The sequence below is a fragment of the Eubalaena glacialis genome, chromosome 19 (genome assembly GCF_028564815.1).
Source record: "Eubalaena glacialis isolate mEubGla1 chromosome 19, mEubGla1.1.hap2.+ XY, whole genome shotgun sequence".
Classification (NCBI taxonomy): domain Eukaryota; kingdom Metazoa; phylum Chordata; class Mammalia; order Artiodactyla; family Balaenidae; genus Eubalaena; species Eubalaena glacialis.
The window spans coordinates 56463575-56589438 of NC_083734.1; the positions used below are offsets into that span (position 1 = coordinate 56463575).

General features: G+C 54.4%; 4 protein-coding genes and 1 long non-coding RNA gene across 21 annotated transcripts; 2 read left to right on the top strand and 3 right to left on the bottom strand.

Annotated features, from left to right (window-relative positions):
• Positions 1-259: 259 nt before the first annotated feature.
• Positions 260-33359, bottom strand: LLGL2 (LLGL scribble cell polarity complex component 2). Of its 10 annotated transcripts, XM_061176265.1 has the most exons (28): positions 33219-33358; positions 32378-32477; positions 22904-22991; positions 22230-22320; positions 13065-13162; positions 11728-11809; positions 11318-11433; positions 10784-10942; positions 8842-9004; positions 8573-8705; positions 8203-8257; positions 7450-7604; positions 5970-6187; positions 5824-5891; positions 5533-5686; positions 5339-5443; positions 4672-4964; positions 4416-4566; positions 3911-4061; positions 3138-3254; positions 2857-3023; positions 2211-2475; positions 1815-1968; positions 1533-1561; positions 1262-1309; positions 989-1031; positions 800-861; positions 260-610 (listed from the first exon to the last, which is right to left on the bottom strand). In XM_061176265.1, exons 4-28 carry the CDS (start codon positions 22302-22304, stop codon positions 600-602), a joined length of 3072 nt encoding a protein of 1023 aa, XP_061032248.1. In that variant the 5' UTR covers positions 22305-22320; positions 22904-22991; positions 32378-32477; positions 33219-33358; the 3' UTR covers positions 260-599. The 10 variants fall into 10 exon arrangements, 9 of the variants coding, with proteins under 9 accessions (XP_061032248.1, XP_061032240.1, XP_061032242.1 ...); XM_061176257.1 differs by having other exon boundaries at positions 5824-6187; positions 33219-33359; XM_061176259.1 differs by having other exon boundaries at positions 5824-6187; positions 33214-33359.
• LOC133080356 (uncharacterized) lies at positions 22745-28519 on the top strand. 2 transcript variants are annotated; one of them, XR_009698473.1, is made up of 4 exons: positions 22745-22780; positions 24633-24754; positions 26561-26737; positions 27310-28519. It is a non-coding gene; the product is annotated as an uncharacterized LOC133080356 (long non-coding RNA). The 2 variants fall into 2 exon arrangements; XR_009698474.1 differs by lacking the exon at positions 22745-22780 and adding an exon at positions 22814-22995.
• Positions 33360-34419: 1060 nt separating the features above from the next.
• Positions 34420-41515, bottom strand: TSEN54 (tRNA splicing endonuclease subunit 54). 4 transcript variants are annotated; one of them, XM_061176000.1, is made up of 11 exons: positions 41405-41515; positions 40915-41079; positions 40753-40816; positions 40585-40668; positions 40158-40256; positions 39120-39172; positions 37438-37539; positions 36610-37253; positions 35870-35930; positions 35439-35555; positions 34420-34932 (listed from the first exon to the last, which is right to left on the bottom strand). In XM_061176000.1, the coding sequence occupies exons 4-11, from the start codon at positions 40648-40650 to the stop codon at positions 34782-34784; spliced, it is 1293 nt and encodes a 430-aa protein (XP_061031983.1). In that variant the 5' UTR covers positions 40651-40668; positions 40753-40816; positions 40915-41079; positions 41405-41515; the 3' UTR covers positions 34420-34781. The 4 variants fall into 4 exon arrangements, with proteins under 4 accessions (XP_061031983.1, XP_061031980.1, XP_061031982.1 ...); XM_061175997.1 differs by lacking the exon at positions 41405-41515 and adding an exon at positions 41223-41287; XM_061175998.1 differs by lacking the exons at positions 34420-34932; positions 41405-41515 and adding an exon at positions 41223-41287 and having other exon boundaries at positions 35470-35555; positions 35858-35930.
• A 920-nt stretch (positions 41516-42435) lies between these two features.
• On the top strand, positions 42436-56278 carry CASKIN2 (CASK interacting protein 2). Of its 2 annotated transcripts, XM_061176042.1 has the most exons (21): positions 42436-42556; positions 43706-44254; positions 48283-48334; positions 48858-48955; positions 49128-49187; positions 49358-49503; positions 49607-49702; positions 49789-49919; positions 50107-50215; positions 50563-50671; positions 50905-50999; positions 51459-51720; positions 51842-51963; positions 52063-52123; positions 52237-52328; positions 52528-52638; positions 52717-52818; positions 52908-53046; positions 53185-54651; positions 54743-54965; positions 55407-56278. In XM_061176042.1, exons 2-21 carry the CDS (start codon positions 44161-44163, stop codon positions 55495-55497), a joined length of 3660 nt encoding a protein of 1219 aa, XP_061032025.1. In that variant the 5' UTR covers positions 42436-42556; positions 43706-44160; the 3' UTR covers positions 55498-56278. The 2 variants fall into 2 exon arrangements, with proteins under 2 accessions (XP_061032025.1, XP_061032026.1); XM_061176043.1 differs by lacking the exon at positions 49128-49187.
• On the bottom strand, positions 56093-75391 carry TMEM94 (transmembrane protein 94). Of its 3 annotated transcripts, none has more exons than XM_061176040.1 (31): positions 75306-75389; positions 69494-69613; positions 69029-69156; positions 68590-68726; positions 67815-68017; positions 67307-67458; positions 66819-66921; positions 66516-66602; positions 66138-66254; positions 65692-65748; positions 65286-65390; positions 64993-65157; positions 64603-64812; positions 63633-63948; positions 63011-63184; positions 62517-62619; positions 62178-62395; positions 61304-61482; positions 61069-61207; positions 60705-60820; positions 60474-60573; positions 60020-60128; positions 59636-59825; positions 59321-59398; positions 58946-59031; positions 58604-58685; positions 58200-58348; positions 58024-58118; positions 57837-57930; positions 57491-57661; positions 56093-57313 (listed from the first exon to the last, which is right to left on the bottom strand). In XM_061176040.1, the coding sequence occupies exons 1-31, from the start codon at positions 75357-75359 to the stop codon at positions 57241-57243; spliced, it is 4110 nt and encodes a 1369-aa protein (XP_061032023.1). In that variant the 5' UTR covers positions 75360-75389; the 3' UTR covers positions 56093-57240. The 3 variants fall into 3 exon arrangements, with proteins under 3 accessions (XP_061032023.1, XP_061032022.1, XP_061032024.1); XM_061176039.1 differs by having other exon boundaries at positions 61304-61485; XM_061176041.1 differs by lacking the exons at positions 56093-57313; positions 57491-57661; positions 57837-57930; positions 58024-58118; positions 58200-58348 and having other exon boundaries at positions 58946-59066; positions 61304-61485; positions 75306-75391.
• Positions 75392-125864: the final 50473 nt, after the last annotated feature.

The window sequence follows — 125864 nt, forward strand, 5'->3', positions numbered from 1 at the left end:
CCCAGGGGTGCAGTCAGACAGACTCAATTCAGTTAACTTTTACCATTTATTCCCAAAGAGAGAAGGCATCTAGCGTTCAGACACAACCAGATACAGTTTGATCTGATTCAAATAGCTTAAAAAACAGATTCTCCTGAGCACCAGCCTGGTCCAGGGGACGGACCCAAGGGGCAAAGGCAAGGAACCAGCTAACGATCATTTCTATTTACATGGAAAATCTCTGCACCATTAAAAAATTAAAGTCGTTGGGCCAGTCCAGTGAAGAGGTAATAAGGTGTTTATTAAAAACTTTTTCACCCGGAGGCAGTTAAACATTTATAATTTAAAACCCAGCCCACTACAAAAAGGGGGGAGACGGGGATAAAAACTGTGCAACATTGACAAAAGGACCGAGAGAGTCAAGGCCCGAGGAGGGAGAGCCCCAGGGGCCTGGGGTCCCTCCTCTCCCAAGGCCAGGAGCAGCAGCAGGGTGGGCACTGGGGGTGCCCCCGGCCCCTGCACGGCCCAGTGCACGGGCCTCTCCAGGTGGGGCGGTGCCCCCAGGAAGAGCCGTCAGTAGTGTGTATTCATCATGCAGAAGGAGAGAGAGCCACAGCAACTCAGGAGCATCCTGGGCGGGACGGGGGCCTCAGTCACCCGCCTGAGCCCAGACACGGAGGTTTTCGGGCAAGTGGAGGTGTGTGTCAGGGCTGGGATGGGCCTAAGGGCCTTGGGGAGCTGGGACAGGGGCTCCCGTCCCTCCTATCCCTCCCCAGGAGCGTGCCCCACCCCACTGTGCGGCAGCACCCAGAGCCCCTACCTCCCCCATTGCTGAGGCTGTACCCCACGGCCACTCGCTGAGAACGCCAATCACCACAGCTCCTGCGTGGGCAAAGACAGGGCCGTCACTGCCCACGGGGGCTGCAGACAAGGACCCTCATTCCCAGAGCTCTCCTGGAACGTCCCCCAGCACCGGGGGCCCAGCCCTGCAAACCTGAGAGTCACTCACCCTCGGTCTCCCTCCAGCGTGCTCTGGATCTCCTTCAGGACTCCTGCAGGGCAGGGGGCAGGGGGCAGGGGTGGGGAGCAGAGGCGTGGTGAGGCCAGCTGGGGCTGGGCCAGACACCCCCCCTTTCTGCCCCTTCTACTGATGGGGTGAACGGGCCTGCCCCCTTCAGGAAAACGGCCCTCGTTCCCACCCTGGCCTTCCAAGCACGCTGCCACCGCTCCCCCCCGCACATCCCTCCTGCCAGCCAGCCCACCAGCCCCTGCCCTGACTCACTCTCGTCATTGAGCAGGGCGTGCTCCATCATGGGGCCCGACCTCCTCTCTGGAAGGCAGAGGCCAGGCCAGGTGAGCCTTGGGCCCTCCTCTGCCCCAGCTCCCTGCTTCTGGGGGTGGGGTCGCTGAAGCCTGAGCCCAGGACTGGAAGGGAAGCTGTTTCGACTCCCAGCCCGAACACCACCTGCTCACCTGGGATCCCCTTCCCTTCCCAGGTGTGCTCACAACGCCTCGGCCCCCCACGCCCCTGGCCCCAGAGAGGCCTGTCTTACCCTCTCCATCACTCTGGCTCCCTGAGTTCCTGTGGAGGAGAGACAGTAAGGATCGGGGGCCACTAGGCTCCCCATTCTGGAAAGCCCTGGTCCCGTGAAGAATGAGGTCGACTGACCAGCTTGCATGGGAGGGTGGGGCATACAAAGCGGGGCAAGGAGGCAGAGCTGGGAGGGTGGGCTGAGTTCACGGGGGAAGGGGACTCTGACCAGCCCCCAGGGGGCACCCCAGGGAGGGTGGGGTGAGGAAGGGCTGGAGCAAAGGCCACCTGCCCTGTTACCCACCTGGCTCGGCCCAAGGCCTTCTCAGGGCCCGATTTGTCGCGGAGACGGCTGTGGTTCTTCGTTTCTGCTGAATCCACCAGGCACCGGGGCTCAACCAGCCACTTGGTGGAGAGAGAGAAGCGCTCAAACTCGGAGGGTGAGATCAGGTAGAAACCTGGGGGGTGGAGAAGCCTGGCAGGTGAGGCCAGCCTGAGTCTCCCGGGCCTTGTGGCTGCCAACAGAGCTGCCCCCCCCGGGGGGGATTAGGGGCCAGAGCCTCCCAAAGTTCTCTGCCTGAGGAGCCTGGCCTTGACCGGAATACCCACGACTGCCCTTCCCAGCAGCCCTCGCAGCACAGCAGGAGCCCCAAACGCAGCCCTGCGGGCAGAGGTCTCGACGTGCCCACCGCCTGCACACCTTGGCCGTATTTGGTGAAGACGCAGGAGGCGATGCCGCTGACATCCTCCCGGCGGATGCAGCTGTACCGCACCTGGGGCTTGAGCAGGGGCAGCGAGACCACCTGGATGTCGCCCAGGTTGGTGAGGACGGCCAGGTGGTGCTCCCCGTAGTCCTCGGCTCGACAGCTGCCGAAGCGGGCCGCGCTGACCCGCCGCACCCGCGAGCCCTCCAGGGCGGTCAGCTTCAGCTTCAGCCTGGCGCTGACCTTGGGCAGCGTGAACACCTAGGGCACAGGGCAGCCGGTCACACCCGCAGCCAGACCAGTTTGCAGAGCTTCATCCGGTCAAGCGAGGACTTCCCGCTTCCCTGCCCGATGCTGCCGCCGGGCCTGGCCCTCAGATGTGTGGTCGCGGCACTCAGACTGCGAGGACGCCAGGGCCTCTTCCTTCCCTGTCTGTGTTTTCTGTCCCTTCCCCAGACACAGGTCCTGCTTCAGTGTCCCCACCACTGACCCTGGGGCCCGGGGGCTCCAACAAGACCCCGCTTCTTTCCTGTGCCTCTGCAGCCCTCACACAGCAACTACAGACACAACTTTAAGTGAGTCCCAGCCATTGTCATTTGTGCCGGGGATTCCCGGGGGACCCCACCTCCTCCCATAAGGCACCTTGAACTGCTCCTCTGACACGACAAGCAGCTGGTGGCTTCCCTGCATGTCGGGGCTCTTTGACAGGTCGTGGGCCACTTCCAGGGGCTCGGGAAGGGGCACGCTGTGTCCGTCCAGCACCAGGATGCCCACCACGGGCGCTCGGTGCATCAGCTGGATCTCCTTGGCTGCAGGGACGGAGGTAGTTGGGGGGGCTGGTGGTTGGGCGGAGGACGAGGCTGGAGACACCATCCCGCTCCCAGCCGAGGCATACAAGTGCTCTCCCCCTGCCCAGCACTCACCCTGCTCCGCCCGCACCGGCTCATCCATTCTCCGCTCGGCGGGGGGCACGCGCAGGGCAAAGGCGTAGACGGTACCTCCATTGGTACCAGCCCACAGCGAGGGGCAGTGGCGGGAGCCTGCCAGGAGGCAAAGGTTTACAGCTAACCCCTGGCTCTGGGGGTCACGGGGAGCCAGGAGACCTGGCTCACTACCTGTGTGGCTCCAAGGTCAAGTCAGCCAACTTTCATAAACCTCAATTTCCTCCTCTGTAAAATGGAGCTGCTGTGGGCCCTGCCTACCTCCTGGGTGTAGACGGGAAAGGCTGGGAAGGCTCTCTGACAACCAAGAGCCCCATGCAGATGATCCCAAACCCAGGACAGCTCGGCCCTCGAGATACAGCAGCAGACAGCCCTCAGCCCACCCTTGCTCTGGCAGGAGAAGAGAAACAGCCAAAGAGCTTCTAGAGGGCCTGCTGGGTACCAGCAGGCACGTGGCACGTCCCAATGCTCACAGCCACTCTAGGAGGAAGCTATCCCTCCATTTTACAGGGGGAGAAGCGAGACCCAGAAAGGCTAAGTGACACGTCCAAGGTCACACTTCTAGAGAGTGGTGGAGCCTGGATACGAAGCCAGGGCGATCAGCCTCGGAGACCCAGGCACGGGAGGGAAAGGGGCGGGCGGGGGCTCCAGTCTCCCCTTGCTCACAGGGGGAACCCCTCTTAGGGGTGCACCAGCCAGCAGCCTCCGACACGCCCTCACGCCAGAGGGCCCCCCACCTCCAGCTGGCCACTCACTGTCCCTCAGGTAGGTGTCAGCGAAGTAGAGGGTCCGGACAAAGCCCGTGAAGGAGTCCTCCGCCGAGCGGGCCTCGATCTTGCGCTGCACGGGCGCCAGCTCCATGTTGTGCAGGCCAGTCCTCTCCGCCCTGCTGCCCCCCTCCTGCACCTGCAGCGGAGTGCGCCAGGCCTGAGGGCGGGCTCTGGCCTTCCTTCCCGGGGGCACCCGATCGCTCAACAGCGAGCCTTCCGGGAAGACTGGCCACAGCCCCTGCCACCACCTGCCTGGTAACACTGACTGAGGACGTGACCCTGAGGCATTACAGTGACTGCCTTTCACACTTAGGGAAGCCGAGGCACAGACAAGCAGTGTGACGGATCCGAGGTCACAGGGTTGGCAAGGGTCGGGGGTGGCCCAGAGCCCGTGTCTGTGGCCAAAGCAGGCGGGGCAGGGAGGGGTGGTTGGGACCTGCCGCTGGCTGCTCCGGGCTCTGCCCGGGCTCGTGCCCGGCCTCAGCCTCACCTCTCCCGGAGGGCCAGCAGGCCGCCGCTTCCTGCTGGACACCCGGCTGCGACGTATCCGGCGGAAGGACTGGCGCAGGGACTTCTTTAGGGACTTCACACGGGACAGCGGGCCCTCCAAGGCTAGCTGGTCATTGGGGTGCAGCGTGCACCTGGGGGGACGTTGGGCCATCAGCGTGGCCAGGGCCTGAGGGACCTTGCCAGTCCAGGCACCCATCCCAGACCCGGGCCCCGGCCACCCCGGGAGGTCTGCTCACTTGACAAAGACCTGCCGCCGCTGCTGGTGGTCAAAGAGACCAAAGCCGTGGCTGGTGCCAAAGGCCACCAGCCGCCACTCGGAGTGCAGGGCCAAGGAGGTGACCACAGCCGGGGGCTGGCACTGCACCAACACAAAGGGCTGGAAGCCGGGCTCGAAGTGCACGGGCCCTGGGCGGGCACACAGGCGCTCGTGCCCCTTCCAGCGGTAGCCCTCCTGGTCCTGCAGCAGGTCGGCCTCCACCTGCTCCATGGCGTGCTCCGCCTCCTCGTCATTCAGCTCCAGCACCAGCACCTGGGCGGGGCGGCAGACGGGCTGAACCACCCCCGGCACCAAGGGACAGCAGGACCTCAGGGACCCTAACGGCAGGGACGGCAAAGGACCCAAGATCCACGCCAAGGCCAAGGGTCAGAAGTGCCCAACCTCTGGCTCTTAATCCTGATTTCTGGAGGAGAAAGGCCTCCCTCTAATGGGATCAGGGAACTTCTATTCACTGGGAGGAGTCAGAGCCACAGGGGCAGGTGATGTACCAGGGGGGGCGCTCAGGAAGCTGGTTCCCGGCCCTGCTGCCCCCCAATACTGAGAAGGAAGCTCGTGGGCCTGAACGCTGCCCCAAGTCACCTGATCAGCCCTCCCCACTGCTCCCCACGCCCAGCCCGGCCTGCTACCTGCCCTGCTGTGCCGGCCACAGCCAGGTAGCCACTGTATTTGCAGAGGAAAATCTTCTGGATGCCCAGCCGAGGATCGTCACTGTAGGGGTCGAAGGAACCCACCTGACAGGGGAGAAGAGCTCCGTGAGGGGCCATAAGCGCTGGACCTGGCCCGTCCCCGCCCTCCCTGGTTCCCAGGCTCCGGGCCTCACCTTGCGGAGGGGGGGCCACTCGTCCTCACCCTGGGCATTGAGGCTCTCGTTGGGGTCTGTGTCAGTGAGGAACACCCGTACCGTGCTGAGTTTGTAGAGCAGCTGCAAGCAGACGCCCGAGGCATCCCAGAACCGCACTGTGCCGTCCTCGTGCCTGTGGGCAGAGCCCGCCTGCCGCCCATGAGAAGGATGCCGGGCCAGAGGTGCTCGGAACTGGCACGCACACCCCCCGAGCTCTGCTCCCACCCGACACGTCCCACTAGGCAGGAGAGTGCGATCAACGTCACCTACCCCGTGAGCAGCAGGTCCCTCTGGGGCGGGGCCGGGGCCAGGCTGGTGCCACCGTCAATGGGCCACTCCTGGAGGAGATGACGGAGAAGTTCACGGGCGAGCCTGGCTCTGGGCTGGGGCGGGGCTGGGGCCGGGGCCAGACCTACCATGGTGGAGAAGTGTGTGTTCTGCCGGCTGCCGGCAGCGATGATGCGCTCCCACAGCTTCAGGGGGATGTTGGAGACATGGTGGGAGCAGGTGATGGCAGAGCAGTGCAGGGAGGCCAGGTAGGGAGGCTGGACCGGCGGCCAACCAGCCGTCTGCAGGTCAATCACGACCAGCTCCTCCTCAGCCAGCACTACCAGGGCATAGGGGTCATCGAAGGCTGTGGGGACAGGCCAAGGGTCAGGGGCTGCAGGAGCCACTGGGAAGCAGTCTGTCCAGCCTGGCCCTGTAGAATCTGAGGCTCTAGGGGTGGAGCCAGGGAACCCACATTTTAAAAGCAAGCTCCAAATCCAACAATGCATAAAAAAGAATCATATTCCACGACTAAGTGGGATTTATCCCAGGTATGCAAGGCTGCGTCAACTTTCGAAAATCAATTAATGAAACCCATTGCATCAGGAGGCTAAAAAAGAAAAATTGGGAACTCCCTGGCGGTCCAGTGGTTAGGACTCATGCTCTCACTGCCAAGGGTCCGGGTTCAATTCCTGGTCGGGGGAACTAAGATCCCACAAGCCGTGTGGCGTGGCCAAAAAAAAAGAAAAATCACATGACCATAGCGATAGATGCAGAAAAACTATTTGACAAAACCCAACATCCATTTATGATAAAAAAAAAAAAAAACTCTCAGTAAACTAGGAATAGAGGGGAACTGCCTCAACTTTGATCATCAATGTAGAAAATCTAAAAGAATCGACCAAAAACTGGCCCTGGCTCCCAGCATGCTGTCAGGTGTGAGGAGGGAAGAAGAGGCTGAGAAAGGAGGAAAAGCAGGTTCGGAGTCTCCCTCCAAAGGGCCACCGGCAAGGCTGGGAGAACACAGCCCAGGGTGTCCTGAGCAGGCCTGCCTCCCTCACCTGGAGGCCTCGGGCCTGTCAGGTCAGAGTCATCTAGGGAGGAGGCCCGCCCTCCTGGAGATCTCCCGCCAGGCCTCCTCTCTAGGTTTCGACACCAGCCCTTTCTGGTCTTGCCTGTCACCCAATTTAGAAAGCTGACTCAGGGCTTTGTTGGCCTGGCTGAGTTCCAGGTGACCAGCTCAGCTGGCCCACACTGCTACCTGCCCCACCCCCCAAGGAGGGCTTCACCATGTCCAGGCCAGGAGCCCTTTGCCTCAGCCGGGTGGCTGTTAAGCCCAGGAGTGCAGATCTGCCCACCTTTGGGCCAAGTCCCAGCTGAGCCGGGGAAGGGCAAAGAGAGTTTGGGGTGGATGGGAGGTGTGGCCAGCAAGGACAAGCCACAGGCCAGCAGGGAAGGAAAGGGAGCAGCCTCGGGGACACTAAGAAGAGGTACAATGGGGCTTAGGGACTCGGGGATGGCAGCTTTGGGAACGCCTGCAGGCCCTTCCTCTTTGTTTATGGATGGGGGTGGACCCGATCCCCACACCTCCTGGTGGCCTGCCCTCCACACTCACTCCCGCTTGCCTACCAGCCTCAGGGTTCGCCTCAATGAGGACAGTGAAGTCGATGACACGGGAGGTGAAGTCAAAGGCTGTCTGTTGGCCGTTATGGACCACTGAGATGCAGTGGCGGTCCCCATAGCTGGCCCGCGGCATGCCGCCCTGGAAGATGGTGAAGGGCAACCTGGCAGGCACAGAAGAACAGGGGGTGGGCTGCTGACACCGCCCCAGAAGCCAAGGGCTGAGCCGGCCGTGGGGTAGTCCTGTGACTGGCCTCTGCAGCAGGGCCTGGGATGGGAGCTGGTCTCAGTGTAAGTGCTCACTCAAGGTCCCCAGGAGGGGCTGGGGCGGACCCCCGTCTCTTCCCAACTCAACAGCCCAGGAGAACTTGGGGGCAAGCAGCGGAGCAGGCAGGCTGCAGGCTCTGAGTCTCTGCCGCCACTCCCGTTTCAACCAGTGCCCCCTGCCCCCCTTTTCTGCTTATACATCAGGTCTCCCTGTATGATTCTGTTTGAAGAAACAGGTCTGCTCCTAAGACAGAGTTTGGAACCTGCTGATCTGAATCATCTCTCCAGGAGGGTGGAAGGGAAAGAATGGGAATGAGTTTTCAGGAATTAGTCAGAGAGAGGTATGAATGGCCCCCCCTCCCTTCCCTGGAGACCCGGATATGAGACCCAAAGGCAGTCACTAGGCACCATCTCCCCCAGGCAGAGGTTTGAGCAGCCTTTCCAGCTCCCCAGGAAAACTCTAGAAAGGGAACAGGACAGAGCACTGATACCTACCCCTGCTTGGTGGTCAGCCAGAAGATTTTGGTAATAGCTTTGCAAGGAAAAGGGCCTAAAAGAAAAGGAAATACCTTGAACGGTCCTCCCGCTCTCAGAGGCCCGTGGGTCTGCAGCACAGATCCTGCATACCCACGGAGCAGATCTAGGCTCGGGAGTCTTGCTCTGAGCAGTTCCCAGAGAAAGTCACAGTGGGTGTCAGAAAACCCGCTGTGTGGCTTTGGACACAGCCTTCACCCTCTCTGGGCCCCAGGTTTTGCTTCTATGAGTTGGACACCTACACCTGAAAGCAGGAGAGACCGACTGGGGCCAGAGAGGACACCGCCTTGCTCACTGGAAGGCGGTCCCAGGTGGCGGGCAGAGCACTGACCGTAAGGCACACAGCTGCGCAGGGGCTCCGGTTGCAGGGTGTCACTGGACACGGGCCACTGGCAGTAGCTGCCGTCAGAATGGCAGCTGACAATCAGATGCCCGTCCCGCTGCCAGCAGACGTTCTCCAGTTGCTTCACGGTGGAAAAGGAGAGAGAGAGCGCACAAAGGCTGGGATCAGGGGTGCGGTCCCATCGCCTGCACCCCCATGCCTCAGACGGGGGCTGGATGTGTTATGTGGGGCCTGGGAGAACCATGTGGCACCGCTACCTGGCTGCTGAGGAAATGACAGAGCACACAGCTGCCCTGTAGGTCCCAGATGACGACAAGGCCCCGGCTGTAGCCGACGAGGATCTGGTTGGGGTCCCGGGGATGTTCCTGCAGAGCCTCCACCATCTCAAATGCCCACCTGTGGCAGACCTCCTCTGGCAACCTGGGCGAGGGCAGCACCGTGAGCCCACGTCACCGTCCACCGATGGGGCATGGCTGAGAGCACGGCACAGCCATGCCCGGCATCCCCCGAAGCAGGGGGCACTGAATGTGCCAGCATGGAAAGGCTGCCAGGACACATCATCAAGGGGAGAGAGAAGCAACACATAGAACAAGGCGGCGATAGAGAAAACCCCCTAAGGATGCAAACACAGGTGGCACAACTATAAGGAAAAGCAAGGAAGTGATTTCCAGAAAAGCCGATGTGGTGGTTACCTCTGGGGGAGGGAGGGAGCTGTGACAGAGAAGGGCAGGTGGGGGACCCTGGGGGGCTGGCAAAATTTTGTGTTTGCCCAGAGTTGGCTGCACAGACGCTCACTTAACAAGAATCCATTAAACTGTACATTCAAACTTAGTGCATTTCGGTAAGGTGTTGGTGTTTCATAAAAAAAAAGTTTTTAAGACCTACAAAATAAAACTCTCTATATCAGTTGGCCTGGCCTTGAGCCTTGACCCCCTCCTCCTTTTCTGGGTCTGGAATGCTGATGTGAAGTTTGGAGGTGCTACAGCCAACAGAAGACCATGAGGTGGCAGGCACAGGACCAAGAGCCAATACTGAGGAGGGCGAGTAGGAAACAGAAACAGTCTGGATCCCAAGGGCGTTTCTACGCTCAAACCCAAACCAAACCCTCTACATTTAGAATGAAGATTTAGACCAACAGGAGGGGTTCCCAGGGCACCCAGGCTGGGAAAGCCCAGCAGGGGCTCCTCCTCGACTAGACTCCCACTGGCGCGGGTAAGGTGGGCACTGGTACAGCCACACTCTGAGGAGCAGGTCCTTCCGCCGTCCTGCCCACAGGCCAGGCGCCCCGGCTGAGCACCAGCCCTGCCTGCCACCCTGTAAACAGTCCTGCTCTGACCATGGTCATGCTGCCCTGACCGTACCGTGCCCGGTGCTCAGAGGGACCCAGCCCCAGGCAGGAATCCTCCCAACCCAGCAATGCCCAGCCCTGCTTGACCATCACCCGGGGCCTGATGACTATGAGTGTTACAAGCCTGGTCCAGAGCCCTTAGGAAGGTCGGGCCTGAAGCAGCTCCACAGCCCAGCACCCTGGCCTCCTCCCTGCCCTTCTTCACTGCAGAACACTCCACGGCCATCAACCTGGCTTCCGTAAGCTCCTGCTGGACTCCTCCATCCCCTCCTGTTTTGGGCCCTGGCCCCCCTCCACACCCAGACCTGATCTGACTCCCTCTCTCCCACGGACACCACCATTAAGGAGCAAAGATTCTGAAATGATCTCAAGAAACCTACAGGTTGTGGCCGCCAGGGATTTGGGGCCATGGAGCCTGCATGCAAACGAACATGTGGCAGAGACTCCAAAACACAAGCATCAGCAGAAGCTGCCCAGCTGATGCAGGGAGGTTTGGGCCCCGTCTGCCCCACTGTGGAGCCCCGGGGCTTTGAAAGAGGTGGTATCAGTGCCAAGAACGCTGGACTGAGAGTTGGTGTCACTGCACAATCATTTTGAGCCTTGTTTTCCTTTTAAATGAGGTGACAAGTTACTCCCAAGACCCCTTTTAGTGCTGGGATGCTAACTCTTTTTTGGGGGTGAGATTCTCAATTTGGGGGACAGATGGAGAGCTGAGAGTCTGTCCTCCCATCCCTACAGACTTCCCAGGAGAGAAATTATAAGCTCCTGAGGCATAACCGGGATGGAACGGAGAAGGCCACTCGAGGGGACAGGGTCCTCAGGGCACGAGGGTCTCCGGGCCCGGGGCTCACCGCTGCAGCACAGCATCTGAGCTGATCGTCCGGTCCTCCAGCACGCGGAAAGCCGGCAGCTGCACCACGAACACACTGCCGCTCTCGGTGCCCAGGTAGAGCAGCTGGCAGGAGGAATGCGGCAGGACCACGGTGATCTGCGTGGCACTGGGGGCGGCCCTGCAGACGGGAATGATGGCCCGTGAGCTGGCTCTGACCAGGCAGAGGGCACCCACAGATAGGATCCCCCGACTCCCTCAGCGGCCCCAGGGAAGGCCATGCCTGCGGGCGGGGGAAGCAGGCCCGTAAGGTCCTTTGATGGGGTCCAGCGACTCAGGCCCGGAGAAACATACTGTTTTTTTTTCTGCCAAGACAGGAGACAGATGGCAGAGAGCTGGGGCTAAGAGGCAGAAAAAAATCCCTTGGCGCCTCCCGCGTAGGCTCCGTGTGGGGTTGGGGGGAGGCGGGCCGCAGCCCTGCCAGCTCCTCCCAGGGCACCCTGGAGTTGGTGCGCGGGTCAGGCTGGCTAGGAGAGCAAGAAGACTGAGTTCTTACCCTGGGGGGCCACGCAGCGTGAAACTCTCATCTTCCTGCAGCTCTGACACCCCGCCTTTGACCTTCAGGCTCCACAGGTGCAGGCTGTTGTCATCCAGCAGGGTGACCAGCTGGCACTAGGCAGGAAACGGGGCAGAAGCATGCTGTCTCATTAACCAGGGAGGGACAGCATTCACCGTGACCTTTACACACTGGGGCGGCCCAGCCTGTGCGGTTCATTTCAAAGAGCCCCAAAGCCAAGAGACCCCTGGCTACTGTTAGGGTGGCCGTGAACCGCAGCTGGGGAAAGGCAGGTTTGTCCCGGGTCCTCCCATCAGCACCAAACCCAGGGCCACCAAATGCCTGCCTTTCCATACGTCCTTTCCGGAAGCTGTGAAAGTAAGAAGGGCATGGGGGCAGGGGGGCCTCACCTGGCCAGGCAGGAAGTGGATCTGCACTACCGCGTTGTTCTCACGGTGCAGCCCCATGAACTCCACCCCTGGGGCACCATAGCTAGGAGTAGCAGGCTCAGGAAAAGCTCCAGAAGGCAGGACACCGCCCCTTGGCCTGCCCTCTGGGCCCACGTGGCAAGGAGTGTAAATACCCAGCAGCAGAGAAGGGCTCGCCCTCTCCCCAGGCAGCCGGGTTGGGGGGTGTTTAGGGTGGGGAGGAAACAGCAGGGGGCCTGGCCCGAAGGCACCGGGCCAGTAACCTGACCCCTGACGGTAAAGCCAGCCAACCAGGGAGAGCTGTCGCAGCCAGGAGGGGTGAAGCATTATCTTGGCAACTGTTAGGCTGTTCACTGTACCTCCGCTCCCCCCTCCCACCTCCGCCCCACCGAAACCCACAACCTGAACTGCAACAGACTGTCAGCTACCACATGGTGGCACCTGTGAGAAGATGCACAGGGCACCCGTGGGCCCACTGAGAATAGTAACCAGGATATGGCCGTGGCCTGGCGATGATTAACCAGCTGAGGGAGGGCTGAGTCGGTGGAAGCTGGGCCTCTGCCCTCCTGTGTACACACCCCCTGCAGCCTAGTGCTGCTGACTTGCACCCCCAGGCTCCCCGCACCTGCCCTGCAGCAGAGGAGGGAGTTACAGCTTTGCTGGAGGAGGTGCCAGGCTGGGCTCTCCACGGGTGGTCTCCCACCTCCCAATTCCCCTAGGTCCCACCCTGGCTCACCGTGGGGGCTCAGGTCAGATTCAGGGGGTGGGACTCCCAGACTCGTAGCCCAGCCCAGGCCAGAGGACCCAAGCAGCGATTCCCCATCCTGGAACCTGTGGGCTTGCCTCTGAAATGGACCCACTGGACCACGTCCAGCCTCAGGCCAGGGAAGGACTGTCCCCGCCAACTAGGAGTCCAGGAGTCCTCTCTCCTCTCTCTCTCTGTGTGAGTGTGTGTGTGTGTGTGTGTGTGTGTGTGTGTGTGTCCGCGGGGGGTGTGCAGGGTCGGGGGTAGAATCTGGAAGAGCAGCTGCCTTCGCACAGCTCCTCTAACCCAAGGCCACCCCTGTCTCTGGTTTGGACAGAGCCCTGGACCCAGTCTACTGATCCTTTGGGGGTGGGGCCCATCCCCGGCCTCCACTTACTGCATTCGGGGCTGACTCTTAAGAGGGTATTTGGAACGTCCCGGGAACAAGAGGGGTCATCTGCAACTTGCTTTTCTATGGAGGGTTGGGGGGATCCTTCCTGAATCTCACCAATGCCAGGGCCCCTGGCCCTTCCAGGGCATCCCTGGGTGGGAACTGGGAGAACGGAAAGGATACAGCTTGACGGCTCCGGAGCGGGTGCCGATGGCCAGGATGCGCAGAGAGGGGCTGTAGCCGAGGGCGCTGGGCTGGTGCGGGAAGCCATGCTCCACCGTCTGCAACGAGAACCAGGCAGGCATGGGCCTGTAGACACGTCCCCTCTGCCCCTCCATGGCCGGGGGCAGGGGGTCAGTGCCGGAGGGAGGAGCCGCAGCAGAGAGCCACCCCCAGCAGGAAGAAGGAATTCAGTCTCGTTCAGGTCCCCCGGACCCACCTGGGCCCCACCCTCAGTCCATTCCTGACCCGGTCCTTGGCCACATGGCCCTCCCTGGGAGCTCATTCTCCCGGGACACCGTGCTGGCCCCTTGCTCTCCAGGAACTCTGACCTGGTTCCTCCACCACCCGTACTGTGGGCGACCCACCCAGCCCTCCTGCAGGGGTGCGGGGGAAGCTCTGGGGGGCTGGCACAGAGGAGGCACCAGGTGGCTCAGGAAGCCCAGCTGCACCGCAGCTCCAGGCGGGCCCCTGGGGTCCGACGGAACCCACGGCTGCCCTTCCCGACTCTGGGCCACCCGAGGCTCCTCCAGCACTGAACATCTGCTCTGTCTCAAGTGCCTCGTTGCCACTATGAGTTCTCTTCCACCATCTTCCCAGGGAGGAAGCTTCTGGAGTGTTGTTGCAGACACATGCCTTGGCTCAGTTCTTATTATAGAAATAATACACATTGTAGAAAACTTGGAACATATAAAGGAGTTTGAAAAAGAAGACAAAAATCACCCACACTCCCACAACCGGAGTAACCCTTCCTAACAAGGGTGTGTATCCGACTATAAGCGTGTATGGGCCTATACTTAAAAACAGACACCTCAGAGAAAGACAAATACTGTATGATATCACTTATATGTGGAATCTAAAAAATACAACAAACTAGTGACTATAACAAAAAAGAAGCAGACCCACAGATATAGCAAACAAACTAGTGATTACCAGTGGGGAAGGGTGTTAAAATTTTTTTTAGATTTTGGGACTTCCCTGGTGGTCCAGTGGTTAAGACTCCGCGCTTCCACTGCAGGGGGTGAAGGTTCAATCCCTGAACTAAGATCCTGCACGCAGCGCGGTGTGGCCAAAAAAAAAAAAAAAATTATATATATATGTAATTTTTAAATGTTTTAAATAAAAAATATGAATAAAATAAATAAAAACATATAGAAAGGACAAAAAAAACCCCCAGAGACCTAATTGGGACCATGCCACATGGATATACATACAGACACATAGCTCTGTGGTCTGGCTTTCCACCTATAGCCAGCCCAGGCTGTTAAAAGCAGTAAAAGGACTTTTATTTTTTATTTTCGTCGCACGGTATGGCTTGCGGGATCTCAGTTCGCCAACCAGGGATTGAACCCGGGCCACGGGCAGTGCCGAGTCCTAACCACTAGACCACCAGGGAACTCCCTAAAACGACTTTTAAACGGCTGAAGAATATTCCTCAGGGGGAGGTGCCCTAACTCACCAGGCCTCTGTTATTGAACATTTACTTTGTTTTTAGAGGTTTTGTAATTGCCAGTTGCATCGATGACTATTCTTGGGCTCCTATCTCTGCCTGCAACTCAGTATTTCCTTAGGCAGGTGTCCCAGGGGTGGAATTACAGGTTAAAGAGGTACGGATGTAAGCACTAGAGACTGAGACTGACAAACCATCTTCGGGAAGGTTTTCGGTTGTTTCTTAGTCAGCTAACCCCACTCTGGCCCCCCCCAGCAACCCCCCGCCCCCCACCCCCGGCCAGGGGATACTGAACCTGTAGAGCTATAGATTCGAGCAGGACAGAGGATGCCAGCCAGCGACTTCAAAGATTTTTTTTTTTTTTTTGTAAACCATGGAGACTGCCCTGCAGAAAAAGGGTGCCCCAATGAGGCAGCTCTCCTTAGGCCCAAGGCTCTACTCTGGGCTTCACTCGGCCTCCAAGGGGCAGAAGGAGATAAGTCCTGGTGACAGCTGGAGCGACAGCTTAGCAGACCCAACTGCTTTGCTGCCTGCCTGCCCACCCAGGCCAGTGGCTCGCGGACGGGGGCCCTGTGCTGGGGTTGGCCCAGGGATGAGAGCTCCAAAGAGTGCCTATTCTGGGGACACGTAGGTGTGAGGGCCCCACAGGCTTGGTTCTCTGCCAGGAACACAGTCTGCCCTGCAAATGGCTGTACCTGGAAGGGTCATCTGGGAGGGAAGCAGCACGCCAGCAGGAGCCCTCCCCCGCCAGCAGGAGCCCTCCCCCGGCCCGGCCCCCCAGCCCAGGTTCCTGTTCAGCTATGTAAAAAATGCAGAGCCTGGAAAAGCCTTGGGGAGATGGCAGGGTATCTGGAATGTAAACATTTCCCAGGAAAAGGAGGGCAGGGCACGTGACTCGGTGTGTGGGACGAGCTTCCCCAGGAGCCCCCACTAGGCCTCGGCTGGCCCCAGGCTGCTGGGGCCTCGGGAAGTCAGAGGCCCGAGCTCCAGAGAAGGTTCCTGGGATGATAGCATTTCCTCATCATCACCAGCAGCCGCAGCTCAGCATCACAGTCTCTGGAATTTGGAGGACTCTGGGGGAAACACCCAGCAGGAGCCTGGTGGCCAGCAGGGGCCCAGACCCTGATGCCCAGTATAACAGCCACAAGCCGTGTGTAGCTCCTGAGCCCTTGCACAAGCCGTGTGTAGATCCTGAGCACTTGCAATGTGACTAGTGCCACAAAGGAACTGAACTTTTAATTTTGTTTAATTGCCATTAACTAAATTCAAGGATGGACCCTTAACTCAGTAATTAGAAAACTTCCCAGGTATGTTCTTGGGTTCCAAAGGAACAGGGGCTGGAGTTAGGCAGACCAAAGCTTTGAATCTCCTTTTTCAACTGTAAATCTTCCAAACTCTAAATATAGATCACATATTCCTAAAGAAAATTTAATGGCCAAATTGAGATGTGCTGTAAGTAAAAAATGTACCTTTGTATTAAAAAAAAAAAAAAAAAAAAACTAAGAAAAAAAAATCTAATATCTACTGACTACACGTTGAAACAATAATATTTTGGATATATTGGATTAAACAGAATATGTTATCAAAATAATGTTACTTGTTTAAAAAATTTTATAATGCGCTTCTACAACATTTTAAATTACATGTCTCATATTATATTCCTATGGGACCAAGGTGTTACCCTAGACATTTCTACCTCGGGCATCAGCAGGAAAGTCAAGCCAAAGAGAAAACCGTCTGCAGCTTTTTGTCAGGTACTCAGGCTACACGTTTTCCTATCAACTCACTGGCAGGAAGTTCTCCTAACATCTCACCTGAGTCACACCTGCTGCGGATTAGCTCTTTTCCCTAGCCCAGAGGGAGACAAAGGTCAGGCCCATCGTTCAGTCACTCATACTCATTCCTCATTTCTTCAGGGTCCTGAGGACACTGTGCCACCCCTCACTCCCGAACCACCTTCTTTTCCATAGGCTGGTTTCGAAAGAACAGGAACTGAGTCAGGCCCATGAAACTTAGAATCCCCAATACCACTTAAAAGGTGACTGGACTTGGACGAGCTGCTTTGCCTCATTTCACATGTGGTAACCGCGATGATGCTAATGACTGCACTGAGCGGGGGCGGGGCTGTCCTTGGCTCCAACAAGATGAGCCTCAGGACAACCACCTGACCGCGGCTGGAGGGCTCAGCTGGCCTCACAGCGCACACAAGCCTTGCCTTCCTTCAAAGGTTCTCCCTCATGCCTTCCTTCAAAGGTTCTCCCTCATTCCCTCCTATCCCTCAGGGCATCTTCTCCAAGTTGACCAAGCCTCCCTCAAAAACAACATAAGGGGTGGGAACTTCATGGTGACCCTGACTGGCTGGGGCCAAGAGGATGGATTCAAATGTAGATAGTGTGGTGACAGGGGATTCCCCAGGTCCCAGAGGGGAAGCGACCCTGCTTCAACATGCAAATAAGACCCACAATCCCTGAATGAGGCAACATGATATGATGAGGTAAAGCGAGCCATGAGCTCAGGGAACTGGCCGAGCAAGGAGGCGTGGGGACCCCAGGCTAGTTCCTTGCGTGGGGACCCCAGGCTAGTTACGAGAGGCCCAGGGGCTCTTGCTGGGAATGAGGAAGGGAGTGATTTGGACGTGGGGAGAGAACAGAGGTCAGTTAATTGAGGGGAACAGGGAGGAGCTGGACACCCAGGGCCCGAGAAGCCTGGGGAAGCAGGAAGTTTCCACGAGGCCCCTCTGCCTGTGCTCCGGCTGCCTCCCAAGGTGGGGTGCCCTTCCCATCCCCTGGTTCCCCCTCCCTCCGACTCCTAACAGCCTTTTAAGACGTGGTTCCCCCCACTGCAGCCGCAGGTCCACGTAGACAGGGACCCCTCCAGGCTGGTTTAGGGTTTAGGCACAGTTCCAGGACCCCAGAGCATAGAAGGTATGTGACCTCCCTTAAAGAAAGCAGCCCCCGGGGCACAGGAGGCGCTCAGCCCCAGGGGTGTCCTGCTGTGGACTTCCAAGGCACACAGCGACCCCGATCAGCCCTCCGCCCAGGACAGCGGGCCCGGGTTCCAGGTCCGGCCCTCCCAGCCAGAGACCCCAGCTGTCTCCAGCTCAGGTTCAAGCTAGGAGGCTGACCAAAGTGGGGTGTCCTCCCCTACCTCCTGAGCTCAGCATCCAGCCTACCTGGCACTGCCCCCACCCTGCTACCTGGCTCAGGTGACCTCTGCCAAGGGAAGAGAGAACAATGAACTCTTTTGACAGAGAGTTGGGAAAGGAGAGATTTCTAGGAGCCGCCAAACTGCAACATTAGCCTGGTGTGGGAGAGAGAGAAAGCCCATCTGTCTCACGCCGGCTCCGGGACCCCATTTCAGGTTCCCGGAAGGGAGAGAGCAAAGGCGGTTTGTCTGAGAGCGAGGGGGCCCTTTGTCCTGCCCCCAGCAAGGGGGGGGACCCTGTCCAAGATCGAGGGCTGAGGAGTCCCTAGCACTTGCTGGGGGGGCAGGAAGGAAGGCTGCCCAGGGGCACGGGGTAGGAGGGTGCACAGGGGGTGGGCTGGGGGACAGGGAGGCACTGCCCCGTACTGGGTGTGGTCAGCCCAGATTCCTGGCGGTGGCAGCAACCTGGCCCTCCCTGTGCGGCTGTCACCTGACACCAGGGGCCCAGCCATGCAAAAGCCAAGACCAAACCGCCTGGCCCTGGACGGGGCAGCTGGTCAGGAACACACTGTTTGTTCAGGGCCTGGGGTGGGGAAGGGTGGCCCAGGCAGGAAGGGCGGCCAGCGGGTTTCACCAGGGGAGGCAGGGCCTCGAGGGTATTTTCAAGGAAAGGGTTTTAATTTAACATGAGCTTACGTCCCCTTGTCCCCTCCCCTCGGAGTCACTTCCTCCCTCCTGAAGCGCCCAGTGGGTCCCGCAGTCCCCTCATTTGGTCCTCAGTGGCCCTGCTGGCACTGCCAGCTGACCTCTCTGTCTTCCCAACAGGCCTGAGGACCCGGCGCAGGTGAAGAGACAGAAGGCCGCACCCTGAGGCTACACGGCTGTGGGCAGATGGAACCGGCAGCCGCATCCCCAGCCGGTGCCCCCTCCAGGTACTCAGGCTGTGCGAGCCTGGAGGCCTCAGTTTCCTCACCTGCAGAGTGGGAACAGCGCCCACCTGTGAGTCGTCAGGAGGCTGAGGCAGACCCTGTAGGGCATCAGCTGTGTGTGGGAGCCATTCAAAGCAATTTAACTCACTCAGCCCACCAATCTGGGTGTAGGGGTGATTATAACGCCCACTTTACAGATGAGGAAACTGAGGAGCAGAAAGGTTAACTAACATTTCTGCAGTCACTCATTGAGGAAGCAGCACAGCTGGCATCTAGACCCAGGCCGCCTGGCTCCAGAGTCCCCGCCCCAACCACTGCACCACCTGGCCCCTTTGCTGCTTGGCATGGAGCCCTTGGTGAACCGGAGCTGCCCCTCGGACAATCAGTCCCCAGCAGGGATTTCAGAGCATCTGTCCACAGACACAGCTCCTTCCCAGGTACCGCAGCCGAAGAAACAGGACATGCTGCTCTCGGCCGCCGGGGGCCAATTCCCTGCTCTCTCTGAGGCACCTCGCTTGGTGTGGGTGTCAAGGAGTTTGGCCAGAAGGTACTGGAGGGAGAGGCCCAGCCGGTGTCTGCAAGCCTCTTGGACTGGCCTATGATGGCGCCACCGTCCCACCTCCCAGCTCACTGCCCTGCAGACCGGCGCTTCCGGGATGGACACTGCCTGCTTCCCCAGACGTGAGGCTCAGAGCTCCAGCTCTGTGTATCTCACTGTCTGCTGGGACCCGCCCTCACCCGAGGGTGCCAAGATTCTCCAAACTGAACCTCGAGCCAGATAACATTCACAGAGCTGTGCTGATACTGGAACCAGTAGCCACTTAGGCCCTTCAACTCATACATTAACTCGTTTAATCCGCACACCCACACTGTGGGGTGGCTTCTGTTACCCTCTCCACTTAGAGATGAGTAACTTGTCCAAGGTCACCCAGCTGGTGAACCCAGGCAGTCAGGTGCCGAGGCTGGCGCCACTCACCCCTGGGCAAGACTGCCTCTCGATAAGTGGATGATCATCATTGCTGCTGTTCTGTCCAAATCGAATGTATCTCTTTCCTCAACCCTGCTCCTCGCCCCCCCTGGGCTCCCCAACCCAGTGGGTGGCACCACTGCTCAGCCAGGATGAAGGACACCCACCTCCCTTCCCTCCTACACTCCGTCTATCACCAGGTCTCATGAACCTCTCGCCCTAAATAGCTCTCAACCAGGGGCTATTTTACTGGCCAGGGGACACTGGGCAGTGCCTGGAACATTTTTGGTTGTTACGTCTTGGGGAGGCAGGGCCAGGGATGCTGCTAAACAGCCCCACAACTCAGTGGGCCCCAAAGGCCCCAAATGTCAATGGTCAAGCCCTGCGCCCCACCCCCACTGCTGGGCCCCAGTCAGTCAATGCAGCTTACCTGCTGACTGAAAGGTAGGGGAAAAAAAAAAAAAAAAAAAAAGGTCCCAGAGTTACCTCCTCTAAGTCATAAATGAGATCGCTCACTCCTCTGCTCAAAACTCACCAGGCTCCGGAGCGTCAGACCCAGATTCCCAGGTTCCAGCCTCCCTTGACCCTACAGCTGACCTCACAGCCAGGGGGCTGGGACAGGGCTGTCGTGGGTAGGACCACCCAGGCTCCCAAACCTTCCAGGATCTGGACTCACCCTCCAAGCCCAACCCTTTGGGCTCCAGCATTCACCCAGAACCTAGATGAAATGAGTCTAAGCCTCTCCCCTCCCCAACACCCCCCCCCCCAAGATGTTCCCCTCCCAGGAAGTGGAATTTTAGACCGTCAGCCCCCTTCCTTCCACCGGACTATAAATGTCCTGGAGGGCAAAGGTCTTGTCTGAGATTCCCAAAGCCCCAGCGCTGGGCTGTGTAGGTACTCAATGCATGCTTCTTGGAAGTGAATGGGAGGAAGAAGGAATTCCAGGAGCCTCCCCTCCCCCTCCCCAGCCAGGCCTGGGGGTGGGGCAGTCCAGTTTGGGGGCACGGGGCGGGGGGGGGAATGATTCTTCTGCCCCAGCCCCACCCCAGCCCCACCCTGCTGCGGCACAGTTGGAACTTGGGGCGGGGGTTCATCCCTCTTCACTGAGCCTGTCTATCCGGTTTCCACTGGAATTGGCCACCTTTTTGGGGTGTGAGATCCCAGCATCATCAGGGACCCATGGGCTGCTCCCTTGGAAGTGAGAATGGCAGGCCGCCGGGGCCCAGAGGTGCCCCATTCATAACATATGCACACCCACATCCCAAGGTCCAAAAGCCGTACCCAAAGCTTCCTTCCCCAAGTGGGAGGAGGTATTCGCGTAGGGAAGCCCTGATCCCAGAGGCAGCAGCCTCACAGCCACAGGTCAAGAAAATCAGAGGAAACCGGCAGAGCAGGTTGGGACCCTGACTCGCCTCGAACAAGCCCCGGGAGCTCTCTCTCCCTGGGAGGCAGGCAGCCCCTGAAAACAGCACCTGACACTCCTGGACCACTGTGCCTAGCACTTCAATGATCTAATTCCGTGTAATCCTCATAGCAAGCCTGTGCAGTGGGTGATGGGTACAGGGTCATCCAGCTTCTAAGTGGCTAGGCTGGATTTGAAGCCCACCCGTCAGCATGTCCTGGAGGGGTCCTGGGACCCCTGAGGGGAAGAGCATCTCGCCGCTCCCCTTCCTGAAGTCCACCTTCCAGGGTGGAGGGAAGCTCAGGCATGGAGGCCAAGGGCCTAGATCAAAGCAGAGGTGAGAGGAGCTAATGACCCCGAACCGGCTGCAGATTGCTGGGTGGCCTCGGAGCTCATAAGCCACCCTGTGTTCCCTCCCCTTTACAGGCCAGCCCCCAGGGAAGCCCCATGATCGTGGGTAAGAGGACACCCGCTTGGGGGGCCTTAGGAGCAGGTGTGGAGTTGGGATGGTCAAATGCCAACCCCGGCACCTTCTCCCAGGTGCCTCTCCCCACTCACCCAGGCCTAGAGCCGGCTAGAAGGAATCATGTGTTCTGCCTGCAGGGAAAGCTGTGTTTTCCTTTGGGGGTAATTTGAGGAGGGAGGGAACGGCCATGGCCTGTGGCCCCAGGGCTCCAAGGAAACTGCCATCACGGGAACATTGTTATACTTTGCAGGGTTCAACGCCCTTTCACCTTTCCCGGCCCTAGGCCTCCTCCATAACCCCGTGAGGAGGGAGGCAGGACAGGTTGTTTTATCCCCATTTTACAGGTGGGGAAACCTAGGCTGGAAGAGGCGGGGTGACCTGCAGAGGTCACACAGCCAGCGAGAGACATGGGACAAGGAGAGCTGACTCCTGGGCATCCTGTCACCCTTTCCCAGGAAAGCCTCTAACCAGACCCCATTTCCAAAATCCAATTCCCAGGAGGCATAGCAGGCAGTGCCAAGTAAGTACCTTAGTCCAGGTAAAAGCGACCCCAGCACCAGCCCCAGCCTGTGGGGAGGGTGATACCTTTTGTTTGTTTGTTCGGCCACGCAGCGCAGCTCGCGGAATCTTAGTTCTCCAACCAGGGATCGAACCCGCGCCCTCGGCAGTGAGAGCGTGGTGTCCTCACCACTGGACTGCCATGGGATTCCCTGGGAGCGTGACAGCTTCGTGCCTGCCATAAACGCGCGGCTGGCCCTGCGCTCCCCTTACCTTGTTAAACTGGAAGAGGTCCCGCTTGAGCCTCTCCCTCGCAGGGTCGTGTCCCGGCCTCAGGAACCTCCTCATCTTGCCGCGCGGCCCCCTGGGGAAAGGGGGGCAGCTGCTGAGCACCGGGCAAAGGAGGCCCGGCGCCCCAGAGCCCGTCCCGGCGCCCAGGCCCGCTCACCCAGCTTAGGCAGCCTGTCCCCAAGCACGGCAGGCAGCCGCCCCCGGGCCGGGCCAGCTTCACCCTCGGCTTCCCCACGCCTCACGCCCCATCCGTGGAGCGCGGTTCCCTGAGAGGAAACCGGAGGGAGCTCTGGACCTGGCGGCCGGAGCTGGTTAATGCTCTGACGCTTGCTCCCGGCCACCTGTGGCCTAATAAAGCCGACAGGAGAAGCTGGGGGAGGAAGCCATTTAGCCCGGCTTTATGGGAACAAGGAGGGCCAGAGGCCCTGAGGTTTTAAAGCTTAATTGTTAACCTGTTTTCTGAAAAACCATAAAACTCTGGCTAAACGGAAAGGGAAACTTCACAAGCCTCCGTCTCCAGAGCCGGCTGGAAGGTAGGAATGCAAAGGCTGTCCACCTGGGCTCCCAGATCAGAACCCCCGATGGGGGAGGGGAAATGCCCCCACAACTCCAGGCCGGGGCTCAGCAGAACTCCCTCGGGGGGGGGGTCAGCACACCTGGGCAGATTCTTCCTTCTAACTTCAGGGAAGGCTCTCCAGCAACTCTGGGCTTAGGCTGCTCCCACCCGCCACAGCCGTCCGGAACCTGAGTGAGTGAGGTGCAGAGCACACAGTCGGGGGGTGCTGGCCCATCCCACCCCACAGCCGGGGCCCACGGTGGAGCTGGGTCCACCCCCACGGCTGCTGGGGGTCTCTCTCTGGAAGCCCAGGCTTCCAGGCTGCCCCACCTCCCACCCTCAGCTCTGGCTCTCCAGTTCCAGCTCCCCTGGGCTCTGATGGGGTGTGCTTGGAAAGGCTCCCTTTCCCATGGGCCCAGTGGAGACTAATCAGGAGAAGAAATCTGCTCCCAATAAAGAAACCAGCTCAAGGCCCCAAAACTGTCCTCCCACCATAGAATGCATTCCCAATCCAAGGGGAACTATTTCTGGCTCATCCTTGGGGGAAGGGGGTGGGATCACATGTGCTCCAGCTTCCGGCTTCCAGGAGCACAACCTCCCACTGACCACAGGACACCAAGGCCTGTCCTCGGAAACACAGGGGCTCAGGCCCACCCCGGAAATGGCTCCATTCACGCCTGACACTATAAGGGAAGGAGGCAGAGCCAGTCCCTGCCCTGGAGGAGCTTACTCTGGGGTAGGGGCAGGTAAAGACAGGACAGTGCACAGTGCCAAGTGCCCTCATGGGGAGGCACAGGGGCACCCGGCCCAGACTGGGAGGCAGGGGAGTGTCCTACGGGAGAAGAAGGTAGTTAAGCTGAGACCGGAAGGATGCCCTGAAGTCTCTGGCTTCTTGAAAGGTGACAAAAATTCACCATCAGGCCAGGACTTTGCATATTAATGGACCCTGGCAGGCACATGCGTGGCAGAGTTGGAGGGACTTTCTGGCAGAGACGCACGTCCCAGGGCAATCCAAACATCTCCAGCTGGGAACAGGCGGAGACCAGCCCTCAGAGCGCCTCACCTTGTGGGGACACCAAAAAGGCCACCACTTGTGAGAGGGTTGGAGAGCAGAGGTCTGTGCCTTCACATTGTGGGGAGCCAGAGCAGAACGGAGAGCCCCACTTCTCCAAGGAACAGCAGGTGGTCGGGAAACTCCCAGGTGCTCACTTGACCCAAGGCCCCGCAATGGGTTCAGGGAACAAACACGGGAAAGTCCCGGAGGCTCCTGGGCCTGGGAGTGAAAACAGACTTGGGGCCTGCAGAGACCTCGGCCTCCTGGACAAACAGCTGGGCTGGTGGCCTCGCATTCCAGCCATGGGGGAGGGTAGCACCAGCTCATCAATCTGCCACCCCGGGCTCCTGGCGATGCCCCCTCTCCCTCTCTCGGCCCAGGTCACTGGGTCAGAAGCCAGAGGAAGCTGGGAGGGACGCCCTGGAGGAGGAAACAGGCCTGCAGACTCCAGGGAGAGGCCACCCTGGGCTCTGCCCCGGGGACCCTCTCAGGCTGCAGGGTGGGGACAAGAGGGCACAGGGCCATCTGTGCCAAGGACCCACACAGGCTCAAGGGTGACACCGCACAGTCCCAGGGGCAGACGTGCAGGTAGGAGGGAGGGAGACAGGATGCGGAGCTGGGTGGGAGAAAGCCCCACTCGGGGAGGGCGGGCAGGCACTCCATCCACCCGGCTGCCTCTTGGAGCCCCTGCTGCCTACCAGGCACTGAACCAAACCTTTGTGCGTTAGAACAAGGTGCACCTAAACCTCATCCTGGATGTTCGTTCTCCTTCCAGAAGCCTCCCTGGAAGGTGAGTGGAATATGCCCACTTGGCAGACATGGAAAGAAGACCACAGAGGCCGGGCAACTCTTCCAAGTCACTAAGAAGGCACCAACAGAACTCAGATTTGACCCCAGGTGTGGCAAATTCCCCAATCTTAGGGCTCTGGGAGGCAGCAAAGGATGCACCAACAGGACAGAGGATGCCTAGTTACAGCCGTGCAGTTCAAAGGCACAGACACATGCAGACACACACACTCCCACATGCCTTCAGCTCAGAGCCAAGCAAGCAGTGTGGGTCCTGGCCTCTGGTGAGGTCTGGCTGGGCAGGGTCAGGGGGCCTTGCCTGGACCTGCCACTCATTCCAGCCGGGGGCTGGAACACCACTGGCCTGGGGTGTCGGAGCCAGGACCTTCAGCGTAGCTCCCAGTACAGAAAAACTGCCCATGTCAAGGCATAAAAAAGTGGCATCCCTTCTTGAAGGCGGACAGGTCTGGGACCGGCTGGACTTACCTCCAAGCAAACCCTCAGCTCCACTCACCCCAGGCAAGAGGTTCTCTGCGGAGAAGCTTCAGGAACCTGGGCCTGGAGCTTCCTGATGTGGAACAGATCCTACCTACTCAACCCACTCCTGAGGGGGGCAGGGAGACGTAAGGGAAAGAGGCCAGGGCTTGGGACCCACAACCAGGGCTCAAGCACCACAGCTCGGCTCCTCCAAGCTGGGTGGCAGCCCCCCGAGGTCCAGAGAGCTTGTCTGCTGTGAACAGTGGGAGCAATGCCAAAAGCCAGTGCCTGGCACGGACCAAACACTGTCTGAGGACTGGGCATACAACCGTGACAGACAGACAAGATCCTCTAGTTCACCAAGCTTACATCCTTGCAGGGAAGTGCGATGACTAAGAGGTACACAAATCAGTCAGCGGGATGGTTTCAGAGAAAGCTCAGAGCCTACAAGAAAATAAGGGAAGATGCTCAGATGGAGTGACCAGGGTTTGGTGGCCAGAAGGACTCGGTGAACCTTCCCGAATCTGGGTCTGCGCGTTTGCCGTTCCTTCTGCCTGGGGCTCTTTTCCTCCAAATACTCACGAGCCTCCCTCCCTCGCCTCCACGCCAACGTGCGCACGCTGAGTGAATTAACAGAGGTGATAACACCTCCACCCAGTCCTGAATGGTAGGAAGTGGTCAGCCACGGGAGGATTCGGGGCAGGGCGTGTCAGGCAGCTGGAGCAGGCTTCCGTGTGCCACGAGGGGCTGGGCGCAGGCAACAAGGAGGGATGACATGGGTCGGAAGGGGGGCCTGGTGGGCCACAACAAAGAGCTTCAGTTTGACTCTACTGGGAACCCCCTGACAGTCCTGGGCAGGGGCCTGATGTGGGCCACCCTCCCCTCCCCCACCCCACGCCCCCCTCTGCTTGGCCCTGTGTCCATCTCCTCAGCCCCCACACCAGCCCCATTCGCTGTGGTCTCCGTGCTTTTGTCTCCACGTTTCTCTCTGAAATAACCTTGCCCCTCAAGCAGCATACAAAAAATCACCTTCCCAAAATCGTCTCCCCCGAACCCATCCGGACCACGCTCACCGTGCTCCCTCAGCGCTTGACTGTGCCTTATGCTAAAATGATGCCTAAAACCACTGTGGACTCGGGCACTCGTCTAGCTCTGTGGACGGTCTCCCCCGCCTTGTCGTGCTGGTCATTAAGCTGCTAGGAAAAATCAGAAGCAACCTAAGCGGCCAACAACAGGGGGCAGGTGAAGGTGCTCAGCCCGACGATGGAAAGTGTACAGTCATGAAAAGGGCAGGAGACAATGGCCACGGAAACATATGTCCAACGTATCCAAGAGTCAGGTAGAATCTATAAAAAATATTCACATAAGTCGACAACACAGTGGAAGGGTTATGGGATTACTGGTGATGCTTTTTCTTCTTTCTGTTTATCTGCCTCCCAGGCAGGGGAAATAAGAGGATCACACGGGAGGGGCCCAGGTGGTGGTCAGGTGTGAGGGCGGCCCTGCGCTCACAGTTGGCACTCAGTCCTGTTGGGGGATCGCTCCTGCCACCGACCACCTCCCTGCCCCGCCCACAGCTATGGACACCAAATGGGCACGGAGGCAGGGAGTAGACAGGTGGGTGGAACCAGCTGTGTGACCTCAGGCTTCAGGGGCCCCGGGGTCCGGGACGAAAGGATGTTACTACTTTGCAGGCTGTGACCGGTGGGGTGGCTGTGAGCTTCAAAAGGAAGGCCTGGGAGGGGCTGGCAAGCTCTCAGGTGCTGTATGCTTCAATGCCGCTTTTACCGCGAGGGATGTGGGGGAAGAGAGTTCAGGGGCTCCCCAGGCTGAGGAGCCCCCCAAGTCTGACGCCAAGAAGGGTCTGAGGCAAAGACTGGGGAAGGAAGGAGCTCCAAGGGTCCTGGCTTCCTGCGCTGGGGGTGCCACCTGGCTAGAGCACAACCCGTGGCAGGGGGGCTTCCTGAGAAGAAACACCTTCTCTATCCCCTGAACTTCTAAAGATTGCCCAACCTCGGCCTCCATTCCTGTCCACTGCGCCCTCTGTCCGTGTCCAGACCTACCTCTGAGCCCCCCTCCCTGCTCTGCCGGGCTCTCTGGTCCCTCGGGGGCAGGCGCTTAGGGTACAGGGTTGGCCGGGCCATGAGGTTTGCTGACCTGTGGCTGATTCGTACTCATTCTCCCCACAGGTCTGTGCCGCGTGCGTGGAGCTGGCCTGAAGAGTCCCCTGCGGGCAGCTGACCTGGCGATTCCCTTCACTCTCACTGCTCTAATCATCCAACACTGTTGCCCGCCAGCGAAACATACCAGGGCCTAGAATTAGTCTCCCTACACCCTGATGCCCACCCTGGAAAAAAACAGGAGAGCTGCGTACTTGGCAACAGGCTAGCAAATTCACACCCTGTCTTCCTTTCCCATCCTCTGCTCAGACCCTGCGGCAGGGATGCACATAGACCCTGCCCCCACCCCTGCATCTCAGGAGCTCAGGGCGGAGACCAGTGGAGGCAGAGAAGAAATAAACACAGGCGAGTGGGCTTGTCTCGGCTCCCCGCTCTAAGCAGCAGGTCTGATTGTGGCACAGGGAGGAAGAAGGGGGTCCCCAGAGCAGACGGCTCGTCCCACACTGCCACTGTTTGGGGTGCCTGGGCTAATCTATCCCCAGGAGACCAAGGCTTGGCCAAGCTGCGTCAGCCTGTCCTGGAGGTGTGTGATGGGCCAGCCCCCTAGAAGGTCCCTCCACAGCCTGGGCATTTCCACGGAGCTGCTAAGAGAGGCTACATCCGGAAGCAGGACTCTGGACATCTCAGGCCCACGGGAGAGAAGGCTCTTGGAGCCACACTAGCACCTGCTCGTGTTCACGATCTCCGGGAGCACGCACGGCACGAGGTGCAATCCCAGGCTCCCCTCTGCTCGCGCTCCCCACAGCCGGCTGCTGTTAAGCTGCCCTCCCTTCCCCGACATCCTGCGTGTGGCTTTGGCCTCCGTCTGCCGGGTGTGAGTACGCCCCTGCACCTCCCACGGCGGGGAGTGGTAAGAGAGGGCTGTAAGCAGCTGGGGCAGCTGCTGACCCTTGGGCACCTGTCCGTCCCAACTCAGATGCCCGCGGCTGCTTTGCCAGCGCCTGAGTTATCCTGGGAAACCCAATCTCCCAGAGGCACCAGGCAGCCCCTGGCCAGCAGCTTAGCAAACAAACCTGGGCAGAAAGGGCACCTCTGTGGAGGTGGGACTAGAACACAGAGAGAGCGGGGATGGGAACCACAGAATCGTTGTCGCTGCTGTTGTTAGGTAATAAAAGGGATTGAGAGGGACTGTGGCCAGATGCTACTTGAAGCACTTTACAAGCATCATCTCATGTAATTCTTACAATTACTTACGAAATAGCCAATTCTGAGAGCTACGGAGCCCGGGCAGTAAGAGTCCAAGTCCCAGTCTGAAAGCCAACTAGGCTGCAGACCATCCGCTCAGTTCAAGCCTCCCTCCCAGGACAAAGGGGCTCGCCAACAGCAGGCTGGATGGGACCACCGGGGGTCAGCAGCCAGAGCCTGACCTGGCCCTCCACCCCCCACTGTCCATCCCTCGGAGCCACAGGCCAGTCCCACAACCCTGGGAGGGCCCTCCTGCCACCCCCAGGCTCTTCCTGCAGGGTGGAGCGGGAAGTCGGAATGCATGCGTCCTCCGCACATGCCCATCCTGGGGGCCTCAGTCCCCTTCTGCAATCCAGCACCAGCCTCTCTCCAGGGAAGTGACAGATTGGATGTGGTCAAGCACAAGGAAAAGCAAAGCAGTTGTTGGGAGAACACTGACGACTTGCCCGGGGTGGGCGTGGGTGGGGGTGGGTAGGCTGCCTGTCTCATCCCATCAAGCTCCATCCCACGGCCTCCGACTTGCCTCAAAACTTGAACGGCTGACCCAAGCAGCTTCCAGGCTATGTCATCTCCAGGAAGGAGGGACCGGGCCCTGCCTGACCTGTCCATGGTTTTATCTCCAGTGCTTAGTGTCCTCACACCTGAGAGGCACCCACAATTTATTTAAAGAACTCCCTCACCTCCTGCGAGTCTGTGCTCAAATGTGACCTTTTTGACAAGGCCCATCCTGACCACTGTTTAAAGTTGCAACCTGCCCCCCTCCCAAGGTCTTGATCCCTGGCTTTAGTTCTTACTCTATAGCTCGTATTGCCTTTTAACAGATTATTTATTACCTACACTCATTTCCGGTCACTCACGCTTCCCATCTTTTAGAATTTGAGTCCTGTGATGGCAAAGACCTTTGCTTGGTGCAAGGATTATGCCTGGTGTCTAAACCACACCGCACATACAGAGGCACCAATAAATACCTGTTGAATAAATGAACAGCTAGGACTGAATGGGGATCAGTTAGGCGAAGGTGTTCTCCAGTCAGGAGCCACTGGCCCTAAAGAGCACTGGGCTGGGGCCCCACGGGGTCCTCAGGAAACTTCCCCGTCCTGTTCTCAAGTCTCTGACCAAGGCCAGGACCATGTGCCTATCATGCCTGACATCCTGCTTGGGGATACCCTTACAGGTCCTGCCTCAGCCCCAGGCTCCAGGACACCCAGCTCCTTGGCAAGTAGATCCAACAATGACATTATTTACTAGAATCAAACAGTCCTGTGCCCAGTGCCTCTCATCAAACACTGGGAACACCGAGTCGGGTGTCTCGAGAAAAGTCTCCCGTCTCTGCTGAATTCCTGAAGGATAGAGTCAGGTACCTAGAAGCTTCCCTGTCCCCACGCCCAGAGGAGCCTCTCCTAGCTCAAGAATTCACTGTGGTTCCTGGGAAGGGGAAGGGGAAGGAGTGGGGTGACGCTTCAAAGGACCAATTTCCTCTGAGAGGCAGGGCGGGGAGGGAAGGCCACCCCCAAGGGAGCTGGGCAAGCCCCATGGTGACAGGGCACAGGGAGAGGAGGCTTTCCCGGGGAACCCTAGGGAGCCAGGGCTGGAGAAGAGCGAACAGTACTGGTGGCCCTACTGGGGGACGCCCATCTTCCGTCCCATACCCCCACTTCTCCCTGAAAACTACTCCTGGGCAGGGGAAAACAAAGTTGCCAAACAGACCTGGCATGCCTCAGGAGACCCAGGAGGAGCCCTGATATGATATCGCCTGATGAGATAAGAAGGCCTCTCCGAGCTGAGTACTCAGGATAAGTGAGTCCAGGCAGCCAGTGCTGCTCTAGGCAGCCAACCCAGGAGCAAGGGCCATTGGCTTCTCGGGCCTCCACCCGGGCCCCCGATTCAGGTGTCTCAAAAGCTGCCTCTGACACGTCAGGAAGGACCCTTCAGGGAACACCACATTGTCCCTGGAGACTCTTGCCAGGGATGCTCAATGTTACCAATGGGGTAGATAGGGGGTCACAGACTGATGGCAGAGGAGCCAAACTTTCCAGCTCCGTGTACCATTTTCTCTAGGGGAGGGAGGGTCCTGGGGCCAGGAAGTCCCGGCAGGAGAGGATACCCCTTCCCTAAATGAGATTGAAAGGAGGCACTATGGAGCTCACAGGAAACCTCCTTAATGACACAGAGCAGCACAGGAATGTGCTACCCCAACCTATCCACCCACCAGGGTGCAGAATGTATACAGCCAAGCCTCCCCCTGAGCAGAAAGCAAAGCAGATTAGATTGTACACACACACTCCTCCTCCCAGGAAAGGCCTCCCAGCTGGGGTCTGGCCGTTAGGCCTCACTCCTGGCTTTCCCAAGGAGCAGCAGAAGTCCCAAGGGCCACTGGAACCCGAAGTGAGGTTAGGAGAGGCCACTGCCCTCTACCTCTGCTCTCCAAGGAGCAACATCCTCGTTCTAAAAGTTCTGATCTCCGGAGGCTTTCAGAAATCAGGATTTCTGGACAGAGAAGCCAAATTCCCTCACAACCCGTCAGGCACATCCAAAAGGCCCAGGCATCTGCCCAAATTCCCGCCAAGTGACCACGCTTTTTATGCTTCGTGGGGACGCTAAGCAGCCCACCCTCACTTGGCGCCAGCTATGTGCCAGGCCACACGTGTTTATGACATTTTTCATCCTCTCGTCAACAACTGTAAAAACAAGGCTTGCTGAGGTTTGGTTAACTGACAGAGCCAGGGTCATCCAGCAAGAAACCGGCAAGGCACAATTCAAAACTACACCTGAGTCTGAAAAGACGCTAAAAAACTTAATGAGCACTATATCTGAGGAAAGACTGTGAGGCTCGAGGGAGAAGTTTTTTTCTGTCTCATTTTACACTTTCTAAAACACTTCATTTGCCCCAGTGGGCTCCTATTACTTTTTTTATTTTTTAAACCAATGGGGTCATCTGGGATTAAGGGCCTTTTTCTTTCTTTTAATGCTATTGTGCATTAAGGCGCTACTAAGTACTAAGTTACTAAGTTATTAAAATTATATTAATCCGGAACTTCCCTGGTGGCGCAGTGGTTAAGAATCCACCTGCCAATGCAGGGGACACGGGTTCGATCCCTGGTCCGGGAAGATCCCACATGCCGCGGAGCAACTAAGCCCGTGCGCCACAACTACTGAGCCCGCGTGCCTATAGCCTGAGCTCCGCAACAAGAGAAGCCACTGCAATGAGAAGCCCGCGCACCGCAACGAAGAGTAGCCACCGCTCGCCGCAACTAGAGAAAGCCCACACACAGCAACAAAGACCCAATGCAGCCAAAAATAAATAAATAAAATAAAATTTTAAAAATTATATTAATCTGCTGCTAAAGGGGATACTCCATTGCCTCAGGGAAAAGTAGGGATGCAGGATGACCCCAGACCTTGGAAACACTGCCCAGTGGCTCCCACAGACAGTGGCCCAGTCTAACTTCAGAGAATAGGAGCAAGCACTGGTCAGAGCCCCCAGAACTGGGTTTGAGCCCTCACTGACATAAGTGAGCACTGTGGGCAGATAGTTGAAGAAAACCAAATCTGAATCCCCTGTGCATAAAATAAAGAAGTTGGACCATTCCCATGCTTCAGCTCACAAAGACCCAGACTGTTCCTCAGAAGCCACTTCTGACCTTGGCTTCCCCTGGGCTGGGCCAGGGCTCTTCTGTACTGCTGCTCGGTTCCTCCCACCTGGGGTTTCCTGTCTCCCTGACACACTCCTCCCCTCCCTGCTCAGAATCCCCTCTGCAGCCTGACAGGACCTTGAGTTGTAAACTCTGCAGAGGCTCCCTAGAGCCCAGGTTAAGAGGCCCTGCATCTGGCACATGGATCCCCATGGGAACGGCGCCGAGTCTACGCCCCGCCCACCTCACCCAAAGCTCACCTGTCTCAGGTGAGAGCCTCAGGGGGCCACACCACAGCTCTCCTGGTTACAGTCAGTTCTCCCCACAGCCAAAGCTCGGTGTGTCTGCGAACCGTCCAGCCTGAGCAAACCAAGAGCAAACTTTGCACACTTTCTTTGGCAAGAAGGAATTTTTCACTTCTTGCCAAGTCCCAGTGTCCCGCAGCGCAACCCCACCCCCGTGGTCTTGGAAAAGAGACTGGGTCTCCGTAACGTCCCCTAAAGGTATCCAAAGCCGCCCGAGGCGGAGAAAGGCCCCAAGACCCAAGTTCCTTCCGCGGGCTTCCTGTGTCCGGGGATTAGGAGGCACAAAGGGCCGGCAGGGAGAAGGCCCAGATGGCAGGAGCAGGGGCTAAGCCGCCAACGTAAAGCGCTCCGGCCCCCGCTCGCGGAGAGAGGGCCACTCTGGAGACGCGCGTCGCCTGCCTTTCCGGCCAGGCGCCTTACACGTGGGGCCCGAGACCCGGGGACTCCGTCTCCGCCCGCAGTGACCCTCGCACCCAGCCGGGCCGAGCACCTGTTTCCCTGCTCTCCAAAGCCAACACTATTGTGCAAGCCCGAAACTCAAATTCTGTAATCGCGGGCGGATCAGGCACAGAAAAGTTCCCAGCGGCACTTTCTACAGGTGTCCTTCTCCCAGACGAGCGGAGCGACGGGATCCGGAGCGACGCGAGCGGATCTGCGCGCAGCCCTCCCCGCCCAGCCCGGAGAAGCCAGGGGTCTCGGCCCTCCCCTGCCTCCCCGCCCCGAGTGGCGGGCGCCCCAAGTGGCGGGCGCCCCGAGGGGGCGGGCTCGACTAGGTGGCTCCCGGTCCGCACCTCACCTGGAACTCCACTCCAGCTCCCGTCCGAGGCCTCCGCGTCCCTCGGCGCCGGGCGCCGGCCGCCGGCTCCGCTCGCTCCGCCGCGGGCCCACGGGCTGCTGGGCGACCGTCTCCTTCCTGCTCACCTCCGGCGCGGCGAGCAGGGGGCGGAGCCGCCGCTATTTACATAAAGGGTGAGCCGGCCGGGCCCGCGGAACCCGGGGCGCAGGGCCCCAGCGGCCCGCCCCCCGGGCCTGGCCCCGCCCCCGGTAGCGCAAAGTCTTAGAGGCCGAGCGCAACGCGGGCGCCCTCGGGGAGGGCGGGGGCCGTGCTCCGGCCAATCCGCGGCTCCGTGGACCGCGGGGGCGGGGGCGGGGCCGAGGCCGGCGTGAATATGCACGAGGCACTGCCAGCCCGCCCTCGGCCTCACCTGGGCGAACCTGACCGCAGGACGCCACGCCGCGCCCAGTGTCCCGCCGCCTCCCGGAGGAGGAAATAGTTCCCGGAACGCGCGGTGGCCCCGGGCCACCTCCTAAGCCCGGGGAGCGGTCCCTCCCACAACCTGGCCCCGAGCTGCCCCGAAGGGAGGGGCATAGCCCGGCAGGCTCTTCCTGAAATCGCCCAACCCAATCAGAGAGGGTGACCGGCGAACACAGGGCCAAGTTTCGGGACCCAAGAACTAGGTGGTTTGGGAACTGGGGCGTCGCCGAGGCGCCTCCTCTCTGGGCGGCCCCCAAGCCTGGACCTTCCTCCGAGTCACCGGCAGCAACAGCGACCGGAGTTTTCAGCACGACGAGGGAGGGGATTAGGAACGACGAGAGACAGGAGCAGAAGGGGCGCGGAGGCCACGCCCGAGGCCTGGGCGTGAACTGCACGCTCCACCGCACAGCTCAAAAAGACTACGATTCAAGCCACACCGACATGTCGCCTCTCGGCCGCCCCTCTACCCGGACCTGGCTGCGTTCAGGGAAGGACCAGTGGAGTGCCATCTTCCCTCCTCGGACTACCCTTCTGAAAGCCAAGCTAGCTAGAAGTCAGTGACGTCCCCGAGAAAGGGTCGGGTCGCATTCCTGTCCTCCCGAGGGCTGCTCTTAGCTCTAGCACCAGAGAACGCAGCGCTCTCTGTGGGTGGATAAAGCAGGGGTGAGGGCCTGGGGGCCAGTTCCACAGACAATGGGATGGTGGGTAGGGAGGACTCGTCCAGTATATCCAGCCACAGCAGAAAAGGGATCTATTTTTTAATGGCTTTGGCTTTATCGCAAGAAGCAGGCACCCTCTCATTTAAAGGCACGGAGTCCTCTCTTCTGCCCCGCCTCGCTGGTCTCTGAAATCTAGTCCTGAGTTCCAAGGGGATTTACTGCAAGGCAGCAATCTCAGGCCTGGGGCATGGAAGCGCTGTAGCAGCCAGGTAGCGGGGGCAAAGCTCCCCTCTCCTGCAAGCATCAGACACCCAGGGCCAAGGCCCAGACTAGCCTCTGAAGCTACAGATCAGAGTCTGGGTGTAGGAGGCAACTGAGATGGTCCCTGAGAGTAGACAGTCCGGGTCCTTCAGAGCAGACCCCAGGCCCTGCCAGAGCTGCGTGGTCAGTGCTCCAGATCCCTGGGTAGCGTGAAGTCCCTGAAGCTGTAGAAGGAGATGTCTCCGTGATCCACCAGGGCAAAGATCAGAGGAACATCCCCGCTCTGGTAGGACAACCGCTTGAGGGTGCAGAGGTCTGGGACTGGCTCATCAAATCTGCAAGAATCAAGGTTAGACTGAGACCTGAACAGAGCCCACCCATAGGCTTTGAGAACCCAGCCCTCTGAGGCTCCCAGGGAAGGGCAATTTTAAGACAGGAGTTGGGGGTACAAGAAGTCTGGCCCCTGGGCTCTCCTTTCTGCAAACTGCACGGCTCTGATTAAGTTCTCCAAGTAACACCCAGAGCCCTGGTTGGGTAAGGGGACTAGGAAGAGTAAGGTTCTCACCACTCTTAGCCTGCAAATCCCTCTGATTCACATCCCTTCTGCTGGGTGAGCCTGGGACTAAAGTGGCACAGGAGAGAGACTACTCGAAAATGCCAGGAATGAGAGGTGAGGATTGGGAAGCCTGGGTTCCTGTAGCACTAACTGGCTATGGGGCCTCTCTCTGGACCGCTGGTTCGTCTCAGGGACTGACGAACTAGCCAGGGGCATGGAGAGGAGGTCCACCTGGTTTACGAGAGAACTGGCAGCAGCCTGGGGTACTGCTCACTGGTCTCGTACCCACTAATGCACATCCGGACATAGGGCTTGCCAGGGTTATTCTTTCGGAAGGTGGCCACGGCGTCGGCCTGGTAAACATCAAAGCTGATCTCCAAGCCCGCAGACTTCTCCACCAGCCTGAGGACAGAGTGAGAAACCTTAGGAAACAGGGGCTCTCCTCCCCCATCTTTTCTCTCCACACCACCCTTTCCCTCCCCCAGTTCCTCCAGGGGGACTAAGGAGGGACGGCTACCTTAGCTGAGAACCTGGGGAAAAATCTACTCTTGTCTCTCACTCCTCCCTCTCCCCTAGATATACATGAATATTAGCCAGGGTAGGGGTCCCTAGAATGACTCCCCCAGCTCATGCCCAACTTCAGGAGTAAAATCCCAGCTGCCAACTCCTGCCGGCACCCAAAGTACTGTGGAGACAGGCACTACCTGGAAACTCACCGCGCACCTCCATCAGCAAGGTGTGTCGTCTGCAGCACAGAGATATGCTGAAGGACTGTGGCTACAAGGATGGTGAAAATAAGGCGTTGGTGAGGGGAGTCAACCATCCAGACTCCCCCTGACATTTCTGAATCTGCCATCTAGTTTAGGGTTGCCAGATTTAGCAGATTTTTTTTTTTTTTTTTGTATAGGTATGCCCCATGCAACTTTGGGAATATACATATACTAAAAAAATTAGTTGTTTATCTGAAATTCAAATTTAACTGCTCTGACAACACTACTCTAGTTACTTACAACTCACCATGTTCCCATTAAGGACTGTAGTTCTGAATTTGTTAACACAATTCTTGCCTATTAGTTCTCTATTCTTAACATGCAGGGCATACAAGACGCTTTCCTTTTATTTGACCAATATATCACCCCCTTGGTCTCCTCTGACAGAGGTGGGAGAACAGGGAACCACAGCCAGTTGGTGGCAGAGCCACTCCACATGCATCTCGTTTATGATTTTAAGGATGTGGTTGTAGTTTTCATTCCTCCTCGCCTCTCCTTGGGCACTGACTTGCCATTTCTAAACCTTCCCACCTGGGTCTCTTTGCTGCCTCCCAGAATGGACTATCCTTGTGGGTTCCACTCCACTGACAGCTCTCTCCTCCCCCATCTTTCTTAAGCCTCCATCAGTTGTGGTCAATCCATGCCCCTTTCAAAGTCTTGTGGCCTATGGCAGGATGAGGGGGTACCTGGGGAGTCTGCCTGACCGGGACTCAGCAAGGGCGTGACAGGCTGGTCCCACAGGTGTGGGGGGCGGCTCTGGGTCTTCTGCAGGTACCGCCTCTGCAGCAGCTGCTTGTACTCCTGCCAGCTGGAGCAGCGCTGCACCTCGGGATCCGAGTTTACATCCTCCCGGAAGTGCTGGGCCTCTGCCTGTTGCTCCCGTTCCCGCCTGGAGAGCTTCTCCTTCCGCTGGTTTAGCTTCTGGCACCAGGACTCAGCGTCTGTCTCCCGCCCTGCCACGTTGGCCGGGAGCAGCTCTGGGGCGGGGGCAAGCAGGAGGGTATGGCAACTATCTGAAGCCATGTTGGGGAAGGAGATCTGCTCAAAGTTCCAGCGTGGCTTGCAAGCCCCCTTGACCCCGTTCTCCATTTTGCCACTCTCCTGGCTGCACCGCACCCCCTCCCTGGCCAGCCGAGGGCAGGGCTCCAGGGACCCCAGAAGCTGAAAGGGGCCCACGGGGCCCTTTACGGGGCTTGACTCCTGGGATTTCTCCTCTGGACATCGGCTGTTCTGGTTTCGGGGAGGTGGGCTGGAGGTTGCCAGGCTCTCGGGTGTCCCATCCACCCCCTGCAGGGGGTTCTCCAGGACCTTGGGCTTCTTATTAATGGACCTGAGGGACGTGGGGAGGAAATGCAGCACATCTGCTCCTGACTGCTGAGGTGCACGCGACCCACACGTGCCCTACTGCCTCCCTGAGCCCAAGCCCAGCTCTTAAGCCCGGGCATTCTCCAAGGCCCAAACACCAGCACTCCCTCAAAGCTCTCCCTGGGGAGTGGCCATGTGGGGAGCATTACTGAGAGCTGGAGCTCCTCCTCTTCCTCTTGCCATTCCGATCCTCCAAGCGCTGGACACTGCCATCCAAGTTCAGCTGTCTCTCGTAAGGGGACAGGACGGAGCTGTGGGTGAGAATGCGGCAGGCGACAGATCCACCTCTTCAGTCTGGTGCACCCCACGGAATGTGTGAGGGACTGGCTCAGAGTAAGTCATGGGCCAGGGCTAGAGCCATAACCAAGGGCTAAGGCCCCAGGCAGACCTGCACACGGGGTACATGGGGGCAGACACAGGGGCCTGCCCATGCATCTTTGTCCAGGCCTCTGGGGCTCACCAATGGCACCTTTGAACAGAGGTTCCCTGAAACCAGGGCTCCTGCAGAGCCAGCAATAAATAATTAATCCCTAGTGAGAAAAATCAGGAGGACGAGAAAACTTGGAAAATAAAGAAAAATGAAAATAAAACCCATAGATACTACTGTAATGTTGTTTCTTACAAACACACATACTGTCTTTCTAATATTGTTTCTTACAAACACACATACTGTCTTTCTCCATGTTTTTCCCTCTCAAAAATAACATTGTACTAACATACTACTGTGTAGTCTTTTTTTACACTTAACAGTATATTATGGACATTATTCATTCTTCCCTGCCATGAATTTTTTATGGCCGTGAGGCTGTACTGTCCAATATGGTAGCCCTAGACAAAAGGGACTATGTAAGTTAAATTTAAATCTATTAAAATTAAACAAAATTAAAAATTCAGTCCCATGGTTACACAAGCCACGTATACTGGATAACAGAGACACAGACCATTTTTATCACTACAGAAAGTTCTACCAAATAGCGCTGCTCTAAGGGATAAACTTTAATCTGTGTGACCATGCTTTCCCTGTTGGGCTTATAGTATGTTTCCAAGATCACTGATTTCACAAAGTGATGGTGTTTCATGTAAGCTCCCCACTAAATACAAGTTCCGTGGGGGGAGTGATTTTGCTCTCTGCTATTCCTCAGCAACCAGCATAGGGCCTGGCACCCAGTAGATAGTCAATAAATATTGTTGAACAAACGACTGAATGAATAAACACGTTTCACAGGTGAACTTACACACACATCTGTGACTGTTTCCTTAAGATATGTTCCACTTTCAGGAATTAAAGGATGTGCTTGTTCCAGAGCACTTGTGACATACTGTGAACCTGCAAAGGCTGTACCAGTTTCTCCTCCTGAGTCTGAAAGTCTCTGTGGCTCTTAGCTATGCTGGATTACTAAGGTGTTGATCCTCAGAAGCCCCAGAAGGAAAGAACATTTAACCTAGCAAAAGGAATGTGAAACCCTACTCAACTGTTAATTCCTCACTTGGTCCTTCATTCATATTTTCACTTAACAAATCTGCTTGCACACCTACTCAGTGCCAGGCACTGTTCCGGTACTGTATCTCCATTCTCACGCTGAGCTATAGGTGCTCAGTTGTTATCTGTGGAGTGGACGGGCTGAAGATGGGGCTCAATCTGATAGCCCAGGATAAGGTGAAATGACCCAGATTTGTCCCAACATGCCTCTCAATAGAGCACTTCCAGCCTGTTCAGAGAGCTGCAGTTCCCCAAGGATTCCAGGTAAGGAGAGGCCACTTTCTACTTTGGGGCCAGTCAGCCAGGTTCCAGGACTAGAATAAATTCGAGGGAAATAAGATAGGGATTTACCTTGCTTGGAATCGTCGAAGCACATAGCCCAGTCTCTTCAGGTGGCTGAAGACCTCAAAAGATAAAAAAGTAGAGGTCAGACGTCCACTTTTGAAAACAAATAGTTTCTCCAGACAGAAGCCATTCACCACACCCCCAGATTCCAAACCCTGGGATTGGTAGGACCATACTCCATTATAAACGTTTTCCCCAAACTAAGGTCTCAAGTCTCTGAATTCCTGTCTCTCACTTACCTTACTGTGGGCACAAACGACATCTAGCGGTTTCTTAATTTAAACACAAATCCCAAAAAGCTGATAATTGATGGACTAGGAAAAAAACTACACCCTAGAATATTCTGATACCAAAGCTGTCACCAGTGAAGCTCCTGACTACAATAAAGACAAGATAGCAGAAGGTGGTGGACACCTGGCCGCCCCGCAGCACCTCCATAGATGGGTGGGATGGGGGAATGGTCTTTGGATGAACCACATGTTCATCCTTGTGTCCCTGTATCCATATCTGAGAGATGTAGGCAGGAATGCCCCCAGCTTGCTTGATCTCTCAAGCTTTCAACACAGCCAAGCACTTCTTCCTGGAAAGACCTTCTCTTGGCGTCTGTGATGCCACCTCTCCTGGTTTTTCTCCTGCATTGCCAGACCCTCTTCAGGTCCCTTATCTTCTCCCTGACCTCCTCAGGTTAGAATGCCCCAGGTCTCAGACACAGCCCTCTACTCTGGCCACACCTCCGTACAGCCCAGTGGGGTTTGAAATACCATCCATGCCATCATGGTGTCCACATTTCTGTCTCTAGCCTGGTGCCCCTCCTCCTCTTTGTCTTTTTCCTGGCACTCAGCTGTGAAGTCAATCGTCCACTTGCTTGCTTACTTATATATTACCCAAGTGCCACCACTAGGATGTAAGCACCATGACAACAGAGCCCTTGCAGGTCTTGTAGCCTTAGCACATGGCTCTGTACCTAGCACCTCGGAGGTACTTATAAATACTCATTAGTTCAGTGGATGGGTGGCTTCTCTCCCGGGAGAGGGTGGCAGATACCTGGTACTGCAGGAAAGTCACGGTGTCTTCAGTCAGCAGCAGCTGGTAGGCCTCTTGGATAGACAGCGGAAGGTCTTGGTGGAAGAGCTGGATAGAGCCCTGGAAGCGGAGCCAACAGCTCAGCTTGTGAACCGTCCCTGCAGTGGCACAGCCAATGAAGCAACTTCCCTGCTCTGATATCTGCCTGCTACGCCGCCCTCATCACAGCAAGAATACGGCCAACCAGGAAGGGGAGGGGGGAGAGGGAGGCAGCATCACTAACTTCGACTGGAATGCCTGCTCCCTGCGTGGTATTCTTGTCTCCTGCTCTAGAAATCAGGTTACAAGCCCCCTGAATACTCAGTTGTATATACTTTTTCTCCAATAAAAACGTCCTTCCGGTTCCTTGGTCCCAACCCCTTCTCCACTCTCCCAGGACCCCACTCACACACTCCAGCAGATACAAGGCCTCTTCCGGGTGAAGCCGCTGCCGGCCCTGCTCTGAGAAGCCCATGGTCTGCCAGAATTTACCCTGCGTGGGATCCAGAGCAAATGTCACAAAGGAGCCAGGAGGGCAGAGAAGGCGGGTCCCCTGTCTCTGAACCCCACCGCTCACCGCAGGAGACTTCAACTCCACGAAGCCTTCTTCCGGTTTCCACTCGGCGGCCACCAAACTGCCCCTGGCGAGGAGTAGGGAGGGGTCCGTCTCAGTCTACCGGATTAGTCTACCGGGTCCGTCCGCCCCGGCTTCGCCCCCGCCCCTGCCCGGCCCCCTCACAGGCGCTCCACGCGCTCCTCCGCCAGCAGCTGCCAGAGCTCCTCGCGGCACACTCGCAGTCGCTCAGCCTGGGCCGCTGAGCCGTCGGGGAGGAAGTCCTTGGGGCCATGCGAGCGCTGGGGCAGCTTCTGGGACCTGGAACGGGCAGCGAAGAGCTCCGGGGCACTGGGGAAGGAAGGGACGCGGGGTTAGCGCCGCGCAGTCGGGGCCGCTCGGCCCAGGCCTGGATCCCCGTCCCGGGTGCCCGGGCCCTTCCTGGCGCCCACTCCGCGGTCCCGGCGCCTCTCCCGGGCCGGGCCGCGCCGCACCTGAGCACGCGCCCGGCAGGCACCTCCACGGAGGCTGACTCGGGTTCGGGCTCCATGGGGTTGCGGTCTGCCGCTGCGCGCGCGCGCGCGCCCCGCCCACGCCCCGCCCACCGCCGGAACTCCGCGCGGCCCTAGCGCCCGGGGATCCTACCTCTGCTCCTCGGGTCTCCGGATCAACCCACCTGCTTTCCACCTTCCTCGGTGTCCTGGGTCCTAGAGGCTGCCCACAAACATGTGCCTCGATTCCGGGGGCGGAGAGCTTGCAGGTTTCTGGATTTGGAGGCGCTCCCCTCTCCTATCCCCAGCCCGCCTCTGGGCTTCTCTCTAGCAAAACTTGAGGAGCCCGGCGTTAGAAAAGTGTAGTATGAAGAGTCAAATGCGTGACCCTCCCCGCCGCAGCCCTGAGCTGCTTAGTCCCCACCACCCAGGCTGGACAGGGAGGTTAGAAGAGGGGGTTTAGAGAAGGGAGAGCTTTGGGTTCCTGAATTCCAGCTTCACAAACTGAAGGTCACCGAGGGCTGTCAGGTGCAGTCTAGGGAGGTTCGGAGTTCCTTCAGGGTCTTCCGTTGGATCCCTTCCTAGGGGGTCGGAAGCCGGGTTTCCAGGGCCGGGGCGGGTTGGGGGGAGGCGCTGTCCGACCCACGATGGTGCTGAAGCGCCACCCCAGCCCGTCATTAGCACCTCCTCAAGGCTGGGGTCCCCGCCGCCGCCACCGTGGGTCGTTCCGACACGGTCCGCTAGGTGGCACCATTGCTCCGACCAGTGGCTGTCGGTCGGCGACTCTGGCCGCGGGCGGAGGTCGCCGCGGGAGTCCCGGGAAGGGCGAGGGTCAAAGAGGAAGGGGGGCTTCCCAAGTGGGATTCCTGGGTCTCGGTTCCCAGATCCCTTCACATCACGTCTTCTGTCCCACCCAGTCACAAACAGGGCATCTCACCATTCGGTCTGAACTCTAGAGCCCCGGGTCGCCCGGGGCTCCGCAGCCAGGAGGCAGCTGCGCGCACTCTCGGCCCCACCCACGCCGCTTCACCTGGGCGCATGCGCTGACCCGGCCAGCGGCCTGGGTCCGGACCAGAGGGGGCGGGGCCTGACGCGGATCGGGGCGGGGCCGTAGGCACTGACTGACAGTCCGACTGCGCTGCCGGGACGGTCCCTCCGCTCCCGATCCGGCCGGAGGGAGGGGGGAGGGGCGGGATTTCCTGCGGGAGGCGCCGAGCCGGCCTTGGAAAAGGAGGAGAAGGAGGAGAAAAAGGGTAAGGGGGGCAGTGGGAGCCACCGTCCAGAGTGCCAGGGACCGAGCAGGACCTGCCGGACCCCCGGCGGGGAAGCTGGGAGAGGTGAGACTGCGGGGACTGATCTGGGGGTCAGCACCCTTGAGGGCGGGCACAAACTAACTTTTCTTGCGGGATCCGCGGGCGCCTTCATCTGTCGTGTCCTTCCGTCCTCCTCGCTCCCCTGTACCGTCTTCCCGCATCAATCCCTCCAGCGCTTGGCCCTCCCGGTCCCTCCCGCCGCTTTGTTCCCCGGTCCGCCTGGGCTGGGCTGGGTTGGGGGGTTGCGCGGCGCTGGACTGGCATTCCGGGGGGCGGGGGAGCCAGCCCGACCCCATGCACTGCCAGGGGCGCCCTCCCCCAATGTCGGCCGCGGGCCTTGAGCTGGAGTGCCATCTGGTTTGGGCTTGGGACTTTTGGGGAGTAAGAGGACCCCAGCTAGGGCCCCAGGCCTGCACAGGTCTCATGCCACAGGACTCGGGCAACAAATTCTCGGCCACCTAGGAACTGACGTAAGCTTTTCCAAAGTGAAGTCTGGGCTCTGGGCCTCAGATTCATGCTTGGGAGGGCAGGCAGCCCCATTTACCAGCAGTGCCCCGGCTCTCATCTCTGTTCTCCGCCCAGCTGCTTCCCTATCCCACACAAGGGGTGAGGATGGGTCAACAACAGGTGCTGTAAAGCCTCCCTGTCCTGCAGGCAGACACCCCGCCAGAGATGGGGGGCCCTAACTCCCCATTCCACTCTCTGAATTCATAAAGGGCCCTGGGGCTAGGGCATCCAGCAATGACAGCAAGGCTTGGATAGGGAAGAGTCTGGGGGCAGGCACCTTCCACAGGGAGTGACCCCTGCCCGTCTGCCTGTGCCTGACCCTCCCAGGCCCCACCTCCTGGCCCACCAGTTGTCTATGGGTGTCAGAGCCTCAGGCTGTGGAGAACAGGCTGCTGGCCCGACCTGCCCCAGTGTCGTGCTGCCAGGGCCCCTCCTGCCCCAGGTTGAGGTGCTGCCAGGTGCCCTGGGGCCTCAGTGACTCAGCCTCCCCCTCCCAGAACACCACCTCCCCGCTTCCAAATACTCCTCTCATGCATGGCGGCTCCCTCACCCTTTTGAGTGGCTCAGCCCCTCCCTTGACTCAGAAGGGCAGCCAGGGTGATTGGGGGACTCCCTGGAAGCCCTGTCCTGTTCTTTCTCTGAGCCCTGCTTCTGGGACCCTTACAGACTCTGGCCCAGCCTTCAGCAGACCTTCAGCGGACCACACCTTTTCCAGACCCCTGAGACATGTCCACCGCTGCTGACTGAGGTGTGAGGGAATGCTGGCTGCTCTCTGGGTGGGCACTGGTGCTCCTGAGCCACGTTGGAAAGATTGGCGCCCCCAGTCCCGGCCCATCCCTGGGCTGTCGGAAGCTGCAAGCTGATATCCGTTCAGATTTCCGCACAGCCTCTGCCCCCTCAGAGATCAGCTTTCCTGCTTGTGGCGGCAGCTCACGAAGCACCTTGAGGGGGTACCCGTCAGCGCCTAACAAGAAGCCCTCTGCCTGGGACACCAGACACACTCCCCCTGGACGCCTGGCCCTCCAGAGGGCCAAGGGATGGCACCCTGACACCTCGGCTTAGACCCGTTTCCCTGCCTCTGCCCTGGACTCCTGAGCTCAGAGCCCAGCCCAGGGACCAGGATGGGTCGAGAACAGGACCTGATCCTCGCTGTCAAGAATGGAGATGTGACTGGTGTGCAGAAACTGGTGGCTAAGGTCAAGGCCACAAAGACAAGTGAGTACTTGATGGGGTGACTATCCAGCTGAGACCCTCCCCTGAGGGCCAGGCTGTGGAGAGAGGCCTGGGTGGTCACTCTGATCTGGGGACTTGGGGTGGGAGTGCCTCTGAGTGGGAGAACCGGTGAGGAAGTTGGGTCCCCCTTGCTGTGAACCCTTAGGCAAATCACTTTACCTCTCTGGGCCTCAGTTTCCTCACCTGTAAAGTAAAAGAATTGAAGTACATTCATTCTAATTTTTTTGAGTGCCTATTGTGTGCCAAGCTCTAAGCACTGAGCCACAGCAGTGAACAAGACAAACTAAAAGTCTTGCCCTCATGGAGTTGCCTTTAGCAGGTGGTTTTTCCAATGTGTTCTTTGGAGCCGTGGGGTTTCTGGCAGTGAGTTGGGAAAGACTGAATAGCTAGAGCTCAACCTCCACGCCCACCCCCCGGTTCAACCAGAGCATCTCTGTGTTTTTGTCAGCTTGATGGAGATATCTGTAAGATAGCTTTTTAGAGAGAATTCTGCTTAAAACAAAGTTCAGCATTATCTAACTGCCCCCATCCCCCTGACTTATCTGCCTGTGTCCCCTGGGGGTGTGTGTCCAAAGTTAGTTTTCTGGAGGTCTCTCTGCAGCCTGGGGTCTCTAGTCGACAGGGTTGTGGGAGCTCTGTGCACAGGTGGCCACACCTGACTTCCATCTCCTGAGTACCTCTGCAGTGAGACCCTGCAAGGAGAGTAGACCTCTGGGCTTCAGGGCAAGCTCTCTGGACTGTCCCAGGAGGACACTGGACTTGTCCCCTTGAGTTCCTGGACCAGCAGGGACAGGAGATGGCTCCTGCCACCAGATTCGGGCTGGGGGAGAGAGGGTCCTTCTGGAGTGCTGGGGCTCTAGCCCAAGACACAGCTTGGCGCTTTGCACAGGAAGGAGTCCCCCAGGCTACCTGAAGATGTCCAATTATCCCCACCCACACCTGGGAGTGTGGGGTGCCGGAAAGGAAGGACTTTAAGGGCCTGGAAGTTGTGCACGTGTGTGAGTGTCCCCACTTACACACCAGGGCAGGACAGCCAGGGCGTAGGGAGATGGAATCGTGAGGGGTGCTCTCTGTGCCCTGGGGGAGTGGATGCAGGGTGAGCCCGATGGGGGAAGGTGCCAAGGAGGGTCCAGGGAGGGCCCTGGAGGCCCCAAGGTGGGAGCCACTGCCCCTCCTCCCCTCACCTCTGTGTTGCTTTTGGCAACCTGCCCAGTAGGGCCTTGGTTGAGCTGCTGCTGGCCTCATAGCCCTGGGGCCTCAGACCTCAAAGTGAGGCCCTCAGGAGGGCAAGTGGCTGGAGGCTGGTGGCAGAAACCTTGCAGCCAGGCTCCTAGGCTTCGGGAAGGTCCCCTGTGCCCAGGGGGGGAAACATCTGTGGAGGAAGATGATCCTTCCCCCCCACTCCCCAGGGGACTTGCACAGAGTATAGGCACAGGCACAGAGTGATAGGGTCCTGGAACCACCTGCCCCCCCTCCCAGTCCTCTGAGAAGCTGGGAAAGCTGGTGACAAAAAGATCACAAGGTGACCTTTGCAGACCCTACAGTTCATGAAATATTGTAATCCCCTCTATTCCCTGGGAGATGGGTACTTCTACCTGCACTTTACAGATAAGGAAACTGACACTCAGAGACGGTTAGTGATTTGCCCAAGGTCACACGGCCATTGTGTGGCAGATCAAAGACAAGCCTGAGCCCTCTGCCCTGTGCTGCCACACTCGGCTGCCCATCAGAATTACCTAGGGATAGTTCTGAAAGTACAGACTCCCTGGTCTCTCCCAGAATTACAGAATCATCACAGAGAGCCTGGGACTCTGCAAATCCGAAAGTTCTTCAGGTGATTCTGAAGCAGTTCTGAGAAGGGAGGCTGGAAACTCCTGCTCCATACCCAGAAAGGCAAAGGAAACTGCTGGAAGGGAGGTGTCAGGGCTCCCTTTTTTCCCTCTGGGCGGTGGCTAAAGCTTTCTGGCTGTCCAAAGAGAGGTGCTCCCTCAGCCTGCTGCATCTGATATCTGGTCACTGGGGGCCGGCTTTCCCTGCCTACCCAGGTCCTCTTCAGGGAGCAAGTGGCTGGGAGGAGAGGGCTACAGTTGCCCTGGCCTTGCCTCTGCCCTTCCTCCCTCCCTCCCCTGCTCCCTTTTCTGAGCTGTCTCCTTCTCTGGCCAGAGGAAATGGAGTGGGCTGGGGGTGGCCTGCTGAGCTCACATCCTCTGCCCGAGCCTAAATCAGGAGGAGCGACCCTTCCACCCGCAGAGCCAGGCCTGGGAAGAAGGTTGTACCGCAGGGGAAGTGCCGGGAGCCACTGCCAAGAACCTAGGACCCTCCACCCTCCCACCAAGGTCCCCAGTTCAGTCACTCTGAGCCTCTCCCCACCGCCTTTCCGGCCATTGTTCTGGAAAGAACAGAGCCACCCAGCCTGGCCCTGCCCCTGTTCCTGTCCCTTCTGTCATGTTGTCCTGCCACTCCCCGGAGGGGCTGCATCTCACCGCCGAGCTGCCCCAGCCCAGACTGTCCAGGCTGGCAGTAGGTGGAGGGACTTTCTGTGCCTCTTCCCTGCTTGACCTCGTTGTCTTCACTGAGGCTCAGAGAGGTACCAGGGCTGGCCAAGGTCACACAGCCAGTAAGAGGGAGAAGAATTTGAATCACGCACTTCCTGCTTCTAGGGCCCCTGTTCTTTCCACTGCCCTGAATGGTTCTGTGTGACAAGGACTTTCCAAGGGGGCTACAGGAAGGCTGGGAGGCCTGGGTTTCTTTCCTGTGGCCCCCACCCCCTCACCTCTTCCGTCACTCTTTGACTCTGTATTTACCTTTTCGCTGTAGCGTAATTCGGCTCAGCCCTAAGTGTAGCTGTCTCCCCCTCCCCATCCTGTGCTCCTCACTGCAGGCTTGGTCCCTCCCTATTGGAATGAGGCCCTGTCTTGTTGGGGTATTCAGGGGCCCACCAGGGCCTGGGGGGCAGGCCTGGACCAGCATGCTTGGCACCCTGCCCAGCCGGGTTGAGCCAGGCCTCCTCCTTCCCGGCAGGGGTGGGTTCCAGCAGGAGGCAGGGGCCCGCCTGTGACAGGCACTCTCCTTCCCCTCCGCAACACTCCTCAGGGCCCGCCCCCTCCCACGCCCTGGCTCACACGTGGAGCACACCTGTCTGAACCCCGTCCCTGTCCCCGAGAGCGGGATGAACCAGCATCCTCCCCTTGCTCCCCGGGGCACAGAGCTCTCTGCCAGGAGCCTGTGGGTGCAGAGTCAGCAGTTACTCCCCTGACAGGGGCCCTGGGGGGACTGTACCAGCTTTCGCTGGAGGACAGCCTCTTGGTAATAATGGCTAACATGTAAGGAGTGCTAAATGGTGAGAGCTCCCATCTTTCACAAGGGTCAGGCATTGTACTCACAACCCCCGTGAGCAGCTTCTGTGATCAGCCCATTTTACAGATGAGGACACAACCCGAGAGGTCAAGTGACTTGTCCAAGATCACACCGCTAGTATGTGGCAGAGCCAGGGCATGGTGAGGTCTGTGTGACGCCACCTTCCCCACTTTGCTCCACTCAGGGATGACCCAGGGCCGGGCAGTGTGGCCTTTGAGTCCAGCCCTGGCATCCGCCCTCTACTCTCGAGCTTCTGGTGCCCTCTCCTTTCTCTCCCAGCCCCCTCGGCCCGTGGGACAATGAGGCTCACTCCTTGGCCCATTCAGGCAGGAATGCCAACCATGCGCTCGTGGGACTGTCCTTTGAGGGCACAGTATGCCAGTCCCCCCCATCTCCGCCCCCTTTGACCCTATAAACAAGCGGGGCTGGGGGCCCAGGGAAGCCAGGCCACTGCTGCAGCGGCGCCCTCCAGCTGATGGGCCAGGGTGGGAAGCCATAGGGACTGACAGCTAAAGGGCCATGGGGCAGGTGCTTTCCTGCACTCCAAGAGGTCAGCTGGAGGCGGGAGGTGGGCGGGGAGGGCGCACTGGGTTAGGTGTGGGTAAGGGCGGATCATTCGAGGGTGCCCTGATGCCTCCCGCTCTGACCCCCAGAGCTCCTTGGCTCCACGAAGAGACTCAACATCAACTACCAGGATGCTGATGGGTGAGCGGGAGCCCCCGTCCCTCTTGAAAACTGTGGGGGGGGGAGGGGCAGTGGAAAGACCTGGGGCCTAGAGTCCCTTCCCCTCTCAAACTTGGCCCTTGAAGCGTGTTTGCCGAGAGCTCAGGGCCCTGCCCGCGCGCCTGCCCGTGGAGCTATCCCTGAGGGAGGGGAGGGGGCCCTGGTGCCTCTCTGAGGGGCCGCCTTGGGTCAGATTCCTGCTAGGCTCCCTTTTCTCCCTGGAGGGTAGGAGCCCTCGGGCTCCTGCTCCCACGGCCCCCTCCCCTGGGCCGGCTGTGAGGGAGGCCAGACAAACAGGCCTCTCAGCGCAGACACTGAGCCCTTTCATGCTGCAGCCCGGCTGCTCTGGCTCCCGTGGCAGGGCTGGCAGGGTGGGGGGCCGGGGGTGCAGTGGGCAAATAACTCATCCCTGACAGCCCCCAAGATGGGTCTGCTGTGGAAGACCAGGATTTGAGGGCGGGGGGCCGCTCACTGACACCCCCGACCTTGTGTCCCACCACACCAGATTCTCGGCTCTCCACCACGCCGCCCTGGGGGGCAGCCTGGAGCTCATAGCCTTGCTGCTGGAGGCTCAGGCCACCGTTGACATCAAGGACAGCAATGGTGAGAGCCCAGTGTACCCGTACCCCAGACCCTGTGGTCAGAGTTTGCCCCTGCTACATCATAGCTATGCTAATAGATGTTAGCATAGCTTCTCTGAACTTGCAAATGCTTTACCTCTTCAGTCTTCACAGCCTTCTGGGGTAGTGGGTGGTACTGACATCCCATTGTCCAGGTAAGGAAGTTGAGGTCACATCACCGTTACAAGGTCACCAGATCATCCGTGGTGGACAAGGTGGGATTCTGGCTTCAGCCCCAGGCAGCCGGACCTCTCCCTGACCAAGCCCGGGTGAAGCCAGCTTCGCTTCTTCCCTCCAGCTGGGGTGGCTCCAGGCTCTGCTCAGTTCCCTCCTCCGGCCCCACGCCATCCCTCGACCTCCTTTAGAAACCCCTTCCCTCTGGCAGGCATGCGACCGCTGCACTACGCAGCCTGGCAGGGCCGGCTGGAGCCCGTGAGGCTGCTACTGCGGGCCTCTGCGGCCGTGAACGCCGCCTCGCTGGATGGGCAGATCCCGCTGCACCTGGCTGCCCAGTACGGACACTATGAAGTGGTACGTGACCCTGCCAGCCTACAGGGGCGCGGGGGCAGGGAGAGGGGGGCTGGCACGGGGGGCCGGCCAGGCCAGACCCCTCACTTGGCTCCCTCCACCCCAGTCAGAAATGCTCCTCCAGCATCAGTCCAACCCGTGCCTGGTCAACAAGGCCAAGAAGACGCCCTTGGACCTGGCCTGCGAATTTGGACGGCTCAAGGTGGGGCCTGCTGTCCTTGGGGTACTGGGTTCTGGGCGTCTGGGGGGTCTCAGGAGGAGGCCCTACCTGAGTGCTGGTTGCTGCAGGTGGCCCAGCTGTTACTGAACAGCCACTTATGTGTGGCACTGCTGGAGGGTGAGGCCAAGGACCCGTGTGACCCCAACTATACCACACCCCTGCACTTGGCTGCCAAGAACGGCCACAGAGAGGTCATCAGGTACCCACCGGGGCCCCCCCCAACATCCTCATCCTCTTCCGGTGGGACTGGTGACGTCCCCTCAGTGCCCTGCCCTGCTGCCCTCTTCACCCTCACTCTGGATCTCTCTCCCAGCCCCCAGCAATCGGCTTCCTCTCCTTCCCCACCCCCTGCCCTCTGCCCCAGTAACTCACCCTCCCCTCCACAGGCAGCTCCTGAGAGCTGGGATTGAGATCAACCGCCAGACCAAGACAGGCACGGCACTCCATGAGGCCGCGCTGTATGGCAAGACCGAGGTGGTGCGGCTGCTCCTGGAGGTGCGTGTGGACCCCTGGTCAGCCCGCGGGTGTGGACGGGTCCCCAGCGGGTGCCGGGTCCAAGACCGGCTGGGGAGGCAAGGGAGGGGATCTCCACTGGCAACGTGGTGTTTTGCATGGGTGGGGGCCGTGCAAAGCGGCTGGAGGGCAGACGGACCTGGTTCAAGGCCCGGTTCTGCCTTTTACTAGCTGAGTGACCTTGAGCTCATCCTTGACCCTATCTCTGAGCTTCCGCTTCCTCACCTGTAAAATCTGAAAATAGTAACTACCTGCTGGGTAGCTGTGAGAATTGGGAGAAGCGACAAACCAGGCGCTCAGCACAGGCTTACCCCGCACTGTGCACCCAGGGTGGGGTGGACGTGAACATCCGGAACACGTATAACCAGACTGCGCTGGACATTGTGAATCAGTTCACCACCTCCCAGGCCAGCCGGGAAATCAAGCAGCTACTGCGGGGTGAGCGTGTGGGGGAGAAGACCCAGCCCAGGGAATCCGGAGCCACTCCAGAGGGTCCCGGGAAGTGGAGCAGGAGCGGATGTCACGCTCCTGGGCCCCGGGCTGGTCTGGGGGATTGCTGTGGGGATGATGCAGCAGGGACCTGGGGGAGGGTCATGAACAGGGGACTGGAGGGGAGGGAAGATGCCCTAAGGACCCTCAGATGACACCTGTCCTCCTCCTTCTTCTTTTAGAGGCCTCAGGGATCCTGAAGGTCCGAGCACTCAAGGATTTCTGGAACCTCCACGATCCCACTGCCCTCAATGTCCGGGCAGGGGACGTCATCACGGTGAGGACCCAATGCAGGCATTCCTTTGAGAACACAAAATGATTGCTGTCACTTACTTGGGCACCTACTGTGGATCAGGCTCTGTGTTAGGGTCTTTATATGCACGATCTCGTTGAATTCTTCCCAATCCAGGTAAGGTAGGTGCTCTTACCATTTCCTTTTTGGAGCTGACAAAATTGAGGCTTAGAGAATGAAAGCAGTTTGTCCAAAGTCACAAGCTAGCAAGCAGTGGAGCTGGGATCTGAACCCAGGCTGACTCCAGACTCTTGTTGGTATGCCCTGGAGGCACCCAGGGGATTGGGCTGGATGCTGGTGGCAGGGCCAGAACTGTGGGCCGACTTGGGCACCAGAGGCCAGCTCCCCGGGGGGAGGGGAAGAGCTGGACCACAGCTGCAGGGCTGGGCACTTGGTGCAGCACGTGACCATGGCATCGTCCGTCCCCCTGCCCGTCTGCCACAGGTGCTTGAGCAGCATCCCGACGGCCGCTGGAAGGGCCACATCCATGAGAGCCAGAGGGGCACGGACCGTGTGGGCTACTTTCCCCCGGGCATCGTTGAAGTGGTCAGCAAGCGGGTGGGCGTCCTTGCACCCCGCCTCCCCTCTGCGTCCACCACCCTGCGCCCAGGCCTCTCCAGGACACCACAGCCCCCTGCTGATGACCCCCTGCACCCCCTTACCTATGGCCAGCTGCCTCGGGTGGGCCTCAGCCCAGACAGCCCAGGTACCTCCTCCCGGGGGGGCAGTGCTGGTTACCGGGGTAAATATCTGGCTCTGGCAAGCTGCCAGTCAGCTGTTGGCAGGGCCAACTGGGGCTCTAACCCCTTGGCTTCTGCCCCCTGCAGCAGGTGACAGGAACAGTGTGGGCAGCGAGGGCAGCGTGGGCAGCATCCGCAGTGCCGGCAGCGGACAGAGTTCCGAGGGCACCAACGGCCACAGCACCGGCCTCCTTATTGAGAATGCCCAGGTGGGGGGGCGGGGGGGGGCGTTGGTAGGGACCAGGGCCGGGCCCCCCACACCCACTGCCAGTTCCCCAAGTGAGAGTCAGCTCCTTCCCTGTCTCCAGCCACTGCCCTCTGCTGGAGAGGACCAGGTGCTGCCAGGACTGCACCCCCCGTCCCTGGCAGGTAGGAAGGGAGACCGGGACCTGGGTGGGCTAGGAGCGGTGCAGGTGGGGAGGCTGAGGGCTTGGCGCCCCTTCGTCCTGCCACCCTGATTCCATTTCTGTCCTTCCTTGAAGACAACCCAAACCACCGCCCTCTGGCCAACTACCGCTCCGGGGAGCTGCTCTTCACCCAGGACGTGAGGCCGGAGCAGCTGCTGGAGGGGAAGGTGTGACCCGCACTGGGGAGTGGGCTGCGAGCCCAGGGTAGGGGTTGGGATGGGCCTCAGTGTGGACTTAAGTCCCTACTCAGACCAGGCCCCTGGGGAGGCTGGGGTCAGTGGCTGGTCTGTGGCCTTGGCACCCCGCCCCCGCCCCCGGCCCAGCAGACTCAGCTCCATTAACTTCACCCCTCCCCCCACACCACAGGACGCTCAGGCCATTCATAACTGGCTCAGCGAGTTCCAGCTGGAGGGCTACACTGCCCACTTTCTGCAGGCTGGCTATGACGTGCCAACTATCAGCCGCATGACACCCGAGGTAGGTGCTGCAGCGGGAGGGCAGTGCAGGAACCAGTGGGCAGAGGAGGGGGCCTGATGGCATGACTCTGTGTGGCAGGACCTGACGGCCATCGGGGTGACCAAGCCCGGGCACAGGAAGAAGATCGCCTCAGAGATCGCCCAGCTCAGCATCGCCGAGTGGTTACCCAACTACATTCCGGTGAGTGGGCGACGGGCACGGGCTCCCACCTTCAGCTGCGGCTTTGCAGTGCCTTCCTGGCTTGGGGGCCGACGGTGCTGCTTTTGCAGGCAGACCTGCTGGAGTGGCTGTGCGCGCTGGGGCTGCCGCAGTACCACAAGCAGCTGGTGAGCAGCGGCTACGATTCCATGGGGCTGGTGGCCGACCTCACTTGGGAGGAGCTGCAGGAGATCGGAGTCAACAAGCTCGGTGAGGACTGCCCTGGGCCTTCTGACTGGGCCCCCGCGTGCCTTGGAGGGTCTCCAAAATGTTTCGGGGGTCCAGGAGGGATGAGGGTGACCCTTTCCAGCCCCAGCTAACCCTTCCGCCTCTATCCACCCCTCTCAGGTCATCAGAAGAAGCTCATGCTGGGGGTGAAGCGGCTGGCTGAGCTGCGGCGGGGCCTACTGCAGGGGGAGGCCCCAGGTGACGGCGGCCGCCGGCTGGCCAGGGGCCCGGAGCTGATGGCCATCGAGGGGCTGGAGAATGGGGACGGTCCGGCTGTGGCTGGCCCGCGCCTCCTCACCTTCCAGGGCAGCGAGCTGAGCTCAGAGCTACAGGCGGCCATGGCAGGGGGTGGCCCTGAGCCGCTCCCCCTGCCCCCTGCCCGCTCCCCCAGCCAGGAGAGCATTGGGGCACGCTCACGGGGGTCCGGGCACTCGCAGGAACAGCCTGCCTCCCAGCCCAGTGGCGGAGACCCCAGCACCCCACAGGAGAGGAATCTTCCAGAGGGCACAGAGCGGCCCCCTAAGCTTTGTTCCCCACTTCCTGGCCAAGGGGCCCCCCCTTATGTTTTTATGTACCCCCAGGGCTCGCCCTCCAGCCCAGCCCCAGGGCCGCCTCCTGGCGCACCCCGGGCCTTCTCCTACTTGGCCGGCCCGCTGGCCACTCCTCCAGACCCGCCTCGGCCCAAGCGCCGGTCCCACAGCCTGAGCCGCCCCAGCCCGGCCGAGGGGGAAGCCGAGGGGGAGGCCGAAGGGCCAGTGGATAGTGCCTTGGGCAGTTACGCCACCCTCACTCGGCGACCAGGACGCAGCGCCCTCGCCCGGACCAGCCCCAGCCCGACCCCAACCCGAGGGGCGCCCCGCAGCCAGTCCTTCGCCCTGCGGGCCCGCCGCAAAGGCCCCCCGCCCCCGCCCCCCAAGCGCCTCAGCTCCGTCTCCGGCCCCACGCTGGAGCCGCCGCCGCCGCCAGATGGAAGCCCGGCACCCAAGGAGGGGGCCCCGGGGCCCCGGAGGCGAACACTCAGCGAACCCACGGGCCCCTCGGAGCCCCCCGGCCTGCCCGCCCCAGCTGGCGCCACATCGGACACAGAGGAGGAGGACCCAGGGCACGAGGGGACACCCCCGTCTCGGGGCAGCTCAGGGGAGGGGCTCCCGTTCGCGGAGGAGGGGAACCTGACGATCAAACAGAGGCCCAAGCCAGCGGGCCCCCCACCCCGGGAGACGCCCGTGCCTGCTGGCCTCGACTTCAACCTCACAGAGTCAGACACTGTTAAGCGGAGGCCCAAATGCCGGGAGAGGGAGCCACTGCAGACAGCACTCCTGGCCTTCGGGGTGGCCAGCGCCACGCCTGGCCCCCCTACCCCCCTGTCCTCGCAGACCCCCGGCGAGTCCCCCTTGGCCTCTGCCAGCCCTCCCCGGCCTGACCCTAGCAGCCTCCCAAACCCCGGAGCTCCAGCCCCTCTCTCTCCCAGCCCCCCGACCCAGCCCCCCGTGGCTCCCTGCCCTGGGCCAGCTCTGGAAAACAGTCGGCGGCCCGGGGAGATGGAGCCCCCGGCTCCCCCTGCTGCCCTCCTCAAGGTGCCCGGAGCAGGTATGAGGCGGGACCTGCGGGGAGAGGGTGGTGTTGGCAGGGCTCGTGCCCAGCCCAGCTGAGTCACAAGCCAACCTCTTTGTCTCTGCAGGAACAGCCCCCAAGCCTGTGTCTGTGGCCTGCACCCAGCTGGCATTTTCTGGCCCCAAGCTGGCTCCCCGGCTCGGCCCCCGCCCTGTGCCCCCTCCAAGGCCAGAGAACACTGGGGCCACAGGCCCAGGCCGGGCCCAGCAGAGACTGGAGCAGACCAGCTCATCCCTGGCAGCTGCGTTGCGGGCCGCGGAGAAGAGCATTGGTGCTGAGGAGCGAGAGGGGTGAGGGGTGCTGGGTGCTTCCGAGGGGGAGAAGGCGGCATAAGGGCAGCTCCTCCCGAATCCTGAATCCTTTTCCCAGGGTTCCGGGAATGATGGGAGGGGGGTGTCACCGTCACGTCGGGCAGATCCTCAGGCTGGGGGGCCCCTATTGGGATGGGAGGAGCCTGGGCCTGGGGTCACCCGGATCTGACCTGCAGGGAATCCTGGTGGCCGCCACTTAGAGGCACGTGAGCTTGGGCAAGTCACTTCTCCCTGTGAGCCCCAGCGTCTCTGTGCAAGGAAGGGAACGGTAACTCCTACTGCCTCGGGAAGTTGTGAGAATTAGGAGAAGATGCACACAAAGTGTGCGCACCAACCACGCTCTCAGTAGCAGACCCCTTGCCCAGGGCCGGCAGGGTGCAGACCGCTGGCTGATCTGACCTGGTCCTTCCCCTGCTGCAGCCCCCCGGGCACCTCCACCAAGCACATCCTGGATGACATCAGCACCATGTTCGACGCCCTGGCTAACCAGCTGGATGCCATGCTGGATTGAGCTGGACCTGCTGGCAGCCCGCAGCAGTGCCCACCGCGACCTTCCTCAGCCACTGCCTTTCCCCCGGCACGGACGCCGCCCCTGCCGCCCTAGCGGGGTCCCTCCTGCTGCTCCAAGCCAGCGGCTGTCAGCACTAGGGCTCTGGGAGGCAGCCCCCAGGGGAGCTGAGGGGACTCGTCAGAACCGGACACCTCAGCAGAGCCCCCTCCCAGTGTGTAACCTGACGGGACGGCCCTGCCTCTTGGACAGGGACCCTGGTGAGAGCTTCCTCTCCAGGAAGAAAGAGGTGGTGGCCGGGCTTCTGGGGTACCTTCTCTGTCCCCCCAGTGTCTCAAGCCCCTGTGCCAAGGTCCTCTGGCCACCCACTGTGCTGTCCTGGCACCGAGAGGCTGGAGGAGGCGGTGTGTCTGGCCTGGTCCCCCGCAGGTGTTCACAGGACACGTAAACAAGCGGCCAGGCCAGCCTCTGTCGCCGCCCCTGCCTGCCCTCAGTGAGGCAAAGCTGGTGGGGGTGGGGGCAGTGGGATTCACAGGTCCCCCAAAGTCCAGACTTTCCCAACTGTAAATGTTATTTTTTAAGCAGAGAGAAATGCATATATTTTAAATGGAATTTATTCTATCTATAACTGCCTGAGAGGACGCAGTGGGGGAGGGGCTTCGGACCACAGCAAGAGCACCCCCTGCCCGCCTTGGGGCTGGAAGCCTGGTTGGCCCAGGCCCCGGCTCTGTAACCATTAACCTCTTCCCCCAACTAACACCAATGAAAGTGTCATTCCACGTGATCGGGCTGTGTGTTTGGATCTGCGCCACGGACCTCTGAGCCAGGGGTCGCGCCTGAGCCGGACCCGAGCGCTCCCACTGATGTGCAAGGAGGAAGGCTTGGGCCCTCCCCTCCTCACCTTTGCGGAGGGGCTCCGTCACTGGCCGAAGCCTTGGGTAGGTCCGTTAGTGGCTGCCTCATGGACCAGCCACAGGTTTTTCTTCAGGAATTTATTCCTAAAAGGCTCATTTCCAGTAAAAAATAATACACCAGTGAAAACATTCTCACAGGATAACTAGGGCCGGGGCTGAAAGGAGCCCTGGGCCGTACCCCAGGACTGGCTCTCTCCGCCAGCTTGAGGGCAGGCACAGGAGGAGGTTCCAGGGCCAGGCCGGGGCTCTGCTTCATCTTCAGGTCTCGGTGTGAGGCTCCCCCGCAGAGGAAGGGAGGGAAAGTACTCAGGACCAAATCCAGGCCCCTGCCCCAGGAATACAGGATGAGAGGGGCACAGGGAGGATGAACCACCACCCCTGCCTCCAGCAGTGGCCCAGAGAGCTGTTCAGACCTCCCACAGCTGCTCTCCCACAAAAGGTGGAAGCTCAGCCCCACGGCTCATGGCTCTGCCTGAAAACCCAAGAGCAGAGGGCGCTGCATTTGGTGACCCTGAAGGGGCGTGGCCCACAGGTGGCGGGGGCTGAGGGCCCCTCTATTAAGCACACGAGGTCATACATTCAAGAGCCCAGGGGTCTCCCCCTGGTGAGGAAGAGCCAGACTGTCCTGACGCCAAGGCCACAGCTCAGCATCTCTTCAGTAATCCCCGGGGGCAGGACGACAGCTGGGTCTGACACCGGGAGCTGGGCCTCCAACGCCATGGGGCGCAAGAGCAAACCCTGAAACATTCATGATATCAACTCCCCAGACTCAGAAATGGGTCTGGCTTTAGCCCTAGGATCCAGGGCAACTATGACCACCACGGCCAGTGGCTCAGAAGGGAGAGTTCATGCCCAGCTTAGTTTCAAACTGCAGTTTCTGTCGCTTCTGGTAGCGGACCCGGACCCTGGTGGGGCGGGAGATTAAAGTCCAGGTTAGCGCAGACCTCCAGACCAGGGGACGGGCAGGACACCCGAGGAGGAGGGCGGGACGGCAGTGGGAAGGCAGGGGAACGGTGCCCCAGGAGGTGACGGGCTTAGGGAACACGCCCAGGCCCAGAGGGGGCACCCAGCCGGTGGCTCACCGAATCTCGTGCAGCTTCACGATCTCGTTGGTGACCACCACGAGGACCAGGGAGAGGCAGCCCAGGAGCCACGTCAGCAGAGGCACGTCCTCCAGGCCAAAGTGGACGTGGCTGTCCCTGTGTGTCCACAGCTGCAGGTCCACTGCTGTCTGGACCACCTGCCCCAGCAACCTGCAGGAGGTGGCAGCCCTGCGTCAGCCGGGGTCTCTTGCTTCCTTCCCTGCTTTTCTCAGCGGGAACAGCTTAAGGAGGGCACCCTTCAACCTCTGGCCCAAAGCCCGCCCTCAAATCACAGCCCCGCTGCAGCCCCTCCCCTGCTCCCACCCTCCATCCCAGAGAGACTCACACCACGGGCACGGTCACCGCCCACCAGAGGTTTGTCAAGGGGCTCTTTCTCCACAGGGGCTTGGTGCGATGCACGTGGGTGATGGAGATGAAGACTGGAGAAAATGGGGTCAGTGGCGGGTGTCAGACTTCGCACGGCCAGAGGCCTGGTCCCCAGGGTGCCCCACCAGCCCCGGGGAGCCCCTCACCAGTGTGCAGGACGGTCAGGGCGGCGGCGAGCTTCTGAGCCGGCAGCAGCCCGTTGGCGAAGTCGTCAAACCAGGCTGGAGCTGTGTCGGCGTGGCTGCCAAAGCAAGGTGTGGGCTCAGCTTCCTCTGGGCCCCAGGGAGGGAAACCAGGGCGGGGGTGTCGGGACGGGACCCACCTGGGCAGCATGATGGAGGAGCAGTTGGTGAGGTTACGGACCCGGGAGCTGTCGCAGAAGCTCTGCAGTGTGAAGCCAAAGCAGATGAGGCATGAGCTGATGGTGAGGCTGAACTTGAGCAAGAAGCAGAGCAGGAAGTAGTGCTGGGTCTGCGGGAAGAGGAGGCCCGTCACTCCTGTGGCAGCCGCCCCTCTGGCGCACGGATTCAACGGGGTCCTCAGTCAGTGGGCAGGCCCGGGGGATAAGGAGCAAGGATCTTTCCCAGCTCTGTACCACCCCTCCCCCTTGGTCTGGGGAAGTTCCGATGGAATTCCTCCCCCCCCTTCCCTCCCCCAAGGCTCAGCCCCCTCCACACTGACATTCCTCAGGAAAAGCCCAGGCTCACAGGGCTCCGCGTTGCTCACCTTCTTAGGAATGGACTGAAGGTTTTTCCCCGTTGCCATAGACATGATGGAGCTATGGGGGGGCTTCCCCAGCAAAGAGATGCTGAAAAGCAGGAACTTCAGTGAAGGGTGGTGACTGTGACCCTCTGTCCCCCAATTCTCATGTGGGAAGGCTTTCGGGAGTCCTGAGAGTGAGGGCAAGTCTGCTGGGCAGATGGGATAAGACAAGGGAGAGAGTGCCCCCGGGCCTCCTGTGCCAGAAGTGAGCACTGAGCATGGCTTCCTGAACCTGGGCTCCTGGGGACACTTGGTGACATCCCAACCCTGCCTGCCTGGGCACGGAGAGGCGGCCCGGCCTCTCACCTGAGCAGAGGGTAGCAAAAGCAGGACAGCCACAGGATATCGGTGGTGCTCAGGATTGGCGGCAGCTGGACGAGGCAAGAGAGGAACTGAACCAGGAGAAGCCAGGAAGCACGATTAGATTCTGGCAAAGAGTAAGACACTGGGAGCCCCAGGGCTGACTCGCCCTGTGCCCAGACAGAGACTCACGTCCTGGCTGAGAGGAGATGGCGCTGGAGGGGACACTATTCTGCCGGCGGGGTCATCTCCAAAAGCCCAGGGGGTTCACAGAGGCTCTGGGGGCCCCCCAGGCTGTGCTGCATCCTCCCAGCCTCTCAACCGGCCCTTGAGTGAAGGAGTGAGCAGGGAGGGGCGATGCCCGTGCTGGCCCCACCTCACCTGGATGACCACGAGAGTCAGCTGGCACTGCAGCAGGAAGAGGAAGCACTTGCGAATGCCGTAGGTGGCGTGCCGAGCCTAGGGACCGGGAGGGACAGGTTGTGGTCTCTCTCAGGCCCCACAGCTGATAAGCTTCAGCCAAGAGCCAGATGCCCCAAATGTTCCCGCTAGGGAGGGGCGGAGGCAAACTCAACGGCCTGGGAGAGCTTCGCCTGGAGGTGAACCACCCTTGGGAGCTCAGGCCGGTCCTGCGTCGCGACTGCCCACCCCAAGCAGGACCTGCCCCCCTGCCCCCGAGCCCCCCCGAGCCCCCACCTGCTCGATGAGCCGGATGATGCTGATGGTCTCCTCCTGGCGGAAGGTCAGGGAGCAGGGCAGGCTGTTGAGCTGCCCCGAGAGCTGCAGAGGAGAAAGGCCGTCCGAGGCCTGGGCCATGCTGGTGCTGGTGGCGTAGCCAAAGGTCTCCCAGGAGCAGCGGGATGGGTACAGGGGATCCAGGGCAATGCTGCTCAGCACAGGGGGGGAAGCATACCCATCAGCTGAAGCGTGCCAAGACCCCGTCTCCCACGGGACTGAGCAAGCACCTGCTCCCTCTTCTCCCCGCCAAATCCAGGTTCCTTGGTCCCGACCAGGGCAAGATCAGTTGTGGGGTCTCCGGGAGGAAGAGGCTGGCCCCCGGCTCTGGGGTGTCACCCTGACCTGATATCGCTCTGGAGGAAGAGGCAGCTGTTCCGCAGGTTGGCAGAGCTGCCCAGGCAGCAGGTCACCTCCCCATACTCCTGCATGATCTTGATCATCTCACACATGGCTGAGGGGGCAGAGTCGGGGGGCACAAGAGTCAGGCAGGCGAGCCCCACGTGGGGTGCTGGGCAGAGACCCACAGGACAAAGCAGGAGACGAGGGAAAACAGGCCCCTCTTTGGGACCATCCTGCCCCCAATTTCGTGAACATCGTATGAATACTGTCACTTCTGACTCCCTAGAACGGGCCACCAAGGCTCCAGCCCACAAGACCCCCAGCTCCTCCCAGCCCAGGTTCCTCCGCGCCCTGCGTAGGAAACCGACATCCCTCCAGAGCCCGCGGGGTGCCCGCGCACTGGCAGCGCTCCGCACGAGGGCCGGGCTGGCCAAGTGGCCGCCACCAGGGCACTCACTCTCGGGGGTGCAGTCGGTGAAGAGGGGCACGAGCAGGGGTACATTGTCGATGTTCTGCAGGTGGGGCCGCACCTGGTGGATGCCCCGGGGCAGCTTGGCCTGCAGAGAGCAGAGATGCCAGTTGCCTCAGGGTCCCTCCTCCCTCACTCCTCTGCCCTGGACAAGCCACGGGCCAAGCCCAGGGCTCTGGGGGCACAGACCCCCCCCCCCCCGCCACCGCCGCCCCGTACCCGGTTGCAGTCCTCCAGGAAGCTGGGGAGGTCGCTGTCCGTGGGCTGGAAGCTAATGAGGTCCGAGTGACCCTCCTCCTCCATCAGGAGGAGCCCTTCCGCATCATCTCGGGACACTGTGGGGACAAAAGCCTGTCCCTCACCTTGGGGCCAGACTTCTGGGGGCCTTTCCTTGCCTTGCAGATGACGCAAAACTTCCTGTTTCGAGGTGTCCTCTCCCCCCACCCCGTCGACTGCCGTTGCCGCAGGGAGATCAGAGCCATTTTCCAAGGGAGGGATCCATGGAGGCTCTTTCTAGTTGTAGCCCCAAGGAAGGGGAATGACGCACACCCACCTCGTGTCCACACCAAACCTTTGCCCTCACCCTGATTCAGGTCATCATGCAGGGATCCAGCGTGGCTAGGGCTGGAGGGGGGGATCTCAGAGCCGGGCATGTCACCATTGGGTGTGAGGGAGATGTGACAATTCCAGCCCGTCTCCAGGCCCATCTTTTCTGCAAACACCTGCACCGGGCAGACGGCAATGAACAGATGGGCCCAAAAGGCCATGGGGAAAAGGGTCAGTGGGAGCAGTGGCGGGGGTGGGGGGGGCTCCCCTACCTTGCTTTTGAGCTCATCCTCCAAAGAGAAGTAGACGAAGCGGATGCAGGCGTTGACCAGCCCGTCGATGAGGCGCACGATGTCCAGCCGGGCCTGGTACTGGGAGGACACCATGCCCATGAAGATCTGCCCGCTCAGGGCCTGCATGCAGTCTTCCTTCTCCAGCACCTCCCCGATCCCTTCTTCAGGAGGCACAAGGCACAGAGCCCGGCCAGGACATGGCCCAGGCAGGACACCCAGGAACCGGCAGATTCCAGGAGGCAGCCCGGGGCCACACATGCAGATGCCATGCCCAAATCAACGAGCACGAGGGCCCCAGGGGACCACACATGCAGCCACACACATGCACAACCAAGACATAAAGAAGCCAACAGACACAGGGGAAAAGACAAGGAAAGGTACTCATCAGTCAGGTGACAATCCCTGGTCCAGGGCTAGGGGGCGGGCCCTACCCTCAGCAATGGCTTCAGTTCATGGTCTCTTGGGTCATGAGACCCCAGAAGGCCGCATGTTTGGCGGAGTGGGGAGGGGTGGGTGGAGCTCTGAGTCCCCCCTGCTCCAGCAGGGTTTGTGACCCGGTCCTTTGTCTGACTCAAATAAGGCTAACGCCCTATACACGCTACTGCTTTATAACCTTCAAAGAAAGCACTTTGCTATATGTCATCCCACTGGAGCAGCACAATGAACCCGTGAGCAGGGCAGACAAAGCACCTGGTTATAGATGAGACTAAGGGACTCGCCCATGTCACCAGACAGTGAGAGCCACCGCGGTGTTCCAGGTCCAGTGCTGCCTGCTGTCCCCTCTGCTGCGATCTGGTCCAGGCCCCCGGAAGCCCTCCCGGCCCCCGGCCCCCGGGGACAGGGCCCACAGTACCGTCGGAGCTCCAGCTGCCGCGGCGGGCACTCAGCTTAATGGGAATGGTGCTGGGCAGCTCGTACGTGGTGAAGATGCTGCTCTGGCCGGGCGCCTGCACCAGCTCGATGCACTTGCCGTTGAGCTGGGACGACAGGGCACAGCTCATGGGCTTGTAGGCGAAGGCAGAGCAGTAACCAGACAGGCAGGCTCGCTGGTAGAAATCCAGCACTTTCTTTCTGCCGGGGAACCGGGGTGGAAGTGAGGTGAGTGGTCCTGGGATGCCCCAGCCCTGGGAGCCGGGCAGGCAGACCCCCAGAGCGGACTGCTCTCTCCCCTGGCATCTGCTTCCTTACCTACCTGTCGGAACCCGAAAGAGGGTAGATGTCGGCTCCATCCCAGAAGTCTGTGCAGGCCTCCAAGACCACGTCGGCCGTGCCGTGGGACAGCATCTGTTCTGTGCCTGAGGGCAGTGGTGGGGAGAGGAAGGCCAAGCCATGAGTGCCCAAGCCACCTCACCTCCAGGGACATACTGCCACCCTTGAGAAGGGCACTAAAGGAGCCCCTGGGGGATGGGAACTCCCCAGGCCTCATGGCAGCAAACCTGTAGGCAAGGCCACTGGGTGCATAACGCAGGCTCTAAGCTGCCGGTCCTCCAGACAGTCCCATCATCTGTGGCCACCACCATCCCAGCCCCCCTCCCCGAAGCCAATCTCTGCCACGTTTGAGATCTCGGGAAGAATCTAATGCTCGTCGGCCCAGCGCTCCCTAAAAAAAGACACCCTAAAAAGAGCCCCGCCCCGCCCAGCTCCTGGGAGGTTTGGCCTGATGCGGGCGGAGCCGGGGAGGCTCACTGGTGGTGGTGTCCTTGATGAAGAGGCTGATCATGTGGCTGAGCGGGGGGCGCCGCTTGGTGACACAGGAGAGCCTCCCCAGCGAGGTCTCCTTCATGGTCTCGGCGCTGGGGAGGCGGTAGAGCGCAAGGTGGTTCCCCTGCTTGAAGAGCTCCTTGGCCCCGGGAGTGAAGCCTGCAGGAGGAGGGACGGCACGGGGCCTCTGGGAGGAAGCCCACCCCCACGCACCACCCTCCCTGGCGGGGAGGGAACCCCGGTCAGGCTGGGCGGCTTCCCTCCACGCGACCATCCCGCAGGGAGTTATCTTCCCGGATGAGGAAGCGCCGTCAAGCGGCGGTGCCTGGTTAAAGGGGATGATCAGGGAATTCCCTGGCGGTCCAGTGGCTAGGACTCTGCGTTCTCATGGCTGAGGGCCCGGGTTCAATCCCTGGTCGGGGAACTAAAATGCCACAAGCCTCGTGGCACGGCCCAAAAAAAAAAGGGGGTCGATCAGAAGCCCAAAGGGTTGCTGGTGCTCTTGACCAAGGCCACGCCCGGGCCTGGCATGTTTGGAGCCGGGGGCCCAGCCTCTTGGAAGAGGCCGGCAGCCAGCCTAGCCGCTACCCCGGCAGTGGCCGCGTACCAATGAGGCGGGCGAGCTCGCAGAGGCCCCAGGGCACGTGCACGGGCAGCACGGTGCTGTGGCTCTCCTGCAGGGCGATGTTGCACAGGTGGTCTGAGAACCGGCACAGCCGCTCGGTGACGCTGGCGTTGCACAGGTTCAGCAGCACGTTGAGGCCCAGGGGCTTGAGGGAGGTGAGGTGGAGCTGCCAGTTGGAGTCATCGAACTGGATGCAGGAGGGATTCTGCTGGTCCTGGGACAGGCTCAGCATCTCCAGGTGGTAGTCGCACACGAAGTCCTCGGCTTCATAGGGCTCGCCCTCCAGCCCGTGCTGGGTCTGGAGGAAACGTGGAGGGGAGGAGGGGCCTCAGACTGGGAGGGATGCGGCGGGTGCCCCCAAGAGAAGGCACCGCCTCCCAGCAGGGCGTGCTCTCCCATCCCTCTCGAAACCCCTTCCCTGTCCTTCCCGGCTCCTGGCTGCTTCTAGGATCTGTGCCCAACAACACTGTCACCAGCTCAGAGGAGGTTGTCCAGACCAAGCAAGAAACAACGAAGCACCTTTCTCAGCCAGGGGAAACATTTTTAGAAGGAGCCACTGGCTTTCTGTCTTTTGTACTTTTTTTTTTTGTTTTTGGCCGAGTGGCATGTAGGATCTTAGTTCGATGGAACCCGCGACTCCTGCAGTGGAAGGGCTGGAACCACTGGACCACCAGGGAAGTCCCGGCTTTCTGTCTCTTGAAGGTTGTGATTAGGAGGAAGGGTCTTGCCCCAACCAATTACCACCATCAGAGTAACCCGGAAAATGGGGAAGGGCCTACTTCACGGAAAAGCTGTGGGCGAGGCCTCAGGAGGCCCGAGAACAGAGGCCAAGACGCCTGTGCTTCGGGCTCCATCCGTCCAGGCTGGGCTGCACCCCTGTGGCCCCTTCGGCGGGGGAGGCCAGGACGCCCTGCGGCTGACAAGAGGGCTGCTCTCCGCCCTCTCCCCTCACCTTGCCGGGCTCTTCTTCACCGCCCTCTGTGTCCCTGCTGAAGCTCACGCTGGAGCCGGACAGGTGTTTGCTGCGGCCGTGTGCTCTGTGGTGAGAGGAGGGCTCGGGGGCCTTGGGGCCGTCGCCTGGCCAGTTGCCGCGCTCCTGCTCATTGGAAAGGTGCAGGGTAGGGTTCAGGGAGCCGGCCAGGAGGGCGTCTCGTTCACGGGGCTGAGGAGAGCAAGAGGCACAGGCCTCGGACTGGCGTCCCGACGGCTGCCATGGGCCAGTGAGGCAGGGCTGTTTCGTCCCCTCAGGGCGTCATCTCCAAAGCAGATCCCGAGGCCTGAGCCCTCCTCCCGGCTCCTCGCCTCGCCCTCCCTGAGGCTACCAGCCGGGCCCAGGCCGTACCTCCTCCTCGACCTCGGGATGGCAAAAGGAGCGGGTGGACAGATCATCCGTTAGGTCCTCGTGGCTGCTGTGCGGGGGCTCCACCTTTCCGCTGAAGAAGAGCACGGTCTCCGGGCTGGGGTTGGGCCAGGACAGGACCCCCTGTTTGTCCACACAGCACAGGACCTGCAGGGAGAGACGGGGACCGGGAAGGGGCCTTGGAGGTCCCCAAGCCGCCAGGGGCCGCTTAAGTGACCGGATATGGCCAGAGAGCAGCCTGTCGAGGCCAGGTCCTCCCATGGGGCCTCCCTCACCGTGACGGAGCCCAGGCTGTGCAGCAGGCTGGAGCTGTGGCTCAGCGTAGGAGACGTCCCCTGGATCACCCGCAGGAAGTGGCCCCAAATGCAGCGCAGCATTTCCTGAGGGCAGAGACAAAGCCCGCGAGGCCAGCTGGGGCTTGGCCATATTTCCCTGGAGGTGGCCTCTGGGGCCGACAGAGGAAACGGTCCGGGGAGCACCAGGAAGTTGGGTGGAAAATCCCGTGTCCAGCACGGCGGTGACACATTACCCATGTGGGACGGGTGGACTGAGGGGCTCCAAGAGCCCGTGGGAGGCTCAAAGGCCATAAAGTAGGGGAGTCCCAGGGTTCCAGAAGGGGCCCAAGGGAGCGCGGGCTGGGGGTACGGGGCCTGGAGCAGAATCCATCCTGGGTGAGGGTACCTGAGAGGACACGGCTTCGGTATAGCTGCTCAGAGTGTCCTCCGAGAACTTGGCCAGCTGTGTGGAGAAGAGGGTGTGAGCCTCGGGGAGGAAACTGCCAGCCTCTCACAGGCCTCCGAGCTGGCGGGTGGGGACTCGTGCCAGCAAGGCTCCCAAAGCCTTTGGTGAAGGACTCCCGGGCAGCCCTTGAATCATCCCCTGTCTGCTGACAGCCCGGGTGGACACTCAGCCACCCCTGGGGCCTGCTCTGGAGACCCTTCTGGCTGGAGAGGACAAAGCCCTCGGAGAGCTGCCCAGGCCCTGCCTGTCGCTGGGCCACGGGGTAGGGGTGGGGCTGGACTTCTGCCCTGTTTGCTGGGGCACAGCCGACTCTTTTCATTCCTGTCTTTGGTTCTTTTTGCACTGTCCCCCGACCCCCACTGCCCCGATGCCTCGGAACAACCTACCAGGGAGCTGGGGGAAGCCTTGCTCATCTGGGCCAGGACACGGGCTTCTCCACAGGCAGTTGCCAGGACCCAGAGGACGGGGAAGAGCAAGGGGAGGATGGGCAGGACGCCATTCACCTGGGAAAGAGCGAGCCACACTGAGGCTCCCTGAGATTTGCTGGCGGAGAGAGGGAGGGAAGGGCTTCCCCGGCCCTGGGGCCCTCCCCTGAGTAAAAAGGACAGCTAGGGGCAGGAAGGGAGGAAGGGAAGCAGGCACTCCGAAGCTAAGCCTAAGAGACCCCTGGGCTGCAGAGAGGGAAGGGCAGTCAGGGCACCATGAGGGGACGCAGTCTCAGGGGAAAGGGAAAAGCGCCACAGAGGGGAGAGGGCGGTCGTTACCTGCAGCTGGAGGAGGGTGTACTGCCAGGTCGTGACACCAGGGGCATTCAGCATGAAGCGCAGGGCGTTGGTGATGAGGAAGCCAGCCTGTCGGGAACAGGAGAGACGCTGCCTTATCCCCCGCAGAGAGGGACCCAGGCTCTAAGGCTCCCCGTCTTCTGCCCACTCACAGCCCCGCCCCCGGCACAGGCCGGCTCATGCTGGGACCCTCTAGTCTTCACTCACGCGCTCGTCCGAGTCTGGCCCCCAGGCTCCCCCATTTCCCGGCCCTCCCCCTGCCCTGTGCGGCCCCGCCTCACGCACCAGGACCACGGGCACCGCGAAATGCAGCATCACTGACTGCACCGTGAACCTCTCGTTGTCCAGAGCGGTGACTGGGCGGGACAGGGCCATGTCCAGGCACCACCTGCACAAAGACGTGATACTATACTCGGGCGAGCCCTGCTCAGGGGAGAGGCCTGAAGCCCACCCCTTCACCGAGCATCACCGGGTCCTGCAATTCCCTCCTATTCCTTGGCCCCGGCTGAGTGGCCTCCTGGTCACTGTGGCCAGCGGCTCGTGGCAGCCTCTGAAGCTGCCCCCTCGGAGTTCAGACTGAGAGGGGGTCAATCACCCAGTCGAAGAATTCTCACAGGACACTAAAGAGAAGACCCTCCGGAGATGCCTGCGCTAAGGGACCTCAGTAAGGACAAGGCGCCTTCCTGTCACCGGCCCCACCGCGCCCCCTGCTCACAGGAGGCACTGGGGCGGAGAAGTCAGGGGACGGGAGGAAGGCAGGGCAGCACCCTCACCTGATGTTGTCAATCACAGGGGTCTCAAGGACGCGGAAGAGCCGGTGCTGCTGGGGGTTCTGTGGCCCTTTCTTCACTTCTCCCCGGGGGGAGGGGGGCGGAGAGAAAGGTGGAAACAGGTCTCCCGGCTCCAAGACGATGTGCTCATCATCCTGCCAGCGACGAAGGGGAGGAGGTCGAGGGTAATTAATGGGTTCCATGGAAGCCACTCTTCCTTGGCCGTTCTAGCTAAGCGGAGACATCTCATTGGGTTAGGGGACCATCAGTTAGCAAGGAGTCAGTTAGGGTGGGGCCTGGGGGACTGCATCCCGAGCAGCTTGAGGATCAGACAGAAGAAAGAACAGGACAAGGAGAAAGATGTTCCAGCTTTTCTCCATTCTCCTGGAGCCCCTGCCAAGAAACCCATGAGCTGGGCAGGAAGCATCAGGATTAAGCCCAGGGACCCTCCCACCACTGCCGGTGGACACTCCCACAGCATTTCCAGGGAAGGAGAAAAGCCTCCAGCTACCTTGATCCCCCTCAGAGAAGCAAACGATTCTTGGCCAGGCCTCAGAGCTATGATGTCTCCTTCTACCAACAGGCTAACTGGCAGGTTGACCAGATGTCCATCTCTGTAGGCCCAGTGTAGGGACCAGGATGGTGCAAAGGGCATGTGGAGGTCTGGGTACATGGCATCTAGCCACTTGATCTCCTTGCCATCCCTGAGGGCATCTGATGAGAATGGAAAGAGGGAAACAGCCTCACCCATGGATCCACACACCAGCCAGATCCAGCACACAGCTATGAAGCTGTGTCTGCTCTTCTCCCTTCCCCAGAAGGCCTGCATCAACCCACGCCGCTCATTCCAACACTTCCCCTCTACGAGGTCACCTCCCAACCACCCCAGCCCAGGCACTTGCACCTCCTCTGAACACCTGAAGCTCCTATTCTTTGTACCCCCCTTGCATTCAAATACATTTTGCTAACTTTGCTAAGGGCTTTGAGGGGTGTGCTGAGCTTCGTGAGGGGTACAAACGTCAAAGATTAAGCTGATTTGGTCCCTGGCTTTGAGGAGCCATTAGCCTTCCTGCCCGCCCCAGGCCACTGCCTGGGTACCCATAGCCGTCCCACGGCTCTCGCTGCACCACTGAGAAGAAATCAGGGCATCCTTATCCCCTGAATGCTGACCGCAGGCAACGCCAATGTGCTGGGGCTCCTGGCTGGGGCTGGGGACGGGAGCTCCAGGGCTCTGACACATCCCAGGGCATCTTTTCCCACCTGACTCGCCTGCCCCTTGGCCTCACCTTGGATTTGGTCAATGATCCCCCGGAGTCTCCGTTCTACCTCCCGACGCTTCAGCCGATCTTGCCGCCCAATGAGGACGAGGTTGAGGAGCAGCAAGAGGAAGAGTGCAGCGGCGTTCACCAGCTCCACCCCGTGGCTGGCAGGGAGAGAAGAGGGGGCACTGGCGGCGGGGGGCAGGGCGGGGGGTCTCCAGCCCAGCCAACCCAGGGCCCCACACTCCCCTCCCCAGTCCCTTCTGAAAAGAGTGTCTCCTTCTGGTTCTGACATCAGCCGGCCAAGGGACTGTGGATTCCTACACGACCCAGGCGCTGACTCTGGGGGGCAGCTCCCCTCTCCCCGGGATGTCCCAGGCGGGTGTGGAGGCAGGAGGGGGACAAACCCAGACCCTGCGCTGCGAGAGGTGGGAAGGAGCCGCTCCCAGGGCCTCGGGCCGCGTACCTGCCAGCCGGCTGGCCCCCATAGCAGCCCAGCAGCAGCAGCACGGCCAGGAGCATGAGCGAGGCGCCGGGCCAGTGGAAACAGGAGCAGCGGTTACTGTGGTGCAGGAAGCTGCTTCTACGCATCTCCTGAGGAGGGAGGGGCAGCAGGCCAGGGAGTGAGAGGCCCGGGGGCCAAGGGAGGAGGAAGGAGCCAAGATGCACTGTCCCGCTAGGATCTGGCCGCCTTCCTCCCCCGCCCACCCGATGGAGAGCCCAGGCGGCCACCTCTGTCTTCTCGCTTCGGTCTCGGCTGGGGTCAGGACATCACTCTGAAAGGAACCCTGGCCTCTTTCTGATTTTTAGTGATGCCTCAGTCGGGTCACACCATCCAGGGTGACAGGGAGAGTCATGGCCCCGAGAATGGGCTTCCCAAGCTTTTCCACCGCCCCAACTAGGCTCTGGGCTCCCCATGAGGACATGTCACCTTCCACGTGAGACATTTCTTCCGTTCTTTCAGGTGTCCGTCCAGCACCGCCTCCAGCTGCTCCTTCAGGATGCTGAGGGCCTTCCGGGTGGACAGGCCCAGGGCCAAGGGAGCCTCGCCCTGGAGGGAAGCAGGAGGCACTCAGCATCTCTCGGGAGGCCCTCCCCTCCCACCTCCCCAGAACCTTCCTCCCTTCTCCCAAATCCTCACCCTCCCTCCCTCCACTAGCCCCGACCCCTCAGGGCGTGAGCATGTTCAGATCTCCACCAAATTAAAAGCCGTTCAAGTACACAGTGCCCTGCTCCTCAAAGCCAAGTTTAAAACAAAACCAGAGGGCTTCCCTGGTGGCGCAGTGGTTAAGAATCCGCCTGCCAATGCAGGGGACACGGGTTCGAGCTCTGGTCCGGGAAGATCCCACATGCCGCAGAGCAACTGGGCCCGTGAGCCACAACTACTGAGCCTGCGCGTCTGGAGCCTGTGCTCCGCAACAAGAGAGGCCGCGATAGTGAGAGGCCCGCGCACCGCGATGAGGAGTGGCCCCCGCTTGCCGCAACTGGAGAAAGCCCTCGCACAGAAACGAAAACCCAACACAGCCAAAAAATAAATTAATTAAATAAATAAATAAATAAATAAAATAAATTTATAAAAAAAAAGAATCCGCCTGCCAATGCAGGGGACACGGGTTCGAGCTCTGGTCCGGGAAGATCCCACATGCCGCAGAGCAACTAAGCCCGTGCACCACAACTACTGAGCCCACGGGCCACAACTACTGAAGCCCATGTGCCACAACTACTGAAGCCTGCGCACCTAGAGCCCGTGCTCTGCAACAAGAGAAGCCACCCAATGAGAAGCCCATGCACCGTAATGAAGAGTAGCCCCTGCTCGCCGCAACTAGAGAAAATATGTATTAAGTGGGGAGAAGAGAACTAACCTGGAGATTCTGGCTTTACGTTGTTCCTAGTAAAAAACATTAAGGAAAAAACCCCACCAACTTCTGTTACCACCATTTCATAAAAGGGAGGCTATTGTAACCCTACAACATTGGGAAGGACACAATCTCAGAAAAAAAGACAGCTGCTCCCAGGAAAGGACCTGCACTGACCGCACCGCACTCTCATCTCACCGTGGGTGGGTGGAACGTGGTATGGACAGGGGTGGTTCCCAGCACATTGTCCTATGTGACCCCATGGCCTGACCTCTCCCATTGAGACCCCTTGTTCCTGGGCTTCTCTCCTGTTTTGTCCTGTCCATCTACCCCACAGTCCATCCTATGACATCTTCTCCACAACTTTATGTACGTTTCCAGGGCAACCTCAGCCACATGGATTCATCTGCCACCAATACACTTACAACTCCTAAATTTCACCTCTAGCCTGACCGCTACCCCGAATTCTGACCCATTCCCTAAACTGCCGCACAGCTGTTTCATAGGTACCTATGAGTTGATACGTCCAAACCCCTGAAATTGCCACCCGGCCCTCCCTGCCTGAGCCAGCACCCCTCCTGCAGTTACCATCACCCAGGCACCCCAGCCCTTCCCCGCGACCTCTGCCTCCCCCTCCCACCTCCCAGTCCCTACCTTTTCCAAACCAACCGCTGCATCCCAGCCAGTGAGCGCACGTCTGAACTGACCCTGTTTACCTTTAAAATCTAGCCCAGACTCCTGAGCGTGGTCCGGGATCCGCCAGCTTCTCCAGCCTCCTTTTCTGCCATTCCTGTCACATGCCGCGCTCCCCCAGCTCATGTGTCAGCACCTTTATGGATTTTCCTAGCCAAGAGCACACTCCCTGCCCCAGACAACTCTTACTTCTCCTTCGAGACTCAGCTCAAACACCACCCGCTCTGGGAAATCTTCCCAAAACCCAGGGCTGCACATACAGGGGGAGGTTTGTATTCCAAAGGCACCCCGGACAACCTCGCTCACAGGCAGCATCACGGAGGACTGTCATTATAGATTTGCCTGTCTGGCTCTCCCACCAGACTGCCAATGCCTGGAAAAGGGTACTAAATTCTTCCATCTCCACACCCCTCCACCAACCACTAAGACAGTGCCTATCACAGGGCAGCAGCTCAGTGAATACTTGCTGACTGACTGAATGAATGAATGAACGCCCATGTAGTTTCACCGGTCCCAATGACACCTTCGTCAGGGTTGTCAACCCAGGATCTGTAGCAGAAACACCTGGAGCTTTTACAAACGTGGCTGTCCAGGCCCCACCCAGACCCAGTGAATCAAAACTCCTGGAGGTGAGGCCCAGCCCAGGTTGGATCTGATGCACAGATCCCCAGTTGGGGGTCCTGGAAAAAGAAGGCCCCCAGGAAAGGTAGGGCCTGGGGGAGGAGTGTGTCTTTCTCAGGGGCCACCTGAAGAGCACCAATGTGGGCTTCCACCAGGGAAAGCTCCTGAGCAAGAGGCACAAAGCCCTGGACCTGGGGCACCAAGAAAGGGACTGGGCTTATCTACTGAGTCCTGGCCAGGGGTCACTGAGCCAGCGATGCCCTGGCTGCCTGGGCTCACGCCCTACCCTCTTCCCTCCTATCCCCGGGGTTCTGCCCCGGCTTTGCCCACCAACGTTCTGGATTTCCTCCTTCCTGCCGGTCTCCATGTCCCGCCCCCTTGGCAGGCTTGACCCTCGCCAGACTAGGAGTTGATGGACTGGGGGCCATATCCCCTGGCTGCAGACCTGGCATGGTGGGAGGCCCCTGAGTGGAGCCCCCATGCTGGCCTGTCGCCAGCTCCCCCGGCCTGAGGGATGAGGACGGGCTTCAGAGTGGGCCCGGCCCAAAGACCTCCCAGATCCCTTGCCTAAATCTCACCTAATCCCTGCTCTCCACGGTGGCTTTGGGGGATTACGAGGATGAGAGCTGCTGCTTCTCCGAGGGGATAACTGGTTATTTCAGCTCAGGAAGAAATGGCCCTCCGGGCAGGGAGCCGGCACCCCGCAAGGGTAAATACTGTACTCCAAAGCACCCACCTCCCTCCGGCAGGGATCCGGGGGCCTCCCTGAGAGGCCGTGGTCCAGGACAAAGGAGTGTCAGGCAAGGCCTGCACCTCTGCCTCCTTGGCTCCTGGCATGAGGGGAGAAAGCCTCCAGGGGCGGGAAGGAGAAAGAGAAAAGCAAAGGGGGACCACAGGCCTTCTCATGTCCAAGGGAGGATGCCTGCCCCTCTCATCCCAAGAAGGTCCAAGAAGAATAGCGTTTGGGAGGCCCAGCCTCCCCTCCCCTTTCCCCTTCCTCCCTCAGGCTCAACCTGCCAAGCTCCCTCCCCGCAGTGGGATGTGCAGGTTCCCAGGGTGGACTTGCCTAGGCCAGGTCTCCAGAAATGATAAAGTGCGCAAACCTCCTGCGGGCAGGGAAGGACTGGCCCGCAGAGGTGGAAAGGCTGCACGCCAAAGGGCGGGAGAAAGGAAGAGCTGACAAAGCCCACGCGGCTGCACAATCACCCGGGAAGCTGCTCGGTCTGGAATGAGCGCCAGGCTCAGGAAGGCAGGGAAAGGCTAAGGGGAGCAGCCAGAGAGCCAGCGCGGCGGCCTTCCTCCAGCCAGGCCTTTAGACCTAGGACCCTCAGGAACTGCCCTCTGCTTGCCCTGTGGCTGCCCTGCATCCGCTGCCTTATTTCAGGCACCCCCAACCCCCCCGGGCAACCCCACCCAGCAACTGTTTCGCTCCTTCTCTTCCTCCAGGGTCTGAGAACCTGTCCCGTGCTGCTCTCCAGGTGTGGGAGGAGGGGCCAGAGGATGGCAGATGCTGCCGGGGCAGGGCCGGCAGAGGCGGGAGGGGGCCTGCGGAGCTGAGGGCGTGCGTCTGCCCCCGCATGTTGTGTCTGGCTTGGAGCACCAACTCCAGACTGGAGATTAAAGACAGCACAACAGAGGAAAAATAAGCCATTCTGTAATTATATGCCTCCTGAAGAAAGTGCCTGCCAGCACAGCGCCCCGGGGCCAGGACCAGCCCTCAAGGCCAGCCAACCCTCCCCGGCCCCAACCCCACTTATCCAGCTGCCGTGGCCGCCCACTGAGGCCTGATGGCAACTCTTCACTCAGTCTCCGGCAGGAGGGTCCCGGGTATGGGTAAAATCACTGTTTCTCTCATTACCCCATGGCTTTTCCCCCATGCGGTATGAGAACTGAAGCTGAGGAAATTGGTGAAAGACATTCACGCTTTCCAAAGGAAATTCAGACAGGGCTCATGCGTGAGCTGGCTCGGTGGCCTTTCTCAAAGCACAGAGTTAGGCTGGCACCCAGCGTGCCCGGGCACCCATGGCGGGGGTGGGGGGAGGTCTGTGCAAGGACAGGGATGGTGTGAGAAATAAGAACGCCTGTCGTACACGTGCCATCTGAGGTCTGCTCTTCTTGCCTAGCAGGGCCAAGAAGAGTGAGGAAAATCTGCCCCGGACTTAAGTACCCAAAGGCAGGAAGCAATTCTTCCTACTTCCCAGATGCTCAGAAACTCCCACTCCCCACCCCCAGGCACCTCCAGGAAATTCCTGGGGCCAAGGAGCCATGGCTAAGCAAGGCCTCTACACCAGAGGGGAGGCGTGGCCCCGCTTCTCCCCTGACACTGAAGCTTTTCGGGTAGAAGCAACCCCATCCCACTGTTTTAAGTGCTCAGCCTCAACTGAACCCAACAGAGGAACTCGAGGCCATAGGAGGTGTAGGCTCAGGAGAGGCTGCCAGCACGCGCCCATCGCGCCCCGCTTCATCGTCAAAGGGGGACACGGGCAGGGCCTGGGGGCTGGAGGAGCAGCAGGTGGTGACAAAATTCTATCTGCTAAATCAGAACTGCAAGGAATCTGCTACCGAACAGAACCAGCTCCCCAGGGCCCAAAGCTAAGCATCTGGGTCCGTCTAATGAGGCTTTAAGAGCCAGCACGCCTGGGCTGTCCTGTGCCACCTCGGTCAGGTTTCTCAGGTGGCCCAGAACCGGAAGCCCCCAGCCCTCAGTCCCTGTCCTTTCGGGACTCCCCTGAGGTTCCCTCAGCACAGCAGCTGTTTTCCTTCCTATTCTACCTGTTTCGGGAGAAAGTGGAATCTAGGTCCCCTAGGCTCAGGTAGGCAGACTGTGAATTGGCCTTGGCCTTTGGCCTTGGCAACAGCAGATAACCACTAATTAGAACCAGCTGGCCCCTTCGCCAGGTCCCCACGGTCACAGCCTCCTTGGCCGGTGCAGGTGAGCAGGGACCCAAAGCTGGACTCCACAAGGTCTGAACCACTGAAGCAGAGATTCGGCCACTATCCACCAGGGTCTATTATAGGTGTCACCATAAATCTCTTCCAAGTTTGGCCAGACACAAATCGACTCTGTCTACAGACAAGCAGCTCAAAGCCTCAGGCAGAGGCACCTCCTCCTCTTCCTCACTCTTCCCGGCTCATACTGACCCTGGCACTTTCACCTGTCTTCTTTCTCACCTCCTGCAGCCAAGACCTAGGAAGAAATCACCCCAGCCCCGGTGGCTCCTGTCTCAGTGACCCATGTGGTCCGGCGAGAAAAGCCTCCTTAATGGCCCCGAGGAGGGGCTGGCATCCAAGCCTTGTGCCTGGCGACCCGGGTCCCAGCACACCTTGACAGGATGCCCCACGGGGAAACTTGGGCTCCGGTCCTGCTCTGGGTGACTCAGGAGCCTGGCAGGCAGCTACACACACAGGCTTTCTGGCTCCCATCCCCAGCCTCCTTCCACGGTCCTCGCTACCTCGTAATCCAAGCTGCCTCCGGCCCAGCTTCCATCTTCAACCGTTAACCCAAAACCTCTGACACAAAGCGGGGAAGCAGGCGTGTGGAATGGGGGCGTCAAGCCCAGCTGGCATACTCACTTTGCTGCCTTTGCCCTGATGGGCCATCCATAGCTCTGCCCGTTTAAAGAGCATGGGGTAGAGCCTGAGCCACAGCGCGTCAGCCACAGAACTGCCAACACTGCCCTCGGAGAGGGAGAGAAGGAGACAGAGAAAGACAGAGAGGGAAAGAGTGAAGACAGAGAAGAGAGAAGAGAGAAGAGAGCTGGAGCGCGTGTGAGCGAGGAGCGGGGCGGCAGCGGCAGCAGAGTGGAGCTTCAATCTGCTGATTAATTTAGACTATTTCCAGTCACGCTGCAGATTTAGGGAGGGAGGAGGAGGAGACCGGGCTGCCGGTGCAGGAGGAAAGGACGGAAGGAGGGAGAGGCTGCGGAGAGGGAGGGAGGAGGGAAGGGGTTGAGAGGAGAAAGTTGGTAGGGGCCCTGCCAGCTGTCCAAGGGCTGGGCCCATTCATCAGAGGAGGCACCGGAGGGTAAGCAGAGGGCGACGTGCCGCCCAGGGGTTCGGATGCGCCCACCGCCCACCCCCACCGGAGGAGAAGCTGTGCAGGAAGTGGCTGCTGTCGGCCCGGAGCCCCGAGGGCACCCGCGGGCATCGAGAAGTACCTGTCCTCTCCCCCCGGACTCCCTTTCCTGGGCAAGGTGAGGAGCCCCACTTGGGGGAGCCCCCCAGATCCCTTTGAGACTCCAGCATGGAGCCACGCCAACAACAGCTCTCTCCACAGTCAGAGCTGCGGGAAGGAGGGGGGGGCTTATTAATAGCAGCACATCCTACGTGGAGGGGGAAGGACCGGCAATTGAGAAAACTGGAGCAGTGACTTCTCGGAGGGCAGAGCAGGGGGCTGGGAAGTGAGCGAGCAGAGGAAGCCAGTGGAAGAGGGAAGAGCCAGCTGAGAGGAAGGGCTCTTCCAACACCTAGGACCCAACGTCTTCCCACCAGGTGGCGGGGGGGCTCCAAGAGCCGCTAATCAAGGCGAGTGCAGAGCTCAGCCAGCCGATACCGCCCAGCCACATCCAGACACACCTGCCCAGGTGCTGCTGGGACCAGGACACTGCCTGCGGACACCAGGCCTCATCCCAGGAAGAAAGAGGAGGCTGGTGACCTGGGCTGCCATCTCCTCCCGGGGCTTCAAGCAGAGCCTGGGCATCACTCTGCGACCCCGGGTTTGATGTACAGGAAGCTGTCAGAACAGACCCCCTGGGTGATGTTGGGGCAGGAAACTTCTCTGGCTCCATCCAGGCCACCCTGAGGATGGGGCTGGAAAACCTCGAGGGAGAGGAAATGGCCTAACAGGTTCAATAACCAGAGCACGGGCTGGAGCCTGAGACCATTTCTCCAGGGCCCTGTTTCCTAGACGACACCATCTCATCGGCAGGGAAGGGAAGAGAGAGCCTCAGCCGAGTTCCAGCCGGCCTCTCCCCTCCCCCTTTTTCAGCACAGCTCCCTGTGGGCACACGCACGCGCACACACACACACACACACACACACACACACACACACCCCGCCAAACCCTGAGCTGAATGGGAACAGAAAAGGAGGGGCCCAGGCAGTCCAGAGGTTAAGGACAGGAAGTCTCCGTGAGGCCAGAGAAGGAGGGGTCGGATTCCGAGACAGTCACTCTGAGGACGGCTGCCACCTGTGTAGTCGGGCTGCAGCCTCAGCAAACTGCCAAGGAGACTCCTGTCCCTTGCTCCCAGGTCACACTCCCCTTTAGCTTTCCACCAAGGCACTGCTCTGGGGGAACCACAACTAAGCAAACACTCTCCCTCCTGTGCAACAGGGCCTAGAAGAACAGCTCACAGGGTCTAACCCAGGTATTCCGCAGCGCCCCCCAACACAGCCCTCTGGCGTCTGGCCCCCCTCTGACACTGCTCACTTCAGCAAGTGAACAGGGAAGCTCTGCATCTGGGGAGAAACCCAGACCATCACTGCCACGGCACATCCACCATGGGCTGGAGGACTGGAGACGGGAGAGGAGGGTCTGCAGGGGACACTGAGGACAGGTAGGTCACAAAGAGAAGGGGGGCAAGGTGCAAAGGATCAACCAGCAACAGCCAAACTGATCGTGGGCTGTAGCCAGGTGACGACAGGCCACCTTACCATCAACTCCCAGCGCGCCACCTCGCCCACTCCTACGCCTCCAAGAAGGCTTCCACTGTTAGAGGCCCCAGGGATCCACTTTAGAAGCCCATATTTACACAACTCGCAAGGTACCTCAGGTAGAAACGCCATCAGATCTATTACTTAGCTGCTTGTCCTATTAATTCCTCAACTAGACAGTAAGCCTCTCCAAGCCAGAGGCCATCCCCCAGGGCCTAGAGTTCTACCACCCAAAGGAAGCATTCCATAAATATGGCTGACAATGGTGGTAATGGTGCTTTCTAGGTCAGGAAAGCATCTATCCAGAAAGAAAAAGAAGAGGATGAAGAAAAACCCTCCCCGACAAACGCCCCTGAGAGATATCCAGCCTGGGTTCACAAGTGTCCTTCCTCGGGCTTGAGAGAGAAGCCAGATGCTGGACCACAGATCTTTGTTTCCCCGATTCACTAGGAATGGGTGTTTCAGCCACAGGCTGGAACCGGAGGACAACACTGTCTTCTGTTTTCGGGACATTCAGCCCCACCCTAGGCAGGCCACCACATTGCACAACATCATAGCCTTTGGGGGGGCTGCTCCCTGGAACTGAGCAGTGCACAGCTCTGCAACTGTACGCAGCAGCCCTGCACCCAGGCTAGGGGACGGGCAAGTGTAGCTTTCCCTGCGCACCAATCACTGCTAGGACGGACACCTGCAGAGCAGCCAGAGGCATCTGTGAACAGGAGGCTGAACACACCTGGTTCAAGTTCAGGTCCACAGGCCTGTTCCACGATCCAGAGGCACGTGAAATGTGGAGCTGAACACCTCGGCAGTCAGCCAGGCACCAAGTCTGTGTGGACCCTCAGCTCCTTCCCCAGACCTCCCAAGATCTCTTTGGCAGGAAGATCACTATCCATAAGTTCAAGTCAATAAATATTTACTAAGCCCTTGCTACATGCCAGGCTCTGTGCTAGGAGCCAGGGACACTGAGATAAAGCGGGACAGACAGATGGTGCCAACACAGCGTAGCAAGTATGATGGTGGAGGTGCTGTGGATGTTGAAAGGAGGACCCTGGAGGGATGAGGAGGACATATCTGGAGAAGGTCATGCCTAAACCGGGTCTTTGTTTTTTTTTTAATTTGGCTGTGCCGGGTCTTAGTTGCGGCATGTGGGATCTAGTTCCCTGACCAGGGATCGAACCCGGGTCCCCTGCATGGGGAGCGTGGAGTCTTAGCCACTGGAGCACCAGGGAAGTCCCTAAACTGGGTCTTGAAGAAAGAAAAGTAGGAGTTTGGCAGGAAAAAGGGTGGGGGGGGATTTTTGGGTAACAGCCTAAACGTGGAGTGTGTGCCCAAACTCTGAAGCATTCAGAATTACCAGTGGTAAAGGCCGAGGCAGGGGAGGTGAGGGATGCTGGGCCGACGGGCAGAGGCGGGATTATGGAGGGCTCTGGACCCCACGCTAAACGTTTCGGCAGGTGGTGTGATGCCTTTTAAGCAGGGGCAACAAAAGGTCAGCTCTGTGTTTTGGATAGCCTTCCCTGCCCGCCGAGTGGAGGCAAGGAGTCAGAGACAGAGGGACCTGTTAGGAAGGTGTGACAGAAGGCCAGGCAAGGTGGGGACTTCCCTGGCGGTCCAGCGGTTCAGATTCCGCGCTTCCACTGTAAGGGGCACAGGTTCGATCCCTCGTTGGGGAACTACGATCCCACATGCTGTGCAGCGCAGCCAAAAAAAAAAAAAAAGAAGGCCAGGCAAGGACCTAGGGGAAGGACATCCCCTAGGGCAATCCTCGTCCCAGGAGAGGGATGCTCTGTTGGATGACAAATCTAACTCCACGTAAAGATGGTATGCCTGGAGGCTGGGGTGCCTGAGTCAGGCTGGGGGAGGATGCCTGGACCCCCGGGCTGCTTACCCCCAGCTGATTCAGCAGCTGTGTCTGGAGTCTGACTGGGGGAGCTCTTCTCTAACCACAGAGAGGGTGCCCAACTGAGTACGCAACCCAGCTCAGCAGGTTGGGGCAGAGCCCAGCAAAGGGCAAACAAGTGAAATTACACACCCCTGGGCAAGGAGTGGAAGACTGGCTCAGAGCCAACCCCAATCAGAAACCGGCTCCCATGCGGCCGGCCGTGTTAACTGGTCCACCCTTTGTCCTTGAGTCCCAGCTCCCTGAGCCTGTGTGTTCCAGCCAAGCAATAGCACCGTCCAGGGATCAGATCACATACCCCAAGCCTCAGAGCTGCGCCCCCTCCCTCACTTTTGGTGTAAAGCCTCCACATGAGGACCTCCCAGGCAAACACAGGCAGGGAGAGTCCAACAGAGACACACAGACAATCCCCGTTAGGGAACCGATCATGGCCTACCGCATGCTTCTCCTTCAGGTCCATGGGCCCAGGGTACTGCAGGCATGCCCAGAGGAAGGTGGTCACCCCCGAAAGGAAGGCTCCTCCCCAACATGTACGAACCCAAGTGACTCTGTCACAGTCACAGCATCTGGGGAAAAAAAAGAAAGAGGTCCCGTAAGGCCGGGCTGCTGGAAGGGGCAGCTACTGTGAAACACAACAGTACCATCTAAACAGTCGAGCAGGACGTGGAGAAGACGGTGCTGGTGACCTCCAGGGCCCCGGCCTGTCCTGGCAGCAGTCAGCTTTACAAATTCCACTCTCTGTGGCCAGGAGGGAGAGGGCTACAGCAGGGAGGCTGGAGGGCTGCAAGCTTTCCCTCTTTTACCCTAATTTTTGGAGGCACGTATGTTTTGTTCCACGTGTACTCTTTGACTTGCTGACTTCCAGAAAGCAGGAAAAGCCATGGCTCATCAGCTCTTTATTTATTTATTTATTTTGGCCACACGTGGGATCTTAGTTCCCCGACCAGGGATCGAACCCGTGCCCCCTGCAGTGGAAGCGCAGAGTCCTAACCACTGGACTGCCAGGGAAGTCCCATACCTTCACTTTTAAAGAGGTGATGAGGGACTTCCCTGGCGGTCCAGTGGTTAAGACTCCACGCTTCCACTGCAGGGGGCACGGGTTCAATCCCTAGTCAGGGAATTAAAATCCCACAAGCTGGGCACGGCGTGGCCAAATTAAAAAAAAAAAAAAAAAAAAAAAAAATGAAGGTAAATTGGAATCTAGATACAACTTGAATAATCAAGCAAATGGCGGGAAGAGCAGCAGAGATGATCAAAGTAGAGACGTGCTCACTCCACCGCCACCAGGAGCACAGCTGGGAAACACACACCACACATGCCAACACGTACATGCCCACAGTCAGCGGGCCTCTTGAGCGGCTGGCCAACAAGGAGTGCTCAACAGGGACCTGGACGGGTGTCCATGAGGATGGGGGATCCAAGGCGACAACAATCTAGAAAATGAAGATGAGCCTAACCTCCCCACCCACCACTCCCTCCCCACATAACCCCGACTCTCACCCATCCATCCTGGCAGCCAACACACCTTAAATGATTTCAGATGAGTGTTTGGGTAAAGAGTGCCACTGAGTAATCTGGTTCGGTGCCAGGTGACTACTTGAGGAGAAAGAACTAACCTGCTGACTGGGGCAGTTCTTTTGGGCGCCTGCAGCAAAACCTACGTTAAGAGGAGCTGGTCAGAAGCCCAGGAGAACTGATCCATAAAAGAGCTGTCTAGAAACAATTAAAAAAAAAAAAAGCTGTGTCCAGAGAACCCCAGGCAGGAGGCCCAGGCTCTGCAGGCACTAAATCCGACCCACGATCCCGTCCAATTCCTCGCAAGACGTCACAGCCCTGCACTGCCAGGTCTGTCCCTACCTCTGCTTTTCCAACCAGGGCCCTCAAAACTGAGCTAGCCCCGGAGGGTCAGAGACAGACAGTGACGCTGGGAGCAGCACCACAGTGCAGCGACATTTGGTTTTTGGCAGCCGACTGAAATGGGATCCTGAGAGGCTGAATGCACTTCTGCGTAAGGCCGCTCTGACTCAGGCACCCTGGCCCTGTTTACAAGTACAGCTCAAGGTCCCCATGACATCCCATGCCAGCAGGGGCTGGATGAGGCAGTCATCACACAGGGAAAGGCACCAGGAGCCAGATGGGGATTATGCTTAACTCCTTCTGCCAACACTACAGGAGTGAAATAACTCTGCGGCTGGATGGAACCACAGCAGTTCCAAAAGGGCAGCCAGGAGCACGACATTTTTCTAAGAGTCTCTGTTTTCCCATCACTCCATACATGGGATTCTGGGAGAGAGTTGTCCTTAGCTGTCTGATCTGAAACCAGCAGCTGTATCCTTAAAGGGCCAGGTCCACTCCCCGCCCATTGTGAAAAAAAGCACAGGCTTCAAAGCCAGACACTCGTGGGTTCAAATCCTGGCTCCATCATGTATCAAGTGCCAAACGACCTTGGCAAATCACTTGTCTCTCTGAGCCTCGGTGTCCTTGTTCATTGAATGGAAGTGATGATACCTATTTCACAGCTATGCAACAGGAATTATGTAAAATACTATATGCAGAGGGCCTAATACAGTACTTGGTACATGGTAGGTCTTAATAGTCGCCATTACTATCATCTACTATCATCAGCAAACAAGTAATATGAAGAAAGAGTCACCGAAGTCAAGAATGAGAACTCAAAAGTAAGGAGAAAAAAAAGAAATAAAAGGCATAAAGATTGTAAAGAGGGAATTCCCTGGCGGGGCAGTGGTTAGGACTTGGTGCTTTCCCTGCCAGGGCCTGGGTTCAATCCCTGGTCAGCAACTAATATCCTGCAAGCTGCGGGCATGGCCAAAAAAAAAAAAAGATTGTAGAGAAATAAGTAAAACTGTCTTTATTTGCAGAAGACTCAATCATACATGTAGAAAATCCTAAGGAATCTACAAATAAGATATTAGAACAAATAAGTGTGCAAGGTTGCATGATACCAGGTCAAAATATAAAATGCAAATATAAATTTCTATATGCTATAATGAAATATAGGAAAGTAAAAATGTGTAAATATCACTTACAGTACCAAAAAAAAGAAATACTTAGGGATGACTTTAACGAAAATACACATAAGTCCTATACACTGCTGAGAGAAATTAAAGAAGACCTAAACAAAGAGAGAGCTATACCATGTTCATGGAATGGAAGACTTAATGTTAACATTAATGTTTTAATATTTAAATTAAATAATATTCATATTCATACATTTCTATTTATCAGTATTAATATTAATAGGCACCCATCAGAATGACTAAAATGAAAACGACCGATAGTACCTAGTGTTGGTGAGGATATGAACTGATAAATTGCTGGTGGGACTATAACATGGTATAACCATTTAGGAAACCATTTTGGCTGTTTCTGATAAAGTACAGGTGACTCTTTAACAAGGTGGGGGTTAGAGACACCGACCCCTGACACCACCCTCCCACCCCCCAAGCGCAGTGGAAAATCCACATATAACTTTACAGTCAGCCCTCCAAATCTACAGTTCTGTATTTGTGGATTCAACCAACCATGGATCGTGTAGCATTCTGGTATATATTTAGTGAAAGAAATCCACATATAAGTGGACTCATGCAGTTCAAGGGTCAACTATATACACTTATTATATGACCCAGTAATGGAAACATATGTCCTCAAAGAGAATTACATACAAATGTCCATAGCAATTTTATTCAAAATAGCCCCAAACTGGAAATAATCCAAATGTCCACTCAGGTGAATGGATGAACACACTGTGGTAAATCCATACAATGGAATTCTACCCAGCAACAAAACAGAATAAAGTACTGATATACACAACAATATGGCTGAATCTCAAAAGCATTTGATGAGTGAAAGAAGCCACACACAGGGCTTCCCTGGTGGCGCAGTAGTTGAGAATCCACCTTCCAATGCAGGGGACACGGGTTCGAGCCCTGGTCCGGGAAGATCCCACATGCCACGGAGCAACTAAGCCCGTGTGCCACAACTACTGAGCCTGTGCTCTAGAGCCCGCAAGCCACAACTACTGAGCCCGCATGCCACAACTGCTGAAGCCCGTGCACCTAGACCTCATGCTCCGCAACAAGAGAAGCCACCACAATGAGAAGCCCGCACACTGCAACGAAGAGTAGCCCCCGCTCACCACAACGAGAGAAAGCACATGCGCAGCAATGAAGACCCAACACAGCCAAAAAAAAAAGCCACACACAAAAGACTGCCTACTATATGATTCAATTAGTATAAAATTCAGAACAGGCAAAACTAATCAATAGTGGCAGCAAGCAGATCAGGGGTTGCCTGGGGGCAGGGGGAGGGAATGACTGCAAAGGGCACAGGGAGCTTTTGTTTAATATCTTGACCGTGGGTGGTGGCTACAGGGGTATATACATTTGTCAAAATTCTTTGAACTATATACTTAAATAGGTGCATATCATTGTATGGAAATAGAGTTGCCTCCATAGAGCTGATTTTCCAAAAGTACAGTGGAATCCGAGCTCAACTAACCTCTAAAATGCCTAGCACATGCAAGATTTGGCAGATTTATAAAAGAGAAGGGATAATGAAGCAAACATTTATCCAGCACCTGTAGTGTGTTACAATAGCAGATACTTAGTAAGTATAAGGAATGGTCCTGTTTTCAAAGAAGTATAAGATGCGGTCCCTTCCCTAGATGGATTTATAATATAGTGGTTTGGGCTATTATGAAAAAAGATAACAATTCAAGTTGGCATTGACATACTAAATGAGAATTGCAAACAGGTGCTTGGGAGTAAGAAGAGGAAGGGCTACCCAAGCAAGAGCCACAAGTCCCAATCAAGGCACCAGGGAAGAAATGCAGGAGCCTTTATTTTTTTTTTAATTGGGGTATAATTTACAATGTTGTGCTAGTTTCAGGTGTACAGCAAACTGAATCTGTTATTCATATACATATATCCACTCTTTTTTAGCTTCTTTTCCCATACAGGCCATTAGAGTATTGAGTAGTGTTCCCTGTGCTATAGAGTAGGTCCTTATTAGTTATCTATTTTATATATAGTAGTGTGTATGTGTCAACCCAATCTCCCAATTTATCCCTCCCCCCGGGAGCCTTTTTGAAAGACAGTGATCTGACCTATTTGGTTAGAGCAGAAGGCCTGAGTAGGTCAGACTGAAGAAATAAATGAAGAAATAAATGACCACATAGGACAGGGAATCAGGGGCCCTTGAAACAAAGACACCCTGAGGAGTCACTGAAGGTTTCTGAGTAGGCCCCAAGATTTTAAAAGGGTAGAGAATGGATCAGAGGAGAAAGGGAAAGAAATTACAGGCAGAAGAGTTAAAAGAAAATTACAATAACCCTGGTTTGCCATGATGGGTATCTAGACAAAGGCGGAAATGAGAACGAAGGGGTCGATGCTTCCTGCTGCCAAGCTCAGAACCAACATCAAAAAGAACTAGTGTGGGGCGCAGTGGTTAAGACTCCACCCTCCCAATGCAGGGGGCCTGGTTCGATCCCTGGTCAGGGAACTAGATCCCACATGCATGCTGCAACTAAGAGTTTGCAAGCTGCAACTAAGAGTTTGCAAGCCACACCTAAGGAGCCCGCCTGCTGCAACTAAGACCCGGTGCAGCCAAATAAATAAATATTTTTTAAAAAAAGAAAACAACAAAAAAAGAATGGGTGCCCAAGGTTCAGGCTGAGGGCGAGCTGAGGAGTTGGCTGTCCTTATCTCTTCCAACACAATCTTCATTAGCTCTGGTGGCACTCTAGGCACGCCCAACACACCAAAAATACAATTTGGTGGACTCTACTCAGCTGAAAGTGCGCTGATGGATGCATGGATACTCAGTGGGAGGGAGGTTTTTAATCACAAGTCTCGGGGTTCTATCCTTGGTGGCGTCCTAGTCAATATCTTTATCAATAACTTGGGTGAGGAAACAGATGGTATGCTAATCAAATTCTTGGATAGCACAAACCTGGAAAGGAGATCAAAGTCAAGCTCCAGGAAGATCTCAACAGGCAGAAATGATGGGCCAAATCTAATAGATTCAATTTAACTGTAAGAGATTCGATATTAACGCCTGCACTTAGGTTCCAAAACTACTGTAGTAAACTACTACAAATGGCTTAGTTAAATGCATTTTCAAAATAAACGGCATGGTCGCCCAGAGTTCACTCACATTTAGGCTGCATTAACAGATATGCCAAGTCCCCCAAAAGACAAGGGTAAGTCTGATTCCTGTACATTTCAGAGCACACCTGAAATATTTTGTTCATTTGTGCATCACACACTTTAAGAAGGACACTGACTAAAGTGGAAGGCTTCCAGAAAACAGCAGCCAGGTTGGAGAAACTATCACATGAGAATTAATGGAAGGGACAGAAGATGCTTGGCCAGGACACCAAAAACACATCAGGTTAGAGCAGAGACAGAAGGGCATGATGGCTGCCAGGGGAAAGAAGGGCCAGGCTAACTCTGGGAGGCTCCAAAAATAGGGACTAGATTAGGGGGAGGAAGCTATACGGAGGCCGACTGGGACTTAATATGAGCAATATCTTTTTTTTTTTTTTTTTTTTTGGCTGCGTGACTTGTGGGATCTCAGTCCCCATCAGGGATTGAACCTGTGTCATGGCAGTGAAAGCCTGGAATCCTAACCACTAGGCCACCAGGGAACTCCCAAGCAATATCTTTTATACATATTAGAACTGTATAAAAAAAATGGAAGAGGCCACCCTGAGAGGCAATGAGCCCCCCATCACTAGAGGGATCCAAGCAGAGGTGGGGAATTATGGAGCTAATAAATACATCAGGTAGCAAATAAGAAAGAGATGGCTTTTTATGGTCTCTTCTAACTCCGAGAGACTATGAAATCAAGAAATCCAGTAGCATCTACCCATGAAAAGATGCTCAACTCTACCCACAATAAGAGACATTCAAATTAGACTACCCCAGGGGAACAAAGCTGGAATATTTTCACCACTGGACATCAAGGTTTTATAAAGCTACAGTAATCGATGCAGTGTGGTATTGGCCTGGTAATAGAGTCTAGAAATAGACCCAGACATATGTGGTCAATTGATTTTCGAAAAAAGGTATAAAGGCAATTCAGTGGAGTAAAAGGCTCTTCAACAAATTGTGCTGGAACAATTGAATATTCAGATGCAAAAAAAAAAAAACCTTGTAAATATAGTTTGCACCATATACAAGAGTTAACTAAAAATGGATCATAGACCTAAATGGAAAAGTGAAACTATAAGATTTCTAGAAGAAATAATGGGAGAAAATCTTTGTAACTGTGGGTTGGATTTCTTAGAATCAATACCAAGAGCATAACCTACAAAAGAAGATATTAATAAACTGGAACTGAGTGGCTGAGGATAGGAGTGGGAGGGAGAATTTTCACTGTATATACTTTTGTGCCTTTTGATTTTCAAACCATATGAATGTACCAAATGTATCTTTAAAGAATCAGCAACCTCTCACTCCTGGGGATATATACCCACAAGAAGTGACAACAGGGACCCAAACAGATATCTGTACACTCATGTTCACAGCAGCACTATTCACAACAGCAAAGGTGGAAGCAACCTAAGTGTCCATCAACAGATGAATAGATAAACAGAATGTGGCCTATGGAATATACATACAATGGAATATTATTCAGCCTTCAAAAGGAAGACAATTCTGACACATGCTACCACATGGATGAACTGTGAAGACCTTACACTAAGTGAAATAAGCCAGTCACAGAAGGACAAATATTGTATGATTCCTCTTATTTGAGGGTCCTAGAGTAGTCAAATTCCTAGAGACAGAAAGTAGAATGGTGGTTGCCGGGGACCAGAGGAGGGGGGAATGGGAAATTAAGTGTTTAATGGGGACATAGTTTCAGTTGGGGAAAATAAAAAAGTTCTGGAGATGGATGGTGGTGATGGCTGTGTAACACTGTGAATGTACTTAATGCCACATAACTGGTTAAAATGTTAAGTTTTGTATTATGTATATTTTACCACAATAAAAAAAAATCAGCAACTTCTGGGAATTCCCTGGCTGTCCAGTGGTTAGGACTTGGCGCTTTCACTGCTGAGTCCAAGGTTCGATCCCTGGCTGGGGAACTAAGATCCCAAAAGCCACGCGGTGTGGCCAAAAAAAAAAAAAAAAAAAAAAAATCAGCAACTTCTGATTTTGCAATTGGTTCTGGCTTACATTACAAGGAATATTCCCCCACTGCATTCCATGTCAACTTTAGGGATGTTTATGCTCTTTTTTTTTTTTTTTTTTCCTTCAAGTATTTATTTATTTATTTATTTTGGCTGCTCCTGGTCTTAGTTGGGGCATGCGAACTTCTTAGTTGAGGCATGCATGCAGGATCTAGTTCCCCGACCAGGGATTGAACCCAGGACCCCTGCATTGGGATCGTGGAGTCCTACCCACTGGACCACCAGGGAAGTCCCTATGCTCTTTTCAATACACCTTTGAGTCTCTCTCCAGTATATGTCTTTTTTGCAGGTGCTTCCCAATATTTTTCTCTTCACCTTCCTACTAAGGAAGACTGCTATCAGGAATCTCTTTTTCAAGATGATCCTGAAATTAAGGAAACTGGGTTCATATCATTACACTATTTCCAGTTTCCCAAAAGGTCGCTGTGAGCCCTGAAAGGGTGTCCTTCCCTTGGGCACCCCTCATTCCCCATCACTCTAGGCCTTTGGATGCAGGCATCAGGCCGGGTCTAAATCTGGTCCTTAACCTACTTGCCACGCCACGTGATCCTGTTTACTACTGGCTCGGCAACCACAGGCAAAGCTTATTATTACACGAACCCCTGGTCACCAAACCACACATTTCTGGCTGGCCGGTCCCTTCGGAAGAAAAACATTCCTGCTGCAGCCGCCTGCTTAGCCTTTAGTTCACCTGTGTACTGTAAACAAATCTGGGCCTGCTCAGAAACCAGAGTTCAAACAATATTTTTAAAGGAGCCTATCTTTTAGGTCAAGAAAGACGCTCTCGTGAAACCAACGCTGATCCAATAACCAGATAAAAAAGATTAGCACACGTTGACTGGCAGAGAAGTGCCAACCACGACTGGGAACCTTCTCAGTTAAACACCAGGAATGGATTTGAGAAAGGCTATTCTCAGAGCTCAAACTCGACTCAGGTGAGGTTAAGTCAAGCCTTGGGTGTAGGTCACATTTACAATAGCGCTCCTCCCTCGCCCCATAGAAATTGTTTCCCGAGCCCAACACCGGGGAAGCAGAAGTGGAAGGAACCGAAGGATAGCGACTTTCATTTCTCATGAGTTCTGCAGGAGTTAAGCTTTCCGAAAGGCTGATTTTCAGCACTTGGAGCTGGCACTCCCTAGCAACTTCTCAAAATAGAAATGTGAAGGGCTTTCTGTTTTCTTCCATCTCACCACCCAGCCCTGGCTCTCCCGGACTAATCTTCTGATGTCGGGTCACCACAAACAAGGGGTGGGAGTGGGGGGTAGGGTAGGGGTTCAAGGGCAGTTAACTCTCAATTCTTTGGTGGCCGGTTATCCAAGGGGATGGTCTGTACTCCAACTCCCTGGCCAATGCACTTCTCCATGGTCTCCACCAGTTTCCCTGTTTGTCGTTCTGACAAAGACCAGAGAGCAAGGAAGTTAGAGCTGACATGGCAGTTGAAATAAGCCTTGCAGAGTACATACAGCATGTGGATTTTATGTGAACATCTACCCCCAGTTCCAGTTCCAGTTAATGACAGTCTACGTTCTGATGTCTTCTGATCTTTACAGTTTTTTTTTTTAACTCCATGGATCATTTTTATTCGACTTTTTAGAAAATGAACCTTACCTGTGCCATTTAAAAAAAAATTAAAACTACCTCGTTAGGGCTTCCCTGGTGGCGCAGTGGTTGAGAATCTGCCTGCCAATGCAGGGGACACGGGTTCGAGCCCTGGTCTGGGAGGATCCCACGTGCCGCGGAGCAACTAGGCCCGTGAGCCACGACTACTGAGCCTGCGCGTCTGGAGCCTGTGCCCCGCAACGGGAGGGGCCGCGATAGTGAGAGGCCCGCGCATCGCGATGAAGAGTGGCCCCTGCTTGCCGCAACTGGAGAAAGTCCTCACACAGAAACTAAGACCCAACACAGCCAAAAATAAATAAATTAATTAATTAAAAAAAAAAAAAAAAAACTACCTCGTTGGATTACTAAGATCAGCTCTTCTTTTACCAAGATCACCACAAAGACATACCACCATGGTATTTCTTCTTTCTTCAGTGCTTCTTAACCTTTTTCTGCCTCTGCACTATTCTTAAACACAATCACACTCTCATTCATAACACCTCTAATGACACTACAGTGGTTCCCCCAAACAGAGGAAGGGCTACCTTGTCCTGACTCTGCCCCTCCCTGCCTTTCCTGAGAACCACTAATTTACACCCACAAATAGAGACCACAATAAATATTAATACAAGAAATCAGCCAGTGAACTACCTGCCGGTTACTTAAAATTAATAAATGCAAAAATATATTGAGAACCTAGTAAGTCCTAGACACCATCCAAGGGATCCTTATATATAGACCACCTCATTTAATGCTCACAACCGCCCTGCAAAGGCTGAGAGAAGTTAGGGAACTTGGTTTTCTCAGATCACACCTAGGAAACAACCGGCTCTAGTGGATAAAGGACTCAAGAATCTGGACTTCAGAGTTCCAGCCCTGGGACCTTGATGACCCTGGCCCTGGCCCTTTGCCTCTCCCAACAGTTAGTCTCCACATCTGTAAAATAAAACGTTAAAATTCCCTCCTGACTTCCATCTTCTAAGAGTACCCAGGCTTAACTGAACTGTGTCACTACAGCTAAGGTGAGGGTCTTGGATGAAGCATAAGAAAACTATCATCGTCCCCAGTACACAAAATCACACACAAGAAGGAAAAGGGATTGGATACAGAGCTCCCTCCTTTTTTTCCCCAAGAGCCACACACACAAAAAAAGAGGGTGGGATGTAGCAGCACGTGACCAAATCAATGAACACGCCAAAGTGCAGCCCGTGGTCACACACCAATGAAAGAGCAGGGTTTCCCTCGTAACTGGCACCGGGCAGGGGCTCACACAGCAGCACACGAGGGACTTTAAGAACTGGCTTCAGCGGTGAGCAGCAAAGGAACGAGAGCACAGCAGAGAGATCAGTTTATAGGGTAGGAAGTAACGTTCCTCTGGTTGCCTCTAAGGATTCTTTAAACAACTTTCTGGAAAGGCGGAAGGGGGCGGGGGCTGGTGGGGGGGGGGGCAGGCAGGGCATGCTCCAAACTGCAACGTCGCTGCTTAGGGTTGAAAAGCCCCTCCGGCTCCATCCACCTGGACACAGGGGACGTGGTCAGCACGAGGGCCCGGACGGCAGCTGAGAGCGCGCGCAAGGGAGGCAACCGTCTGAACTGGGGCCGGGATGGGGACTCCCAGAGACCTATAAATAAACTGAACACCAGCGCTGGAAGCCTTCTGGGCCGGGGCCCAGGCACCGCAATCCTGGGGCAGGGAGTCTTTGTTGGCGGGAGGCTTCGATTTCCGACGCGGGACCCCCAGAGGGCCAAGCCAGGGCCGAGGGCAAGTGTGAGCACCTGGGGGAAGGAAATGGCCAAGAGCTGGAGGCAAGAGCCAGTCCCTTGACTCCTCCACCGAAGGGATTCCCCCGAGACCATTACCTGGGTGCAGACCCCAGACTCGCCTCCCCTCGCCCAAGAATCCCGAGGACGCGGAAGGCTGAGCCCCACGCCCCTTTGCTCCCCTTGCTTCGGGCCACGGGCCTTCTCGTACTTACCGGGGCCCGGGGACCAGTCTTCCTCGCCCGCGTCCTCTCCCCTCCCTGCCCCCTCCTCACTTCGCGTCCCCTCCTCCAGGGGCCGCAGCCATGTCCGTTACTGGCAACTCCAAGGGGGTTTGCCTCCTTTCTCGGACAACGGAGTCGCCGGCTCGCTAGCTAAAGTCCTGGGCGTCGATTGGTCGCAATCCGAGACGGGCGGGGATTCTTGGCTTCTTATTGGCTGAGCGGAGCACTAGTCTGTAGCCACAACCTCCCCTCCGGGAGCCTGGCGGAATTAAGTGCCAAGTGATGCCGGCGGGAGAGCGCGCAACCACTGTCCATCCTTGAACGTCATGCCGTAGCGTTTTCTGATCCAGAGGTCTTGACCAGAGGCGAGGGCACGGCTTTCACCTAGGTTAGTTTTCCTATGGAATTATCCTAAATATATCAACGGGCCGTCCCGCCCCCCGCCTTTCTTTTTAAAATAAGCCCTTTGCAGAGCGCCTGTGTCTCCAAAGCTCCCTCCTTGTTGCTGGGAACAAATGCCTCGAGACACCTCGCTCAGAGACCTTGGAGGGAGTCCCTCTGGGACCAATACTGCTTCCAAACCAAAGCTGGAGAAGCTAAGGCAATACTGCAGTTTTTCTCCTCAGCTCGGCTGAACTCTAAAGGGAAAAACAAGTTTAAAAAATTTTTTTTTCTAGATAATTAGAGAAGTCGCCTGGGAGACCTCTCTTGGGAAAACAAAGCAAGCCTGTGTCAGTATTTACTTCTGTTTTCCCAGAGATCTAAGTCTGGAGAGTTGGTTTTTTGTTTTTTAGTCTGTTTATAAAACTGGAAGAAGGTCATGACTGGTCCTGGGAAGTAAGAGCCCCTTCTCCCTGTTAATGAATTTGATTATGTAATTAAATCTCTCTTTCTTTTCAGCTGGACAAGAAGGTGCCATTTCAGTGCCTAATCTTGTATGTTTGAACTGTTTTAGCTGTTGTCTAAAACTGGTAGAATCATGTCCCTTTCCTGCATACAAAAATCTTCTGCTGTTTATCTTCGCCAATAGAAAAAGGCCAAATCTCTCTGCCTGACATTCAAAGCCCCTCATAAATCGACTCAGACATACATTTCCAGGCTTAACTCCCCACAAACCAAACTACTCCTGCAGCCACGTATATTCACCACCATCCCCTCAATGCCTCTGGGACCCTCCCGCCTCTGCTTCTTTGCCCAAGAGTTTCCCTGTGCTTTGTAGGTTCCTTCCTACCAATAAAATCAATGTTCAAATCCACACCCATCCTAAAGGTCTACCCCAAACACTACCTGCCCAAAAGCCTTCCCTGACTTTTAGTCATTGAAACTCTGTAGCACTGAGCTTTTCTTTGTGTCTCCACTGCTGCCTTTACAAAAGTATGCTTTGCACAGAATTATTTTTGTAAGACTTCAAGCAACCTGAAGGCAGCTGGCTTATCCTGGCAGTCCACACAGCACCTTATTTGGAGGCTGGTACCCAGTAAATGTTTGCTGAACTGAACTAGTCAATTGCCTGTATCTAATGTCTTTTCACTTCATCCCAGAAGGCTTATATGGCTGCATTTGGAAGGTTAGCAGGTGTAACATAGTCATCCTGCCCTGCTCCACTTTGTACCCCAGTCGCCTCTGGCCATACTTGTTTCTCTGTTCCGTTGGGTTTTATGAATATCACTCAACAAATTTGAACTGAGTGCCTACCAGTTTCAGGGGCTGTGCCACAGTCCTTCACTGTGCATTGACCATCCCCTCTGTCAATCCCCCCAGCTATAAAACTTTGCCTAAGATAGGACTTCCCTGGTGTTCCAGTGGTTAAGACTCCTTGCTTCTACTGCAGGGGGCACAGGTTCCATCCCTGGTTAGGGAACTAGGATCCAGCATGCTGTGCAGCATGGCCTAAAAAATAAAAATTAAAAAAAAAAAAAACAACTTTGCCTAAGAAGTAAATCAAATCACTCGATCCAAAACATACTGATACACCCACTCTAAATTCACCCTGGCTAGACTTTTTGTGGCTCTGAGGTCTCTATGGCCATGTCTTCTTAGTTGTCTAGTAACCCCAGGCAGCTGTACCAATCCTTCTTCACTTTTCCGGAGCTTTCCCTATCTCTCCCTACCAAAATGACCTTGATGAGAAGACCAAGGCCTTCCAGTGGAGATGTCTCATCCACTTCATCTACTCCTATTCCCCTTTCAACATTCCTCCAGGGAAGAGATACTCCTCTTCCTTTCCCCATCTGTATCCTCAATCCCTTGCCTCACCCCAGCCTATTTCCCATCTCTAGGCTTAGCTTATGCTGTTTGCGGTACCTGAAATGCCCTTGTCCTTTCTTTCGAACTCCCGATCAGCCTTTAAGATCAGATTGGCTTGTCCCTGCTCTGTAGATAACTGTATCATTTCACTTACCACATTGTTTTATATCTTTGACAGCAAAATAATATTAATAATACATTAGTATCCAACGTCTCTTTCTCTCCTCCTGGATTCTGTCTGTGCCTGTTAGGTTGCCAGATCATTGCACAGTAACAGAATAGAGGAAAGGTAGGACTGAGAAAGGCAAGCCTTGAGTGATTGGGTTTACTTTGGATAAGATGCAGAGTTACCAGCAAATGAGAGCAGTTGGGTTTGAAAAGGGAGCAGGAGAAAGTGAAGAGACAAGAGCCAGGATGGTGCGGGTTAGGGAAGAGCTGGAGGAAGTTTGGGGAGAGGAAATAGAGAAGCTTTAGAGCAGAGTGAGAAATGCCTTAGGGGAGTAGGTGGAATACCTTTCCCCTGTTTGTCTGATACTGTACAGTGAATGACCTGGGAACCTATACAGGTAAAGGCAGAATCTCCCTTAGTGGAGAGGAGGAGGGAAAGAGAAACGAAGAATAGGATTTTAGGAAGGTTTCTCATAAATCATTTATGTAATTCCCCCTTTGACATTTTTCTCAAGAGACTACAATAAGATCTGAAGTTGCTTTGCAGTTACTTTTGGGTGCCAATTATTATTTCTTTGTATATGATTCTGTATAGATACTGGACATATCCATCCCTAGGCTTTATGTAGTTAATAACATTGTCTAATTATATGTCATTTCTCTTCCTGTGAGCCCCTTGTGTCCAAGGACAGTGTCTTCTTCATCTTTGTGTCACTGTTGATTAACAGAGTGCCTGGCACACAGTAGGTGTCTGATAAATGTTTGTTGAATAAATGAGCTGGTGCTCAGTTATCCTCTCTAGCATCTTTTTTCTTTTTTTTTTTTTTTTAAATAATTTCTAGTTTTGCCTTTATTCCTGGAGGATATTGTTATCAGGGGTCCCAAGTGAACACTTGAAGTCTTTTTTTTTTTTTTTAATTTTTATTTATTTATTTATTTATTTATGGCTGTGTTGGGTCTCCGTTTCTGTGCGAGGGCTTTCTCTAGTTGCGGCAAGCGGGGGCCACTCTTCATCACGGTGCGCGGGCCTCTCACTATCATGGCCTCTCTTGTTGCGGAGCACAGGCTCCAGATGCGCAGGCTCAGTAATTGTGGCTCACGGGCCTAGTCGCTCCGCGGCATGTGGGATCTTCCCAGACCAGGGCTCGAACCCGTGTCCCCTGCATTGGCAGGCAGATTCTCAACCACTGCGCCACCAGGGAAGCCCTCTCTCTAGCATCTTTAGTTGCTTCCTTTCCTTGCCCCTAGCTGTATAAACATTCATAGTTCTCATCTCTCCTTAGAGCAAAAGAGGGAGGGGGAACAGTAGAGGGAAAAGAGAAGGAGAAGGGGAGAAGAAAGAAAGAGAGGAAGAAGAAGAGGCCTTCAATACTAAATGGTCTGGTCTATGTGACACTCCTCTGCCATATAGCTAACGAATCAACGAGCAAGAAGCTCCCTCTCTGTGAAACTAAAACTGCTGTAAAAATATGAAATCTTAATAAAAAATTAATTAGAAAAAAAGGGGACTTCCCTGCCAGTCCAGTGGTTAAGACTCCATGCTTCCATGGCAGGGGGCACGGGTTCACAGCACAGCCAAAAGAAAAAAAAAAAAAAAAAAGCTCCCTCTCTGTCTGTGATGTTATATCTCTGTTAGACTAGCCAGTGTAGTAACACCTGATGACTTCACCTTAGCTACTACAGTCAACAGAGAATCACTGCTTCATTTATTATATTTTGTGGCCCTGGGGAATATTTAAGAGACATAGCTGAAAAACTCAATGTCGTGTGACTCTAAGAACCATGTTTCAAATATTGTGAAATCAGCCTGGAATAAACTCCTTCAAGACTGACCAACGTGGGCTTCCCTGGTGGCGCAGTGGTTAAGAATCCACCTGCCAATGCAGGGGACACGGGTTCGAGCCCTGGTCCGGGAAGATCTCACATGCCACGGAGCAACTAAGCCCATGCGCCACAACTACTGAGCCTGTGCTCTAGGGCCCATGTGCCACAGCTACTGAGCCCACGTGCCACAGCTACTGAAGCCCGTGCGCCTAGAGTCCGTGCTCCACCACAAGAGAAGCCACCGCAATGAGAAGCCCATGCACCGCAGCGAAGAGTAGCCCCCGCTTGCTGCAACTAGAGAAAGCCCGCATGCAGCAACAAAGACCCAACGCAGCCATAAATAAATTAATTAATTAATTTAAAAAAAGAAAAGCCATTGGAGTGTTTTAAGCGAAAGAGTACCTGCGATCTGATTGGTGTTTATAAAAATACTCAGGTTGGCTACTGAGTAGAGAATGGATCATAAGGAAGCAAGAATAGCTTTGAGAGGCCCAGAGAGGAGGCCTGGCAGTAATGTGGCCAACACTGTCCCTGTGCTAAACTGGTGGCTGCCTGGGTGGTGAGTAGACGTCTTAAGAGATCTTTAGCAGGTAAACTAGGCACAACTTAGTGATCGATTGGACTTAAGGTCTGGGGAGAAAGAGGGAAGGATGACTCCTAGGTTTCTACACCCTTGACCTCATATAGTGTCAGTTATAATGACAAAGCACCTGTTCAGCTCCAGGTGCTTCAGAAAGGCTAATTTAGAGCAAAGGACTGAACAAAAAACATCAGCCGGAAAACATTCCTGTTTATTTATGACTTCACTTCACCTAGATGGAAACATGAGAGGTGAGTCAGAAAGCGTGAGTAACTCAGCAGGGCTGATTCAGGTTTTTGAACAAGGAGTGACACGCTGCATCCCATCCATGCAGAAACACGCCCCTCCCCCCTCGCACTGGCGCATCCTTCGTCTTGCACCGTCCTTTCAGCCTAATCAGGTGTTTAAAAGTGACAGGGTGAAATGGTGATTGTTTAGATTCCTGGGCTGAAATTCTTTTAACTTGTCTGAGCTAAACGCCACAATCAGAATTAGAGTCCCTTGCCAGAAATCATACTTTCAGGATCCACATTCTGCAAATGGCTAAGTGTTGATTGTTGCTGCAGCCGAAGTTTCAGACCCACCTATGGACACTTCCAGGCTCTTTGAAAGGAGGGACCAGATGATCAAAGGACGTGAGCAGACAATTTACACAAGAAGAAACCAAATATTAGGAATTGTTATTTTGGAAGAAAGGTTCAATCTCACTAATAAGCAAAGAACATTAAATTAAAACAAATCCAAGGAGCTCCCTGGCGGTCCAGTGGTTAGGATTCGGCACTTTCACTGCCGAGGGCCCGGGTTCGATCCCTGATCAGGGAACTAAGATCCCACAAGCTGCAAAGTGTGGGACAGCCCCACAAAGAAAGAAAAATGAAAACAAATCCAGAGGAGCCATTTCCCATCTGTTCAATTAAATAAAATAATAAAATTTAATAATGCTGAAACTGTAGTGAAACTGGTAGGTTTAAACATTACTTTTTGATTGCAATCTACATTGTTATAGTGTCTGTAAGGGGCAATCTGACAGCAGGTGATAAAGAACCATAAAAGGATCAACTCTTGATTATCTCTTTTTATGGCAGTACAGCTTTAGGAAATAATTCCAAAGCTTTGTGTGGGTGGGTGGGTGGCAGATACAGCAATGAACAAGTAGATAAAAATCCCTCCCCTCACGGAGCTCCCATTGTAGTTGGAGACATGGGGGAGAGTTGCTGACAGATGAAAACACAAGGAAGTAAAATAGTGTGTCAGATGATGGTAAATGATATACAGAAAAATAGTTGGGGAGGTGAATGGAGAACACCAAGGGTTGGGATAGTTTGAGATGCGGTGACCAGAGAAGGCTTCACTGAGAACATATATTTGAGCAAACACCTGATTTAATGCATTTTGCACTTAGACACTCATCTATAAGTATCATTGTACACACAGCAGGGCTCTGAATGATGTTGGTCTGGACTTTGGGAATATAATTCAGCCCCTACCTGAATTCTCTGGATAACTTTTACAACCTTCTGGACTTTATTAGAAGTTATTTTGAACAGTGTGTATGTGTGTGTGTGTTTTAACATAGTCGTTTCTCTTGCACGATCTGATGGCCAACACCTTGAATCTGTTAGCAGAGTGGGGTGGATATAAGTGGGGGGCTTGTAGTATAAGTAGGGGCTTGATATGTCTCAACTCCTAAATATATTTGTTTTTTTGTTTCTTTGTTTATTCAAATGATGACAAAGTCCGGGGTGTGGCATGGGAGTCAAGGGCTGAAATAACATGGATGTTAGGGATTCTTATCATCTAAGAGGGCAGGAAACTTAGTAGCTAACCTGCAACTACAAGATAGCTGAGTTCTAGAGATGGAAAACACAACACCGTGATCATAGTCAGCGATACTGTGTTACATACTTAAAATTGCTAAGAGACTAGATCTTTTTTTTTCTTTTGGCCGAGCTGCACAGCTTGCAGGATCCTAGTTCCCCAACCAGAGGTTGAACCCAGGCCCTCGGCAGTGAAAGCGAAGAGTCCTAACCACTGGACCGCCAGGGAATTCTCTAAGAGACTAGATCTTAAATGTTCTCAACACAGAAAAAGAAATGATAATTATGTGAGTTGATAGAGGTATTAAGTAATGCTACTACGGTGATCATCATCGCAATATATAAATGTATTAAATCAACATGTTGTACCCTTTAAACTTACACAATGTCATTTGTCAAGTATATCTCAATTAACAACAAAAAAAACTTGACATCTAAGCTCTTGGATGGGTTGTCCATACAGGGTCATGGTAGAACTTGGAGAAGAGTATGAAATGTGGGGTCACAGATGCTTGCCAGATGGCATGCACCTCGAGAGAGGGAGTTTTCATGAGGAAGGAACCAGAATGGTCTAGAAGGAGTCACAAAAGCAAGGAAAACCATGCAGCTGCTTCCCTTCCCAACTTGAGTTTGGGAGAATTCCCCCTCCCCTCAAGAGCTGCAGGAGAAGTGGCCTCTTCATGGGAAAGCCACTCCCTGGGTGAAGGAGGGGTTAGCAGGAGTATCCTTTGAAGATGCTGAGGCTGTTAGAGATTTTCTTCTCAAAGAAACAAGGGCTTCAGATCACACAGGAGGAAGGTTTGGAGGGAGGTAACAGTGGAGGAAATGGCCCAGACTGGTATTTGGGGTCGTGCCTGAGGATAACTGGGATGTGAGGCCAGGTGAAATTATCTGGGATGTTGATTCTTTTTTTTTAAATTTATTTATTTATTTATTTATTTATTTATTTATTTATTTATGGCTGTGTTGGGTCTTTGTTTCTGTGCGAGGGTTTTCTCTAGTTGCGGCAGGTGGGGGCCACTCTTCATCGCGGTGCGTGGGCCTCTCGCCATCGCGGCCTCTCTTGTTGCGGAGCACAGGCTCCAGACGCGCAGGCTCAGTAATTGTGGCTCACGGGCCTAGTTGCTCCGCGGCATATGGGATCCTCCCAGACCAGGGCTCGAACCCGTGTCCCCTGCATTGGCAGGCAGATTCTCAACCACTGCGCCACCAGGGAAGCCCAGGGATGTTGATTCTTGAGTGGGCAGCTCCTATGTTCCTTCCTCAGCTGCCAAGAGCCTTTGCCTCTAAGTTGTGAGTGATATTTTTAGGAGAAGCTGCTCCTCTAATATCTGCAGAAAGCCGTAGTGACGTCTCACTGACGAGGACCTTCTCTTGAGCCCTTTGACTCACTCGAGAGATCCTCTGGGGAAACTTTGTTGTAAATACTGAGAATGAGGCAATTCTGACACTTGTTTGTCCTCCTGAAGAGCAATCCTGAAACAGGGACACAACTTTACAACACAATATGAGCATCTGGCTGCATTCCCTTCCCGAAACTTAAATCTCCGGATGAAGGTGAATATCCACACAAAGACTTGGTTCATAATACAGTAAATCCCCTACATACGAACAAGTTCCATTCCGAGAGTGCATTCGTAAATCCAATTTCTTCGTAAGTCCAACAAAGCTAGCTTAGGTACCCAACTAACACAATCGGCTATATAGTACTGTACTGTAATAGGTTTATAATACTTTTCACACACATAATACATAAAAAACAAACACAAAAAATAAAGAAAACATTTTTAATCTTACAGTACAGTACCTTGAAAAGTAACGTAGGTACAGTACAACAGCTGGCATACCGGGGCACATTCGCATCTTTGAAAGTTGCATACAATTTGAAGGTTCGTATGCAGGGGACTTACTGTAGCTCCAAATGGGAGACTACTCAAATGTCCATCAGCAGGAGAATGGATAAACAATGGTGCTATGTCCACAAAAGGGAACACCCTGCAGCAGTAAAATAAACAAACCACCGATACACAATATAAATGAATTTCACAGACATTATAGTGAAGGCAAGAAGTCAGACAGAGAAGATTACATACCGTACAATTCCATTTATATGAACATCTAGGACAGGGATGGGGGTGTGGATGAGGACCGACTTCAAAGGGGCACGAGGGAAATTTGGAGGGATGAAGCAAATGTTCTATATCTTGATTAGAGCAGAGAGTTACATAGGTTTATCTATCAAAACTCATCAAACTATACACTTAAAATCTGTATGTTTTAGTGTATCTAAATTATACCTCAGTAAGAAATACATATATATGTATACATTCTTATTGAGGTATAATTTAATATATATATATATATATGTGTCTATAGATAAAGATACATTATAGATATATACATATATATATATATCTATAGATAAAGACACATAGATATATACATATCTATATCTTTAAATACAAATATATCAATATAGATAGAGGTATATGTGCGTGTATATATATATATATATATATATGCATATGTATAAGAATATATATATAAAACAATCTCCTCTCTCAACTGGGTGTGATTTTTGCCCCCAGGGTCATTTAGCAATGTCTGGAGACATTTTTGGTTGTCACGATTGGGGACTGCTATTTGCATCTAACGTGTAGAGGCCAGAAATGTTGCTAAACAAGCCGCAAGGCACAGGACAGCCCCCAAAACAAAGAGTTATCTGGTCCAAAACATCAGTGGTACCAAGGCTGCGAAATCCCGTGTAGCCTTAGGTGAAAAACCGTCATTGTATCATCTACTGATCTTTGGGTTTCCACGTAGGAGAGGCCTCTATGTTGTTTGCTTTCCAGAAATAACAGCAGTTCCTGCTGTTCCAGGCCTGACATCCAGGCCTTCTGTGTGCCACAAGCAGCCGTTTTAATCTTCCAGAGTGAAAGCCATATTTCACTGCTTATTGGTGGGAATTGAGACAGATCTACTCTGCCTGTTGTGGTCAGAGTCTGGTGCGTTTCATGGAGGGGCTGCAGCAGAAAATCCTGTTAGAGGAGGTCGGGGCCGTTTTCTGAGGATCCATGAAAGTTATTATTACCTGAAGAAAAAGGAGAATGCTCCCTCCCCTCAAGCTTTTAAATAGGGAAATGAGACGGTCAGGTTTGGGAGGAAGAAAGATGAATTTGTAGAAGATGAACTCGAAAGAGGAGCCAGTGGAGACAGGAAGCCATCGGAGGTGGTCCAGATGTCAGGTGACAGGGCAGCCACCATCCTTACCCCCCACCCCAACCCCAGGCACCATCACCAGCCCTTTACTTCCCAAACACCAACTCCAGGCTTCTCTGTCTGGCATTGTAGACTCCTTTTTTTTTTTTTTTTTTGTCTATACCATAACCAGAAGTGTCCTTCCCTTCCGTTTTTTTTTTGTTTTTTTTTTAAATTAATTTATTTATTTACTTATTTACTTTTGGCTGTGTTGGGTCTTTGTTTCTGCGAGGGCCCTCTCTAGTTGCGGCAAGCGGGTGCCACTCTTCATCGTGGTGCGCGGGCCTCTCACCATCGTGGCCTCTCCCGTTGTGGAGCACAGGCTCCAGACGCGCAGGCTCAGTAGTTGTGGCTCACGGGCCTAGCTGCTCCGCGGGATCCTCCCAGACCAGGGCTCGAACCCGTGTCCCCTGCACTAGCAGGCAGACTCTCAACCACTGCGCCACCAGGGAAGCCCCTCTAGACTGCTTTTTGCACTGCTTCTTAGCACTTTAGGTGTAAATATCATGTCATTAACTAACTTTTAAGCTCTCTGAGAGCATGGACAGCACCTTACTGCTTTATAATTCCTCACAGATTATCAGAGTGACTGTTTACATGTACATTCATGTGGCACCAAAAGTCCTGAAAAGGAAGGAAACTGTCTTTGTTTAGGAAAATACTTGATAAATATTTTAAGGAAAGATGAGACCCAAAAGGCCTAGGTCAGCAAGGCCAAACAATAAGAGAATGAGCCTAAATGCTCTGCATGAGAAAAATGAACACCAAAACTGGAGGTGGATGAGAAAGAAAGGAAAGAGCAGAGAGGAAGGCTGAACGATGTGAAGGGAGGTTGGAGCCTGAATTGTGGAAATGGCAGAGGGCTTTTAGGAAACAAACATATCCTGGTATGGATTTAGAGTTGCTTGTGTTTCGGGACTTCCCTGGCAGTCCAGTGGTTAGGACTCCGTGCTCTCACTGCCGAGGGCCCGGTTCAGTCCCTGGTCAGGGAACTAAGATTCTGCAAGCCGCATGGCGAGGCCAATAAATAAAATAAATAAATAAATTAAATTAAATAAAGTTGCTTGTGTTTCTACAGTGTAAACCCCTGCATCTCCCCAGTCCGTCAACAGAGAGATCTACTCATACAGATGCCTGTGTGAGTGTTTGGTTTAGTGAAAATTAAGGCGCAAGTGTATGGGTAACAGGAAGTACACCAGTGGGATTGTGGGAGAATCCCTGAAGTAAACCAGTTCAGCTGGGAACCAGAAAAGCTCATGAGAACATAAGACCCTGCAGAGAATTCTTTCGAATGGGGTTCAAGCTAATGTTGTCTAGATCTAAAAGGACCAAGGAAGCCCCCTGCTGATATCTGAACTACATTTACATCGTTGTCACAGGGGTCCTCTACCCTGGTAGGTATGCTCACAGGAGAAGGCAGCCAGCTTCCACCCAGAGCAAGAGAACATTGGCTTATCTACAGAGGGGGCCATATTAGTCAAACAGGGTGGAGCCCATTAAAGAAACAGTAAAACATCCTGCAGAGGAGTGCTCTTTGTTAGTGAGCAGTCAGGACCGCAGAGGATAACAGACATGCTTCCTGGAACATAAACAGCTACGCCTGGCCCTCTCCTCTCTCTCGGAAGAAGACATTTTTCTGCTGGCTTCTGGATCACTCTGGTTTACCTCTCACCTCACTTGTTACTCCTTCTCAATCCTCCTTACCAGCTCCTCCTCTGATCAGCCTCCAGATATTGGAGTGGGGAGGGCCTCCTCTCTTCTCTGCTAGAGTATCTCTCTACGTGGCCAAATTCAGCCTTATGGTCCTAAATACCATGTACATGCTGATGAGTCCCACACTTATATCAGTCTTAATCTCTCCTCTTAATCCCAGATTCACTTACTTGACACCTTCACTTGGATGTCTAATAGGCATCTCAAGTTTAAAGCATCCAGGGACTTGCCTGGTGGTGCAGTGGTTAAGAATCCACCGCTCAAACACGTGTTCGAGCCCTGGTCCGGGAAGATCCCACATGCCGCGGAGCAACTAAGCCCGTGCACTACAACTACTGAGCCTGCGCTCTAGAGCCCGCGAGCCACAACTACTGAGCCCATGTACCACAACTACTGAAGCCCACACGCCTAGAGCCCGTGCTCTGCAACAAGAGGAGCCACCGCAATGAGAAGCCCGCGCACCCCAACAAAGAGTAGCCCCCACTCGCCGCAACTAGAGAAGCCCGCGTGCAGCAACGAAGACCCAACGCAGCCAGAAATAAACAAATAAATAAATAAATTTATGGAAAAAAATAATAAAGCCTCCAAAGTCAAGTTCATAGCCTCTTCCCTACACCAGCTTCCTTCTTCCAGTCCCCACCACCACCACCGTGCAGTAAGTGGCACTAGCAAATACCCAGCTGCTCCAGCCAAAACCTATCATCTTTGATTCCTTCCCTTTCCTCGCTTTCTGTATTTGATTATCAGCAAGCTTTATGGGCTCTAACTCCAAACTACAACCCTAATCTGTCTACTTCTCATTTCCAACTCTACCACCCTGGTTCAGGCCGCTATCAACACCTGCTGTACTACTGCAACAGCTCCTAATTATTGATAGGACCCTGCTTCTTCTCCGGCTGCCCCCAACAATCCAGTCTCTGCACAGTGGCTAGAAGAATCTTTTTTTTATTTTTAATATTTATTTATTTAGGCTGCGCCGGGTCTTAGTTGTGGCACGTGGGATTTTCGTTGTGGCGTGAGGGCTCTTTAGTTGTGGCATGCAGGCTCCTAGTTGCGGCATGCAGGCTCCTTATTTGTGGCATGCGGACTTCTTAGTTGCAGCATGCATGCGGGATCTAGTTCCCCAACCAGGGATCGAACCCAGACCCCCTGCATTGGGAGCGCGGAGTCTTACCCACCGGACCAAGAGGGAAGTCCCTAGAGGGATCTTTTTACAACATAAGTCACAACATGTTGCTCCCTTGCTTGAACTCCTTGCATGGCTTTCCATCATACTTAGACTAAAATCTCATGTCCTTACTATGACGTATTAGTTATCTATTGCTGTGTAACAAATTGCCCCCAAATTTGGTATTTTAAAAACAATAAGCATCTATTATCTCAGACAGTTTCTATGAGTTGGGAATATGGGAGAAGCTTGGCTGCATGATTCTGACTCTGGAGTCTCTCATGATGTTGCAGTCAAGATGCTTGCCAGTCATCTGAAGGCTTGACCGGGGCTACAAGACCCAAGGTGCCTGACTCATGTGCCTTGTAAGTTAATGCTGGTTGTTGGCGGGAGACCTCAGTTCCTCGTCACATGGACCCTCAATAGGGCTGTATGAGTGGCCTCACGACATGGCTGCTAACTTCTCCCCAGAGCAAATGATCCAAGGCAGAAGCTCCAATGTCTTTTGTGACCTCTCCTTGGAAGTCATGCTCCATCATTTCTACAATAGCCTACAGGTTACACAAGATAGCCCCACTCAGTGTGGGGGGGGGGACCACACAGGAAGTTAATACCGAGATGCAGGGATCACCGGGGACCACCTTGGAGGCTGGCTGTCACACATGTCCTACAAGAACTTACATAATCTGATCCCTACTTACATTTCCAGTCTTATTTCCTACCACTGCCACCTTGCTGCTCAGTATGCTCCAGCCACACTGGCCTTCTTTCTTTTTCTCCAACACGCCTGGTATGTTCCTGCTTCAGGACCTTTGCACTTGCTGTTCCCAGAATGCCCTTCCCCAAGAGGTTTTCTTTTATAAATTTATTTATTTATATTTACTTTTGGCTACGTTGGCTCTTCATTGCTGCACGCAGGCTTTTCTCTAGTTGCAGGGAGTGGGGGCCACTCTTTGTTGTGGTGCGTGGGCTTCTCATTGCGGTGGCCTCTCTTGTTGCGGAGCACAGGTTCTAGGCGCACAGACTTCAGTAGTCGTGGCACGTGGGCTCAGTAGTTGCGTCTCATGGGCTCCAGAGCGCAGGCTCAGTAGTTGTGGTGCACTGACTTAGTTGCTCCGCGGCATGTGGAATCTTCCTGGACCAGGGCTCGAACCCATGTCCCCTGCATCGGCAGGCGGATTCTTTTTTTTTTTTTTATTTTTATAAATTTATTTATTTATTTATTTTTGGCTGTGTTGGGTCTTCGTTTCTGTGCGAGGGCTTTCTCTAGTTGCAGCAAGCGGGGCCCACTCTTCATCACGGTGCGCGGGCCTCTCACTGTCGCGGCCTCTCTTGTTGCGGAGCACAGGCTCCAGACGCGTAGGCTCAGTAGTTGTGGCTCACGGGCCCTGCTGCTCCGCGCCATGTGGGATCCTCCCAGACCAGGGCTCGAACCCGTGTCCCCTGCATTGGCAGGCAGATTCTCAACCACTGCGCTACCAGGGAAGCCCGGCAGGCGGATTCTTAACCACTTTGCCACCAGGGAAGTCCCCCAAGAGGTTTTCATAATCAGAATGTCCCTTTCTCAGAGGGGACTCCCCTGACCCCCAATTTAACATGCCCCCAGTCACTATCCCACTAGCTTTTTAATTTTTTTTTTAGAGTACTGATCTCTATCTGCTATATTTTCTTGTTTATTTGTTCATTGTCAGTCTCCTTCACTAGGATACAAGCCTCATCTGAACAGGAAATTGAATCTATTTTGGTCATCACTGCCTTCCCAGCACTTAGAACAGTGCCTGGCACATAGTCATGACTTTGACAAATGAGTGAATGAAGGGCTTTCCAAGGTCTGATGAAGTATCCACAAGAATATCCACCTGCTTCTGACTTCATGCTTTCTAAGCATCCTTCTGACAGCTTCTTTAGTCTCAGGACCAGCTAGGAGATGTCCAGGGAGACACATGTGACTAATAATAATATTAGTAATAGTTAACCCTTGTGTAGGGTTTACTATGTACTATGCACTGTTTGAAGTTCTCTACATAACTCATAATAACCCTATGAGGATAGAAATACTATCATTCCCATTTCAGAGGTGAGAAAAGTGAGGCCCAGAGGGTCCAAGTAGCTTACCATCAGATCACGTAGCTAATAAGTGATAGAGCAGGATTCAAGCCAGGCAGTCCGTCTCCAGAGGCCAAGTTCTTTTTTTTTTTTTTAAACAGCTTTATTGAGATATAATTCATATGTCATGCAATTCAACCATTTAAAGGGTATCATTCAATGGCTTTTAGTATATTCACAGAGTCGTGCAACCATCACCACACCAATTAGAGAACATTTTCAGCACCTCAGAAAGAAACCCTGGGGCTTCCCTGGTGGCTCAGTGGTTAAGAATCTGCCTGCCAATGCAGGGGACACGGGTTCAATCCCTGGTCCGGGAAGATCCCACATGCTGCAGAGCAACTAAGCCCATGTGCCACAACTGCTGAGCCTGCGCTCTAGAGCCTGCGAACCACAACTACTGAGCCCGCATGCCACAATTACTGAAGCCTGTGTGTCTAGAGCCTGTGCTCCGCAACAAGAGAGGCCACTGCAATGAGAAGCCCGCGCACCGCAACGAGGAGTATGGCCCCCACTCGCCGCAACTAGAGAGCCTGCACACAGCAATGAAGACCCAACGCAGTCAAAAATAAATAAATAAAATAAATAAATTTTTAAAAAAATTATAAAAAAAGAAAAAAAAAGAAACCCTGTTACCCCCTAGCACTCAATTCCATTTGTCCCCAACCTCCTCCCCCAGTCTTAGGTAACCCCTAATCTACTTTCTATCTTTATGGATTTGTCTATTCTGGACATTTCATATAAATGGAATCACACAACCTGTGATCTTTTGTGACTGGCTTATTTCACTCAGCACAACGTTTTCAAGGTTCATCCGTGTTGTGATGTGTACCGGCACTCCATTCCTTTTTTTTCTTTTTTAATATTTATTTGTTTATTTGTTTGAGCCAGGTCTTAGTTGCGGTATGCGGGCTCCTTAGTTGTGGCATGCGAACTCTTAGTTGCGGCATGCATGTGGGATCTAGTTCCCTGGCCAGGGATCAAACCCGGGCCCCCTGCACTGGGAGCATGGAGTCTTAACCACTGCGCCACCAGGGAAGTCCGTCCATTCCTTTTAATTACTGAGTAATATTCTAGTATGGATAGACCACATTTTGTTTATCCATTCATCAGTTGGTGGCCATTTGAGTTATTTCCACTCTTTGGCTATTATGAATAATGTTGCTATGAACATGTGTGTTCATTTTTGTGTGGATGTGTGTTTTCATTTCTTGAGTAGATAGACACCTAGGAGTGAAATTGCTGGGTCATGTGGATACAGAGACCAGGCTCTTAAATGCTTTGCTGTACAGCCTCCTGTAGCAAATGAATACGTTGAACCAAATGGTCAGTTTGGCTTAAACTCTATCAGTCTTGAGGGTCTTAGCACAACTGACACCTGCCAGACCCTAAGGCCCGATCACTTCTGGGTAACCTAAAACCCAAGCGGTGAGGGGTTGGCCTGAGAATGACAGAAGATTCCCCCAGAGGAAAAACTATTGCCAGTTGCAGATTCCTATGTAAGGTCCTTCCCCCACTTCCTTTTCTAAGGGGAGAAATGGGTTTGTATCCATTCACCTGCCATCTTCTCATCCATGGCTCTTTCTGATCAAAGGCAGAAACTTGTGAGGTGACGGGTTAGTGTTTGGAGGTGCTGTCAATACCTGGAAATAGAATATTCCTGTTCCAAAAAAATTGGTCATTTTATTTTTTTTTTATTTTTATTTTTTTAAATTTATTTGTTTATTTATGTATTTATTTTTGGCTGTGTTGGGCCTTTGTTGCTGCGCACAGGCTTTCTCTAGTTACGGTGAGCGGGTGTACTCTTCCTTTCAGTGTGCGGGCTTCTCATTGCAATGGCTTCTCTTGTTACGGAGCACGAGTTCTAGGCACACAGGCTTCAGTAGTTGTGGCATGTGGGCTCAGTAGTTGTGGCTTGCAGGCTCTAGAGCGCAGGCTCAGTAGTTGTGGCGCACGGGCTTAGTTGCTCCGCGGCATGTGAGATCTTCCTGCACCAGGGGATCAGGGCTCGAACCTGTGTCCCCTGCAATGGCAGGCAGACTCTTAACCACTGCGCCACCAGGGAAGTCCCAAAATTGGTCATTTTAGGGATCAAGTTCAGCTGAGGTCTTTCCCAGCCCTTCAGCTCAGGCTCACACCACCTTTCAGCCCCTTAGGAGCGAGGCTGCGCCCACTCACAGTGATGGGTCTTTCTCCCTAGGGAGCTTGTTCCAGCTTCCGGGACCAGGATGCACAGATGAAAGGAAGTTAGCTACGCAATCCGCAAGACCCACCAGCCTTAAAGAAAGGGCAGGATGGGTTTGCCTGAGGGCAACACCTGGGACTTCCCCTTCAGGTGTCTCTGCTGAGCTCTGGATAATCCCTTGCCAGGTTGGCGGTGTCACATGCTTCAGCTGTGACTGCCACCTTGCCCACCTGAGGGGGCCAGCCTCAGGGGCTTACTGGCACAGTGAAGACTGAGTGATCAATGTCAGCTCATAAACACAGGTGCCCTTCCTGGGGAGGCACTCCGGGGCTCAGGAGAAGACAGCCCCATGGCTGAGCAGTTCATCTGGGGTGTAAAGGCCAACAAACACAGGTTGTTGCCTTGGTTTTGTTTTGATTTTATCATGGGTGTGGTGAGCTTGCCGTTCAGAACCAAATGAACTTTAGCATTCCCTGAATGTCTTTATTGGACTGAAGTTCAGGTCTGTTTGCAGTTCTCATAATAAACCCTTGAACTCACTCGCCACCTTTCCTTTGGGTCCTCACAGAGCTTTTTACTGATGACCTAGGACATCCCTGTGAAATGGCCTGCAGAGTCAGTAACATCTTATCGTATACATAGCCTAGAAGGCAGAAATGTAGGACAACCGGGCTAAGTGGTTTTGCTCAGGATCGCATAGTAAATGGGCTGTGGGATGAAGCTGAAAACAAGCCCTAAGCTTGTCATTCATCACACCCTTCCCACAGCCGGAGAGCTTAAGCCTGAGTTTGCGAGGGGAAGGGGCATGAGGTGTAGGAGCAGATGCCTGCTGCGTGCACCCGCACACGCCCCGGATCCCAGCCGATTCGAACGTGCCCTTCCAGCTTCTAGCCTAGAAGGGAGAATCCCAGCTTAACTTGAAGGTACAGTATGTAGCTGGTTTCTTTTGTCTTTATCCTCGATAAACAGCCAGGCGATTCCAGGCGATTCCAGGATCGCAGAAGAGCAATTCCGCTCAAGCTATCGATGTGTAGTCCACAGATTTAAAAACTGAAAAGTGATGAAGACCAAATTTACCTGATGGGAAAAAAAGGGAAAAAACTTTAAATAAGAAAAGATACACATTTTTATATTTTTCTATTCAGCATTGTAATATTAGTTGCTTGATATAACTCATAATTCCCAAGTTAAGAATGATGTTTAAGAGGCCATCTGGGGAGAAAAATTATGTTCCTAAATGGTAAACATGTGAATTTCCTCTATGAAATGTATTCTCAGTGGAGGTGGTATTGCCCCTAGAGGGGGAAAAAAAAAATCGGTTCTTTTTTTTTTTTTTTAGATTCCATATACATGTGTTAGCATATGGTATTTGTTTTTCTCTTTCTGACTTACTTCACTCTGTATGACAGACTCTACGTCCATCCACCTCACTACAAATAACTCAATTTCATTTCTTTTTATGACTGAGTAATATTCCATTGTATATATGTACCACATCTTCTTTATCCATTCATCTGTCGATGGACACTTAGGTTGCTTCCATGTCCTGGCTATTACAAGGTTCTGATGAACCTAGGGGCAGGACAGGAATAAAGATGCAGATGTAGAGAATGGACTTGAGGACACGGGGAGGGGGAAGGGTAAGCTGGGACGAAGTGAGAGAGTAACATTGACATATATACACTACCAAATGTAAACTAGATAGCTAGTGGGAAGCAGCTGCATAGCACAGGGAGATCAGCTCGGTGCTCTGTGACCACCTAGAGGGGTGGGATAGAGAGGGTGGGAGGGAGACTCAAGAGGGAGGGGATATGGGGATATTTGTATACTTATAGCTGATTCACTTTGTTATATAGCAGAAACTAACACACCATTGTAAAGCAATTATACTCCAATAAAGATGTTAAAAAAAAATTGGTTCTTGGAAGATGAAAAAAATGAGATTTTGTAAGAGTTTGTGGTCTTCCAAAACTTAACTCTACCCAACACAATCTTATTTCTTAGTATTTAATTTCCCTCATGAAGGAGAATTTCATTTACTTTTTCCCTTTTGGGGGAAATTATGAAAATTTAAAAAAATTTTCAAACACTGCTCCAAGAGAAGGTCCCCTTTCTCATGGAAAGATTCCGTCAGCCACAGCACATCTTTAGCTCTGATTTTTTTCTAGAAGTCAATTATTAATTGAGAGTCAGATTCCCAGGGTCACAGCATTGGAATGAAGGCAGTCAGTCCTGCATAATCTGGAGGATGGCATCGTGCTGGGATTTGCCGGGCAGAGATGGGTGAGCACTGGGAAAGAAGAGGGTCTCGGGGCTCAGGCTGTCTCCATCCCCTGTGCTTCCTGGTCACATGGTTCACTCCGGTGGTTGCTCTCACTTGCAAGTGGTTAATTTCAAGAGCGTCATGAATGTAAACTTTGAGAAGGAAGGTAGGAGAATCTCTTTTTGTGCTGGTGCTAACACTGAATCACTGTGACCCTCAGTATTTAAAATCAAGTGTATGTCCCAAAATACTCGACCTTGGACAGAACCTGCAGACCTAGAACCTTACTTGCTGCTGCTTCCCAGGGTCTGTTATTCAAAGGCAGTCTACCTAATGTGGTTGCTTGTCGAGGGAGGATATGGAGAGAGAGGTAATTGGACACCAGGACTAGAGAAAGACGAGGACCCTCGCTTGATCAAATGAGATAATATATGTGAAGATCCTGATTAGATGACATAATGCCTGTGAAGATGCTTTTTTGTGCAGGATCTTAGTTCCCCAACCAGGGATGGAACCCGTGCCCCCTGCAGTAGAAGCTCGGAGTCCTAATCACCAGACTGCAAAGTATATAAAGTATTTTGTAAATCCTCCCCCTAAAGATGTGAATAAGCTACATGAATAAAGGCAGGTTTATTTAAGGGTTATGAACAGATCCCTGCCTTGACTTCAACACAAAAACTTGGAATAATCGATGGATGTTTATGAAACTTCTCTATCTTTGGGTGACAGGGGCTCCGTGAGAGTGTGTGATATGTTATCAGCTGTTAGCCCACCTGGTCTTCTGCAGCCTCGTCTCGAATTGCTGGATGCTTAGTTATTTTTCATTACAATCCTGTCCTTTCTTCCTGTGACCATAGAAACTACCAGTAATGCGGGGACTTGTCCTTTCACGGGGCCTCTAAGATTCTCACAGCTTTGCTCTGAGCCCGAGAGCTTTGCCCCTTTAGCCAGAAATAGGGCTGGTGCATGTGCTGGTGGTGTCTTCTAAGTCAAACCCAAAGTGTCCCCTTTTCCATTTGACTGCTGCCTAAGATGTGTCCCACTGAGAGGGTCCTGGCTCAGGATTTGGTCCTGGGGGATTAGAGGCTTCCTACTTTGATAAGCCCGAGAGTCAGTCATTCTGCAGAATAACCAGTGCCTCCAACATAAAAAGGCACATGTACTGAGAACCCAGCTTTGCTCTCGTGCAAAGAATGTGCATTAAATATGTTGCATCACTTTTGTGCCTTTTAAGGGTTTGGTTGACAAAGGAATTTGTGAGAAAGTTCCTAATATGTTTGATACAGTTGACACATAGTGTTCTTACAGTCACTGAGGCAGAAGGATGTGAGGGTTACAAGTGGGGCCCAGTCAGATAAGCTCAAGTTTGAATTGCAGATCTGATACTTACCGGCTCTCTCAAAGTGGGACCTCTCTTGAAGCCTCAGTTTCCTTATCTGTAGAATTTGGGTAACAAGAGAACCTTCTCATTGGCTTGTGGGATTTTTTTGGGTTTTGCTGTTGTTGTTGATTTTGGCAGCACTACACGGCTTGTGGGATCTTAGTTCCCCGACCAGGGATTGAACCCGGGCCCCCAGCATTGAGAGTGCAGAGTCGTAACCACTGGACCGCCAAGGAATTCCCTAGCTTGTTAAGTGAGATAATGAGATCATGAACAGAAGATGCTGAGCCCAGTGCCTAGGACATAATGAGTGTTCAGTCAAAGGTAGATGTGGTCCTTGTGATTGTTAGTGAAATGGGGAGGTGAGTAAGACAGGGGGGAAAATGTGATTTGGAAGAAAAGGAGCTAAGTGAAATTCCACACAGATTTTTACAAATCTTATGTTAAAAAAAAATTACCGTATTTATTTTGGAATAGGTAATCCGTGCACATAAATAATTCAAAAGAAACAAAGAGGGATGAAAAATAGGTCTCCCTCCTACCCCTTACCTCCCAGTTCCCCTCCCCTAGGCAACTAATATACCAATTTCCTGAGAATCCTCCCAGAAATTTTCAGTATTGAAAAAATTGCTTTGAAATAGACTCACAGACATAGAAAACAACCTTATGGTTACCAAAGGGGGGAAGGGGGTGTGTGTAGATAAATTAGGAGTTTGGAATTAACAGATACACACTACTGTATCTAAAATAGATAACCAACAAGGACCTACTGTATAGCACAGGGAACTATATTCAAGATCTTGTAATAACGTACAATGGAAAAGAAGCTGAAAAAGAATATATATGTGTGTGTGTGTGTGTTTGTGTGTGTATATATATATATCTGAATCACTTTGCTCTATACCTGAAACTAACACAACATTGTAAATCAACTATACTTCAATTTAAAAAAAATTACTTTGGAGGGAAATGAGTTTTGAAGGGCAGAAGACTTTGATATAATAAAGACAGCTGCCTGTGTGTCGTGTTGGACCCCAAGTGGAGGGAGTATTTTGAAAGCATATTTAGTTCTCTGCAGCCTAAGCCAGACTGGGTGAAGTCTTTCTAGCTATAATAAGACACATGGGCTCAGAAAAGCAATATGATTCAGAAGCAGGATTCACAGCTCCCGAAGCAGAGCCCCTCATGTTTGGTGGAGGATGTCAGGGCAGGGCAAAGCCACACTGTGAGATCTGAACTCTGGACTGCGGATTCATTCCCGACATTCCCCATGTGCCAAGCCCGCATTGTCGACATTCCCCTTGGGCTTAGGTCCTCTGCTCTCCTCCCCAGACAGGGATCCTCGGGGTCACATAGTTTTGCCTTCAGCTGCTGGAGGGGCCGGAGGACAGGTTAGAGGAGACAATGATCAGAAACCAAGGATCCTTTCTTGCATTCTCCCCCTGGCCTGCTGGAGTCCAGTTTCTATTCTGAAAAATGCACAGATCTTATATTTATCCAGGATCCACTGGGAAAATTTAAACCTGCTCAAGTCCCAAAATGCACCTGTTTAGTGGATAAACAGGGCTATTTGTTAACGGGGTATCTGTGTGTATATATGGAATCAAGGTATATATATGTCTCCAATCTTCTGTCAAGCAAATGGGTATTGAATCACCCAATTGAACGAGATTCTGCGACCTCGGTAACACATTCCGGTACTTAAGTCTACGTCAAAAAGTTCCCACTTGGATCTAACCTGAATTCACTAAGCTGACATTTGTCTGGTATCCGGTCATTAAGGAAAATGGCAGTGATCATCTTCCATGTACTTGAAGACATTCATTAGCCTTTGTCCCTTTAATACTAAATGAAAGTCCATCCAGGTTCTTTCATCTTCCATTTACATTCAATTTCTAACCTCTCAGTTACTGCTGTGACTGTCTGTATGCTCTCCTTTCTTGGCCTCCAAACCAGGCCAGAACTTTCCCTGTTCAGAATATCAGGAAAGACCCCTGACATAGCATCTTTTACTCCATTTTTCGCTTCCCCTGCATCCTCCAAGCCTTTGGAGATGCTTGCCTGGTTCGTCTTCAGTCTGCGTGTGTATAAGCTCAACTATATAAAGCAGATTTTCCCCATCTGACATTCCTAAATATCAGAGTGAGTGAATAAATGACACTCCCTTCTGGTCTGTAGGCAGTTCTTGTATTTATATTGATCTGAACCCATGATGATGCTTGTAGAGTGTTAATTTCCCTAAAGCCCAAACACTCACGTTAATTTGGGAGAGGGTGGAGGTTTGATTTCTTGAGTTGAGCCAAAGACTGAGGGACGGAGTTGATTCCTAGACCCAGAAAGCCTGCTGGCAACACCGTGAAACAAGTTGCTTTATTATTTTGGAGCTCAGAGCAGAAGAACAGAGATTGCCTTAGTAAGCTTCCAGGGATTTTGTGACTAGGTAAAGTCTCATAAAACACTCAGCTGGACAAAAAAGAAGTAAAAGAAGCGGGGCGGGGTGGGGGGATGAGGCAGAATTGGAAAAGCAAAAAGCATGAGAATTGATTTACAAGCAATCCTATCCTATTTTCAAATAAAATGAGCCTTAAGAAAGCAGGTAAATGTACATGACGATTTCTCACAACACCCTACTGTTATTATGGCTGAGGACCCTGAAGCTTAGTTAGATGAGATCAGTTGTACCAAGTGCCTCATACAGCGCCCTGAAACATAGTTGGAAGTCAGGACAAGTTCGTTCTCTTCCTAATTGTATTGTTATTAACAAGAAGGGTTAAAGGAGTAATGGAGTTGACGTTCTGCTAGCTGCCAATTAAACCCTCAGCTATATTGTCATATAAAACACAGGCAGTAAATTGCGTCTGTAGCCAAACTGCCCAGGGAGGGTTGTTCCCGGTGACAATCTGGTTTAAGTTGTCTGGCCACCTTGGGAGGGGCCTTGGGATGCCACTGAATCCCTGAAACCAGTCTTGTTTCTCTCAGTCCTGACAGTTATCTTGGTGTCATAGTCCAGACGCCATAATAACAGTAATAATAACAACAGTGAACATTTCTTAAGAGTTTACTGAGGGCCAGGCTCTGACTTAAACACACTCTATGTATTATTTCATTGAGGCTCCTAAGACAAAATGTTCAGACACTGAGGATCCTTGCCAGAAAGGAGGACACCAGAAACCTGGCCGCTAAGCTATCAAAATCTGAAAAAGTTTGAGAAAGAGAGAATAAATTCCATAACGCTCTGCCCTTGGGTCATAAAACCAAACGAATAGACTAGCAGAGACGAAAGATATTTCACACGAGAAGGCAGGGAAAATGCAGCTTTGTGGTTTATTCAATAAATGGGGAAATATGACTTCTGTTCGCTGGTAACCACAAAGAATTGAAACGTGCGGTTAAAGATTTAGGGGTTAAGGAGAGTGAGAGGGGAGGGTAGTCTTGTTTCTTCCTGATTTGTGTTCTGATTCCAGGGAATTGGGGTTTCCATTGCATAGGGTGCAACTGGATATTTCCTCCATGTTTCATCGCTGGGACCTGGCAAACGGCATTTCCTGGCACTCGGGAGCAGCGAGTCCCGACAGCAGCGAGGTCGAATCCATTTTTGGAGCCAAACGCCAGCATTCTTTTGCAGTGAGTTCTGCAACCTCAAGGTAGCGCTTCCCTAGAGTGACCTCTAGTGATGACCACAGGAGTTGCCCGATTTTCCAGCCTATGGAAGAATCCCCCTAAAAATATTGGACTCCTTGCGACAACAGAAGCCTCTTCCTTCTTTCCCTCACTAATTGCCCCGTGGAGGTGATGACAAGTAGGGCTGGCAACATGAGCAAGTTGAAGTCATTCCACTTGCTAATCAAAACCGTGAAGTATGCTTTCATGTGAAACACAAAAGCCCTGAATGTTTGAATGTTCCCAACCTTCCGACCGTGGCAGTGATCACCGCGCATTGGAATGAGACACTTGCCCACCTGCCAGGGGTGCAGCCTGCCTGGTCACAGGGTGGCAGTGAGCGTTTTCTCTCTAGAGAGGCCTTAAGACTTTATAGGAAAAATAATGGTGATAATCTACAAACTGTTTTGAGATCGTTGGATGGTTGGTAGTATAGGTGTGTCTACTCAGGAGCCAACAGCTAAAAGATACGGCCTGATGCGTTTTTGTTTTAATCAATTATTTATTTATTTTGAAATTTTATTTATTTTTGGCCGCATTGGGTCTTCGTTGCTGATGCATTTTTAACAACTATGGGAAATGGATCCATGTGGGATAGTTAAAATGAACACGGGGAAAACTGAGATGTGTGTCTAAAAGGTTATGACTCAAACATTTTGCAACACTTTTACGATGCATTATCTTATTTTGCTTATTTGCTATTTTCACGACAACTCTGTTTGGAGATGTATTATTTTCCCCGTTTTTTCCCTGGTAAAGAAATTAAGTCACAAACAGGTGATACCACATAACAGAGATTACAGTGACAGAAAGGCTAGCACTGGAACTGCCTCTCTCGCCTTAAATCCTATGTTTATTTATACGCTGTGTCTCCTGGGTCAGTCCTCCCAACCTCAAGCTGGAAACTGGGGTGTCATCCTTCATTCCTCGCTCTCACTCACCTCTCACTTTCAACCCATCAGCAAGATGCAACCACGTGTCTCCACAATCCGTTACTGCAACCTTAGGTTTCTCCCTGCAGTGAAGGTCTCAGGTCTGTCCATCCCCACAGCCCTTCTGTCCATCTCCAACCCATCATCCTAGTCCAAGCTCACTTAGATGGTTGAAACACGCTTCTGAAATTGTTGTTATGTAGTTATTTGTTGACTGATTTGTTGTCCACCTTTCCCCACGGATTATAAGCTCCATGAGAGCAGGAACCTTGTCCTTTTAAATTCACCAAAGCACCCCCAGGGCCATCCTCATAACGCGCATTCAATGTGTTTGTGGAATGAATGAGTGAAAGAAAACATGCTAATTCAGCAATTCCACAGCCTATTAAAATACTCATGTCTAGAGCCCAAACCCCAGAGATTTTTTTTTCTTTTCTTTTTTTAAGATTTAATTTAATTAATTAATTAATTAATTTTTTTGGCCTTGCGTTGGGTCTTTGTTGCTGCCCGCAGGCTTTCTCTAGTTGTGGCAAGCGGGGGCTACTCTTCGTTGCGGTGCACGGGCTTCTCCTTGCAATGGCTTCTCTTGTTGCGGAGCACGGGCTCTAGGCGCGTGGGCTTCAGTAGTTGCGGCAGGCAGGCTCAGTAGTTGTGGTGTGCGGGCTCAGTAGTTGTGGCTCACGGGCTCTAGAGCGCAGGCTCAGTAGTTGTGGTGCATGGGCTTAGTTGTTCCGCGGCATGTGGGATCTTCCCGGACCAGGGCTCGAACCCGTGTGCCTGCATTGGCAGGAAGATTCTTAACCACTGCACCACCGGGGAAGTCCCAACCCCAGAGATTTTAATTTATCTGGGTTGGGGACAGGTATCAAGATAGTATTTTTTAGGACTTCCCTGGTGGTCCAGTGAGTAAGACTCCTTGCTCCCAGTGCAGGGAGCCTGGGTTCCATCCCTGGTCGGGGAACTAGATCCCGAATTCCGCAACTAAAGATCCCGCATGCAGCAATGAAGATCCCTTGTGCTGCAACTAAGACCCGGTGCAGCCAAATAAATAAATAAATAAAAATTAAAAAGTGTACAGTTCAGTGGCATTAAGTACATTCACGTCATGGTGCAACCATCACCACCATCCATCTCCAGGACATTTTTCATCTTCCCAAACGGAAACTCTCCCCTCCCCCTCCCCTCAGTCTCTGGTAACTATTATTCAATATTTTCAAATATTCATATTTGTAAATGTTTATAAATATTCATTATATTTTTTTACAGCCCCCTAGCAGATTCTTTTTTTTTTTTTTTTCTTTTGGCGGCTCTGTGTGAGGCTTGCAGGATCTTAGGGACCAGGGATTGAGCCTGGGCCACGGAAGTGAAAGTGCTGAGTTAACCACTGGACCATCGGGGAACTCCCCGCTAGCAGATTCTAACATAAGGTCAGAATTGAGCACCGTGCACAGACAATCCATCCAGCCCCCTGTCTTTCAGGCCCTGGGCTTCCCTCCTGACTTCCAGCCATCTTTCCCTCCACCCCACCTCAGCCACCCATTGCCGTGGTCAGACCCTACAGCCTGTCATCACTACCAGCCACGGCTGACCATCCCCATTTCGAGTGTCCCATTGTCTCAGTCCCATCTTCTATCTTCCCAGATCCTTTTTACTCTCGTTTCCCCTCCCCAACAATCCTTTGGCTCCAGGGAAGCTTTAATTTATTCACCCTACTGCTTTTACACACACGCACACACACACAAACACACTCTCACACTTATTTCTCCCTTTCTTCTTTTTTCTTTTTCTTTTTTCATTATGGTTAAATATATATACATAACATAAATTTACTGTTTTAACCATTTTTAAGTATACAACGCAGTGTGCAACCATCATCACCATCCATAAAGTAAGATAAGAACTTTCTTATCTCTCCAAACTGAAACTCAGTCCCCAACAAATACTCACTTCCCTTCCCCCTTTCTTTTTTGCCTGGCTTAGACTCCAAGACCCATCACTGTATCGGGTGCCTTGCATGCACCCTCCACCCCCCGACCCCGCCCCTCTTTGGTGGTGTTGGCCTGGCAAATCCCAAACGGGCACAACCGGGCTCTTCACCTGCCCTGTGTCTGCAACCAGGCAGCTGAATGTAACTTGTTAAAAGCAGGCAACCAGGCTGAGTGGCCTCTTTTCAATTTACACTCACAAATCTGAGTGAGACCTTAGCACCACCTGCAGTGTTACCCATATCGACTTGATCCCCCCAGTCCAAAAGTTCAGTTTCATACCTTCTGATCAAAACAAACCTCCCGCACTCTTTCCCCCCTCCCCCACCTCAGGTGTCAACCCCTTGCATTTAACTGAGAGAACAGAAGCCATCAGTATAGAAAGACTGCATCTGCCCACCACCCCTGCCATCCACCCACCTACATCTGTCTTCACTTATGCCGCTACTCGTCCGTGAAAATGGACGAATTTCAAGGACTTTGCTCCTCAATTCCCTTCTCTCTCCTGTATCCTGAAGTTTCCCTCTCTACTAGATAATTCCCTTCAGCACACAAAGCATGCCCTAATAGGTCCTATATTTAAAATCTCTTCCTTGGCCATCCAAATCCCACTCTTTTTTAAAAATTTTATTTTATCGAAGTATAGTTGATTTACAATGTTGTGTTAATTTCTGCTGTACAGGAAAGTGATTCAGTTATACATATATATACATTCTTTTTCATATTCTTTTCTTTTTCTTTCTTTTTTTTTTTGTCTGCGTTGGGTCTTCGTTGCTGTGCGTGGGCTTTCTCTAGCTGCGGCGAGCGGGGGCTACTCTATGTTGCAGTGTGCAGGCTTCTCATTGCAGTGGCTTCTCTTGTTGCAGAGCACGGGCTCTAGGCGAGTGGGCTTCAGTAGTTGTGGTGCATGGGCTTAGTTGCTCCAGGGCATGTGGGATCTTCCTGGACCAAGGATTGAACCCATGTCCCCTGCATTGGCAGGTGGATTCTTAACCACTGCGCCACCAGGGAAGTCCCCATATTCTTTCCCATAATGGTTTATTGCAGGATATTGAATATAGTTCCCTGTGCTATACAGTAGGACCTTGTTGTTTATCCACCCTATATATAATAGTTTGCATCTGCTAACCCCAAGCTCCCAATCCTTCCCTCCCCCTCTCCCCTCCCCCTTGGCAACCACAAATCTGTCCTCTATGTCTGTGAGTCTGTTTCTGTTTCATAGATAAGTTCATTTGGGTCATATTTTAGATTCCACATATAAGTGATATCATATGGTATTTGTCTTTCTCTGACTTACTTCACTTAGTATAATAATCTCTAGGTCCATTTTTTGTTTTTGGACTAATATCTACTATTTATTGGACAATTTGCAAAGCACTGTGCTACACATCACATACATTATTTCAACTGTTTCTCATGGAAGCCCTATGAAGTAGGTATTGTATCCACATCTTACAGAGAACACAACACAAATGCAAATGGCATTGTTTCATTCCTTTCTATGGCTGAGTAGTATTCCATTGTATATATGTACCACATCTTCTTTATCTGTTCATCTGTCAATGGACGTTTAGGTTGTTTCCATGTCCTGGCTATTGTGAATAGTGCTGCTATGAACATAGAGGTGCATGTGTCTTTTTGAATTATATTGTTTTGTCTGGATATGTAATCCCATAAGTGGGATTGCTGGATCATATGGCAACTCTATTTTTAGGTTTTTTTTTTTTTTTTTCTGGCCATGCCCTGTGGCATGTGGGATCTTAGTTCCCTGACCAGGGATCGAACCCGGGCCCCCTGCACTGGAAGCGGGGAGTCTTAACTACTGGGCCTCCAGTGAAGTCCCTATTTTTAGTTTTTTGAGGAACCTCCATACTGTTCTCCATAGTGGCTGCACGAATTTACATTCCCACCAACAGTGTAGGAGGGTTCCCCAAATCCTACTCTTTGCTCTGTTTTATAGCAAAACTCTTACAAAGAATTATCTGTACTTACTGCCTGCACTTCCTTACATTCCTTACTTCTCTTTCCCCCCAATTCTTTCTCTAATCTCCTCCATCAGACTCTCACCCGACCAGCTATTGAGACTGTTCTTGTCAATATCACCCACAATCTCCATCTCTCTAAATTCAGTGGTTGACTCAGTTTTCACCTTGCCCATCCTCTAGCAACATTGGACACAGCTGACTATCCCCTCCTTATGGAAACACTTAATTTCGCCATCCAGACATAGTCATAATATCTACCACGTATTGTTACTGTAGGGACTAAATGAAATAACGTACATAAAGCCCTTAGACTTTTCCTGGCCCCAAATTAGTGCTCAGTCCCTGCCAGCTAGTCTTAAATATAATATTTTCATCTTTCATGGGAGGATGGGTTCATGTAATACTTGTCTAATTAAAACTTAGTTTGTAAAAAAAAAAAAAAAAATTAGGGAGTTCACTGGTGGTCCAGTGGTTAAGAATCAGCCTTCCAATGCAGGGGAGGTGGCTTCGATCCCTGGTCGGGGAATTAAGATCCCACATGCCACGGGGTAACTAAGCCTGCGCGCCACAACAAAGAGCCCATGTGCCACAATGAAAAATCCCACGTGTCACAACTAAGACCTGACACAACCAAAAATAAATAAATAAATAAATAATTTTTTTTAAAAAAGAAAAAATTAAAAAGCAAAAGGACATCAGAGACTCAAATAAATTTTTTTAAATGGGAAATCTTAAGAGAGAAGGAGAGGGAGAGTCTTATATGCAGACTATCTAATTTTAAAAAAATATATAATAAAACCAATATTGGAGAAACTTCCTAGTATTAAAATCGCTAATGCTTCTTTCTCGCAGGCATAGGAACAGTGGGGACATTTCCACCCTTTGGATACATCACTTGCAATTTAGCTCAGGCCAAAATGGAATTGACTTCATCTCCTTAATGAACAGAACATATTCTAATGAAAGAGCCACATGGAAAGTGAAACAGAAGGAATAGAGAAGGGCCACCCTCCTTGAACCTGACTCTGACATTGCTACAGAGAGCTGTCAGGATCAGAGTCCATTTGCTTATCTGGGCTTTTATTTTTTAATTTATTTACAACGTGGTGCTAAGAAGTGCCACCCACCCAGACCTCGGCCACACCAATGGGCTTTACTGGCATTTCTCAGCCACAGGCAGCTTAAGACCCAGGGGAGTGCACTGGGGAAAGAGTCCCAAGTTCTCTCCTGCCCATAGCAACTCACATCCTGATTTCTGTAATCAAGGATACATTGGGAAGATCCCAGAATCCCCACGACTCAATTATTCCGTAAGTATTGTCTCTCAAAGCCTGGTCCAAAGACGACCAGCCTAAGAATTACCTGCAGCTGCTTATTTAAAATGCATATTTCTGAGCCCTTCCCAGACCTAATGAGTTGAATATCTCTGGGTCACTGGAGCTTGCATTTTAAACAGGTCTCCAGGCAATTCTCTTGTGCATTAAAATGTGAGCACTGCTACATTAGAGAAGAATCATTGGCCCTTGTCTCCATTTTAAAAACTTGCTATTTGGTCTAGAGGGGCCTCAACTTGGTTCTACCTATTAGAATGCCAGCTACTCTTCAAGACAACTCAGATACTACATCCTCTGTGAAGCCTTCCTGGACTCCCTATCCCCAAGTTCTCTCTCCTGGACTCCCTTCACCCTGAGTCCAGTGCTCCGAAAGCACTTGTTATGCGGTATTGCATTATTTGGAGTCAGGCTTTATCACCACTGGAGTTTATAAAGTTCTTAGGGACACTGACTTGTAAAAATTCATTTTTCTACCCATCCACCATTGTCCCTAGTTCCCAACCTTGCACGCAGTGTTCAATAAAAATTAGTCACATAAATGAATACTGTTTGGTAAAACTGATTTGGCGAATGACCAAAGAGAAAAGAAGAGTGACGGCCGAGAGTGTGGAAGGAAGGAGACAGATAAGAAAGAAATTACAGAATTATAGCTGGTTACTATACTATGACTGTCAATGCCTAAGAAAAGTGGAGAGTGAGCGATATTTTAAGAAAAGATAGGATGTTTTGGCATAAATGTCTCTTAGCGATAACCGAGGAAGTGCTCCCCAACAGGCATGCCTCTTCGTTTATCTTTTCTCTTTCCTTCCTCTTTCCTTCTTTCCCTTCCCCTGTTCCTCTTTCCAGCATTTCTCATCTATTTTCTCTCCCTTGTTTCCATTTACCTTCTTTTTTAAAAAAATTTTTTATGAGAACGTAATTGATGTTCAATGTTATGTTAGTTTCAGGTGTCTCCATTTACCTTCTTTAAAACTCCTTCTATCCTCCTACCATACCTTAAGCCAGCCTGTCATTTGGTTGCTAAACATTAATTGCGAGGTGTCGACTGAAAAAAATGTACAACCTAAAGTGAAGAATTATGTTTTATTCAGCGGACATTCTGAGGACTTCAAGCCCAGGAGATAGGACTCTCAGATCACTCTGAGGGAAGGGGGGCGAGCCAGGATATACAGGAGTTTTTGCAACAAAGACCAGGTTGTCAGAACATCAAAAGATTACTGTTAATTAAAGAAAACCAGATATTGCAAGTTAAGGAATTTAGCACTTTTCTGTGTATGGGAAGAGGCAAGAGTCTGGGCTCACTGAAATCATTCCTTTGAAATGCACCTCGGCTATCTGGGGCCAGTCTCCGGCTTTTCTCCATCCTGAACCCCCCTCAGGGTGCACAGTTGAGGGTGACGGCAGTACCTGAGGGCTTGGCAGTGGGCAGCCTGTTTGTCTCCATCCTGAGTTCCCTCAGGGCTCACCACTGGGGCAGCTATAATGTGATGGCTTGATGGCTGCAACATCCTTTGTTTACTGATATGGCAGGCAATATATTTCATCCATACAGGCATTAGATTAGGTGTGAGGAGCCAAGAAAACAAAACGTGGTCCCTGTCCTTGAGGAACTTGTGGTCTAAAGGAGAGAAGGACAAGTAAGCAGATGGCTCACATATGGTCTTAACGATAACAGGAATGATGGAGTTGCCAAGGGTGCTATGAGAACACAATGGAGGGACCAGAGCATCATGGGAGGCTTCCTGGTGGAGGTGGCACTGCGTTGAGATTTGGAGGACAGACAGGAGCCAGGCGATGGCAGGGAAGGCAGGGAGAGGAGGCATTCTAGCCCAAAGGGGCAGTATGCACAAAAACTTGGAGGTAAGAGAATTGTACAGTCATTCAGGAAGCTGCAAGTCATCCAGAAGAGTAGCTGAGGGCTTGGCAGTAGAAGAGTTGAAAGGGCTGAGGCTGGAGTTGCTGGCAGGGGCCAGCCACGAGGGCCATATGGGGCATGCTAAGGGCCTCCTCTGTGACCCCCTGATTTGATTTGTATTTCAGAGAGCCCACTCTGGCTGCATTGTAGTGACTTGGAAGGGGCAGGATGATCGGTGAGCCCCCCAGGAAGGATGGTGGTCTGTGGACCAGGTCAGGTGATAGAAACGGAGTCAGGAGGTAGAGGAAGGGAAGTCACAGGACTTGGTGTCCCGGTGGTGGGCTCAGCATCAGAGGCCACCCTCAAAGCTTGAGAGGTGTGCTAGAGCAGAGGAGATTCTAAGATAAGAACTTCCAAGATCAATTGAGCAGGTGGGAGTAGAATTTCAGTGACCGATTTTGGTTGTCACTGGCTGTCTGGTTCTTTCCCACTAAAGAAAAACTCAGAACAGTGGGCTCAGAGGAGGTGCCTGAGATGGGCTTTCAAGGTTCAGTCAATGCCAGGGCAGTGTCCAGTTCTGACCGGCAGGTGGCATCACCACAACTCACAGAAAGCAAAGTGAGAAACCCTTTCCGACGACTCAAAATAACCGCAAACCCCAACCGAAAAGAGAGCCGTTTTCGTGATTAATTTCTGCATTCCAAAGCGACTGATGTGGCCAATTTGTAATTAGCAAGTTTTGCTACAGTTGCAACAGCTTTTCATACCAGGGAGTGGCTTGCACCTCACAATTTGCCTCTTGCTCCGATTTCTGTTTGCTATTTAAAACGCATTCTAAATATTACTGCTTCTAGTGTGGATTTTTTTCTCTGCATGGAATGATCTTGGGCAGCATTCTCTCAAGTTTCTGAGTCTGTGTCTGCATAGAGGAGTTTTTAATCGAAGAGACAATGTAACAGATGTTGAAGGTTTTTTTTTTTTTTTTTAAGTCATCCCCAATCGCTTCATTTCAACATGATTATTTTTACTTTTAAATGTTCCCTTCCAAATCTGGTCCATAGGCATATATTTTTACATAGACATACTCAGAGTCTGTTTTATCAATTTTGAAAGGAAGCACATCATTTTTTTTCTTTTCCCTTAGGTATCTAGTCTCTTCTGAGATCTCACCCACTTCCTTAGCTTCAAATATCACATTCGCACAGAAAGGCAGCCACAGCTTTATCTCTAGTCAACCTCCGGTATTTATTCATCCATCCCTCCATCCATCAATTCACTCCAGGCACTGTGCTGGGGGCTGGGAATACAAATGTGAGAAGGTGTGGTCCTGTTTGGGAGCTTGTAGAGCATTTGGTGGTGGATGGGGAAGCGGGGAGAGTGAACAAACCATTATGCAGCAGTGAGATTGGAGGTCCAGTGGGAATTTTGAGGAAGAAACCTTAAAACTGACTTGGGGGCCTAAAGAAGGGGGAGAAGACCAACTGAGCAGAGGAAACTGAATGTGCAAAGATACAGACACTCAAAAGATCATGACACCTTCCGGAAACCACAGTGGTTTAGTATTGGTGGAGTGTGTGTTGGCCAGAGGCCGAGAGAGTGGGGCTGGCAGGCAGCGGCCAGATCCATGAGGGTCTTGCACAGATGTTAGGACATTATCTTGTAGATGATAAATAGCTTAGTTCCAATTGATTTTTTCACTCTGCAGCTGGAGTGTGAATGTATTTTGTAGATGAAAAGCTGACCACAGCCCACCCCTGCTTCAGTATCTCATAGAATCAAGTGGCAAGCGGGATCTTAGTTCCCCGACCAGGGATCAAGCCTGTGGAAGCGCGGAGTCCTAACCACTGGACGCTAGGGAAGTACCTCACGTCCCTAGTTTTTAGCAGCACTGGAAAGGCCCAGCATGCCCCTCTCCAAATGCTTCACCCATGTGCCACATTCTTCATCCCAGCTGTATATGGCTTCTGGAGTTCTCTCTTACTGTCTGGCCTTTGCACATGCTGTACCCTCTCCTGGAATACTCTTTTCCTCTCAGGCTAACAGAGTCTCAGTTGAAACCTCCCTCCTCAGTCTTCCCTGATCCTGGACTAGGTCAGGTCCCCTGCTGTGTGCTCCCAAAGCTGCCATTCCTGAGAGTGTTATATTCTCAGCGGTATGTCTTCCCCTTCAGACTGCGAGCTCTGTGACAGGTTATCCTGCTGTTTCCAGAGTAGATGCTCAGCTAATATCGTGGAGAGGAAGAATGAATGCATTGAGCTTTTGGACAGTGTACTGGATATTTCTACCTGCATGTCTCCCAGAATGATGAACTCTACATTTC

Excerpts from the sequence above, each read along its gene's own strand:
- LLGL2 (XM_061176263.1), bottom strand. The coding sequence starts at position 22,304 with ATGAGGAGGTTCCTGAGGCCGGGACACGACCCTGCGAGGGAGAGGCTC. Across the intron at positions 6,188-7,449 it reads TGAGGCGAACCCTGAGGCTG|CCTTCGATGACCCCTATGCC; the intron begins GTAGGCAAGCGG and ends CTGTCCCCACAG. Across the intron at positions 1,310-1,532 it reads GAGCCAGAGTGATGGAGAGG|AGAGGAGGTCGGGCCCCATG; the intron begins GTAAGACAGGCC and ends TCTGCCTTCCAG.
- TSEN54 (XM_061175997.1), bottom strand. The coding sequence starts at position 41,278 with ATGGAGCCCGAACCCGAGTCAGCCTCCGTGGAGGTGCCTGCCGGGCGC. Across the intron at positions 35,931-36,609 it reads CGGTCAGGCAGACTCCCCAG|CCACAGTCCTTCAGCATATC; the intron begins GTACCCCCTCAT and ends CCATCCTTGTAG. Across the intron at positions 35,556-35,869 it reads CTTGCTGATGGAGGTGCGCG|GCTGGTGGAGAAGTCTGCGG; the intron begins GTGAGTTTCCAG and ends CTCTGTCCTCAG.
- CASKIN2 (XM_061176042.1), top strand. The coding sequence starts at position 44,161 with ATGGGTCGAGAACAGGACCTGATCCTCGCTGTCAAGAATGGAGATGTG. Across the intron at positions 49,188-49,357 it reads GATCATCCGTGGTGGACAAG|GCATGCGACCGCTGCACTAC; the intron begins GTGGGATTCTGG and ends TCCCTCTGGCAG. Across the intron at positions 49,920-50,106 it reads GGCCACAGAGAGGTCATCAG|GCAGCTCCTGAGAGCTGGGA; the intron begins GTACCCACCGGG and ends TCCCCTCCACAG.
- TMEM94 (XM_061176039.1), bottom strand. The coding sequence starts at position 75,359 with ATGCTCTTTAAACGGGCAGAGCTATGGATGGCCCATCAGGGCAAAGGC. Across the intron at positions 62,620-63,010 it reads CATCAAGGACACCACCACCA|GCACAGAACAGATGCTGTCC; the intron begins GTGAGCCTCCCC and ends CACTGCCCTCAG. Across the intron at positions 57,314-57,490 it reads GTGAAGCTGCACGAGATTCG|GGTCCGGGTCCGCTACCAGA; the intron begins GTGAGCCACCGG and ends CCGCCCCACCAG.